At 53.2% G+C, this 123,543-nt stretch overlaps 2 protein-coding genes across 2 annotated transcripts; one reads left to right on the top strand and one right to left on the bottom strand.

Annotated features, from left to right (window-relative positions):
• The first annotated feature begins 8,006 nt into the window (after positions 1-8,006).
• TACR2 (tachykinin receptor 2) lies at positions 8,007-20,265 on the top strand. Its single transcript, XM_004617081.2, has 5 exons — positions 8,007-8,401; positions 11,972-12,166; positions 15,695-15,848; positions 16,716-16,912; positions 18,188-20,265. Exons 1-5 carry the CDS (start codon positions 8,007-8,009, stop codon positions 18,381-18,383), a joined length of 1,137 nt encoding a protein of 378 aa, XP_004617138.1. The 3' UTR covers positions 18,384-20,265.
• A 154-nt stretch (positions 20,266-20,419) lies between these two features.
• Positions 20,420-85,741, bottom strand: HK1 (hexokinase 1). Its single transcript, XM_004617115.2, has 18 exons — positions 85,583-85,741; positions 65,069-65,231; positions 55,502-55,650; positions 53,423-53,542; positions 49,316-49,411; positions 48,262-48,361; positions 47,964-48,147; positions 42,805-42,960; positions 39,612-39,845; positions 37,532-37,836; positions 34,948-35,096; positions 34,586-34,705; positions 32,795-32,890; positions 31,778-31,877; positions 27,160-27,343; positions 25,498-25,653; positions 21,430-21,663; positions 20,420-21,270 (listed from the first exon to the last, which is right to left on the bottom strand). The coding sequence occupies exons 1-18, from the start codon at positions 85,643-85,645 to the stop codon at positions 21,126-21,128; spliced, it is 2,754 nt and encodes a 917-aa protein (XP_004617172.1). The 5' UTR covers positions 85,646-85,741; the 3' UTR covers positions 20,420-21,125.
• Between the last annotated feature and the right edge of the window lie 37,802 nt (positions 85,742-123,543).

The following is a 123,543-nucleotide window of genomic DNA, read 5'->3' as shown; positions in this document are numbered from 1 at the left end:
AGTGTTACCATTACATGCATGGTAAATCAATAAATGGCTACATTCCAAAGAAAAGAGAAGAACCCATAGACCTTCCACTAGAAAGAGTAGTTTCCTTTAAAGGGAATCAGACAACCACGAGTGTTTTAGGTCTTGAACCTGGGGTAGGGAGACACACCAATGGGTTACTGGGAGGAAGTAACCATAATATAAGAATCTTTCTACTTCCAAGGATATTATTCACTCACAAGAGAAAATATAAGAGCTGAGAAGTTAGCTCAAAGGGTCAGAGTTCTTGCCTTGCATGCCAAATGCCCCAAGTTCAATCCCTGGCACCTCATGGCACCCTGTATACCACAAGCTGTAGCTCTGAAGACCCCCCAAGCACTTAACCCTTAGTCACAGAAATGAAAGGGCCAGGGAAGGAAAGAAATAGAGCGGGGGAATAAGAAGAGACAGATGAGGGGCCAGAGTGATAGTATAGTGGGGAAGGCTTGCATGTGGCTGACCAGGGCTCAATCCCCGGCATCCCATGTGGCCCCCTGAGCATCTCCAGGAGTAATTCCTGAGTGCAGAGCCAGGAGTAACCCCTGAGCATCACTGGGTGTGGCCCAAAAACAAAGTAAAAAAGAAGAGACAGAGGAAGGTAACAGGGGTCAGGATCAGGGCCTTGGGCGCATAGGTGTGGTATAGGCATGTACTGGTACATATGTGGCATATGTATAGATACACATATATAAACTGCAAAGCCAACAATGCTGCAAGCATGACATCTGAACTGTAAAAATCAAACTTGAAAACGTGCCTGACATCAGGCAGGGGGGTGGGAAGATACTGGGGGGGAGGAAGCTAACACTGGTGGTGAGGCTAGTGTCGGAACATGTTGCTTCTGATACTCAGTGAAGAATAGCCAGGTGAATTACGGAGCCTTAATATTTAATTTTCTTTATAAAGGGACAGGGAAGCCATAGAGAGCACCCTTCCTAAAAATAAGAGTCAGATATATTCCCTACTCAAAAAAATGTTAGAGGAAAATCACTTGAACCTGCAAATTAAGAAATAGTATTACAGAAAACTCACATGTTAGCCTTGATCCTGCCAACCCTCGTTCAAATCCTGGTGCCACAAGGAGCACTGAGAACTACAAGGGGTCATTTATGTCATTAATTTAATGGGCTGAAGAGACAGTACAATGGACAGGGCATTTGCCTTAGATGCAGCCGACAGGGTTCCATCTCCAGCATCCCATATGATCTGCAGAGCCCAATATGGCCCAAACACCACCCCACCAAAACCTAACCAAAACACATGTTGATAACATCTGGGCCTGGTGAGATAGCACAGCAGGTAGGGTGCTTGCCTTGTACCTGGCTGACCTGGGTTCAATTCTGGGTATCCCATATGGTCCCCGGAACCCACCAGGAGTAAGCCCTGAACACTGCTGGGTGTGGCCAGAAAAAGCAAAAACAATTTAGTCAATTGAGACTTGAGGCATGATTGTGGCTAGATGTGGCTAGGGGGAGGGCACATACCTTGAATGTCTGGGGCCTGAGAATCAACAGTTGTGGCCCCACCTTTTTTTTTTAATGAGAGACTGAAAGTATACAAATTCCTTCAAGTTGATAAATGAGAAAAAAAAGATGAGCGAAGAGACCAGAGAGATGCTGGATGTAGTCTTTGCATGCAGGAGGTCTGGGTTTAATACCTGGCACCATACGGTCTACTGAGCACTGCCGGGAGAGACCCAGAGCATTGCTCCATGTGGTCCCTCTCTGAAAATAATATTCCCTACTCAAAAAATGTTAGAGGAAAATCACTTAAACCTGCAAATTAAGAAATAGTATTACAGAAGCCTCCCATGTTGCAGATGGGAAAAAGGTGATCTGGATTTTCAGTATGAAATACAGACTGTGAAATCAGGTTTCATGAAAGAAAAATATAAAATAATTAAATAAGTAATACTATATTAGGACTGAAGTGATAGCACAGTGAGTAGGGCATTTGCCTTGCATGCAACCCACCGGGTTCGATTCCTCCGTCCCTCTCGGAGAGCCCAGCAAGCTATCGAGAGTATCCCATTTGCATGGCAGAGCCTGGCAAGCTCCCCGTGGTGTATTCGATATGCCAAAAACAGTAACAACAAATCTCACAATGGAGACGTTACTGATGCCCTCTCGAGCAAATCAACGAACAACAGGACAACAGTATTACGGTGCTACATGTTATTAAGACATATGTAATGCATTCCAGGAAAAACAGCTGAAAGAACTAAAACCAGATGCTTGTGAAGACAGGTACTGAGATTAGAAAAAATATTACAAAGGGTGACTTTTCATTCTTATAAGCTTTTAGTCTTAGTTGCCTCTTAAATTATACATCTCTCCAACCAAATTAAACTAAAAATAATTCAAAGGGCAAAGCTAAAGAGAAAGTACAAGAGTTAGGCTCTTGCTTTGTATGCAATCAACTCTGGTTTGATACCTGACTCTCTTGAGGATCATGCCTGGCATGACCCCTGAGCACAGAGCATAGAGCATAGAGAATAAGCCCAGAGCACAGCTAGGTATCAGCCCCAAGAATCACTGTATCACTGTTATCCCGTTGTTCGTCGATTTACTCAAGTGGACACCAGTAACATCTCTATTACACTCAGCTCCAAGATTTTAGCAGCTTCTCCTTACTTGTCTTTCCCAACGACCGGAGGCTCTTTCAGGGTCAGGGGAATGATACCTATCGTTACTGTTTTTGGCATATCAAAAACGTCATGGGTAGTTTGCCAGACTCTGCCGTGTGGGCAGGATAATCTCAGTATCTTGCCAGGCTCTCCAAGAGGTATGTATATATCTTTTACTGTATTTGGGATATGAATATGCCATGAGGAGCTTGCAAGGCTCTCCCATGTGGGCCATAGATTCTTGGTAGCTTGTCAGGTTCTCCAAGAAGGAGAACAAGGCTATTAGATGTCACGTGGCCACAAAGCTTCTGGGAGCTTGGTCTTATAGTCTCTGGATGTTGGCTGTTGGTGGGACAATAAGGCGCTGGGGGCAGTTTGTGAGTGTGGCTGCCAGGCTACTGGAAAATGAGGGGTTTGGATGGAGAAGGCTCAGTCCCAATCCAAGCAGGCTTGGAGATCTCAGTCCCAGGTCCCGTACACCTGGTTCCTCTGCTGGCTCCCAAAGAAAAGAACAAAAAAAAAAAATTAAGGGTAAAAGGAAAATAGATGTAAGAACCTCAACCCATTCTGAGACAGAGGGAAGAATATGAATAACAGATGTACGCAGCAGGTGACAAGAGCCTGCGACGCCCATTGAAGAGGAGATGGAGAGAACTGGATGGGCTATGATTAAAGAGGCAGAAGAGTCAGAGAGAGGAGGAAGAAACTGGTGATGATGGCCAGGTTTGGAGCTCAGGGACCAGGTCCACTTTCGGAAATTCATAGCAGAGAAAGGAGTGCACGTGGGGGGGGGGCCCTGCTGTTTGGAGGGGAGGCATGCTTGGGAGTGAGGGAGTTTGGCTCAGCAAATAGCAGCCCCAGTCAGCTCCTGCTAGTGGTCAGCTTCACAAAATTCATTGTCCTATTGAGGCCACTGTGGTCAGGATTAAAGCTATAAGGTTGCCCCCTAGTGTTCTTATCTGTGTATGACATGCACTAGCATCCAACTAAGCTGTAGCAGACAAAGCAATTCAACTTTCTATGAAATAGAGATCACTGTATCACTGTCACCCCACAGTAAATTTACTCGAGTGGGCTCCAGTAATGTCTTCATTAGTTCCAGCCCTGAGATTTTTAGCAGTCTCTTCTTACTCGTCTTTCCCAATGACTGGAGGCTTCTTTCAGGGTCATGGGAACGAGACCTGTTATTGTTACTGTTTTGGGCATATCGAATACACCACAGGGAGCTTTTTTTCTGCAAGCTTGGCTTTTGCCGGACTGGAGTGATAACACAGCAGGTAGGGTGTTTGCCCTGCATGAGGCCGACCCAGGTTTGATTCCTCCGCCCCTCTTGGAGAGCCCAGCAAGCTACCGAGAGTATCCTACCCTCACGGCAGGGCCTGGCAAGCTCCCCGTGGCATATTCGATATGCCAAAAACACTAACAACAAATCTCACAATGGAGACTGGTGCCCGTTCGAGCAAATCGACGAACAATGGTACAACAGTGCTACAGTGCAGTGCAGTGGCTTTTGCCATTGCCTTGGGACTGGGCCTTCCCTGTCTACCTGCCTCCATCGTAAGGCTGTTTGCTTGGGGCCCGTTCCCCCAGCAGCCCCATCTCTATCACCTCCAGGCTGCACTCGGGGCAGCCCCCACTGTGTCCTCTACCTCCAGAGCGTCTCGTTCCCTCCTCACAAGCTACAACTCCTGGCAGTGCCCACTGCCCAGCTAGGAATGCTGCTGCCTTTTTTCAGTACTGATGTGAAGACTTCGCCGCCTAACTTGGCTGGAAGTCTCGTGAGGTCGAGACCCGAGTCTCTCCTGATGTCGAGTTTCCTGCCCGGTCAACAGCCCCACCGCAGGGCCCAGGGCAGCAAGACCTTCCAACCCCCTGCCAATCCTCTCTCCTTCTTCCTTTATGTAGTCTGGGCAAATGCCAAAACCTCCCTCTGCAGTGCCCAGGCTGCCAAGGGCCTGACACCCCGCACCCCGCACCAGCTACCCAGTCAGGCAGTGCGTGCTTGGGCGTCCGGGTGCCCCCTCAGAGGTCTCGCCCTCCCCCACTCCTCCTGTGCCTGCCATAGATGGACATAGATCGGGCGCAGCCTGATGTTGAGAAATGAGCGTTCCGTGGTTGAGCTCTGAGCTCTGTGTACAACAGGAGTGGGGCCCATGTAAACACTCGTCGGCTCATTTCAGCGTGATGCATTGCCCGGCTCGTGCAGCCGCAGCCTGGTGTCCCTCCCCCCGAAGGGCTCCCTCCGCCACCTCCCACATGCAGGACTGCGGAAGTGCAGGCCGAGACAGGCAGGGCGCAGAGCTAGCTCCCGAGAGGAGCCGACGCCCTGCGCGCAGACGCTCTCTCCCCATTGGCGCTGCAGCCCCCATGGGAACACAGCACCCTGCACGCTCTTTGCTGCGCTCCCCCTTATTCCTTCATTCAGGGGCATCTGCCATGTGCCAGGCCTCCGGTCATTACCCCTGCCTAGACCCCGCCACCCCTCTCCTCCCTGTGCCGTAAGGATGTCCAGGAACAGACCTTTGAACAATCCACCTTTGAATCTCCAGGGCCCTTTTGGGTCCTTCCAAGCAGCTGCCCGACCCCGTGCGTGGTGGCAGTGACTAGGCAGGTAGGTAGGGAAAGGCCCTGGGCAATGAAACAGGTCAGCAAAACTTCTGGGAGGAAAATTCCAAGGCAGCCCCACCTTGTGGATACGGATAAGACCTTGAGCAGCGGATCCTGAGGAGACTGGACCCCTCCCCATGAAGAAAATTCCTTGAATACTCCAACTTTAGTGATTCAGCCCAGAGAAGAATCCAGAACATTCCAGACCAAGATATCCCGAGAAGAGCCCATAAAAGCTAACCCAAAAGCCCATTCAAGGCTTTCTCCGCCCTGGGAGAAGGCCACGTTCTCTCTTGAGCGCGTTACTCTCTTTCTTTCACCCTCTCTCCCTCCACACCTTAAACCCTCCAAATAAAATCTCTTTTACTTCCCTGCTTGTCTACTCCTGAAATTCTTTTCTGTGAGCGAGACAAGAACCCGAAAACGCTGGGTCAGGCCTGGGAATGGTCTTTCCTTTCCCACAAAGAGCAAATCCTCTCCCCAGCCTGAGTCCGTGGCTCCCCGAGAAATCGGTGACTGGCAGACCAAGTGGACTTCAAGTGTGGCCTGAGGGCCACCTGGTGAGGCTGGCAGGGCTCAGGCCTGGGCTGAGCAGGGGCTTATTGCAGACTCTACCAGGCCTAGTCTCCCCAGCGGGACTGGGTGGCAGAGGCGGAGTGGGAGAAAGTGACCATCTTTCTCTCCTCATGACTCACGTGAGTCACCCGTGGGGTCCACCGACGTAAGCAGGACAACTGCCTCTCCCCCTCCCTCTGCTTCTCCCCTCCGCTGCCCACAGGTGGCTTCTTACTAAACCTCCTGCCCCAGAGGAAGCAGAGTGCTGGAGGGAGGACCAGCAGAGACATAGCGCAGAGGAAAGGTGCAGTTCATCAAAACGCTGGGCTGGAGAACTGCGGGTACACGTGATTTAGGGAGCTGGGAATGAAATGCAGTTAGGTACCATGCCTGTGGGCCCAGAGAGGGCAGGACGGTTTGGACAGGAAGGATGGAGACAGTTTGGGGCTTCTGTGCCAGAACATGACTCCCTGGAGCCCCCGCCCTGGCTGGCAGTGGACTCAGGGCTTAGTAGGCCCGACTGCGGCGGGCGGGCACAGAACAGACGGACCCTCCTGCTTCCACCCTATTTCCACACATTCCACCTCCGGAAAGGAGACGAACTATCCCCTGCTTGGCTGCGGCCAAGGGGCCTCTCCCGAGAGCAGATGGCTCTGCCCCCGCCTGGCACGGCACCAGCCCGCTGCGGCCATGGCGGATTCTGGCTGGGCAGAAGCCCCACAGGAGGACTCAGGGTCCAGGAACCTTCTGACAGAGAGCAGAAGGCGGAGCACAGGCCCAGGAGGGCAGAGGGACAGGGGGATAGGACAGCCCTTCCCTGCCCACCGGGACTCGCCAGGCTTCCTGGGCCTGCCTCACTGTCCAGGCCACACACCCACAGGTGTGCACACTGTACCCCACCATCACACAAGGGCACACACAGACACATGCAAACACCACACACACAAATGCATACACATACACAAGCTCACACAGGAGTACACATGAATATATGCATGCATAATGCACATAAACACACGTGCACATATACATGTATGTGTGCACACATGCACATATGCATGTGTGTGTATGTATTCACATTCAGGCACAAACACATTTGCACACCAGACAGGCACATGCACACATGTGCACGTGTCTTTAGGCATACACACATGCCCACGTGTGCATGTCTGTGCATGGAGCTGTGCGTGTACACGTGTGCACTCACACACCTGCCCGTGTACACGCAGGCTTAGCAGCAGTGCAGCCTCCCTGTGGTGCTGTGGTCCACAGTGAGAGTCCCTGGGGCCAACTTTCCTCCCCACCAACCTGGCTGACTCTGTCCTTTCCAGGGTGACAGAGGACCCGTGAGCCCTGTCGTCATTGAAGAGTGGCTCTGAAAGGGAGGGGCCCGGACCCGCAGGGACCCCTAAACACCTCATCTCACCTGCAACCCACAAACGAACGGAGAGCCCCACGGCTGGAAATGCAGGAACTCACCCATCACTCCGGTCTGGCCCACTCCAGAGCTTTGTCGCTGGATGTAAACACCCACTGAGGCCCCCATACCCTCCACGGCGCTCAGCTCGGCAGCCAACCCTAAAGCGTTCCTCAAGAGCCCTGCTGGCCGTGCGTGGAGGGGTGGGCCTCAGGGAGGGCATGAATCTCCACCCCTGGGCCTGCGGCACCCCCTACCAAGGCCCCCCTGCCAATCCTGCGGTGGGTGAGAAGCAGAGGGGGAGTCGGGGGCCCACAGGCTGCACTGCCTCATCCCCAAAGCCTGGAGAGGCAACAGTGCTGACTGGTACTGTGGGATCGGGGGGCCCTGATGCAGAGAGGCGTGGGGAGCACTGGGGGCCGGGAGTGGGCAGTGGCTTGCCCCCCTCTGCCATCCCCTCTGGGGCCCTTCTTGCCCACAAGCATGATGGAGCGGTGGGGGGGGGGGGGTGCTGCATCTCCACAGGGACGTCCCCTGCTCTCTGTCGATGGGCTCCAGACTGCCACAGCCCAGAGCACTCCAGCTGCAGGGGGCCTGAGAGGCCGGCCTCGGCGGGATGCACCTCAGCCTGCCCATCCCGAGTGAGCGTGGGCGTGGCCTGGCCCTGGGGACGTGCCCTGTTCTGCCCCTGTGCCCACAAACCCCGGAACATCGCTCCTCTCTAGGACTCACAGGGAAGCCAAGGAGCAGAACCCTGTGGGCCTGGGTGCAGCCATGGGAGCCCACGGCCCTGGCACGGACACCGAACTCTCCTGGGACTTCGAGAGCAACAACACCACGGGCCTCACCGCCTTCTCTATGCCTGGCTGGCAGCTGGCTCTGTGGGCCACAGCCTACCTGGTTCTGGTGCTGGTGGCCGTGACCGGCAACGCCACGGTCATGTGGATCATCCTGGCCCACCCTCGAATGCGCACCGTCACCAACTACTTCATCGTCAACCTGGCCCTGGCCGACCTCTGCATGGCCGCCTTCAACACCGCCTTCAACTTCATCTACGCCAGCCACAACATCTGGTACTTCGGCCGCGCCTTCTGCTACTTCCAGAACCTCTTCCCCATCATGGCCATATTTGTCAGCATCTACTCCATGACGGCCATCGCCGCAGACAGGCAAGACGGGGCGGGTGGGGTTCGGGGTGGGGGGTGGGCCCCTGAGTCCCTTTGCTGTGGATCAGAGGAGGCTGACGACTTGCCTGTAGTCACACCACGAGAGCAGAGCCCCGGGAACTAACCCCCACCAGACCCTCAGCCTACAGGATATGTCTGGGGGGCAGGAATGTAGGACTAAGAAACGGGAGGCGGAGGGGACACAGAAGAACTCTGCGCCTGCCTGATTCCGGGCTGGGCAGGAAGACTGGGCAGTGTCCTGGAGTCTTCCGTAGTCTCTGAGGCTGATCTTTGTTAAAGTCTTTTTTTTTATTTCCCCCTTTTTCCTTGGAAGATGGGTGCTGGGCCACATCCTGCGGTGCTCGGGGCTTACTCCTGACTGCACTCAGGAATCATTCCTGGAAGTGCTCAGGGACCATACAGGGAGCTGGGGATAAAGCCTGGGTCAGCTGCGGGCAACGCAGTGCCTTCACCCATACCCTGTTCCCTGTAGTGCATATATAAGGCAGTGCCTTCACCCATACTCTATTCCCTGTAGTGCATTTATTTCAGGACAGGAAAGCTGCTTGCAGGGCTGGAGCGATAGTGTGTAGGGTGTTTGTCTTGCAAGCAGCCAACCCAGGTTTCATTTTATATGGTCCCCCCAGCCCTGCCAGGAGGGCAGAGCCAGGAGTAAGCCCTGAGCACCAAAAGGTGTGGCCCAGAAAAATAAAAGAAATCTGTTTCTACTGTTCTCTGATTCCAAGCTCGAATATACTTTGGGCAGAAGGGGTTCTATGGTATAGATGAGATACATTTATATGCAGTTGCCATATAAGCCCATGGGACCCTCGCTGATTCACTGAAGGAAGCTGAGACAGGGCAGGGGCAACCGGGGGGCCCCCTCCCTCCAGGGTCCCCGTTAATGTTGTGTGGCAGGAAGGGCCAGTTTTGGAGCAAGAAGCATTGCTCTTGTCTGGGAAAAAGCAAACAGAAGGGGGGCCCAGGAAAGACCCCAGGCTGCTGGTAAATGCGAATTGCAGTCCATCTTGTCCCTACCCGAGTCTCTGCTTCACTTCAACCTGCCCCAGCAAACTCTTGGCTATTTCTCTACGGAGCTTCTCTAAAAATCTCATCCGGACAATTGACTTGTACTAATTCCAAATATAAAACGAAGGCTGGAGAGAGGGGACAGGGATTAAGGCGATTGCCTTGCATGTGGCCGACCCCAGTTCTATCACCGACACCAAGCAGGGTCCCTGGCAGGAGCAATCCGTGAACACAGAGTGAGGAGTAGCCCCTGAGCTCTGCTGGGAAGGGCCCAAGCTCGAAAACCGTCATCTCAATGCACCCGCCGGGCTGCGGAGGTTAGAGGGAGGGCGTCAGGACCCCCGGCCTGGGTCTGCTCCCCCAAGTGATGCTGTGCCCTAATACCAAATGTCATTCCACCCCCGGTTATTGCTCAGAGCTCCATGAAGATTTTCTTTAATTCATTCAACAAATATTTGAATGTTCCCTCTGATATAAACACCAGTGGGAAAAGTTTATCCCAAACTCACGGGCTCATGGAACTTCCTTTTTAGGGGCTAAGAAGGGCAAAGGGGGCAAGTGAGCTATTGAGTAGGGTGGGAGCCAGGAGCCCCGGCAAGAAGCCACTGAGCCCCTGGTAAGAGGAACGGTCCTGTAATCGGCCACTCTCCCCTCTTCTACTCATTCATATGTTTGCTAGGTACAGATGCTGGGTGTTAAAGGGGGGAAAAAAAGAGCAGACCTGGCCTTGTGAGAGTTTAAATAAACACATGAAGAAAGAAATGACAGGAGCACACTGAGGGCATGAGGGAAAGCAGGAGAGGAAAGGGGCCCACACACAGGGGCCGTGTTGGAGGGGGAAGGTGAGACAGAGCCTCGGCACTAGCCGTGTGGGTCTGGGACCCAGCCAAGCCTTGTGGACTCAGGAATGGAATATTCTGGGCAGAGGGCACAGTGGCAGGGGCGATGCAGCAGTCCATGTGCATGCATGCACACACATGAGAAATGCTCACGGTCGCAGAGTCAGTAACCCTTTCATGCCCGCAACCCCACAGCAGGGCGAGGCCGGACATTGCTGTACTCTTGTCCCGGGATTGATTAGTCTCAGAGAGGACCAAACGCGTCTCTGATGATTTTGATTTGATTTGGGGCCACATCTGGCAATGCTCAGGGCTTACTCCTGGCTCTGCACTCAGGAATCACTTCTAGTGGTGCTTGAGGGTCTGTATGGGGTGCCAGGGATGGAACCCGAGTCAGCTGCATGCAAGGCCAGCCCCCTGCCCCCCATGCTGCCTCTCCAACCACGACATCTCTGATGACTTAGTTTTATTTTATTTGGTTTGATTGGGTGGCTTCCCAAACATGCTCAGAGAATTTGGGTGCCACTTGGCCCGTCTGCGCCTTTGTGCCCCGGCCTCAGAATAAACCAGCGCACTTCCCAGGGAGCTCGGGCCGATTGCTCCAGGCCGCAGAAAGCAGAGCCGTCCAGATCCGGGTCTGGGTCTTTGTGAATCCATGTGCGGACCTGCTCTCGGCTACAGGACGAGTTCCCATTTCCCCCCACCCCTAGACACCAGCTGAGCCTCCAAGTTGACCCTTGGGGCAGCTTCCTCACTGTGGGAGGAGAAGACTCAAGAACATGGAGGAACTTGGACCGCACCCCCCACCTCGCTGGTGCACTCAGCCTGACTGTCCAGGGCCTGGTCACTGGGAAAGGGCAGGGCTGGTCACTGGGGGCAAGGGGATGTTATCATCTAGTCCTAATGTGCTTCAACCCTGACCACAGCCCATGAGATACCCATGTTCATGGGAGGGGCGTGGAAGGGTCCCAGAACACATTCAGGAGGCGCTGTGCATGCAGGAACACCGGGTTCAGTCCTCCCTCACTCTGCCCTCTGCTCCCCAGAACTGCATGGTCTCCCGAGCACCACAGGACCCCTGAGCACTGTCAGAAGTGCTCGACCCAAGCAACAACAATTAATTGAGATTCAGGGTCAGAGAGATAGTGTAGAGGCTAAGGTGCTCGCCTCGCATGTGGGTTCTATTCCTGGCACCCCCTATGGTGCCCCAAACTCCACCAAGAGTGATCCCTGAGTAGAGCCAGGAGTAAGCCCCGAGCACTGCTGAGTGCTGCCTGAAAACAGAAACTCACCAGAAATTCACTAAAATGGAGTTTGAGGTCCTGGGTCCTGTGGGCCAAGCCCCTGGGGCTCAGCTGTGTGAGGTGGCGGCTGCTGAGGGGACGGGGGCGCGGGCATGGCCATCAGGGCAGAGAGCTGTGGGCAGCAGCACCGTGGGCTCTGCTGATGTTCCTGCCCGCTGGGGCTGGCCCGTGCTGAGGGGGCTGCTGGGCTGAGCTCCACGCATGGCCAGAGGGACGCCCGCTGTGGCCTCCGAGCACACATAGACTGGGTGGGAGGGAGTCGGTGTGGACGGGGCTTCTGGGGGTTCCATACTGCGTCTATGGGCGTCTCCTGCCATGCATGTTGTCAGGGGTTAGGGGGCAGGGCTGGGGCCCAGGTTGACACGAGGGTGCCCACCCCTCACTCTGCCCTCTGCTCACAGGTACATGGCCATCGTGCACCCCTTCCAGCCCCGGCTGTCAGCTCTGGCTACCAGAGCGGTGATCGCGGGCATCTGGCTGGTGGCCCTGGCCCTTGCCTTCCCCCAGTGCTTCTACTCCACCATCGCCAAAGACCAAGGCGCCACCAAGTGCCTGGTGGCCTGGCCCAAGGACAGCGGGGGCAGGACACCCCTCATGTAAGGCAGTGGCCGAGGAGCGTGGGGGGCTGGGGTGCATGTGTGCATATGGGCATTTTCTATAGGGGGGCACGATTCCAGTGTCTCTGGGATCCGGAGAGCCCATAAAACGGAGCACTTGATACTGAGCATCAGGTTTGCTTTGAGTTCTTTACCCATATGAATCTACAACTTCACTAAAATCTGGGACACTGCTATTATGCCAAATTTGGGGATGGTGACCCAAATGGAGGCACCAAACTACGAAGTACCATGATGGGTCACACTGTCTATGGGAAAGCAGGGGCTTCGCTGTGGACACTCCTGCCTCACTGCCCACTCTCCTCACCATGCTGGCCTCAGGTAGGGGTGTGTGTGGCCGTTGATGAGGATGCATACACAGCTGTGTGCATGTGTGTGCAATGCTATTGCATGGGTATGTGCAGCTGCTCACCGAGTATGGAGGATGCGGGTGTGGAAGTGTGTGCACACAGACACGGGCTTAGGATGTGTGTGGGGGTATATGTGAAAGTGTATGCACACAGACATGGGTTTAGTATGTGTGTGAAGGTATATGTGGAAGTGTGTGCATGCAGGCATGGGTTTAGGGTGTGTATTAGGGTATATGTGGAAGTGTATGCACACAGACATGGGTTTAAGATGTGTATATGGGTATATGTGGAAGTCTGTGCATGCAGGCATGAGTTTAGGGTGTGTGTAGGGTAGTATTGTGAAAGTGTGCACATAAAGTATATGGGTGAGTATATGTGGATGTGTGTACATGCAGGATGGATTTGGGGCTGTGTGTAAGAATGTGAATGTGTCTGTGAGTGTGCGTCTGCAGATATATTCTGAGATGTGTATACACATGCTCACAGGTACGGGTTTGGGGGATGGTTTGTGGGGGAGTGTGTACATGCGGCTGTGGGATGTGTGTAAGACCTGGTATGTTTGTGAGTGTGAGCACACAGGTAAGGGTTTGGGAAGTGTATCTGTGTGAAGTCTGTACACGCAGGTAAGGGTTTGGGGCCTGGGCTGGAGGGGTGCAGGGACTGGGGGAGAGCACTGCAAATGCCCAGCAGCAGAGCCCCAGAGTACTGAGGCAGAGGAAAGGGCAGGTGAGCCTGGGGTGAGCTGGGCGCACACCTGGTGCCTTCCTCACGCTGAGGGGGCCAAGAATGGGGGCTGGGAGGGTCTGAAGATCTCAGCCTGGCCTGTGACTCCCCGCCCTGCCCAGTCCTCTCCCCTGCACTTCTCACTGGGTGGCTCCCTGACGCCCAGCAGGGCAGGGTGGGTGAGCAGACGGAAGTGCGTGATGGTTTTAACCAGGGGGACCAGAAACCAACCTAGAGGTGGACAGACTTAGCCCAGCCAGCACAGTGCCTTCAGGTTGCCATGGCAACCCACCCCCACTCCCCAGGCACATACAATTTGGCCTCCCTTGTCCTAGTCTGTCCTGAGCACGGGCTGAAAGGGGACACCCAGCCTCAAGGCAAGGGATGGCATCATCCCCTGTGAAGTCAGTTCCCAGGGGCTGAGGCGTCTGGAGGAGGAGAGCCCCTCCCGGGGTCTCTGGAGGTCTCCACACCCCTGCCCAGGAGGACACTGCCCAAAGATACCTTGGGAAAGGCACAGATCTGACGCACAGAGGCGGGGAGAGCAGAATGTCTCGGGGATGGCTGCTGGGGGATGGTGTTTCTCCACCTGAACAGGAAGCAGGACCAGAACTTCAGGGACCACGCACTGGCCAAGCCCGGCTGGAGCAACAGGAAAACATGGTGGCTAAGCTCTGGAAATAGAATTCTAAGAGGACTTGGGATTTAAGTGTTCTTGGGTGGGGAAGTGTCTGATATTTAGACTGGGGTCTCCATCCATCCCCACAGGCTTTGTGTGTGTGTGTGTGTGTGTGTGTGTGTGTGTGTGTGCGCGTGTGTGTGCGCATGCACATGTATGCAGGAAGTTGGTGCCCCCTTCAGAAATATGCTCCCAAATAAAAACACAACCAAAATAACCCAGGCTGAGGGCGGGGTCAGGAGCCAGGCATGCTCAACTTTTGGCCCCTAGGTACCCCCTTCTGTGAAGGAAGCCCACCCCAGGGAGAAATACTCCTCAATCTTTCTTGGAATGACCCAGACATCATTTCCTCATTTATCAAGTGGGGAAACTGAGGTAGGGGCCACAGCTGATTTTCCCAAGGTCTTCCTTAAAATTAAGTGTGGGCAGCTCTTCTGACCCTGAGGTGGATCCTGGTGACCGGGAGCTGGTCCTGTGTTCACCATTGAGTATAGAGCATTGTTTCATATGCAGTCTTGCTGGGCCTCAGTTTCCCTCTCTGCCCTCCATCCAGAGGCAGGTGACCCTGCTGATCCCTGAGGTTTATCTAGCTCAGAGTTCTCACTGAAGGCCAGGTGACAGTGACCTTGCTGCTCCTCCCCCTCTTACCTGTTCATGGGGCCATTCACGGCTGAAGCAGAATGAAGCAGCAAGGAGCCCCCAGAACTCCAGAGATAAGCACGCCTTCCGGCATGCAGATCTCCAGTCAGGGGCTCTGAAAAGACATCTTGGGAGCCGATCGTCTGCTCCCCTCACTCCCTGTGGTAGCGTTTTGGAAAGGGGCCCAATGAGGCTGATACATGGGGATGGGGGTGGGTGTCAGGGACCCCTCGGCCCCTGAGTGAGGAAGGCAGAGTTACCTGGGGGAGCCAGAGTTCAGGCCCATGCATGGCCGTCCCTCTGGGCCTCCTCATCAGAAATGCGCAGCACACCCCTCCCAAAAGGAAAAACAGAACGGCCTCAGGACAGCCCGGGTGTGTGGGGGTCTCCATGGTTACAGGTGGGGAGGCGGCAGCTGGGTTCCCTCAGAGGCCCGCATGGGCCTTTGCTAACTGGACCCGCCTTCCCGACCAAGGAAGGAGCAGCAGGTCCTGGGGGAGGCAGATGGTCAGGGCGAGGAGGAGCCAGGTCAGCTCTAGGACAATGTGCCACCGGCCATATGGCAGCAGACACCAAACTCACAGCTCTCCTCGCTGTGCACGGATGCACCCACGGAAGACACGCTCCAAACAGGCTGCGGCGGGGGGGGGGGGGGGGGGGGGTGCGGCGGTGGCTAAGGCACTCTCCTGCCTCTGTTGCATTTTAAAATGTCATCAGTGCAGCGCTTGGATGAATTTTGGGTTTGGAGGGAACTCTTTTCCCCCTTCTGACATTTGCTATCACCTGGGAGGAAGCAGGGGTAAGCCCTCAAACCAATGGTTGTTTTCGCTTATTTTTATTATCCAGGGAAAGGGGAAGGGGAGGCTGGAGGGACTCCTGGCTTTGCCAGCTCAGAGATCATTCCCAGAGGTGCACCAGGGACCACCAAGGGCACAGGGATCCATCCCCAGGCGGGAGCGAGCTATCTCTCCCACTCGTATATACTTTTCTTGAAGTCAAACTACGACCTTGGAAGGCGGGTTAAGGAGAGCGGCAGAAAGAGAGGGGGCTGAGCGCCGGGGTGTGCCCCCTTCTCCCAGGGCTGTGCGGTGCCTAAGGTCTTGGCTCTCCTTGCAGGTACCATCTCGTGGTGATCGTTCTCATTTACTTCCTGCCCCTCCTGGTGATGTTCCTCGCCTACAGTGTCATCGGCTTCACGCTGTGGCGGCGCGCGGTTCCTGGGCAGCACGTGCACGGCGCCAGTTTGCGCCAGCTGCAGGCCAAGAAGAAGGTGGGTGGGGCCGGGGCGGGACCTGGCCGCGGTGGGGGGCGGGGCCTGGCCATGGTGGGCGGGGCTGGAGCAGGGCCTGGCCGCGCGGGGCAGGGCGGGGGCGGGGCCTGGCCGTGGTGCCGGTGGGGCCGGGTTTGCCTAACCTACCCTGGTTCCATTCCCTGCCCAGAACCTGAACTGGTTCTTCTGTGTCGGGCATTAATGGACATGCCTTTCGAATTCTGGCCCGATACAAAGTCAAGGGAACTTTCCAGAAAGTTAGGGTATCAGGGGGTCTTAAAACCCCAGAGCTTCAGAGAGCTCCAGGGAATTTAGGGTACTGGGATCTTAAATCCATTGAGAGTTTGAGAAGCCAGGCAGAAGGGCAGGAGTGTCCTGGCGAGCATCCCACTGAGTTCCTCAACATAGGCATTTCCAGTTCTGCCCCAGTCTTAGATTCCAACAGATGTACCTGTGCCCTCCCTCCACCCCCAAACACACACACACACACACACACACACACACACACACACACCCCACTCAGACCCCCACAGTCCTCAGCATGCTTTCTAGGCATCAGACCACTTCTCTGCCAGGCCTCTTCCTGCATGGTGACCAGGGAGGTGATGGGCCAGTGACACGGAGACCATATCCAAGCTTCAGCTATTGGGAGGGCCTGGGCAGAGGCCTCCCGGAGAGCTGGGCTCCAGTGCACCCCTGGCCCAGCTTCCTAGGAGACACAGAGCTCTCTCTGTAGGGGTAGGGGTCCAGAGGGCCTGGCCTGTGGCACTGAGCCGCAGAGGCAGACAGGCGTGCTTGGGAGGCGTCCAGGGAGGACTGGGGCTCCCCGGCGGAGGAAGGTACTGACCTGAGCCTCTCCCGGGCCAGTTCGTGAAGACCATGGTGCTGGTGGTGGTGACGTTCGCAGTGTGCTGGCTGCCCTACCACCTCTACTTCCTCCTCGGCAGCTTCCAGGAGGACATCTACCACCACAAGTTCATCCAGCAGCTCTACCTGGCCCTCTTCTGGCTGGCCATGAGCTCCACCATGTACAATCCCATTATCTACTGCTGTCTCAACCACAGGTGAGGCTCCTAGGCCCTGGCTCCCCCACACCACTGGAGCCCGTTGCCCCTCACCCTGGGCCTCCCACAATGAGACCTGACACCACTGTCCTTTGACTGGGCAGGCTTCTCCCTCTCTGTAGCCTTGCTCCATCACCCAAGCCTTAGTGTCTTGGTGTGTGCGTGCGTGTGTGTGTGTGTGTGTGTGTGTGTGTGTGTGTGTGTGTGTATCAAGTGTGCAAGCTGCAAGCCATGCCCTCTCCCACTCAGTTATGTATCCAGTCCACGTGCTAACATTTTGGGTTTGTTTTGGGGCCACACCCAGAAATGATCAGGGCTTATTCCTGGCTCTGAGCTCCGTGATTATTCCTGGCAGGCTCAGGGAACCATAGACGATGCTGGGGATCAAACCCAGGTCAGCCGCATGCAAATTAAGTGCCTTACCTTCTGTCCAGTTGCTCCAGACCCCTGAGGGCTGACATGTATGAGAGTTTCCTGTAGTGAGGAGCAGAGAACGTTCAGTCTGGTCAGGCTCTGCACACAGGGATCACTCCTGATGGGCTCAGAGGACCGTATGGGAAGACATGGATGGCAAATGCCCTCCCCGCTGTACTATTGCTGGGTCCCTGTACCTAGTTTCTTTTCCTGTGTCTGCGGCAGTGCCGGCTCTGGTTGAGCTGAAGTACCCACTAGCTCCAGATTGTATCTGGCTGTTCCTGAGAGTCAACCCCCTCGTGAATGTGTCTCTGAAGAGACACTAAGCACTAGCAGACAATTAGCAGGAAGGCACTGACCTTCTAGAAGGGAGGTCCATTCTTTTTTGTTGTTGTTGAAGTGATCTTTTTATTTATTTTTATGTATTTATTTTTTAATGAATCACCGTGAGGTACAGTTACAGACTTACAAATTTTCGTGCTTATGTTTCAGTCATACAATGATGGAGTACCCATCCCTCCACTAGTGCTCATTCCCCACCACCGGTGATCCCAGTATCCCTCCCACCCCACCCCCCACCCCCCACTCCATTCCTCCTCACCCTGCCTCTGTGGCAGGGCATTCGCTTTTGTTCTCTCTCCTTTTGGGTGTTGTGGTAGTAAGTGGCCATCACGTGTGGTCTATAGTCTACTTTCAGCATGCATCTCCCATCCCGAACGGGCCCTCCAAGCATACTTTACTTAGTGGTCCCTTCTCTGTCTGAGCTGGGAGGCCCATTCTCGGTGCTAGGGCAGCCACACTACTGCAGGACTGGCCAGAGTGCCCCCATTACTGTGCTGATATGACCGACACCCCCTTCAGGTTCCGCTCGGGGTTCCGGCTCGCCTTCCGCTGCTGCCCGTGGGTCACACCCAGCGAAGAGGACAAGATGGAGCTGACCCATACTCCGTCCGTGTCCATGAGGGTCAACAGGTGCAACACAAAGGAGATCTTCTTTGTGGTTGGGGATGTGGCCCCACCTGAGGCTCCTCAGGATGGGGGACCCCCTGAGCCCTGAAACCTTGGCGACTGTGGCTTCTGGTGAGGCTTTGACGCTTAGTGCCTTTGCGAAGCGCCAGCCAAGAGGACCAGACCTGACAGCCTGATCATGCCTCAGCCCTCACTCCCACACATCACACATGATGGAACAGAAATGCGTGACAGGGCCGGAAAAACTGTAGCTGTGGTCCACTTATTCTCCAATGGGGCTTCAGGGGGTCAGTGGGGGCTGCAGCTTCTATAGCACCGCCTCCCCAGCCCCTGGCCAACACCTTCCTGAGTACACAGTACGAAAGCAGCATTCTGGATGTTGTGATAGATAATTGCTTTCCACTCAGGGCTATAGGGAATAGTGGGGAGTGTGGCAGAGGAAGGGAGCGGCTTCCCAAAGAAACGGCAGATGGTCGGCTCTGAAGAAATGTCACAAGAAAACGGGAGCCAGGTAGCACTGGGTCTTCTAACTACAGCAGAAATTCAAATGTCAGTGTTTAGTTCCCTCACCCGACCCCCCCAGGCCACAGCTGGTAGTGCTCAGGGACTATTCCTGGCTCTGTGCTCAGGAGTAACCCTTGCAGGTGCCTAGGCACCATGTGGGATGCCAGGGATGGAACCAGGGCTAGTCGCAGTGGCTGCATGCAAGGCACATGCTTTATCGTCGGTGCTCTCTCCAGCTCTCCAAAATCTGAGAGGTTGCCAGACCTGCTCATTTTGGCTGAATGTTTATAAACCAGGGAGAAGAAACCCAACCGTGCCCATGGGCAGCCTCGCGCCAGAACACCGACAAGGCAGGGTGGGGTAGGTGGGGGCTTGTGTTTGCGCAGCAGTGCCCAGGTTGTGAGTGGACATCTGAGAGCCCAGATCCTGCAGTGTCCCTGGCAGTTACAATTCCAAAGGCGCCTCAAGCTGTGTGGCCTGGGGCCAGCTGTTCGAACCCTCAGCTTCTTCCGGTCCCCCAGAAACACATCTGACAGGGCTGCAGAGAGGATGCTGGGAGCGACTCCAGCACTCATCTGCCAAAAATGTACCCACGCTCAGCAGATGCCGAGGTGGCTATGGCTGCCACGTCAGCCTTCTTGCAGGCACGCTCCCTGGGAGGGAGCTGAACGCACACCTGCACTTAGGCACACACACTTGCACACATGCACCCTACACTCATACCAGCATTTAAACGCATGCATGCACACCTGCATGTATGCAACCTGCACGCACAGCTGCCCACACTCACATGCAAGCATGCATGTCCCCTGCACGCACATTCGCATGCACACCTGCACGCGTGCACGTAAACATGCACGTAAAACACCTGCCTGCACTTGCATGCAAACAAGCATGCACCCTGCACACAGCTTCATGCAAATAGGCACACATGCACGCTGCACACTCTGCAGCAGAGGGTAGAAACACCCCCGCTACACAGCCCCTCGGGGCCTGCCCACTCCCCCACAGGCCGAAGCCTCGAGAAGGGTTTTGTGTCACCTGGGCTGCCCACAGGTCACCCCGCCAAATAAAGAGACTGATCTCACCCAGCCAAGGGAGCATGCCAGCAGCTCTGCGGGAGCCACAGCTGAAACACACACGGGGTGCCTGACTCAGGAGGCACCACAGTATAGCTGGCAGATACCGGGGAGAAGACGAAGAGGTCGAGGGGTCTGGGAGACGGTTTAAGATCCGGGGACCTTCTGCTCCTTGTGTGTTCGGGTGGGGGTCTCCGTCCATCTCGGACAGGAGCAAGGGCACACAGCAGGGTGTGCCTGGGGTGGTGGGTGGGTCAACGTTCCTCTCACTAGACCCCAGCAGCCCCTGGGAAGCAGGTTGGCTTCTGTGTCTCAAACTGCAAATGAGGGGGTCGTAGGCCCACACCCCTTTATCATAAAGATCTGGCAGCCCAGGAGAAGGGACCTTTCTCTGAGGAGGGCCTTGGAGTGCGCACGGCCGTGAAGGCTGGGCGCTGAGCTGCAGTCTCTGTTTCAAACTCTCACCCACCCCAGAGGCCACAAAAGCACTGTTTGGGCTGTGCCACGTCCCACCCAGCCCCCAGCAAGCATCACAGGGGTCTTTGGTTTGGTACAAAGTTTACTGGGTCATACAACAGGGCTCACAAAAGCGATGGGAAATTCCAATGAGGGCACTGTGTGTGGGCAGGTTTCTTTGATCCAAATAAAGACGAGACACTTGCCCAAAGGACCACCCACCTCCCCCCACAGAACAGACGGAAGGAAGAGGGACACTGTACAGGTGCGGCTCGAACCAGCTCCACGGACACACAATTGGGGGGGTGGGGTTGCTGACCTGTCCCCCAGGGGGACCTGGGCTCGCCAGACAGCATCACCCCTGGAAGAGTCCCGGCAGTGTCTGCTGGTGATTAATACATGTCACACAGAGGATGTGTCCCCAGCGACGGGCCGAGGGGACATTTCCTGGCGGGCTGACCCATCACTGCTGGACAAATGCATAAATTAGAAATGGGGGAGGTGGCCACTACACGTCACACGCAAGGGGGGACCGACGACCAGGTTGAAATCAAACCATGCAGAGTGGCAGGGCAGGCGAGATCAACAGCACACACTCGGTGTTTGTACCCTAAGGTTAGGCGCCAGTGAGTTGGGTTGTATTGGGTTTTCCTCCCCTGCCTTGGCGGGGGGGTGTGGGTGGGCTCGGGCGCCGGCAGCCCCCACCACCCCCCAGCACGGCTCCAGGAGCAGAGGGGTCACCGCTGGAAGCGTGAAGTGCTGGCAGGGCAGCGGGCTGGGGCCCGGGGCTCTCAGATGCTCACTTCTTCCCGGAGCCGGACGCCCACCGCCGTGATGAGGGCGGCCCCCTTGCCACTGCCGTCCTCGGACAGGAGGAAGGACACGTTGCACTGCGGGGACAGCTCCTTCACCGTCTGGTGCATGATCCTGGAGAAGCTGCAAAAGACGCGGGCCGGGCAGAGGGTCAGTGGAAGCAGCTGGGAAGTGACCTGAGACCCAGCAGGTGGCCGGCTCAGGGGGAGCAGCTGCCTTGCCCTGCGGGGGGCCAGCCGCCAGCTGCCACCCCTGCCCCCCTCCCGGGGGTGCCGCACTCACTGTGGATGAAGCTTGTAGAGGGTCCCGTCCACGCCGACGGTCACAGTGAGCCGGTCCAGCCCCCGGTTCTCCCGGATCTTGTCCACCACGGCAGCCATGCCGGCGCCGCAGAGCTGTGCGGCTCGCTTGGACACCACCCCGCACACCATCTTCACCAGGATGCTGTCGTCGCACGTGCTATTGAGGCCCAGCTGCTGCAGGATGGCCCGGACCTGGCGCAGTGCCAGCCGGTCACTGCGGGCAGAATCAGGGTGAGGGTGAGGCGGGCGGAGAGTAGCCTCGTAGAGAGGACAGTCCCCCAGCAAGTCACTGCACTGACCCAGGGGGTTGCTTTGTTCCCCAAAACATCTGTGGGGCTGGAGAGTGTGTACTGGGCCGAGCTTGGCTTGCAGGAGGTGGGATCCCAGCCAAGTACCAAATGGCTCCCCCAGACACCGGGAAAGGGAGCTCCAGGGGACAGAGCCAAGGAGAGACACCAAGCAGTGCTGGATGTGGCCCCTCAAAATAAAATAAAACACAGGGCTGGAGCGATAGCACAGTGGGTAGGGCATTTGCCTTGCACGTGACCGACCTGGGTTCAATTCCCAGCCTCCCATACAGTCCTCTGAGCACCGCCAGGGGTAATTCCTGAGTACAGAGCCAGGAGTGACCCCTGTGCATTGCCGGGTGAGACCAAAAAGCAAAAATAAACAAATAAATAAATTAAATAAATAAATAAAACACAAAATAAGTTTACATTTAAAAAAAAAATCATCCTTTGGGGCCGGAAAGATAGTGCAACTGGTAAGGCGCTTGCCTTGCACACAGCTGACCCAAGTTCAATCCCTGGTGTCCCCCAAGCCCCGTCAGGAAGAATATCTGAGTACTGCCGGGTGTGCCCCCAAACCAAAAAATAAATATTTTTTAAAAATCCTTCCATAGCATGACATAGTAAATTGCCACTGGGAGTCACGCCCGCGATCACCTCTGGGGCCAAGTAAGCTCATTCACCAGCCACGATCCAGAAACTCATAAATAAATCTCAAAAAGACTGACAAGTGGCAGAATTTCTCCCAGACTCCGTGCAGGGCTGAGTCATCCGGGGCACCCCAGAGGGGGTGGGTGAGTCCAGCACCCACCCAAACAGGGCCCCGGCAGCCAAAACCCTCCACACTCGCCATCATGCTCCAGCCAGACTCCACTGCTCGGATGAGCCTCGTCCAGAAATGAATCTGTTGAAAAACTCAGGTATGCAGGTTTTGTGATCTCCAGGCATTCAAGGAATTGGGGATGGGCTATGTTCCCCCATCTCCCTATACTTCCAGAGGCTCCAGCAGTCATGCACATGCCCCCAAAAGCGACCCAGTTAAAAATTTAACTCCAGGGCCAGATAGTACAGTGGGTAGGGCATTTGCCTTGCATGCGGCTGACCCCAGTTCGATCTCCGGCATCCCATATGGTTCCCGAGCACCTCCGGGAATGATTCCTGAGTGCAAGCCAGGGGAACCCTTGAGCATCACTGGGTGTGACCCGAAAAGCAAAAATAAAATAAAATAATTTAAAAAAAAAAGCTCCTGTGTTCAAAAATAAAAATTAACTATTAACTTCAGCTGCATGACCCTATTTTGGACACCCTGGAGCACGTGGCCGCATTTGCACCTCACAACATTTCAAATTCTACAACACTGATAAACCAGGAATAGCACACCAGATTGATGTAATGTAGAAGGCAACCAATCTCAAATAACAAAATATAAGCACAGAAGGCTTAATCTGTAACAAAATCTTAGTAATCTCTTATACAAGGGCTTACGGGCTCCATGGTGAGATACAACAATCTTCACTAATTTCTTCTAAGGAAACATTTTTTATCATCCTTTTAGCAAATTATTTATAACAAGCAATATGAAATAAATTATTGAGGGCCTGCTGTGGGGGCAGGCTCAAGGGGTGGTTAGAAAAATTAGAAATAATGGTGATGGGAAGGTCCAATGGTGCTGGGACTGGTGTTGGAATAGTGAATGTTTGTAACTTAACTAATGACTTTAATAAAGTTATAAAACTTAAAAAAATAATAAAAAATTGGGGCTGGAGCGATAGCACAGCGGGTAGGGCGTTTGCCTTGCACGCGGCCGACCCGGGTTCGAATCCCAGCATCCCATATGGTCCCCTGAGCACGGCCAGGGGTGATTCCTGAGTGCAGAGCCAGGAATAACCCCTGTGCATCGCCAGGTGTGACCCAAAAAGCAAAAAAAATAAAAATAAAAATAAAAATAAATAAAAAATTAACTGTCTCGGGGGCTGGAGCAATAGCACAGTGAGGAGGGTGTTTGCCTTGCATTCAGCCGACCTACGTTTCAATTCCCAGCATCCCATATGGTCCCCTGAGCACCACCGGAAGTAATTCCTGAGTGCAGAGCCAGGAGTAGCCCCTGTGCATCACCGGGTGTGACCCGAAAAGAAAAAAGAATTGTCTGAATAGGGTAGCACTGTGGCACTGTCATCCCATTGTTCATCAATTTGCCTGAGCGGGCACCAGTAACGTCTCCATTGTGAGACTTGTTGTTACTGTTTTTGTCATATTGAATACACCACGGGTAGTTTGCTGTGCGGGCAGGATACTCTCAGTAGCTTGCTGGGCTCTCCGAGAGGGACGGAGGAATCAAACCCAGGTGAGCCATGTGCAAGGCAAACGCTCTACCCGCTGTGCTATCGCTCCAGTCTATGGCCATACCACCCTGAACGAGCCTGATCTCTGAATAGGGTAAATCCAGAAAAGTTTTAAATTGGAAAATGACAACTATCCAGAACCTCAACACTGGAGGTTTGGCATTTTGCTATTTTCTTCCAATCGATCTTCTCTAGATAAGCATTAAAAATCTGTTAGGATAAGTGAATGAGCTTGTCCTTCATTTTCTTGTTTTTTCCCTCCTTCAAGCCTCTCAACCATTTACCACCTCCTGAACTGAGCCCCGGAAGCTGCACCCTCCCCCCCAGTCCATGCCAGGGGTATATGGTGAGAGCTACATTGTCTGTAGTTTTTCGATACTATAAAGTAACACGGATGAAGTTCCATTAACAAGCCTTTAACTCTTGAGTTTACCTTCAGGATACATTTCTGGGTCAAGGGGTTTTTGATACACAACTGCCAAGTGTATGCTGAAGAGTACAAGGTACTGCGACTCCAGCATGTGGGGCCCACGCCCCCACTCCCAGAGGACATCATCACTCTACTCTGATCATGGATTGTAGACATCACCCAACAAGAATGCTTCCATCTGTCCAGTGCCAAGCACATTTCCACCTTGCGCATTTCCACCTTCTCTCACGGCTGCCCGTGGAAGATAACAAAGACAAGGGGAAATGCTTGCTCCCGAGGAAAATGGGGGATTGGGATGAAGAAGCAACAAGTGCTGTGTGGAGTGTGACAGAGCGTGCAGATCCAGGGGCTGCCTTCAGAGGGACTGCTGAGGGCCGAAGCTAGCAGCTCTGGGCTCGGGGGGACTGAAAGCCCTTTCAATTCAAATATCTGCAACACGCCCTTAATGCAGCAGTGGACCCGCAAATCACATTAATGCTCCAACATTAAAAGTATTTGGGGGGTGGGGCTGGAGTGATAGCACAGCGGGGAGGGCGTTTGCCTTGCACGCGGCCGACCCGGGTTTAAATCCCAGCATCCCATATGGTCCCCTGGGCACCGCCAGGGGTGATTCCTGAGTGCATAAGCCAGGAGTGACCCCTGTGCATTGCTGGGTGTGACCCAAAAAGAAAAAAAAAAGTATTTGGGGGGGCTGGAGTGATAGCACAGCAGGTAGGGCATTTGCCTTGCACGCAGCCGACCAGGGTTCAATTCCCAGCATCCCATATGGTCCCCCAAGCACCTCCAGGAGTAATTCCTGAGTGCAGAGACAGGAGTAACCCCTGTGCATCGCCAGGTGTGACCCCAAAAGGAAAAAAAAATGACAGGAGTCCATTGCATAAGTGCTCAGAGCCTGCTCAGAGGTGGCAAGACCCAGAAATGGTCCCTGGTGACTCTGGGGGCGTCCCTTCCACCCCCATGGCTCCCGCAGAGGAGGCCCTGGGACTCACCTCTCAATCTGGGAGAGGAACTTGGTCTGGAAGATGCCCCAGGTCTTCAGCGGCTCCGAGATCTGGCCCCGGAAGAGGAAGCCCTTCTTGGTGAAATCAATTAAGATGTTGCGCACAATCTCGCCCAGGTACATCCCGCTGATCATCTTCTCATACCTGAAGCAGGAGGAGGGCACTGAAGGCGTCTGGCTCCCTGGCTCCCTGCATCTGACTGTCCCTTGGAGTCTGCCCCACGACAGATGTCACAATGTCCCACCTTCCCGGGGTCGAAAGCAAAACCACGCCACCTGGGCTTGCGGGCTCATCAGACTGCACGTCACCCAGTTCTCAGCCTCCTCCAACTCTCAGCCCCCTGGTACCCCCCTGGGAGGCTGGGCTCCCCCTCCCAGGAGAGCTTTTGCTGCCAGTCACCTCACACTCTGCTTCACCCCCCCCCCAATCACCCCTGCCGAAAAGCCTCCGGACAACGCAGAGCCTATGATACCACAGGTTCAGGGTTCCTGCTAAGGGCTCCATAAACGCCTGCAGAATAAGCAACAAACTACTCAACTGAGCATTTACGGGACCGATGAAGACAGCGGGAGAGTCCCTGGACCGTGAGCCCAAAGGCCAGCAGAATGAAAGATCCCCAGGCTGGGAATGCAGGAGTCATCACACACCTGAGGGCAGCTTCATTCCAGCCCTGCCCATGGACAAAGATACCCAGAAAGGACACAATAGCGATGCTTCCAGTGCATGCACCTAATCCTGGAGTCCTCGTGTGAGGGAAAAGCCCACGGGTGTCCTTCTGGAAGGGTGTGTGGGCCACAGGAAAACCAAGCGGGGCGGCAGTGGCCACACCCCCAGTTCCCACCTAGCTGTTCGTTCAACCCATCCAGCAAGGCCTCGCTCTGCTCCTGGGGAGCACGGGCCCATCTTCCTTCCAACAGGAGTTTAGAGCGCCATGGAGGTGCCAGAACCAGAAACTCGGGAATACACAGCCCCAGTCTTCTCTATGGGCATCTCAGAGTCGTGTTGGTGGAAATTCTGGCTTCTCCTCTCTTCCCTTCCCTCATGACACTTCAATAAAAACCTCTAAGCTGGTTCAAAGAAGGCCTTGGAATGAGGTACAGCAGAGACGTATTTGCAGAAGCCCAAGATGGAGACTCGAGAAGAGCTTTATGTCTGAGGGTCTAGTACAGACTTCCTTCGGCCTGGAGAGCACAATGTGGGCCTAACGGGGGATGACGGAATTCCCGGGTGCTGAGACGGATTATTAGCATCTCTGACCGGCACCATCCCAAAACCTGAGCTGCAGCGCGCCCCGGAGCCACTAGATGGCGCCTGAGGCTTGAGCCTGTCCATCTCCTTCCTTCCCTTTGACAAAGGCTGGTCCCATCCACTAAATAAAACTAGAGGCTCCTATCAGCCCAAGGGGCGAGAGACAGAGCAAGTGGGAAGTCAGAATGTCCCGGCGTGAAAATGGTGGCTGAGAGGAGTGGTGCAGCCAAGGCTGGTCCCCTGGCCTGTGGGCATAGAGGCGGCCCCGGCCAGGGCGGGGGACGTCGGGGAAGGAGCAGATCTGAGAGGTCTTGCTCATGCCTCTCAGACCCCCGTCCTTCTGGACGCTTCCTCCATTATAGTGGGCACCAGGCGGGCCCTGCTCCCCTCTCTGAGGATTACCTCTGCTTCCCAGCATTCAGCGAGTACTCGTCCACCATCTTGTCGAAGTCTGTCCTGATATCGTCCAGGCTCCCGCTGTCCCCGAAGGCCCCCCACTCCATGTTGATGCACATCTGCCCTTCGGTGCCGTCCACCATCTCGATGTTTTTCATCTCCTCCATGTAGCAGGCATTGCTGCCGGTCCCTGGAAGACACAAGACGAGGGCCGAGGGGGGTGACGGGCCAGGCCTGAGACTCCACAGACGCGGGGGATGTTTCTGAAAAGCCACCAGTTCCCACGCCCTGTCAACGTTTTCCAGGGAACCCTGAAGATAAACATGAAAGGCAAGTCAGGGTTAAGCGCCCTGTGAGTTCTGCTGCCCTGGGAAGAAACCCGCCACGAGACTCGGATGTCTACACTGCGCTGAGCAATATCTCGTCAGAGGCAGAAGTCTGAGGCGACATTCAGGAAGAATGGATTCTCTCATTCTCTCCACAGATAAAGGCACACACAGACACACACGCATGCACACGCACAAGCACACACACACACACACACACACACACACACGTTGGCAGAAAGCACCAGCCTGGGGGACTGGCTACTATCACGTCGTGGATGGCCACTTGTCACCATCCCCGCCCTGCGATCCAGAACAAAGGCGCAGGTGTCCCTAGGGCTGTGGAGGTGGCTCCAGGGGCCGGAGCCCGTGGCCTGCCCAGGGAGGCTTGGGTTGGGACCCCAACACCACCTGACCCCCCCACACCGCCAGCATGCAACCCCACTTAGCCTCTGCGTGCTGCCAGGTATGGCCCCCAAACAAAGGCCTTTCTCCTCATCTCCATTTTCACACCAGAACTTTCAAAAAGATCCGACAATTCTCTGGGAGCAGGAGGGTGGAGGGGAGACGTCTCTCTGGGGGTGCACTCAGTGTGCTGGGACAATCCCAGGGGGCAGGAGCCAACCCCCCTCCATTTCCGGATCTCCCCAAACCAGGGCAGCTCTGACTGCAGCCCCCAAGTGCCGAGAGGGGCTGTCTGTTTCTTGTTCATGACAGGGATCAGGCACAGAAACCGAGGGCTCTGAACATGGGAGTCCAGAAGCTTTCTGAAACTCTGAGTAGTTTTCACAGCGAACACATCCAAGATTGGGGACCCGGCACTTTAAAAGGAGCAAAAAACCTGAGTATTTCAATAAGCCCCTGAATCAGCTGGGGCAGGGGCCCTATTAAGAACCAGATTCGGAGGCAGGGCTGGAGTGGAGGCCTGAGACTGAGCTGGCGGTGTGACAGAGGTTGGCCCCAGGACCACATGCCCTGAAGCAAAGCCCTCAGGCACCAACAGGCCTTCCAGGATGGGATGAGAGAGTGCAGACCCACCCTCCTGATCTACAGCCTTTATTGCAGTCACATGCAAACCCCATTCAAGCGAGGCTGAGAGGCTGGAACAAACTTCTGTGCGTGTAGATCAGCAGACTACAGGATCCAGCGTGCCTTGCCCCTTGGCAGGAAGTGGTGCCACCTGGGCAGTGCAGAGGAAATTAGAAGCTTCTCGTTCCCCAGCTCGGCCCTCGGAGGCTACAGAAGCCAGGTCCAGCTCTCACGCTGGTAAGTCTTACGTACCTGCCTTGAGACAGCGCAAACTGCCTTTCTGTCGTTTCTGAATAAACCTGATGACAAACTAACTGCTTGTTTGACTGTGATTTTTTTTTTCTTTCTGGGTCACACCCGGCAGTGCTCAGGGGTTACTCCTGGCTGGCTCTGCACTCAGGTATCACTCCTGGCAGTGCTCGGGGGGCCATATGGGATGTCGGGGATCGAACCCAGGTCGGCCGCATTTGAGACAAATGCCCTACCTGCTGTACTATTATCACTCCGGGCCCCGACTGTGACATTTAAAAGAAAAAAATTTTTTTTTTTTTTTGCTTTTTGGGTCACACCTCACGATGCACAGGGGTTACTCCTGGCTCTGCACTCAGGAATTACCCCTGGCCGTGCTCAGGGGACCATGTGGGATGCTGGATTTGAACCCGGGTCGGCCGCGTGCAAGGCAAACGCCCTACCCGCTGTGCTATCTCTCCAGCCCCTAAAAGAAAATTTTTTTAAATCGCTCTCATCACCCCCACCCCCTGCCTCTATGGCAAGCAGTTTCCTTCTTACTCTCTCTCTGCTTTGGGGCATTGTGGCTTACAATATAGATACTGAGAGGCCATCATGACTGGTCCTTTGTCTAATTTCAGCACACATCTCCCATCCCGAATGATCCCTCCAACCATCATTGACTTAGTGGTTCCTTCTCTATCCCAGCTGCCTTCTCCCCAGCGCTTGAGACAGGCTTCCAACCATGGGCCAATTCTCCTGGCCCTTGTGTCTACTGTCCTTGGGTGTTAGTCTCATACTATGTTATTTTATATCCCACAAATGAGTGCAGTCATTCTACGGAGGTTGATGTTTTCCTCCCCTCCCTTCCTCTCCAACTCTCTTTCTCTATTTTGTGGTACCCAGGGGCCCCAACATATACAAGGCAAATGGTGGACTGGTGAGTTAGAACCCAGCCCCTGACACTTCCTTCCCCTTGAAAGAAACTTGGAAGATGTAGTGGTTCCTTTTGACTGTGTGACTGGAGTGTTTTTATTTTCTTAGCTTCCTTCCGTGTGTGTGTGTGTGTGTGTGTGTGTGTGTGTGTGTGTGTGTGTGTGTGAGAGAGAGAGAGAGAGAGAGAGAGAGAGAGAGAGAGAGAGAGAGACTCAGAGATGGGAGGTGCTTACCAAGAAATCAAAAGCCTGTGCCCCCTCCTAGCCCGGGGGAATTCTGAGCAAAGAGGAGTGGGGATGGGGGCAGATGTTCAGGGAAGAGCAGAGTGGCCTTGGAAGGCAGCAGGTGGTGCCCAGGAAGTGCTGAGCAGGCTGCCCGGTCGGGCGGGCTGACCCTGCAGAGGAGAATGTGCTGTGTCACTGTGCTGTAGCATTTCCACTTAAGCCCATTCAGAAGCAGAAGGGCGGGGCTGGGTGGAGATCGGCAGCTTTGCATGAGACAAAAGAGTCCTGGGCCAGGCCCCAAACACAACTGTTGGGTTGCTCCCTATAAATCTTCACAGGATTTAACCGAACAGGTCTTTCAGCAGCCTGGAGGGCTGCACCCCCACACCTGATTCATGGTGGGGCAGCAAATGTTGGCTGAGAAATGGGGGCTCTTCCGCACCACCCCAACACTAGGTGCAATGTTACCCTGGAGAAATGATTTACCTGAGAACAATGTTTCAGGGATGAAGCTGTGAGAAGCAGTTAGCTCATCTCCTCTCACCCTGGTCGTAAAGACTGCAGGGGGCAGCTCTGGCCAGGAAGGATATATGGCTTCACTGAGCTCATTGGCTGACTGTACCACTTGGTGGGAAGCAGCCCTGGCCAGGAAGGACGCGTGACTGAGTTAATGGAGTAAGAAAACTACTGTGTTTATATTTATATTTATATAAATATATTTATATTTATATGATGTTTATACAGACACAGAGCAGGATCCGGTACACCCGTGTCTTGTCTCCTGTGTCAAGCTGATAAGACGCTTTCCTGATGTATGGGAATGCCTTGCTTTCTTGATGTATGGGAATTGGGAATGTCTTCCTAATTGGGAATGTTTTCTTGATATACTGTTCTTGTATGCTTTTGTTCATTTATGAAATGCTTGAAGTTATTTCTGCCTTTGGAATTGTTTATCTTTGAGCTTGCTCCTGAGGCCTGTGTGCCCAGGATGGCTATAGAAGCCCTTGGCTGTAAGCCATCGGGTTCGAGCTCTGACCTCCTGCTTCGTCAGGACAGCTCGGCCCCAGCTAGCTGGAATAATAAAGTCTTGGTGTGTGTTTTGCAGTCCCACTGGACTCTTTGTCTCTCTGAATAGTGAGGAGTGGTCTCGATACTAACAGGAGCACAGTGCAGAAGGGAGGGTGTTTGCCTTGCAGGCAGCTGACCAGGTGGTCCCCTGAGCCCTACCAGGAATGATCCCTGAGCACAGAACCAGGAGTAAGCCCTGAGCACTGCAAAGTGTGCCAACTCCACCCTGGCAAAAACAAAAACAAACAAAAAACACAGCAAGCTTCCTGGGGGACATGCAGGTACAGACCCCTCCCCAGCGTGTCTACACTGTGAGGGGAAAACCCGCCAAGGCAGCAGGGAAACGTTCTAGGACCTCCCTCAGTGGCCGTGGCCCCCTCACAGTGGTGGTTGCTCAAGGCAAGATGGCGCCTGTCCATGGTCAGGGTAGGACCAGGAGGGCCGGGCACTGCCTCCTTCCCAGCCTCGGGGTTCTGCAACCATCACCCAGAACCTCTCCAGAAGCCAGAGAGACTCGCCCCACTGTCTCGGTCAGCTCCGCGCACACACCCTGCCCAGCAGCCGTGAGGACCATCTGGATCCAAGGTCCTTGGGAGCCCCGTTCTTGACCATTTGGGCACTAGGTGAAGCCTTGGGGTGGGGAGAGAGTCCTGGAGACATATGCAGCCCTGGTCCAGGACCAGACTCCGAGGGTAGCGAAGCGGCATGACGGACAGACAGATGCACACGCCCACGGAGGATGGAGTAGTAGGATGGAGGTCCCGCAGAGGGGCTGTCCGCACTGAGGCGGGAGAGACCGTCCCGGACACTCACCTACAATGAGTCCGACCTCACAGGTGGGCTCCTCGTAAGCGCAGGTCATCATGGTCCCCACCGTGTCATTGACCACAGCCACCACGTCCAAGTCGAATTCCTTTGGGAAGGAAGTGACCCTGCATTAGGGGAGGGACGGCTTTGCCTTGCCTGTATCCACCGGCTTCAGTCAAATGCACTGGGGCTGAAAGTCCAGGCGCATTACCTGACGTTCTCTCACTAAGCCTGTTTCCAGTGCTCCTCCACTGACTGGAGAGACCCCCTTTCTGGAACAAGCCCTCCTTCAACATCAGCCGGGCCTCCGCCCAGAGCTGGCCTCGGAAACTCTGTTACCCAGAGCACAAGACTTGCGTTGTTCCAAGCCCTTATGACACACAGCTATGACCTTCTAAAATTAATTTTAACTTTTTTATGGCGGTACTGTTATTTATGAAGTCAATCACAAGAGAGTGTTGGGGATACAATGTTGAATGCCAAACCCACCACGAGTGTCAACTTTCCTGTCACTGACCCAGGTTCCTTCCCGGCCTCCCCCTGCCATTAGCTGCTGTAGCTGGGGTCTCCTGCTTCCAGTGCTCTGTGGTTTAGATATACAAACCCCTCACCTCTACCCTCCTGAGGGTCCATTACCTCCTGTCCCCTCCCCTTCCCTTCTCCCTTTCTTCCTTGTTCTTATTTCTATCCTCAAGGCTCCAGGAAATCTAGGCAATCTGCTTCTCTTATTCTATATCCCACAAATAAGTGAGATCATCTGGTATTTGTTCTTCTTCAAACATCTATGATTTTTTTTTTCCTTTTTGGGTCACACCCAGCAATGCTCAGGGGTTACTCCTGGCTCTGCACTCAGGAATTACTCCCGGCGGTGCTCGGGGGACCATATGAGATGCTGGGAATCGAACCCGGGTCACCCTACCCGCTGTGCTATCGCTCCAGCCCCGCATCTATGATTTTTATAGTCAACTACCCCCCAAACAAATATATAAGCCGAAAAAGGTTTGCAAACCGTTTCATAGTTACCTCTCTCCTTTTGATTGCGTCCCTTAAGAGGGTGGCCACGTCATGCCCCACACAGTCTGTTGCCTTAAAACCCTTTGTCCAGGTGATCAGGATGCCCTGAAACACGAGCGGGGTGGGGACAGACCTGTTTAAGTAACACTGGGTGGGCAACACAGCTGCAGTCCCGGGCTGGAGGGACAGCACAGTGGGAAGGGAGTCTGGGCTTGGCCTTGCATGCAGCCTCGCTGGATCAGATCCCTGCCATCCCACATGGTCCCCCAGCCCCACCTGGAGTGAGCCCCGAGTGCAGAGCCAGGAGTAAGCCCTGAGCACTTGTGAGTGTGGCCCCCCCCCAAAAAAAAAAAGAAAAAGAAAAGTTCAATTTCTGTGCCTTCTAGTGGGGAAAACACGCTGAAACTGAAGGCACCAGCGCTGAGGCTGGGACGGCCGAGGCCCAAACTAGGAGAGGGACAGTGGCCACCAGCCTCAGTAGCGGGCTGGTCTGTCGTCTCCATTTCATAGATGGAGAAACTGAGGCAAAGGATGTGAAGGAGGCCATCCCTGTTCTGGCCTCCTCCTGAGGAACTGGTACCCAGAAAACAGTCCCTCGAGGCACAGTTCCCACCGAAAGGGAACTTTAGTTTGCAGCGGGTGAGGCCAGGGCTGAGCAAATGTGTGGTCATGGTGAAGACAATGCAGGCGCCAAGGGCTTGCAAACACGGTGCCTCTAAGAACTGGGGGGAAAAAAAAACCCCACAGAACTGCTGATATCTAAGAGAGGCGGAAAAGGCCCAACTCAGCAGCATAACTGGAGAAACCAGCTTCGGAAGCAGGAGGCCCCACTTAGCGTCCCTCCCACGGCAGTGACCGGCCTTAAACTCTGGCCTCGGGGCAGCTGAGAGGCCACCTCTGGCCCCCTCCCAGCCCACACCTCCCCGGGCACACCACAGCAGCTGTGGCTGCGGGCCCGGGCTCTTGGCTCCAACCTCTGTTCCCTCCCACCCCCTGCTCCCCCCAGCAGCTGAGAGTCTCTGAGACGGCTCTGGGAAGAATGCTCAGAGCCAGCCCAGTCCAGGGAGCAGGAAGAATTCTGTGCTGGGCCTGAGGGCTTCCCAGAGGAGGTGCCTGCTCTAAAGCAGGGGGGGCAGGGGAGAGCACAAAGGTTAAGGCGCTTGATTTGCATAGAGCCAAATCAGGTTTATTCCCGGGCACCCCATCTGGCCCCCTAAATCCTGCCAGGAGTGATCCCTGAGCATAGCTCCAGGTGTGGCCCCAAAATAAAATAGCATTGTCATTGTCATAGCTCCAGGTGTGGCCCCAAAATAAAATAGCATTGTCATTGTCATCCCATTGCTCATCGATTTGCTTGAGTGGGCACCAGTAATGTCTCCACTGTGAGACTTGTTACTGTTTCTGGCATACAGAATACGCCACAGGTAGCTTGCCAGGCTCTGCTGTGTGGGCGGGTACTCTCGGTAGTTTGCTGGCCTCTCCGAGAGGGACGAAGTTATTACCTGGGTTGGCCACGTGCAAGGCAATGATGCCATACCAGCTAAAAAGTCAGGTGGGGGAACCTTTTTTTGCCAAGGGCCATTTGGATATTCATAACATAATTGTCAGGACACGCTATCCGGGTGGCCCACACAAGCAACTGTATCTGTCCCATCACACCACAGACCCAGGCATCAAGCCCGACCCACCCCCGTGACCTCTGAGCATGCCCGCTCTTACGGATGAGGCGGAGGCTGGAGGAGCCCTCGGGAGCAGCCCACCCTGGCCGCCGGGCACCGGGCACCAGGGGGTGAGACTTACCTTGTCCAAACTTGTCTGTTGGACGGGAAAGGAGAAGGTGAAGCCCAGAGGCATCCGGGGGCCTTTGATCCCCATGTAGTCCAGGAAGTCAGAGATGCAGGAGACGATGTGGTCGAACAGCTGGAGGAGAGGAGGCACCCGGTCTGGCTCCCCGCTTCCCACGCTCCCCGCACCGCGGCCCAACATGTGCAGAGCAAGCCCCCCTCCTCGCAGACGGCTGCAGCCAGCCAGCTGGCCGGGGCCTTCAGGCCACCAGGACGTGAGCGTGCAGATTTGGGCGTTCCACGGCAGGATGGGGGGCCTCGGGCACGTCCCTCCCTAGACGCCTCCCCACGCCCCCACCACCAGCCAGCCACGCTCACCTCTTCCCCCGTGCCCTGCATGATCTCAATGGGGATGGCGTAGATCTTGTTGTGCATTTCCACAGTTCTCTTCTTCCCACTCCGGATTTTCACCAGCAGCACGCGGAAATTCGTGCCCCCGAGGTCCAGCGCCAAGAAGTCTCCATGCTCTGCGGTGGATGAATGGAAGGAACATCGTGAAAGAGCTGAGCAGCCCTGGATGGTCCATGGCTCCTGGCTGCAGACCGAGCGTGGGGAACGGTTCTAACAGACGCAGGAGAGGAATCCTAACTCTTTGGCCTGGAGACGCGGGCAGAGGTGCAGACGTCCACAACCCCCATGCTGGGGCTGGGAAAGGCCCCGTCCAGGAACACTAGTCTGTCACCACCAATAAAACCCACAAAGCCAGCCAGGGCTACCAAGCTTGGTCACTGGTTGTTAATCCAATCTGTTAATGGATTTTTTTAGGGAAAATATAAAAGAATAAAGTGTTTGTAAAAATGACCATCCTTGTGCGCATGTCTGCCTTGGTCTGATTCCCAACACTGCATGACATCCCCCAAGCACCACTGAGAGTAACCGATCCCTAAGCACAGGGCCAGGAGTAAAAAAAAAAAAAAAATTGGGGGGGTTTATTTTGGGGCCAGCAACACTCAGGACATACTCTTAGCTTTTCACTCCCGGCGGGGCTCAGGACCATATGGGATGCAGGGGATTGAATCTGGGTTGGCCACGTGCAAGGCAAGTGCCCTACCCCCTATCTGATCGCTCCAGCCCTAATTTTTTTTCCCCATTACTTTTTTGGCTCACACCTGGCGATGCTCAGGGGTTACTCCTGGCCCTGTGCTCAGGGATTTACTCCTGGTGATGCTCAGGGGGCCATACGGGATGGGATGCAGGAGATTGAACCCAGGTCAGATGAATGCAGGATTTTAAAATGACCATCTGTCCCTCCCTGTATTTATATTTATTTCTTTGCAAAGTGATTTTTTCAGGCTGGGTGGTATGTGTGTGGGAGGGGGGGGTGAGTAGGGGATGTTTGGACATTAATCTGGTGATACGGTACCTAGAACGGACCCCCCAGTCAGCCACATGCAGGGTCAGAGCCTTAACCCCTGAACTATCTCTCTAGTCCCAAAGTGACATTTTCCCCCATCAAAAGATGGATCCTATTTCTCCACCCTCTGGATCCATCCACAAGGAAGGCTCGGGGTGTGTGGGAGGGGCAAATCGAGCCTAGGCCTCTGACCTGCCTTCTCTGTGTCTCACAGACCCTGCCACCAGCACGGTGCCAGCCCAGTGGACAATCCTCAGAGCCCTCTCTCCTGTACCCCGGCGGACAGACAGCCTAGTGCCGGGCATGCGGGCGTGGTCACCTGAGCTCAGCTCCATGGCCCCATGCAACTACAGATGCAGTGGCCAGGCCATCCCATGAGGAGAGATCCCTGGCAGGAGGAAGCGGCTGACCCACAGATTCATGGCCGGTGCCTTAAAGCCACTAGGTCTGAGAGTGGCTTATAACCTCACAAGACAAGGTGGTGACAAGTCCCTTATGCATAGGATGGAGCCGCCAAGGGACACTCACAGCTCCGAGCCCCCACCCAGACGGAAAACTCAGGATGCTTGGCTCCACGAGGACCTGCCATGTCAGCGGGAAGGGCAGGTTCTGTTCTGCAGTTGGCCTGGGGGTACCCTTCCGGCACCCGCCTGCCAGCCTGTCAGCTCCCACACACCCCACAAAAGGCTGCCCGGGGGGTTCAACCTCCTGCTGACCAACTTTGTAGGCAGACCTAACGGAGGTCTCAGGGCTGTGGATCTGTCCTGCTACACTTTTCTAAGAACGACTCTCTAGGGCCCGGGGAGAGAGTCCAGCGGGGAGGTTGCTTGTCCTGCATGTGGCCAACCTGGGTTTGATCCCTGCCCTCTCATATGGTCCCCCGAGCACTGCCAAGAGTGATTCCTGAGTGCAGAGCCCAGAGTAACTCCTGAGCACCGCCAGGTATGGCCCCCAAACCAAAAAAAAGTAATCAAATTGAATGACTTTCTAATTTCCCCATGGAGCCTTCCAGGGGAAAAGATCTTTTTATGATCCACTGGTGGCTGGAGTGATAGCACAGCAGGTAGGCTGTGCATGTGGCCGACCTGGGTTCGATTCCTCCGCCCCTCTCGGAGAGCCCGACAAGCTACTGAGAATATCTCGCCCGCACGGGAGAGCCTGGCAAGCTCCCTGTGACGTAATGGATATGCCAAAAACAGTAACAACAAGTCTCACAATGGAGATGTTACTGGTGCCCACTCGAGCAAATCGATGAGCAATGGGATGACAGTGACAGTGACTTTCTAATTTGGAACAGGGCTACGGTTTGAGAGAAGGCGCTTGCCTGGGATCCCACCGGCGAGAATCAGAGGGAGAAACAGAACATGACTGAGTCTCTGGCTCCCGCCCAGAGCCTGCAGCAAGCCCAGTGTCCACACATCCCCCCACCTCCGGAGGAGCCCACTGTAGGCGAGAGCCCAGTGTGACCGCATCCTTCATGGGAGACTCGTCCGTGACAGCGCAGGCGTGACAGTTCAGCACCCCCCCCTGCCCCCGACAAGGCCTCACCGGTCCCGTCCGGGGTGCTGCGGACGAAGGAGGGCAGCATCTTGACGACGGCCTTCTCGTGGGTGGCCTTCCGGAGCCCCATCTCCATCTCGGCCCGCATCCTCTTCTTCACCTCCAGGAGCATGTCCTTGGTGAGGTGGAAGTGGGCCAGGATCTCCTCGATCTGCCGGTGCTGCTCAGCCAGGCGGTAGGCCACCGCCGTCACCATGGCGGCCCCCTTGCCACTGCCGCTCTCCGACAGCAGGAAACGCACGTCCGAGTCGGGCACCAAGCGCCTCAGAGTCTTGTGGAAACGCCGGGAATACCTGTGCGAGGCGGGAAGCAGGGGAGAGAGTCGTGCCGGGGTCTGGACTGAGCCATGCACCCCCCGTCCTGCCCTTCTCCACACTTTCCTTTCACTTTCTACACTTTTTTTTTTTTGAGGGGCAGGGGGATGGGGACCACACGCAGCAGATGCTCAGGGCTTACTCCTGGCTCTGCACTCAGAAATCACTCCTGGTGGTGCTCAGGGGACTATATGGGATGCCAGGGATTGCACCCAGACTGGCTGCATGCAAGAAAGACAAGCACCCAACCCACTGTACTATCATCCTGGCTTCTCACTTGCTTTTTTCTTGTTGCCTAAATCAGATGCACCTGCTGTAGAAAACTGAGCAAAAGCAGACAGAACGGAAAAATGGAACACAGACACACACACACAGACACACACACACAGACACACACACAGACACACACACACACACACACACACACACGAGAATTGTCTAATCTTTGTAGGAACACTAGATACAGAGCAAAAAATGCTTTGTCATCCCTTCCCAACCCCACCCACCCCCACCACACACACACACACACACACACACACACACACACACACGTGAGCATGCAGGAGAAGCTAAGAGAGCCTTATATGAAAACAGATGACAAGCCCTTGCCGACATGAATGTGGTGGGAACTGGGTCCTGAAACAGGCTCAGTTTCGTAGCTGAGATTAAGGAAGGGCTCAATCAAGAACTGATGTCCCCCTGGGGGCCAGAACGATAGCACAGCGGGTAGGGTGTTTGCCTTGCACTCGGCCAACCTGGGTTCAATCCCCGGCATCCCATATGGTTTCCCCAGCACCGCCAGGAGTAATTCCTGAGTGCATGAGCCAGGGGTAACCCCTGTGCATCGCTGGGTGTGACCCCCCCCAAAAAAAAGAAAAAAAAAAGAACCGATGTCCCCAGCTCAAGTGCTAACACTTTGGTTTTTCGGTTTTTCTGTTTGTTTGGGGGTCACACAAGTCACAAGTAGGTATTATTAGTTGTATAACTTTGTACTGTAAAAATGTAGACGTTCCCACTAGCCTCTTAAATAGGTACAAGCCGGGCCAGGGATGTGGATCAATGGTAAAGGCCCAGCAAGTTCATGCCTTGCATGCACGAGACCTAGGCCCATCCCTGGCGCCGCAAAAATAAATCAGTAAATAAAAAGGCAAAAGCCCTGTTCTTGGAGTCACAGAGGGCTTTTTGAGCTGAAACTTCTAACAGGACAGTGAGGCAGCCTGGAGACAAAGCCCTCACCCTCCCGGGAGCTGGGGACGTCTTTCTCCAGCTCTCAGATGCAAAATATTAGCTAGTGACTTCTCCTAGCTCAGTGCTGGACTTTGGGGGTGCGAGTGGGGGCACTTGGAGAACCAAGGGAAGCCGGGATCGATCCAACCCAGGGCTCCTGCATGCAATGAATGAGCTCCAGCTGGAACCATCTCCTTGGTCCCCAGAAGAGCTCTTCAAACAAGGGTCCCTGATGAAATGAGGTGAGAGACCATGAGAGACAGAGACATTCCTGCCACCCAGGGTTCCCGAAGCTACAGAAACTGCTCCAGACGGAGGAAGGGAAGAGGGCGGCCACCGCAGATGGAGACCAGACCTGGGGGCGGGAGGTACCTGTCCCAAAAGGGCAACTCCGACCTGGCCACTCAGAACCAGGAATCGTCTTATCGACCCCAAACCCTCGGCTGCGTGCCAGTGCCTGACCTCCAAGGGGGCCCTGAGCCCGGGGGGAACGGGGTGCCAAGCGTAGCAGCAAAGGGCAGACTCACTGTGGGTGCATCTTGTAAAGAGACCCGTCGACACCAACCGTGGTCCGCAGCCGGGTGGTGCTCTTGTTATCTCGGAGACGGTTCAGGATGGCGCCCAGCGTGGCGGCCACCAGGTTGGCCGAGCGGAAGGACACGATGGTACAGACGTGCTGGACCGAGACACAGTCGTCGTCGGACGGCTCCACACCCAGGCGGGATAGGATGGCTTTGGCGTTGGCTAGGCCTTCCTTGGTCCTGTGGGTGAGACGTGGGCACCGTGGTCAAGGGCCACGCGGGGCCATGCCCACGGGAGGCAGAGCTGCACTGACCATGCAGAGAGGCCCCAGAACCAAGTTAGAGGCCTGAGAAACGCCAGCAGGAGGGAAGGCTGGAGAGGCCCCTGGGGGGATACAGAGCAAGACAAGTCGGTGCTCTGCCCTGGGGACATACCCTTGATGGGTCTGAGCTGTCCTGGGACAGCCTTGCCTGGGCCCTCCCTCAGAGGGAATTCTTCTGCACATATGCTTTCAATCTGATTGGACTTGCTCCAAGGCACTTTGCAGTTCTGTTACTATTGTCAATAGTCACTGTCACTGTCATCCCATTGGTTATTGATTTGCTCGAGCGGGCACAGTAACGTCTCCATTGTGAGACTTGTTGTTACTGTTTTTGGCATATCGAATACGCTACGGGAAGCTTGCCAGGCTCTGCTGTGCGGGCGGGATACTCTCGATAGCTTTTCGGGCTCTCCGAGAGGGACGGAGGAATCGAACCCAGGTTGGCCGTGTGCAGGGCAAACGCCCTACCCGCTGTGCTGTCACTCCAGCCCATTATCGATAGTATCTTTTAAAAAATATAGAGGGACTGGAGTGATAGTACAGTGGGTAGAATGTTTGCCTTGCACGCAGCCAACCTGGTTCAATCCCCGGCACAGCAGGTGGTTCCCTGAGCACCACCAGGAGTGATTGCTGAGTTCAGAGCCAGGAGTAAGCCCTGAGCATCACCGGGTGTGACCCAGAAACAAAAATAAATAAACTGAAATAAAATTTAAAAAATAGAGCGCTAAGGACTGAAGAAGCCAGTAAAGGGGTTAAGGTGCTTTTGCCTTGTACCCCACAGACTGCGGTCCAAAACCCCAGCACTGAATACCACCAAAAGTCACACAGCCAGGAGCAAGCCCTGAGCATAGCTGGGTGCAGCTCAAAAACAAAACAGAGAAAATCATGCCTTACTTTGAGTTTTATTTTATTTTTATTTTATTTATTTTATTTTATTTTATTTTATTTTATTTTATTTTATTTATTTTATTTATTTATTTTTGCTTTTTGGGTCACACCTGGCAATGCATAGGGGTTATTCCTGGCTCTGCACTCAAGAATTACTCCTGGCAGTGCTCTGGGGACCATATGGGATGCTGGGAATTGAATCCGGGTCGGCTGCATGCAAGGCACTATTGCTCCAGTCCCCTTACTTTGAATCTTAAAGAGAAAGCTCTGGCCGAGTGCCATGGCAGGATTCTTTTAACACGTTTTACTGAGATAGCCTTTATTCCAATTGCCGTGCTTGTGCAAGCTACCACAAGTGGACTCTTGCTTCCGGCTGAACAAAAAAGCCGGCCCCAGCAGCAGGCCCAGAGGAAGGCAGGCTCTTCCTGACATTGTCAACAACTGTGAGGCACCCACAAGCCTCCGGCTCCCCCGACTGCAGCTGACGGAAGCCGTGGGCAGAGAGGGCTGACACCCAGCACCCCTGCTGCCCCTTCCCCCACTAACTGGAGGCATCCATCGGTTGCGCAGGACAAAAATCCGAGGACCAGTGTGGAGGTGGGACAGAAGAGAGGGATATCCATGGCCACCGGCTTCCTTCTCTCACCACAAAGACACCACAGACACGTCCCACCTTCTCTCGGGAGCGAGACAGGACGTCGCCGGCTCGGCCTCAGTGTCCAGAACCCCAGGGAGGGCAGCGGGAAAGCCCGCCTGGTGCAGAGCTGGAATTGACGTTCTGTCCCCGAGCCAGCTGACATTTGCACAGGTGCCCTGTGGGGCTCCCTGGGGTGGACCGTGCCCGAGTAGAGGAAGGGGGACGCGGAGGTCACCCGCAGAGAGGAAGCCCCCAGACCTGGCTGAACACCTGACTCTAGCAAATGGTCTCAGGACCAAGTTTCTCTGCATCCCCTGGGTGGGGCGGGGGGACCCGAGGACCTGTGGACCCGAGTTTCTGACACGAGGCAGAGCTGTGGCAGGTTACCCGCAGGGCTTGGTCCTCCGGCGGTGTAGCTGACCTGTTGGTGGACCAGTGCTTCCCAGATTTGGGCCGGGGACACACACCTTCTGGCTGTTAGGGGGCCCAGGAAGGAGGGGGCGGGGGAAGGCCTTCGAGCCAGGATGCTGCGTGCGGAGTTTCAGCCACAAAAGCGGTTTGGGGGATGAGAAGCGACCCAGACAGACCTGGGTTTCTGCCAGGCAACGTGAACAGCACAGATATCTACAAGGGGCACAGGCCTGCAGGATTCCTCGATCCCGCTGGCCACAGGATCCTTTTCCTCAAATTATCTTGGCCCTGACATCCCAAGAGAAACCCCAAGGCCCCGGGTCCTGGTGCGGTCAGCGCCTGGTCACAGATGAAAATCACCTGCTTTTGGGAATCTGATCTTATCCGTGCACGGGGCTGTGCACAGGGAGGTGGCGGGTGGCGGGAGGCGAGAGGACGGAGTATCTGCCCCTTGAACATTCTTTGGTGTTTTGCTTTGGGGTGTGTGTGTGGGTGGGGCACACCCAGCAGTATGGGAGGCTTCCCCGGCTGGACGCAGGGGCCACCACCTTGCTGTACAGGGACAGAACCTGGGGCGTCCCACACGCAGAGCAGGCGCCTGGCCTGCCGGATGTTCTGCGGCCACGGGATGGACCTCCTTCACGAGCCTGCAGGCTGCAGGCACACGGGCACACTGGCCCCAAGGGCCAAGGTCAGAATTTATTTATTTTAGATGGTTTTGTGCGATGCTCAGGGCTGACTCCTGGCTCTGCACTCAGGAATTACTCCTGGCGGTGCTCAGGGATGCCGGGGATCGAACCCAGGTGGGCCGCGTGCAGGGCAAATGCCCTCCCTCCCCGCTGTACTATTGCTCCGGCCCCTGGGGACAGACTTGAGCGGTCACAGGCCCCCACTGATGCCCCACGCCCCCCCACCCCTCAAAGCTGAGCAAAGTACTTACTTCTCAATGGCCGCCACGTCACTGGTGGTGAAGGACCCCCGGGTAAGCAGCTCTGGGGTGATGCGCCCCTCAAATAAGAGGCTCTCCTTGGCCATCTTGACCACGATGAGCCGGACCAGCTCCCCCAGGTACATGCCGCTGACCATCTTCTCGAACCTGTGGGGGCCAAGTGCAGGCACCTGTCAGCACCGGGGGCAGACACAGGGAGGGTCACCAGGAGGGGGTGTTCAGGGGTGCAATAGGAGGAAAGGTGGTGGTCCTGCAGAGAGGCAGCCTGAGCGGTGGGGAGGGGTGCTCAAGGAGGTCCCTGGGTGGATGTGAAGGGACATGATTGCCCTCCACTTACAAAACAACTTATAATAAACAGCATGAGACTACCATTGTAGGACAGCAGGAACAAGGCCCAGGAGCACTGGCCCACGGCTGGAAGCTGCCACGAGTGTGGGAAGAGGTGAGTTAGGATGGAGAAGGACTCGTATGACAATGACAGTTGGAAATAATCACTTTGGACAAGAACCGAGTGCTGGAAGTGGGTAAAGAGATGTACCTGCTAACCTTTCAGTACCTGTACTGCAAGCCATAATGACAGACAGACAGACAGACAGACATAGAGAAAGTGCCTGCTATAGAGGCAGACTAGGGTGGAAGGAGGGAAACTGGGGACACTGCTGATGGGAAATGTGCACCGATGAAGGGAAGGGTGCTGGAAAAGTGTATGACTTTAACCAAATCATGAACAACTTTATAACTGTGTCCCTCACTGTGATTCAATTAGAAAGAGAGAGAGAAAGAGACAGAGAGAGACATAGACAGAGACAGAGAGAAAGGGAAAAAAAAATCAGATGCTTCTCGGGGGCTCTCGCCTGCCCCCTCCACCAGGCAGGTCACCCAGCCCTACCGGGAGGCAGCCAGAAAAGTCTCCCCATTTCAGGGCAGCCAGACCGTGAGGCTGAACTCAGGGGCTGTGTCCGGGGCTTCTCTGCTCCTCCACCCCCACAAGCCAGCGTCTCCCCAGAGCCCCATCTCTCTCTCTCCGCGGCCCACTGCGTCCCGAGTTCCACCCCCGGCACCACACGGTACCGCGCACACCTGCGTGTGAATCACCTCCCACCCCCCAACCAAAAGTATCAAGAAGCTACTTTGGGGAACCCACTCCCCGCTCTGAGCCCGCCCTAAATGCCGGGGAGAGCTCGGGGTGGCCGAAAGCCACCGGGCTGGGCCATGCTCAGCCACGGGGCAGCCCGGGTGAGTCCCTGGGGGGATGTGTGAGGCCTGGGCGAGGCGCCCACCTGAGCCGGCCCTGTCCGGGCTGACCAGGGCCTGGGAGGAAGCCTGGAGCAGGACGGTCCCTGAGGCTTGGCCGCGTCAGGGAGCCACGTGACACTGGCAGAGCTGGCAGCGTCCCGGCGAGAGGACCGGATGGGGCAGGGCAGGCTGGGGAGGCCACCGGGACCCGAGCACCTGCCCCGCCCGCTGTCCTCGGGTTCCCATTGTTTTCTCTCCTGACAGGGCCGGACAGCCCAGGCTCCTTGGCAGGAGCGCGCCCTGCAGAGCAGGACTTGCCTGGCCCCGCCCGGCCCCGGGCACCTCGGGGAGAGCCCTGGCACAGCCCCCAGCAGGCGCCGCAGAGCCGGCCTGCCCAGGCACCTGCCAGCTTCTCTCCCGCACGTCCTATCCTACCTTGACCCCCCACTCAGGACCTTGACTTCCTCGCTGGTGGCAGGGACGGTGAAGTGTGGGGCGAAGGCTCTGGGTGGCGTGAGCGCCTCAGAGCCCCGCGACTGTGCAATGTGGCCTTTCCTGGGCATCACCCCCCACACACCCCGTTTCCTTTTATCCAGCACTTGCACCCTGTTACATCATCTTCCCCTCATAATCCTGGGAGTGGGCACGCTCTGCCCATTTCACAGATGGGGAAACTGAGGGAGAGGAAAGGTTGGTGTTGTATGCCCACAGTCACAGAGCCACAAGAAGAGGCAGATGCAGTGCCGGGGGCTCGATGCCCCAAGGGACAGAGCTGGTCAACATCGCTACTCCCTAGGGCCCGGCAGCCACCAGCCCCACCCCACCCCTGGGCTCTGTGCGTTCACTTCCCGCTCACTCACTTCCTCCCAGGGGCCTGCAGCCTGTCAGACGGACACCCTGACTGTTTCTCCCTAAGGAAAGCGAAAACTGGCTTTTCCCACTGCCCCGGGAGACTCCCCACACTGAGCGGTGCTCAGGGCTGACTCCTGGCTCTGCACTCAGGGATCACTCCTGGCGGTGCTCAGGGACCATGTGGGATGCCGAGGGTCGAACCCGAGCCAGACTCGAGCAAGGCAAACGCCCTCCCCGCTGTCCTATCACTTCTCCTCTACCCCGGGCCCTTCTACAGCCTGGGTGGGGCCTCGACGCCCTTCTGCAGGTAAAGGAAGCAGAAGGCCACAGCCCTGACCCCCAGCTGGGGGGAGCATGAGCAAACAGCCTCTGGGAGCCGGGATCTGCTCCAGTCGGGGACGACTGGGGGCGGCGGGACCCCCTTCACGCCTGGGGACCTGAGCGAGTGGGCAGATGGCCACGGGCCAGTGGGCAGCACTGGTCCACGGGCACCGCTGAGATCCGTGGAGGTCACACGCATCGAGGCAGCGGCGTGCAAGGGCTTGTGAGCGCTTGAGAGCTCCCTTGGCAGCCAGACCAGCTCCACCCGGCAGCCCGGGGCAGGGAAGGCGCGAGAGGAGCCCAGTCATGCCAACAGGGCTGCGAGTGCTGGGAGGTGCCAGGCTTTGTGCAGAGTGCTGGCAGGAGAGGCGTGCGGCACCATGCTGCTGCTTCCTGGGGGAGGGGGGTCACTGCTGGGTCCTTTTTCATTTTTTTTTTTTTGGTGGGAGGAGGGATTCAGTATCTGTGAAGTTTGAAGAATGGGAGGAAGATGGGCAGCCTGAGCCAAGGTACCAGGCAGCACACGGGAACAAAGGACAGGAGAAGGAGGGTTAAAACCAAAACGACGGCTGGAGCGATAGTACAGTGGGTAGGGTGCCTGCCTTGCACGCAGCCGACCTGGGTTCGATCCCCAGCATCCCATATGGTCCCCTGAGCACCGCCAGGAGAGTTAATTCCTGAGTGAAGAGCCAGGAGTAACCCCTGTGCAACGCTGGGTGTGACCCAAAAAGCAAAAAAGAAAATAATAACAATAATAAAACCAAAACACGGTAGGATGAAATCAGCAGGAGGGGCTGGAGAGCTCAGCAGGTAGGGCGCTAGCCTCCCGTGTGGCTGACTCAAGATTCCATCCCTGACACCCCATATGGTCCCCCGAGCACTGCCAGGAGAAATCCCTGAGTGCAGAGCCCTGAGCTGGGCTGGGTGTGGTCCAGATGCACCCTTCCCCTGGCTGCCGCCTGTTCTCAGGAATATGTACTGCAGCCCACATGCAGTCAGCACTCTGGACTGCTGCTGAGATCTGACCTGTGATAACCTGCAAGCAGGGAGGTGGGTGGGGAGACGGGCTTCCCCTGCCTCCTCCATCGCTCACCTGTCCAATTCCCCAGCCCCCTCGCGGCTTCCCCTCCCCCCATTCCACAGCTGTGAGCCCAGCTCACAGTTCGGCCTGGGGACACGGGGCAAAGGACAAAGAGAGGGGCCTGGGCCCTTATCGCTCTGTTCCGGCAGGTAAGGGCCTGCCCGCTGGGCCAAGAAGGCAACCTCAGAGGAAACACTACCACTGACACTCAGCACTGTCCTCGGAACCCCAGGGTCACCGTGCTGGGAAGGCGGACACGGTAGCTTGAGAGGCTGTGGACGGAGGCACGGTGGGCAGCTCCGGGCAGCCGATGCTTATCCCCACCCACACATCTCCAGGGAGACTGTACTTTAGCTCCGTCAACAGCTTCATGGCAGGTTTGGGGGTGAGGGGTCAGGTCAGCTTATAAGGGTGAAGACAAAACTCATTGGCTATCCGAGTGGGGAGCTGGGCGGTATCGCCAAGCTGGCGTCGCCGTGCCTCAGGATGCAAAACAAGGGTTCAACTCCGGGTCTAGGAACTTGGGGTTCTCTTCCTGACAAGCTCTGACAGTGTGTGCAGGGGGGCGCGTGGGAGGTACTGGTGTCACCTGTGCCACCCCATTCACCAGGCAGAAAGCCATCCAGCCCAGGTCTTGTCATCTTTTGGGAAACAAATTTCAAAATGCCTGGGGCACACCGCTCTCCTGCTGGTATCTCTCCAAAGAGAGCAGGACATGTGGACACATCTTAGCAGGAGACAGCTGGCAGGATCCAAGAGAGCAAGCGGCACTTGGGGAACAAAGACGGCAACCACTGTGCTGGCCTGAACCGGGCGGTCTCCAGGGCCTCATGCCACTGGGCTGGCTAGTCTGAGGATGGCCATGAACTTGGACATCTGCGCGTGTTCCACCCTCCCTGAGAAGCTTGGTCTATTCACCACCCCAGATGCCATCCTGCTTGTCTCAACGGCTCAATCCCTTACAGGACAGATGTCAGCCCTGGGGACTGACCTCACCTGGCAGTCCTGCAAGAGAAGGAGCTACTGGGCCAGAGAGTACAGTGGGTAGGGCAATTATTTATCTTGCAGGCAGCTGACCCGGGACCCATCTCCGGCATCCCATACTGTCCCTTGGGCACCACCAAGAGTGATCCCTGAATGCAGAGCCAAGAGTAAGCCCCGAGCATCGCTGGCGTGGCCCAAGACACACACACACACACACACACACACACACACGAAAGACAGAAAGACAGAGAGAGACACACAGAGACAGAAACATAGAGGGGGGAAGCTACTTTGCATCCTGTTAGCTGCACACAGCTCCACTAGGAAACTCGAGAAAGACACACTGCGTGAAGCAACTCTCACTCTCCCTTGCGCAGCCCAGAGCTCCATGCTGTGGCCTCTCTTGGCCTCAGCTCAGCCCCAGCGACTGATAACAGAGCAGAGGAATGTTTCTAAGCTGGAGCTCCAGTGCTTCCAACTTTCGAAACCGCTGGCCGGGCGGGAATGACCAAATGATTCAACCGTCAGCTGGGCCTCTCGGAGCGCATCTTCTGCAGCCCCAGGAGGAGGAGTGACAGCCGAGGCGACTGCGCAGGGCGTCCCATGCTTCCGGCCCCTCCCAGCCCCCCGCCAGCCACCCCTCGGTCGGATGAGTCAAAGACAAAACTGGACTCACAGCTGCTTGCCCGGGTTGAGAGACCCCCGGTCGATCTCCCGGTCGAACTCGGTGCGAATGTCTTCCAGGGCCCCATCGTCCCCGAAGGCCCCCCACTCCGTGTTGATGCACATCCGGCCCTCGTCGCCCTCTACCAGGTCGATGTGCCTCAGCTCCTCCATGTAGCACGCGTTGGTGCCGGTGCCTGAAAGGGATAAAACGAGAAAATCAGAGACGGGGGTCAGGAGACAGGGCTCAGGGGGATACCAGAGGAGGTAGGGCTCTGGGAAGGGGGGCTGGAGCCGTGGGGGGACGTCACCTATGATGAGGCCGACTTCACATTGCTGGTCGTCATAGCCACAGGTCATCATGGTGCCCACGGTGTCATTCACCACAGCCACGATGTTGGCGTCATAGTCCTGGGGACCGACAATGGGGCGTTACTCTCTGCGCTCAGGAGCAGAGATCCCCAACCTTCAGGAGCAAGGTAGAAGCCCCTCCCCCCAATCCAATCTGTTTTCATGACTGCCATGGCAGCAGGGGGGATGGTGCTGCTGCCAGTTCATTACAGAAACAACTCGGTCCCCTTCACTATCTGGCTGCTCTCAGAGTCTTGCCACGGCTGGAGCAATAGCACAGCTGGCAGAGCACTTGCCTCACACGTGGCCTGGCTTCGATTCCTGGCAACACCCGTGGCTCCCCAAGCCCCTGCCAGGAGGGATCCCTGAGCACAGAGCCAGGATAGCCCTGAGCACTGGGTGTGGCCCACAAAACAAAACAAAAACAAGTTTCTAGAATGGCCAACTAGTTGGACAGGCAACCAGGAGAAATATCTGAAAGCTTTCTCCAATTTTCAGAGATGCAGCAGATACCTACTATGGTATCAGGTAAAAATGGTCAGAGACGCTGAAGATACCAACGGCTAGAAGCTGCCAACTCTGAGCTGACTGACACGCAGGAGACACCTCAATGTACATGTGCAAGAACCTCAGGCTGGAGAGACAGCAGTACGGGGAAGGCACTCCCTGGCACACGGCTAACCCTGGTTCGATTCCCTGCACTGCAGCATCCCCTGGATATGCCAGGCACAACACCCCCCTTCTACTTGCCTATGCGGACCGTCCGCTGTCCACCCGGGAGCCTCAACCCCGTGGGCTCCTTCAAAGTCAGAGACCCCCAAGCCAGAAGGCTCAGCACTGCAGACGGCTCTGCTTCCAATCCAACCCGACTTCCGGACCCCACCTCTCACCTCCTGGATTGGGCCAGACACTATCGCCCACATCCCCCTCGAAGAGCCTCTGCAGTGAAACATAGCCTCCTCCCCGCCCTCCCCCGACCTTCCCACGGCGGCAGCCAGCCCGGAGGCACTTTACCCCACGCTTCTTGATGGCCTTGTCCAGAAGCTTCACCACATCGACGCCCTCCACTCCGCTCACTCGGAATCTCTTGGTCCACGTGATCAGGATGGCCTGCCAAAGAGAGAGAGGGGAGTGGATGGTGGGCTCGCCTGAGAGGCATCTTGGGAGCCCCCGGTCCTCACAAGGGTTGCTTGTGGGGAGAAACAAAGCCGAAGACAGGAGAAGTGGAAATCCCACGATGGCCAGGTCACGCCTGCCCACTTTCAAACCACAGCCCCCCGAGTGAATGTCAGCGCCACATCGGAAACCAGCAGCTAACTAAGGCCACTTAAGAGATGGAAAGACATTGATGGGAGATTTGTGAGTCCCTGCCACTTTGGAACTTAACCCACATTCAGAAGAGGTGAGCCACCCTGTGCTGTGACCCATCTGTGTGTCTGTCCATGGAGAAACCGAGAAAGAGGCTCTCTAACAGTTATCCACATGAGCACACACAGAGGGGCCATTCTGCACTTGTTCTTACTACGTCTTTGTATTGAGCAATAGCACAGCGGGTAGGGCGTTTGCCCTGCACGCAGCCAACCTGGGCTTGGTTCCTTCGTCCCTCTTGGGGAGCCCAGCAAGCTACCGAGAGTATCTCACCTGCATGGCAGAGCCTGGCAAGCTACCTGTGGCGTATTCGATATGCCAAAAACAGTAACAAGTCTCACAATGGAGACGTTACTGGTGCCCGCTCGAGCAAATAGATGAACAACGGGATGACAGTGCTACAATGTATTTGTATTATTTCTATGTGTCTACAAATTCTTTGTTTTTCTTCTTCTTCATCGGAGACACTTGCACAGAAAATGAATTAATTTTTCTCTTAATAGAGAAACTTGCTGGGGTGGCAGAGGATGGAGAAGCAAGGCCATGCAGGCCTGTGGGACCCCGGGGGGACATGGAGGGAGCTCACTCACACAGGGCCACTCTCTGTTCCCTACCAGGTTCTGGGGGCCCCAGTGGGCACCCACCTCACATTCCTAGACCATCCCCCACCTCTTCCTGCCCCTGCACTGGGACTGTGGCCTCACCCCAGCTCTCAAAAACTAAGGGACACTGAGCTCAGACAACATTTTTTTGTATCTTTTTGGGTCACACCTGGCGAGATGCACAGGGGTTACTCCTGGCTCTGCACTCAGGAATTACTCCTGGCGGTGCTCCAGGAACCATATGAGATGCCAGGGATCAACTCTGGGTCAGCCGTGTGCAAGGCAAACGCCCTACCCACTGTACTATCACTCCAGCCCCTCAGACAACAGCTTTTGCCAAGGGTTTGAGAGCACCTGGGGACCAGCGATCTTTACACCTTGCAGCTTGGATGCCAGATGAACATTGCACTAGTTCATACTGAATAGAGAAGAAATGAGGAAACCGCCTCTTGGGGGCCTTTAGATGTGGCGGGGAGATGAGGGCACAGGAATCTGGTCCTGGATCTGTCATTAGTCAATCCCGTGGCCACTAGACACTACCTTTAACTGAAAAGGGATAATAGGGCCTTGCTATTAGACCTGAATCCATAAACCACATCTGGGAAAACACAGACAGACTATGGACTGTCTGACGCATTTTCCATGATTTGATACTGTTGGCATCAAAAAATAAACAAATGGGACTATATCAAGGTCAAAAGTTTCTGTACTGTTTGAAAGGAACAACCAAAATAACGACACCCTACTGAGAGGAAGAAGACATTCATGTATCATACATCTGACAAAGGGCGAGTAGTCAAGATTCATAAAGCTTTCATAAAACTTATCATCAGGGGCCAGAGAGACAGTATAATGCGGAAGGCTTTTGCCTTGCAAGCAACTGACCTGGGTTCAATTCCCCACATCCTATATGGCTCCCTGAGCCCACCAGGAGTGACTTCTGAGCACAGAGTTATGAATAAGCCTTGAACACTGCCAGGTGTGGTCCAAAGGCAAAAACAAAAACTTAACAAAAACAACAAGCACCACCCAACTTTACCCCAAAAAAGGGGGTGAGGAGATGAGCAGGCACTTCTTTCTCAAGTAAAACACGAAAAAGTGCTCTTCAGCACTATCAAGAAAATGCAAATGAAGACAACGATGAGATACCACACCAGTGAGACCCGCACATATCCAAAAGGGCAGGAGACCCTGTGTTGGTGTGGAGAGAGGGGGAAAGGGTCATTGCTGGTGGGAAGGCGACCTGCCTCAGCCTCTGGAAAACAGCACGGAGATGCCTCCAAAATGTAAGAACAGAGCTTCGGTAGGGCCCAGTTCATCCTGGGCATTCATCCCAGGAGCACAAACGCGTTAATTCAAAATGAATCATGGCAGCCCTGGCCATGACAGCCAAGATCTGGAAATAATCCCAATGCCCACGGAGAGGGGAGGGGACAGAGAAGTGGTGGTGTCTACACACAGCGGAACACAACTCAGCTAAGAGGGAAGACGAAATCCTGCAGTGCATCCCGGAACTCGGGTGGAACCAGAAGTGAGATCAAAAGGAGCAAGAGACTTGGGGCCTGAGGAATAGTACAATGGGTAGGGCGACTGCACATAGCTAACCCGGGTCGATACTCGGCACCCCGTAAGGTCCCCCGAGCCTGCCAGGAGAGACCCCTAAGTGTAGAGCCAGGAGTCACCCCTGAGCACTGATGGTTTTGGCTCCCCTCCAAAACTAATAAGGAAAAAATAAATATAAGGGATGAGACAATGGCCAACAGTAACACATCCTACGTGCCTGCCAACGAAACCAAATTTGCTAAGTGGCAGAGGGAGGAGACTGCGGGGGACCTAGAAACAGCAGTGGAGGGACACAGGCACCTCTAGGGCGGGTTTTGGGGCAGCAGAACCATCTTCCTCAGCACGAATCTCAGCACTATGGTAAATCACTACACTTAAGAAACTCAACAAACCAGGTGACCTTGGGAACCTCATTCTCCATCCATGAGATGAGGGTTTCAGCCTGCTGAGTTCTCAAGTGCCTCATTGTTCTCTCCGTATGAGGTCGGACAAGCTGGCCTGGAGTAAGGGCACAGGACGCAGCATGATGCAGTGCCCAGGAAGGGGAGCTCGTCCCACTGAGAGAGGGGCACAGAGGTGCTGTCCGGAAGCGTGGAGGAGCCACGTGCACAAACATACTGATCCCCAGAAATGCCCGGGTTCCCAGGGCAGGCTCGGGGGCCAGCCTGTGTGGAACAGAAGTACGAGCGCAGGCTCCCGGGAAGCCGGAGCCCCATGAAGAGGGGACGGGGAGTGCTCAGCCCCTGGACACTGGAACACGATGCGTGGTAACCACAAGGGGCCTGTGAGGACAGAGCTGGGTCCCCTGTGAAGGAGCTATCAAGCTCACGGTGCTAAGCTGCAGCCTGTGTGCGTGCAGGCGTGCGGTTCTCCCTCTCTGTGGGTAGAGAAGGATCAAGGTCACTCCCAGCCTGCATTCCTGGGGTGCGCTATGGGATCTGGGTGTCACGTGTCATCTGGGTGCTGCTTCCTGCTAAACGGATGAGTGAGTGAACAAAGGACAGACTGGGGGGTACAAGAAGTCACTTGAGTGCAGAAAGGAGACGAGGGGCTCTCTGGGGCTACGGGCAGGGACAGGAGGTCCTAGCACCCGCCTCCCCCTAACCACCATACCCACCATGTCACCCACTGAGCTGGGCTGAACCAGCCCCCAAGTCCCCAGTAAGTCCTGCAGGGGGGCACCCCCTTGAAATCCAAATATATAAATTGGGTTGAAGCAATAGAAGAGCGGGAAGGACATTTGCCTGGCATGTGGCCGACCCAGGTTTGTTCCCCGGCACCCCACATGGTCCCCTGAGCTTGGCCAGGAGTGGTCCCTGAGCACAGAGCCAGGGCTAAGTCCTGAGCACTGCCGGGTATGGTCCAAAACCCAAAATGAAAAGACAAACAAACAAACAAACAAACAAATCCCACATAAATCACTGGGAAGTAACTGGAACATGAAAGGTGCCATGGCCTTGCAGCCCTGCCTCTACACCTCTGAATCTACCCCACGCGGCCTCCGGGAAAGCCAAGGAGCATGTGGAGGAGAAAAGGGGTCGTAAGCTTTTCCACCCTGGGACTTCCCACCAGCTGGAAAGATCCTTACCTCGTCTATCTTGGATTGCCGGCAAGGGAAGGAAAATGTGAATCCCACGGGTAAGTTCTTGCCCTTAATGTTCTTTTTCTCCAAGAAGTCTCCCAGGCACTCAGCAACATGGTCGAAGAGCTGGAAGGAGCACAGGGCAGTGGGGAGAGGTGTGAGCGTGTCAGGAGAAGGGGCATGCAGTTCTTCCCTACCCAACACACACACACACACGCATGCACGCACATGCACACACATTCACGCACATGCACACACACACATGCACGCATGCATGCATGCATGTAGAAAGGAGCTGCTATACGACCACAGCTGTGTCCCAGGCTCAGGGCTGAGTGAACCAGCAGAAAAGCATCCACTAGAAAGAGCCAGACGGGGTCCAAGAGACAGTGGTGGGGTTAAGGCCAACCCTGATTCAGTCCCTGGCAATGCATATGGTCCTCTGAGCACTGCCAGGAGTCACCCTTGAGCACAGAGCCAGAAGTAAGCCCTGAGCACTAACCTAGTGTGTCCTGAAAATCCCAACAGTAAAATAAAGAATCTGCTCCACAGGCAGAGAAAGTTGAAGAAACACTCCAAACCCTTCAACTAGAACTGGCCTCTCTGTGGTCACTAATGTGTTACGGCAGGAGTCGAGAAAATTCTAGAACAATAGAAACTCATCTGCCATGCTGAGGCCTTGGGCTCCACTGGCCGCCCAGGTGGAGTCACTGATGGACCCTCTGTCTCTCTCTGCACATTCCGGAAGCTCCGTGGAAAAGGCCATGAGCCTCAAGCTGCCCAGTAAGTGAATCCTCTTCAGTCCTTCTTTTTTTCACTTTTGACTCAAGTATGAGCCAGGCAAAGCACACACTTACATGTGGTGTCAACTGGTCCACTGGACAGTCACCAGCCACAGCTGCCCATGAAGAGGTCAGCACCAGAAACCCCCTTTGCTATAACCCTCGACTGTCATCATCATCATCACCTTTTCTGTGCAAACTGACAGGGGCAGAGGCAGCAGCAAGAGACCAAGAGGCTTCGGAAACCTGGGCTAAGAAGAGCGACAGCACAGAGGGGAGGGCGCCTGCCTCGGACGCGGCTGACCGAGGTTCGATCTCCGGCATCCCATATGATCCCCTGAGCACTGACAGGAGTAATTCCTGAGTGCAGAGCCAGGAGGAAGCCCTGAACACGGCTGGGGTGACCCAAAACAAAGCGAGACCTGCTAGAGCGAAGAGGCCCAGGCTGTGCTGAGAATGCATCTCAGGGCAAGGCGCTTCCTGGAGTCACACCTAAATCCATCCTGCTCCTCGTGGGTCAGGGTATGCCCCTGTCGGTTGCACGGAGGGGATGGGAGACCCCGGGTGAAGGTCTCAGGCAGGGGTGGATCAGCATAGCCACAAGAACAGCGAGAGCTGGGGCCGGGTTGCCAATGGCAAGGCGGGACGTGGCCTGAGGCCTCTGCCCACCTGCTGGGGAGCAGCCACGGTGGCCACGACCAGGCAGAGTGGGAGGCCTGCGACCCCATGGCAAGTCCACGAAAGAGGACTGAGGGGTCCCGCTGGGCAGGTTGCCAGCCGCTCCAGCTCCCAGCACTCATCTCATAAGGAAGGGGAGTCGAGGGGACAAGTGGCTTTTCTGGGGAACTGTGCCACGGACCTTAGCACACACCTCCCCAACAGCAAATATTTGGCGAGGTTGGCACAGACAAATGGGCAGTGGCCAGCTGGCACCGGGGTCGCCAAAGCCACCACAGCACCAGTCAGGAGCTTCCTGGACCTGGGGCGCACGGCCAGGTCCAATAAGGCCTTCTGAGCATGCACAAGATCCCTCAGCCAAGGCAGGAGTCTGGGGAGGGGACGCTGGACCCCCAACCTGGGCTCCAGTGCTGGGTGCATGAGGAGGCAATGATGAACCCCAAGCCAAGGCCTGCCCTCCTCTTTCTGTACCAGGACTCATACAGGGCTGTTAACTTGGGTACCGAGAGGCCCCAGTGAGCTGCTGGGCCGAGACCTCGGATTCCTGCTGCCTGATGCGGCCTAAGGGAGCTGCAGGAGGGTCGTAGAGAGTCACCAGGGCCCTGCGGAGGGGGCCGGCACCCACCTGGCTCCCGCTGCCGTGCATGATGTTCTCCGGGGTGGGGTAGCTCAGGGACTCCATGACAACATTCTGCTTCTTCTCGTGGCTGACTTGCACCCGCAGGATCCGGAAGGAAGACCCGCCGAGATCCAGGGCAATGAAGTCTCCCTTCTCTGCAGGGAGAGAGCAGGATCACGTCAGATGAGGAGCCCGGGGCCTTGCACCCACAGACGGCGGGAGACGGGCACGCACACCCTCTTCGCAGGCCGGAAGAGACAACGAGGGGAAGCTTCCAGCCCCCTGTAGCCCCAGGCGGAGACCTCAAACAATCCCAGTCTCCTTCCCAGCTACGGGGCGTGGACAGACAACGCCAGCACCAAGTCCCCCTCCATTCTGCTCTGAACCCGTTTCCAAGACAGCACTGCTGGGGCCGGAGAGAGAGAGAGAGTGCTGAGGGCTATGGCACTCAAGCAGCCGACCCTAGATTAATCCCTGGCACTGCATACGGTCGCCCAAGCACCACCAGGGGTGCGCCCTCAAGCACAGAGACCACGAACACCTCTGGATAAGGTCCAACCCCCAGCTGACCCCCACCGCTCTCAAACCCCCCTCTCCCCACACACATTTCATATAGCATTTCAGTGGCTGGGGCGATGACTCAAAGCACAGAAGTGACACTCTACAGGCGCCCACATGATCTCCCTGAGCACTGCCAGGTGTAGCCCCTATATAAACAGCAGCAGCATAAAAAACAGCATTTACAGCATTTCCACCCAGAGAGAACACCTGCCTCTCAGGCCTTGGGTCCATTCCATGCACCCAGTCCTCGGTCAACTTATTCCCGTGGAGGCCACAAGGCTAGTGGAAGGGAGGAGGAGAATCTGTGTCACATGAATGGACCACGGTCGCCATGTTTTGTTGGGCCACACCAGGTACTGCCAGGGGCCGGACAGCCATGGAGTGCCAGAGATGGGTCCCTTGGTGCAAAGTGCAAGCTCCATCTCTTTCTGTTAGTCATGGCTGCATGCCTACCAGTGCTAACTGTAGGACTCAGTGGCGTGAATCAGTCCCATTTCCGATGCTGCACAACCATCACTATTTCCAAAACTTTTCCTTACCCCTTCGCATCGCCCCACACAGGACCAGTGATCAGTAACTCCCTCTCCCTTCCCCTGGTTCCCGGAAACCACGGACATGTCTGTTCATTCTGTCCCTCTGAGTTCCTCTATTCTAGATCTGCCAAAAGCAGAATCACAGAAGGGTGCATTTTGTTGTTGTTGTTGTTGTTTGGGTCACGCCCAATGAAGCTCATGGGTTAGTCCTGCACTCAGGAATCACTCCTGGCAGTGCGCAGGGAACCATCAGGAATGCCAGGGATTGAGCCTGGGTTAGCACATGCAAGGCAAACACCCTCCCCACTGTACTATGGCTCCAGCCCTGAATACATGCCCTTTTGTGTCTGGCTTACTTCACGTCCCTAAAGGCTTATAAACTCATCTCTATTGCAGTGTGTCCGTGTTTGGTCCCTTCTAGGCTGAATATACTCCACAGAATATACACGCACACATACCACATCGCAACAACCACCACAGAGTCTGTGTGACCAAGAGGGACCTGGGTTAGGAACATCCCCAGATGAAAACCCAAGTGTCCCCCCACAAGTCAATGGATCAACAAGATGGGGTATGTTTGTGTCATGGATTGGTGGCATATTCCAACCCTGAGTTTGCTGAGAGTTTAAAGTTTCTAGCAGAATCCTAACCTTCAGGGCACGTGTGCGACTCCTGGGTCAAACCCCTGCTGAAATATTTGGCATCATATTTGGTATGACAGTCTCCTTCTCTGTCACCCCCTCAAAAGTGTCTTCTTTTACCCTCAGTTCACAAACCCTGAAACTCACTCTGCTCCCGCGGCCACGCCCAGGAAGGAGGGAGGAACTATTAGCATCCCGAGTCCAGAGATGAGCAAGTAAAAGCCACGTGGGGTCCATAACTTGTCCAAACATACAACCAGAGGCAGGATTTCAACCCAGAAACTTAAACACTTAGGCATGGAGGAAAACAACTTTCTAGGCAGACCTTGGGGCCAGGACCATCCCGGGGTTGGCATTCGAGAGACCTGAACCCGTCAGGATGGTCACTTCTTGGGGGGTTGGCGGGATGTCCTCTCCGTAACTCCGTGTGGTTTCCTGTGGCTTTGTGCTTCAGTGGACAGAGTGAAAACCGAGTCCAGCCAACAGGTCTATTTGCTGTGTGAGAGGGCCACACCCAGTGGTGTTCAGGGCACCGGGTGGTGCTGGAGACTGAACCGGGATTCCTGAGCGTCAGGCCCCCACTTCGGCCCTCTGACCAGCCTCAGTGTTTTAGACGTGCACACCAATTTACTTCCTGTTTCGTGAAGCTGACTCCTTGGCAGAACTTGACAAACAAATAAAAATAGCTGGGGCCCGTTTTTCAGTCATCAGCTCAGGCCAAGATCTCGCCTTCAGCGACGTCAAAGATGGGAAAGTTAAAGCGGTTCTTATGTCTGAGTGCCAGGTGACGACAGGTGGGCACGACTGCCCGTGGCTTGTAGCCTGAGTGTCTGCAGCGGCCAGCACCAAGAGGACTGGTGGACTGGTGTCAGCTGCTTGTAGGTCAGACTGGTATTCAGTCTGGGGGACCCGGCGGTGACATGCACTATCGTAGCTCTGCAAAGCCCCTTCCCCAGCCTCCCCTGCACTCTGCACGCAATGCTGGGGGAGGGGGGCTCCTGTGTTTAACAAGCACCAGCTGAGGCGGCCTGAGGGAGTCAAGAGTCAGAGAAACAATCAGAAAAGCTGGTTTTGGTATGTCAGGACAAGGCTCAATGGCACATGGCTGCCATGGGACCTGATGGATTTGAGGGGTCCTGCTCTTGCAAGCAATGTAGAAGTGGGGGTTGCTGTCAGGCAAGGTGCCACTCCTGGTCCTTCCCGGGGCGGCGACCTTGGCTGCGGAGTGTGCCCGCGACGGCTCCAGGAAAGGGAAGTTGGCACCTCTTCTGAAAACCACATCTGCAGCTCCAGAAACGGGACAAACATTAACTCACCTTCTGGGCTCAGGGATAAGGAAGCTCCAGCCAAACCAGTCAAATGACTGGCTCATGGCAAGGCCAGGGCCTCTCCCAGCACTTAGTCACTATTACTTGCAAATACTGGGATGCTCGTTCCTCCTTCCGTGCCTTCGTCTTATCGGCCTCACTGGGAGGATAAGCAGGGTGAGGGCCAGTGCCGTCCACCGTGCTCCCTCCCTCCCCATGGACTGAGTGGTGCAGAGAGCAGGCAGTGGGTCAGTGTTTGCTGCTGGCTCACCAAGGACTGCGGGTATCAAAGGCAAGGCCCTCCAGGTCTAGCCTCTGCCAGGCCAAGGGCACCAACGACCAATCTTCAGTAAGGACAACAAAATTCCTAGCATACATTCTGTTGATGATCTAGCATCTCTTTAGAACACCTCACCACCACCACCACCCCACACCCCACACCCCCCAGCTCTACTTTTTATCTATGAGGTTGGTGCTGGACCCAACCTTGGCTCCAGCTCTGTGATTCAGGCGCATCCAGAGTCACATCATGAATGGTCACGTGGCCCCAGCGGGCAGCCAATTGGTGCTCTGTCCAAGACCACCTGCAGGAGAGCCAGCTCCCGGCTGAACTCAGCCAGGACTTACCACCATGAATGTATGTGGGCAGCTGGCTTCTGCAAAGCCAACTTCAGCCTAAAAGACTAAGGGACAGAGGCCACCTTCTACCCAGTCACCCTGCTTCCAAGAGTCTAGAAATTCCCCTTTTCGGTTTGTACAAAACTGAGTTTGAATTTGTCCTCCATCACAAAGGGGCTTTACTATTACCCCCTTTCACTCAGGTTGGCTCCCTACGGCAGAGCTGAGGGTCTAGTCACCCACTGTGACTGGGGTAGGCTCCTCATTCTCTGGGGTATAAATGAGGACAAGTGAGCCTGCACTACCTTCTTTCTTTTTCCCTGCCTCCTCCTGTGCAGGATTACAGGGATGCTGGTGAATTCAGAAAAACTCCAGATCCACGGCCAGAGGAATAGGACGGCAGAGTTAAGACACTCACTTGCCTGACACACACCCAAGCCTAGTTCAATCCCTGCACCCCATGGAGTTCCCCAAGCACTGCCAGGAGTGACCCCCGAGTGCAGAGCCAGGAGTAAGTCCTAAGCACCACCAGGTGTGGCCCCCCAATCAAATCAAACTAACAAAAACTCCAACCCTGGATCCTTCCTCCATGGCTGAACCTACCTATTTAGGCCTAACTGGTATGATGTGGTGGGGAAAGTGGGGAGCCTTGACAGGCCTCGTCTGAGGAGAGTCTTCCACAAAACGCTCAGAGTTGGGGCTGGAGCAACAGTACAGTGGGTAGGGAGTTTGCCTTGCACACAGCCAACCTGGGTTCGAATCCCGGCATCCCATATGGTCCCCTGAACACCGCCAGGAGTAATTCCTGAGTGCAGAGCCAGGAGTAACTCCTGAGCATTGCCAGGTGTGACCCAAAAACAAAAAAAACAAAACAAAAAAAAACGCTCAGAGTCAACCGTTCAGGTGTGACAGGTATGATGAGGAGGGTGGCAGGGGGTCAGCTAAGTCCCACGGCACAGCTTTCCAGGGCTTTCTTTTTGCCATGTCCCCGTAAGGCCCCTGGAGCAGGAGAGGTCACCCTATCTCTTCTACAGATGAGCAAACAGGGGCCCAGCTAGGGAAGTCGAGAGCCTTCTCCAAGGTCACCCAGCCGGGCAGCACAGCCGGCTGCACCCAGCGTTCTGAGCGCGTCTTCCTCAAACATCCCCGTGGGCCGCCCTCCAACTTCCTCTCCAAGTGCACAGCCGGAGCCTTCCCGCCGCTCGCGCTCGCTTCCCACACGGCCGTCTCCACGAGACCAGGGGCCGGAGCCCGCAGCCAAGGCTCATTAAACACGGCGTCTGAAGAGCCCCTGACAGCTCTCCGCTCTCTAATGAAGGCCGTTATTACCAACCAATGGGGAAAACAAACACCCGCACAGATGTCCCTCTCGAGCTCAGGCCTGCGCTGGGACACAGGGCAAACAAAACCCGAGCACGAGAAATGCCACCTGTGTGGTGGCTTTGCCTCTCAGAACGAGACATGCCCTCCCTGCAGTGTCGATTTCTGTGCCGGCATGCAAGACAAGGCTAGCACACGTACGTTCGGGAGGTTTCAGAAATGAAGAGAACTTCCAGAACAACCCAGAAAGTTCTCCAGAGAGGGGATCTCGGGCCGGAAAAAGTAAGCGACCAGCCCAAACACGGGGGGGGGGGGCGGGGGGGAAGAAGTATTTTCAGGATCAGGAGATAGCACAACTGAGATGGCACGTGCCACGTATACGTGAGGCCCTGAGTTCAATCTGGCATTGCATGTTCCCTGGGCACTGCCAGCCAGGGGCCAGAAGAGTTAGACCCACTAGAGGCCAAATATCACCAGCTCCATAGCCCACCCTGCCTCCAGAATCCTGACTGTGGTGCCTGGAAAGAAATTTTCAAACTTTTTTTCTTGCCATTCCTGGGGCAATTTTAATAGTGTCTTTTAAAAAACTCAACTTGTCAGACAAATACATAAATCTGATGGTTTTATGCATACATTCATATACACACATCATGGTTCAAAAAAAAAGCACAAAAAATAGCTTTGCCTTAAAATAGTTTTTTTTTAAAAAAATGTGTAGCAGCTCTGCAAATATGAAACAGTAATATTAGGGGTCCATATGATAGTACAGTGGGCAGGGCACTTGCCTTGCAAGAAGTCAAGTTCGATCCCCAGCACTCCAGATGGTCTCCCAAGTTCAGTTATAAGTGATCCTTGAGTGCAGAGCCAAGAGTAAGCCCTGAGCACCCCTGGGCAAGGCCCAAAACCCAAAACCAAAATCAGAAAAACAATAATATTGGTACTACCGTTAAGTAAATAACAAACAAGAATAAAAAAGTCTTGGTACACGTACTCAGTGGAAAATGACTCAGCTACTTTAAAAAGAAGAAATCTTTTTTTAAAAAAAATTTAAGTGGATGAGAACAGATGGAAACGACAAACTTCAGAGTCTCCTAATTACAGAGAAGGCTGGTGCAGGATGAGAAGCTGTGTGAGAGAAGGCAAGCTTGCAGTGAAGACACTGAAGTGCGAGACACCAGCGACCCTAAAATGGAGTCACTCATGCTAAGCCTCATGCCACCAAACCAGAAGCGAAGGATAGTTTCTGCCCTTCCAGACACAGAATCTTAATCCAGTCACCAGGAATCACCTGGTCGGCACAGGGCAGGTCATCCTGAGCCTACTTCTGCCACCCCTACTATGGTTTAAGACCGCAATAACCAAGCCTGGTGTGGTAGTACAGTGGGTAGGGCGTTTGCCTTGCATGCGGCTGACCAGGGTTCAACCTGGCATCCCATGAGGTTCCCTGAGCACCACCAAGGGTAATTCCTGAGGTCAAAGCCAGGAGTAACCCCTGAGCATCACTGGTGTGACCCAAAAAGCAAAAAATAAAAATAAAGATAGCAGTAACAATTCTCTGTTGCTGCCCAGAACAATTTCCTTCTTCCTATTTCTTCTATCCATAAACCCTTTGCCTTGCTGAGCTCTTCCATCTGCTAGATTTGATGTTTTCCTGATTCATAAACTGCTGAATAAAGCCAGTAAGATCTAAAATAATAATCAAAACAGGTGTTGGGGAGAAGGCTCAATGAGCTGGAGGGCATGTTGTGCATGCAAGAGCCCTGGGGACAGTCGCTGGCAGCAGACGGCTTCCAAAGCACGGACAGAGGTGACCCCCAAACACTACCAGCTTTGGGACTCCCCCTAAAAAGAAGTAATCTTCTGTTCTTAGAGAGTAATACTACGTATAAGATTTGGGGTCCCCAGTATTAACTGTGACCATACCACAAACCAAATAGTTTAACTTATTCTTTAAGTGATGGCATGCTTCTAGGAACCGTGAAGCTGAAATAAGGAAATAGTCAACTTAATTCACCCTCAAAAAGCTTAGAGTCTAACTGGCAGGAGCGATAGCACAGTGGGTAGCACAGTGGGTAGGCCTTGCATGTGGCCAACCCGGGTTCGATTCCTCTGCCCCTCTCAGAGAGTCTGGCAAGCTACCGAAAGTATCCCGCCCACACATCAGAGCCTGGCAAGCTACCCATGGTGTATTCGATATGCCAAAAACAGTAACAAGAAGTCTTACAATAGAGACGTTACCGGTGCCCGCTCGAGCAAAACGATGAACAACGGACGACAGTGATACAGTGCTACAGTCAAAAAGGGGAAAGCAGAAAAAGGGGTTTTCCAGGAATGAGAGAGTGTCTCCTGGACTCCCCCGAAGCCGCATGAGAGGGCAGCCATTCCTGGAAACAAGGTGGCTTAGACGAGGGATTTGAACTAAGCCAAGACACCAGAACAAAAAGGCATCGATATTTCCCTTCTTTATTATTCATGCCTTTCCTACTCAGAAAGGGAAAAGCAGCAGCTAATATCCATTTCAGGGCTTAAAAAAAAAAAACAGTTAACGGAAGAGTCATCGCCCACATCAAAAATACAAAGTGGGGGCAGGGGAGGGAGAGATGGGACACAGGTGAGGCACTTGCCTTGCACACAACTGACAAAGGTAGAATTCCCGACACCATACGTGGTCCCCCACCACCGGAGTGATCCATGAGCACAGAGCCAAGACTAAGCCCAGAACAAACACTGCTGGATGTACCCCCAAAAAAAAAACAAAAAAAAAAAATAAGATAAAACAAAATATAACGAGTCAATGTATTCCTGAAACTTTTTAACAGAGTTCAAAACTCTAATCAGATTCTGTTGAAAAAAACCCTGAGCCTAGGACAGGAGTGACAGTATAGTGGGTAGGGCTTCTGCCTTGCTCGGGGCCAACTGGGGTTCAATCCCTGGCATCCCATATGGTCCCCCAAGCACCGCCAGCACCAGGAGTGATTCCTGAGTGCAGAGCCAAAAGTAAGCCTGAGATCATGCACCAAACAAGAAACAGAAACAAAATCAAAAACCTGAGTCTAGCACTCTGGTGTCAAGGCCAGCAGGAAAGGTAAGATGTTTCTTGGAAGGTTTGGGAAAGCTGTGAGGCCACTTCACAGCCGGGCTTGCAGCAAGCCGGGGGTCAGAACCACCATGGAGTCTCCTGCTCCGAAACAATACGGTAGCGGTGACCGTTTCAGAGGGGCAAGAGCTCCCTGGTTTGCTAGGAAGGAAGGAGCCCCTCATTCTGATGACTCCAGGTGGCTCTTGGTGGGTATAAAGGAGAAGCGAAGGCAGGGCAGGGGCCCACCGCACAGCACAAAGGGACTGGACTGAGGTCAGAATGCTGCAAAGAGCACAAGAATTAACCCACCAATAAACAACAGGAACAGGGAGATGACAGAGTGCTTCCCTCTGCCATTGTCCCAAGGGCCCTCCCATGTAAGATCAGTTCTAAATGATATTCATTCTGCAAGCTACATCCCTGATGTCCTGAATGTGTGTGTGTGTGTGTGTGTGTGTGTGTGTGTGTGAGAGAGAGAGAGAGAGAGAGAGAGAGAGAGAGACAGACAGACAGACAGACAGACAGACAGACAGACAGAGATGGAGACAGAGTTGCTGGGAATGGAACCCAGGGCCTCACACACTCATGGTACGTGCTCAATAGCTGAGTCACACCTCTGGCCCCTGACTCACCATCTCAAATGAGCTCCCAGAGACAGGAAACAGCAGGAGGGTGTGTGCTCCCACCTGAGCAAGAAACTTCCTCATAAGTTCTCGACCTCTCGCATGCAAGCAGGTGAACCCTGGCCTAGAGCGGGATTCCCGGGAATGAGTCAGCGGAGGCAGGGATGGATAACTTTTTTGTCCAATCTCACCGCCCCTTTGCCATTTGTGGGCTTTAGAGATGATCTACATTCAGCATATAAGAAATCTGTTCCAATGAGGATCAGACTCTCTCCTGAGTCTTAACTTACCTGTTATTAAGATTTGATACTTATCTGAAGGCAATAAGGGATGTGGTACCATAATAGAATTCTGCTAAAAATGAGCTCTCTGTTTGTTCTAGAGTGCTTTGCGTTCTGAAGACATAAGAGCAACCCACAAAGCATCTGCAGTATCCATAGACGCTGTTTTTTCTTACTGTAAGTCACTAGACATTCAGGCCAATGAGAACGAATCAGCCTTGTCCAACTATATGGTATTATCCCTGTGCTTGACACACAACAGATGCCCAGGAAATGTTGGAGGATAGCTGGGTGGATGGAGGGAGGGAGGGAGGGAGGAAGAGAAGGATGGATGAATGGATGAATTATAGAGGGATGGATGGAGGAATGGAGGGATGGAAACATGACAGATGGAGAGATGGATGGGTGAGGAAGGGATGGATGGACGATGGATGGATAGATGAGGGGTGGGTGGAGGGAAGGATAAATGGATAAAGTAAGTTGGAAAGGATAATGAAGGAATGGATGAATGAATGAATGAATGAATGAATGAATGAATGAATGAATGAAGGTTAGAAGGCTGATTTCACAGAGCATTCAGTCCTGGGGCCAATCTCCGGGTGAGACTCACCTGAACCATCAGGAATGGATCTTACAAAAGTTGGCAACATCTTAACCGTAGCTGTTGGATTAAAATCCCGGGAAAGGCCATTCTTCATCTCTCTCTTAAAACGAGTCATGATATCTAATAGAGTTTCGTCGGAGAGCCTCATGGAATAGAGATACTTGTCAATCTGGAGAAGGATGAGAAGAAAGAAGGGAGTGAAGCGGTGACAAAGCACAGTGGCTTCAGTTCAAGTCTAGAGCAGGCAGGGTGGGGAGAAGTGCCCATCTCCCCGTCACAATCCCTCCGCCTTAGGCACTGGGACACCCCCACTGGCACATCACACAGTCACGTGACCCAGAGCAGACCCTCGAATGCTCTTGAGCCCCCGTTTCCCAGCTGTAAAATGAAGCACAAGGGGCGAGCGACGGTATGGGATTTAAAGCACTTGCCTTGCACAAAGCCCACCCCAGCTCAATCCCAGCATCCCCTACCATCCTCTGAGCACTGCCAGGAGTGAGCCCTGAGCACAGAGCCAGGAGTAGCCCAAGTGTTGCTGGGTATAACCCTAAAACAAAACATAACAAAACGAAAGAAGGAACCAAGCCTCTCCAAAGCCCCTTCCAGTCCTGGAAGGTTACGGAGAAGCTGCTCCTTGAGCACCAAGTACAAGCTGGGGGCATCACATGCTTCTTCGGGATGAGCACTGCCAGAGGCGCAGAAGGAAGCTTCCAGAGTGAGCCGGCGAGGGCAACCCCCCGCCCCATCACATGACAGCCTTGCAAAGGACCTCAGTTCCCCCACGCAAAGACCGAAGTGATGGGAGATGCAGCGTGAGCGTTGCTCTGGCAAGTTCCGGGAGGCCCCGTGGTCGTGGCGGAGTCAGGCCTCTCGTACGTGCAGCCTGTGCTCTGGGGCTGCATCGCCAAGTGCTTCCTGGGTCCCAGCCACCACCTCTCAGAGAGGGAAGTGACAGGAAGAAGCCTGAGCCCGCCCACCCTCGAAGCTGAGACCCCCACGGGTCTGTCTGTCCCCGCCTGTGTCACCATCCTTCTGGGCACTATTTGGGTTTAGGTTTGACTAAAAACTCTCAGGATCCTGGAGCTGGGCTATACCTTTATTATTTTATATTTTTTTGGGGGGGACACACCTAATGGTGCTCAGGGCTTACTCCTGGCTCTGTGCTCAGGGACACTTCTGGAGGGACTCAGGGGACCATATGGGCTGCCAAGAATCCAACCCAGGTCGGCCGCGTGCAAGGCAAGTGCCCTCCCTACTGTCCTACTGCTCCAGTCTCTGAGCTGCATCTTTACTTAGGAGGCCGGATGGTGGCATTTGGAGAATGCCACCAGACTTACGGAGAAACCCGTCTTTTCTCAAGCGTCTCATAGAAGCTAGAGAAACCTCCGCAGCCTTACTTGGGCATGCCTCACTAGCTGGCGAGGGGAGCATGACCTGAGACCTGTCTTCCCTGGCTGGGTGCTTTGACCAAGTCACTCAGATTTCAGCTGCCACACTGGTATATATCTAGGGGATACAAGGTATCTCCTTGGGGGCCAGAGAGGTGGCTCAGTGGGCAGAGCTAAACATGCGCTTTGCTTATTTGGGTTTAGGTTTGAATAAAAACTCTCAGCACCTGGAGCTGGGCTATACCTTTATTATTTTTTTTGGGGGGGGGGGGCACACCCAATGGTGCTTATTTGGATTTAGGTTTGACTAAAAACCTAGGTTAGATCCCCAGCACTACATGGTACCCCAGCACCAGACCAGAGCTGGAAGTCCCCAAGTACCGCTGAGTGCAGGCAAACAAAGGAAATAAGGAAATATGGAGTGTCTCTGATGGCATCCTTCTGAAGGTTAGCGGCAGACCAGATGGGACAGCACAGGGCATCCAGCGGGAATCAAACTGCCCTCGTGCCCGGCTCCTGAAGGAGTGAGGAACCTCTGACAGCGCAATTCAGCACCTTTCCTTTCCCGGGGAGCCCCAGGTGGCAGGACACCTGAACATGAGGTGCCTCCCTGCACCCCACAGTGCTGCAGCTCAGGGCACACTTGGGCCCCTCCAGGCCCTGAGCACCTGCTCCCCCAGCAGCTCCAAACTGCCAATCTATAACCTCAGGGCAGAGCTGCCCAATCCCTGGTGATGGGGAGAACCCACAGCCCCCCAGGCCCCCGAGTGCTGAAGGGGCTGGCTGGCAGCTCTCTGGCTGGGCTGGAAAGAAAGTGGGGGCAAAGGTGCCAGGTTCACTGGCACCACCCACCGAGCAGGCTCCCGCAGACTAAAGAGGGCCCCACCCAGCTTCCTGGGCGGCTCTCACCAGCCCTGGGAGAAGAGTTGGCAGCAGAGAGTGGATAGCGGGGTCCTTGACTCTGCAGAGACTTGTCTTGGGTGGTCCCTTCTGGAGACACGGCGGCGCGGGGAACCTCAGGACAGAGCACGAGCTCACCAAGCCCCCGACAAAGAGCGTCCAGCAGAGGGAAGAACTCACGGCCCACACCAGGGTCCGTGGGGACCTCAACCCCACCTCCTGTTCCCAAAGGAACGGGCACATTCAAGACTGGGCATGCCCAAGCGAACAGGCTGGCCATGGCACAAACACAGCCCGCACATGCTGAGGTGACCCCCTGTGGAAGGGGACACAGGATGGAAAATTCCCACCCCCTCTCTTGCCCACCCACAGAGAGGAAAGCAGCGTGACCGAAACAAACCTACCACGGGGAACATTTCACTGGCAAAGGAGACAGATCCTGGGCAGAAAGGGCTGAAGGAGTCTGCTGACCAGCGCCGGGCGCAGCGGGGAGCAACTCCCCTAGCATCCATCCCAGCACCCCAAAAGGGAAGAGAGGCGGCCAGAGAGACAGTACAGCAGCTAAGCCTTTTCCTTGCACAGGATTGGCCCCAGTTCAGTCCCTGGCACCACACATAGTCCCTTCAGCCTTGCCAGGAGTGACCTCTGAGGCCTACTGGATGTGGCCCCAAAACTCAAATTGTTTGTTTTGGGAGCACATCAGAGGTCCCGAACTACTTCCGGCTCTGCACTCAGGGATCACTCCTGGCAGGCTATGATCCACTCCAGAACGGACCATGTGGGATGCCGGGGCTCAAACCCAGGTCAGCTGCCCTCAAGACAAGCACCCTTCCTACTATGCCACATAGCTCTGGCCCCAGAATAATTAAATTTCGATTTGGGAAAAAAGAAAGACCTCTTGCTAAGGGCAGAACAAAGATTACAACAGTAGACTCACTCATCTTTTCTGGTTTGTTTTTGTGAGGCCCCTATGCAGGGATGATCAGGACTTACTTGTGGCTCTGTGCTCAGGGATCACTCCTGGTGGTGCTCGAGAATTGGGGTCCACACCTAGGCGCAAAACAAGCTCTTCGCTCACCGTCCCCTACCCCTCTGGCCCTCACTTGTCTTTCTTAGTGTGAGCGACCAGGAGGGAGAAGAACTGGGTGGTTATTAGCTTTAAAAACAGCTCCTACCGGGGCTGGAGTGATAGCATAGCGGGTAGGGCGTTTGCCTTGCACACGGCCGACCCGGGTTCAAATCCCAGCATCCCATATGGTCCCCTGAGCACCGCCAGGAGTAATTCCTGAGTGCAGAGTCAGGAGTAACCCCTGTGCATCGCCAGGTGTGACCCAAAAAAAAAAAAAAAAACAGCTCCTACCTGCAGAGGCCCTGCCTTTAGTGCACGGGAACTTCACGTAGATTTTCCCAGGAAAGGCCAGAGCTAATACAGCTGGGAGAGCATATGCCTTGCATGCAACTGACCCAGGTTTGATCCCCGGCATCCCATACGGTCCTGGGCCCCGCCGGGAGTAATTCCTAAGCGCAGAGCCAGGAGTAAGCCTGGGCACTGCCCAGTGAGGAACCACCAAATGAACAAACAACAGCAACAAAGAACATTTTTCCATCGGGATGGCATAGGAAGAGATGAAATGCGCTTGAGGACGCCAGGAACAGAGGCAACAGGTGAGTAACCCACTGGCTTCCCTTCTTGCAGTGCCACGGACCCCACGAGGGAGGCAAAAGACCATTATCTCCATTTTCCTGCCAAGGACATGGAGATCTGTGAGTCACGCAAAGTCACGCTGCCCACACGAGGGCCCAGCTCTAGATTCCAGGCCCCCTGGCCCTTATTCTGGGCTTCTGAAGGGTTTTTTTGTTTTGTTTTGCGTTTTTTTTCTGGGGGTGCTCCCAAGCAGTGGTAGGGGGATTGGGCGTCACTGCCTGAGATACTCACCACCTGGATGGGACACCTTGATGCTAAGGGCCCGCCAAGGGCGTTAACTGCTCAGAACCCAGAGGTGCCAGGGGACACCAGGGTCATACGTGGAGATGCTCAGGAGCCATATGGTTCCAGCGATCAAACCCGGGGCTTTGAGCATGCCAGGAATGTTCTCCCCCAGACCGGTATTTCTATTCTTCCTCATGCTGTGAAAAGAATAGGGCTATGGATGAAGAGAATTTGTTTCTGATCTAAGACCTGCCATGGATCAACTGTGTGACTTTGGGACAGTTACTTAACCTCTCTGAATCTTGACTTTTCTCCTTTTTTAATTTTTTTTTTTTTGCCATATGCAGATGTGATTAACCTGCACTCAGGGATCACTCCTGGCAGGACTTGAGGGACCATACGAAGTGCCAGGATAGAACCCCGGTTAGTCGTGCACAAGGCAAATACCTTACCCACTTTACTATCTCTCTGGTTCTCTGACTCTTCTTTTCCTTATTTTTAAGATGGAAAAGTATTATCTCACCTCAAAGATTAGCTATTGGGAATTTTTCAAATAATGTGCAAGAACAAGGTCATTGTTTCTGCACATTTTTTGACAAAAACCACTGTCCCACCCTCTTATCACATTATCTAAACATGTGATCTGCGTAAAGCACACGGTTATCTGAAAAATAAGAGAAATGCAAGCGTTATTGGCCCGTTTTACAGAAGAGAAAACTAAGAATCAAAGGTAGGTAGCAACGATGGCGAATACATCATCTCTAGCAAAACTCTTCTAAGACATTTGCACTGGCTTCTAAACTTTTTTTAAAGTGACAGTATGGATAAGAAATACACTTATTAAAAATATTCTAACAAGGGGCTGGGCCTATAGCACAGCAGGTAGGGCGTTTGCCTTGCACGCAGCCGACCAGGGTTCGATTCCCAGCTTCCCATATGCTCCCCCGAGCACCGCCAGGAGTAATTCCTGAGTGCAGGGAGGGAGTAACCCCTGAGCATCGCGGGGTGTGACCCAAAAAGCAAAAACAAAAATATCCTAACAACACCCACGTGAATAGAAGTAGAAAAAGGCATTCTCCCCGCAGTCTGCCCAGCCATGCCTGCTCCCGATGTTCTAGAACAGTCTTCCAACCTCAACCTCAACCAACACCCCCAGCCAACCGAGGCTGGTGTCTTCCGTTCCAGGAGCAGAACCACCGCACACACCCTTCTCCCAAACCCTGTCCCCCGGAGCTGCCAGCGGTGACCTCAGTCTTTCTCAGCCCACGCCGGGCCGAGGAAAGCGTGGACGGGGACCCGTGCCGCCAGGTGGACTCTGGTGGGCCCCCCTGCAGGGCGCCTCTTCCTGCCTGCTGTGTGGGAGAGGCCCTGTGGATGCTTTAAGTGTCCGGATGGGGGGCTGGAGCATGAGTACAGCGGGGAGGGCGTTTGCCTTGCACTTGGCTGACCCGGGTTTGATCCCTGGCGTCCCAGACGGATGGTTCCCCAGCACTGCCAGGAGTGATTCCTGAGTGCAGAGCCTGGACACTACCGCCTGGTGTGACGCAAAAAAAAAAAAAAAAGAAAAAAAGAGTGTCCTGTTGGGATAAAGAGGTGGGACCTCCAATGCCCGGGGGCGCACAGGGTGTGTCAGGAGCCAGAAGAGCTCCTCGCAGAGAGCAGTGATGGACCCAGGCCCCACGCCTCCGCCCAGGCAGCAGTGCGGCAGGAAACACCCAGCTCTGGGGCCTCGGCTTCCTCTGCGCTGGCCACAAACTGTCAGGTCACCAGGGCCAGGGGAGGAAGTGCCAGGGCCAGGGCCAGCCCACCTCTGCGGCAGGGGGGTGCCAGGAGGGCAGGCAGGCACCACCTCCACTCTAGTCCCAATCCCTCTTCCTGCCTGCCCCGGCCCTGGGCTGCCCCGAGTGACCCCTGAGGGCCTCTGGAGGTGACCCCAGGTATCCACTCTCCTGCTCAGGCCCCGGCAGCTGGCGCAGAGCAGGAAGGGAGGTGGGGGGGAGGCAGGGGGTGTCACATTTTTGACCCCAGTAGGAGAATCCTTTTCCTCCGGCCCCTTCTTCCTCCCTCTCAGGCGCACTCACTCAGGGGCTCTGTACCTCCTAGGTGCTTCCCAGGACAGCAGGGCTCCTACAACGGGGAGGGGCCTGCCTTGCACACAGCTAACCCTGCTTTAACTCCGGCACTGAATAGAGTCCCCTGAGCACAGAGCCAGGAATGACCCCTGGGCACAGAGGCAGGAGTGATCCCTGAGCACAGAGCCAGGAGTGACCCCTGAGCACAGTCAGGAGCACTTTCTGAGCACCACCAGGAGCAATCCCTCAGCACAGACCAGGAATGACCCGTGAGCACAGAGTCAGGGGTGATCCCTGAGCACAGAGCCAGGAGTGACCCCTGAGCACAGAGCCAGGAGTCAGCCCTGAGCACAGAGCCAGGAATGACCCCTGAGCACCACCGCATATGCTTCCCTCCCTACCCCCAGCCCCCAAGCTGCCTCCTCCCAAGCCCTCTTGGTCTAGCAACAGACTCTGGAGGCCTCTTCCCCCTCCCCCGGGCCCACCTCTGAACTCACCTCCTCGGAAGGACACGCCATGATGTGCCCCCCGCACACCGGCCGTCCCCCTCCTCAGCATCCCCTCGGCCGTCACTGTGCCCTATGTAGGCATGAACTTGCCCCGGCAGACGTGTGGTGCAGGGAGAGAGTTTCCTGGGCACTGCGGCCACGCGGGCATGGTCTGCACCTCCAACTAGACGCCGAGTGCCAGTGCCAGGCGCGTGGGGCCCATGCTCCGGGCCCGTGACCGTTCTGCTGGGCGGGGAGCGCTCTGGCCTGGGAGGTCTCCCGAGGGGCTGCGGCCTCAGATAAGCTCCCGGGCCCTTTCCCCGAAGGGCCCAGCCCTTCTCAGCACCAGCCCCTCAGGCCGTCTCCCAGGGCTGCGCTGTGGCTGCCTGTCCCCTGAGCGACCTGTTCTGGGCAACGGACTGGCCAATCGGGAGTCCCCCCACCCCACCCTCCAACAGCATGTGCGGTCACAGAAGGGCCCAACCAGGAGCGGGGACCCTCAGTCTGCCAGCCCAGCCTCCCGGGACCGCAGAACGCCCCCAAACTGCAGAGAAATGTGGGGCAGAGTGATAAACTGCACTCTGCAGGTCCCGAGAGAAAGATGCAGATGCAAACGGCTCCAAGGCAGAAAGAATGAACGGTGTGTGACAAAACACACCAAGGAAGGTCCCTTCCCCGGTCCCTGTGTCAGAGCTCAAACACTGGAGTTTTTTGGATTTGGGTTTTAAGGCCACACCTGGTGGAGTGTCAAACTAGGGTCATTCCCAGCTCAGGGATCTTTCCCAGAGGTGTCAGGGGACCAAGCAGGGTCGTGACACCCAGGCTCTGGGCCCGTTGAGCTATCTCTCTCCCCGGCCCTCGGACACAGCTCTTGGCACCTTATCTGTCATTTCATTTCTGCTTCTGACACTCCGCTTCAATGAGCGGTAGCTGGGGCCTCCAGGGAGCCTGCATGACGTCCACTCCCAGAAACGCCAACTTCCTTTCGCTCCCAGATCAGGAGGAAGGCAGGTGTCCCCTGCTCCGCTCTTGATGAAACTTGAGGCAAGGAGCCACCCAGAAGGGTCGGCATGGGCGGGCAGAACCAGACACTTCAACCAGCCCAGGCCCATCTGCACACTGGCCCGAGGTCAGCATTTTATTTGTTTTATTTGTTGTTGGTGGTTTGTTTGGGGGTCATAGCTCAAGGCTTACACACACTCCTGGTAGTGCTTGGGGGGCCAGATGTGGTGCCAGGGATCGAACCCAGGTTGGCCACATGCAAGGCAAGCGCCCTACCTGCTGTGCTATCTCCCCGGCTTCCGTTATTCACCCCATTTCACACAGCAGGACTATGAGGCCAAAGGCCACCAGCCCTCAGCAACCAGCGCCACTCTGGTTAATGGCTCTCCCGTGCCCTTGCTACCTTCTCTCAACCCCCTGACCGTCTTGGAGGGTGCTGTGAGGCCCAGCGTAAAACCCTCGAGGTCCTCTGGGTGACCTTGGCACCCACTCAGAGGCGTCTCCCCTGGGGTGGGTAAGAGAGGATGCGAACAAAGCTGTCACACTGCAGAGACTAAAAATAAAGGAGGCCCCGTCTCTCAAGGGGAAACAGGACGGCCCAGGAATGCAGCAGGGCGAGAACAACAGGCTTAATTCACAGCCTCATTCCACCCAGTGGTGCTGGCCTGGGCAGGGGCCAGCCTCCAGACTCAGGCCCAGGGTCCGGAGGGAGGAGACAAGGCTCACAAGGGCACTCCTGGTCTCCCTGAGGCCAGGCCCTCTTGGCAGAGGGAGGGCGCAGACACCCCCTGAGGACCCTCGGGGCACCAAGGAAGGTGCTTCTACTTCTGCATTTGCTTCCTGGTTTTCTTGCCAGGTCCCTCTGGACCGGAGTCGGTCTCAGGCACCCAGGGGCATGTGCCTCCATGCGGAGCCACACCCCACCCCTCGCTCCAGGAAAGCCACTCCCTGCCCTCCCCGGAGACAGCACACGGAGCTGCGCGGTACCGTGGGTTCCTCAGAACACGGGTTTGCCTGACACGAGGGGTGCGGCCAGGACCCACGCTCGGGAGTTTGCAGGCAAACACCATCCCATCTAACACGTAAAGAAACCGAAGCCCAGGGCCCTGGGTGGGCACCTACCAGCACTGCTCAAGCTGGAGAGACTGTGCAGAGATAAGGGCGGGGAGGGGGGCAGCGCCGGGGGGGGGGCTATTTGATGCATGAACCCGGGATCCCGCAGGAGCCCACTTCTCAAAACCTTAAGTGCCTCTGTCTAAGTCCAGAGTCATGGAATTCACTGTCGTCAGCACTACAGCCCCCGCACACAGAATGCAAGCCAGAGAGACTCTTCTCTGGGGACGGGGGTCACCAGGGTCGAAGCCAGAGCTGGTGAGGCTCAGGGCTTACTTCTGGCTCTGGGCTCAGAGGTCGTTCCTGGGGGTGGGGGCTCAGAGTACCCTATTCAGTGGCAGGGATCAAACTGGGGCCGGCCACATGCCATTTCTACACGATCTCTCCGAGCTCACAGACCCTATTTAAGTGTTCTTTCTAGTAGCCACAGTTAAGAAAACAAACCCCAAATAAGAAACACAGGACGCTCATTTTCATGATTTTCTCATCCCGTTAAATCAACATATTTATCCCGTGTAGTCTGTATTTCAAAAATCATCAATGAGCAATATTGTAGATCCTTCTGTTGTACAAAGTCTTAGCACTTAAGGGGGAAAAAGTTGACAATTTGGGCCATGAGGAGGCATTTGTAGCAGTCTGAAGCCAGCGGGGGAGGGGACACGAAGGGGTTCTTCTTTCCTTCCCCGTGGGCTGGAAGGGCTTGTGGCTCCCAGGCCATCAATACCCCGTCAACAGTCCACCCATAGCCCAGGCCCTGGCACAAGAGCAGGCTTAGGAGCAGGCCGGCAGCCAGCCCAACAAACATCTCAGCCTTTTCCGTTCTGCTCCCAACCTTGTGCCAGGGACCCAACCCAGGGCCTCATGCACATGCGGCATGAACTCTGTGGCTGAGCCACATTTCCAGCCCAACAATTTTATACTTCCAATTTGCGTTCTCTCAACCCAGAATGTTTCCGCCTTAGGGTCTCCAGAGTTCAACTATGCACTTCTCTTGGGGTCTGAGCGACAGCTCAACTGGCTGGGCCTGTGTTTTGCATGCAAGGGGCCCAGGCTCGATCCCCAGCACCACACGCTTCCCAGAGCACTGCTGGGAGCAACCCCCAAACACAGAGCACTTCCAGCTGTGGCCCAAAACACAAAAATTTAAAAAAATAAAATAAAAAGTAGGGGTGAGAGAGAGAGAGAGAGAGAGAGAGAGAGAGAGAGAGAGAGAGAGAGAGAGAGAGAGAGAGAAGAGAGAGAGAGAGAACACAGCGGGTAGGGTGCTTGCCTTGAACTTGGCAGACATGGGTGTGATCCCTGGCTCCACATATAGTCCTCCGAGCACTGCCAGGAGTGATCCTGAGCACAGAGCCAGGAAGAATGCACTGCTGGGCATGACCCTCAAGCCAAAACAAACACACACAAACACTAAAATAGGTATTTTCTATTCAGCCCTGAAGTTAGGGATTACCTTAGGCCCAGCAGGCAAAGACAAATCCTTTGTTCCTTTAAGTGATTACTTCCTTAGGGGCCACAGTGCTGGAGGCTGGTGGGGAGGGGCTGCTCTGACCTAGCAGGGATGCTCAGGTGCACCCCGGCAGCAGTGCCCACAGGGGTCACACGCTTGCTGGGGGCTGCACTCCTGCCCAGCCATGCTCGCACACGTGGCTCTGCACCAGGGACCGTCCACTCTACTGTGGTACCTAGTGTGTCCCAGCAGCTGAGCCACAGGACCACGCTTGACACGTGTGCAGCACTGGATTCACCTCCTCACACACCCCTTTCCATTATGGGGGGGGGGGGGGGGGTGCACCCAGTGGTGCTCAGCAGACTATGCACAGGCAGTACCAGGGGTCAAATCCAGCTGCATGCAAGGCAGGGGCCTAACCCCTGTGTTCTCTCCAGCCTCTGACAAGACTTTAATGTAAAAATGTCCTCTACTGAAAATATCCCAGACCTCACCGGGGAGGGTCAGAGAGGCAGTTGATAGAGGGGCTCCTGATTCAGTGCCCCCTGGGCTGCCCTGAGCTTAAACCCTAAAAATATCAATTGGGTTTCTTTCTTCAATACAGCCTTGATTTTTTTTTAATGTGTTGTTTTGTTTGTTTGTCCATTTGTTTTTTGGCTTTTGGGGTCACACCTGGCGATGCTCAGGTTAGTTACTCCTGGCTCTGCACTCAGGAATTACTCCTGGAGGTGCTCAGAGGATCATATGGGATGCAGGAGACGGAACTTGGGTCAACCGCATGCCAGGCAAATGCCCCACCTGCCGTACTATCACTCTGGCCCTGACTTTTTGTTTGTTTAAGTCACTCAAGTGCACATCTGATATCAGACTTGCTACTTCTCAAGTGCAAGAGGCCACAGGTAGCTGGGGCCACTGCTGTGGGCAACCAAGGCTACAGTCACGTCCCCAAGCTGGGGCCTGGCCCTGGAGGTCACAGCAGTGCACTGGGAAGGCTGGAGCCCTGCGCCCCCAACCTCTCCCCTCACGCACGCCCCGAGCTGCCCGAGGTCATCAGGCTGAAGTGCCTCTCCACCCAGGTCCGGCTGCTTCCCTGCCCCTTCTGAGCCCGCAGGCCCCAGGAGAGCCTCAGGACCACCCCCCACAGGGACACTGCTGGGAAAGCAGCCAGGCTGGAAAGATTTTTGACATCAAGCGCAGGAAAGCTCTTTGGAAGCAGAACCAAACTCTGCCACCAAGGTGAGGCCCTACCTCCGAGCCACTTATCCCTCCCCTCTAGCAAAAGGCGTCTGACGGAGGAGCGGGGCTGAAGGCCAGCCCCACGTGTCAGCCTGGAGCGCCGCGGCTCCGGGGGACTCCCGAGGCCGGGAGAGCGCCGAGCCGCCTCCGGGGAGTGGGGGGAGGGACGGGGTGTCCGCCTGAGGCCAGCAGCGCCAGCCCTCCCCAGGGTCTCTTTCAAATGCAAACAAGGATGGGGGTTGTGGGGCAGAGGGCAAGGGTCCCGGGAGGAACTTAAAGAACTGGGGTAAGTCCCTCGTACTTGACAGTAAAGGACTAAGTTTTCTTCCCAAGTGGAGAAAAGTTTGGTCTGCGAGCAATTTTGGGGCGAGCAACTTGTGGATGGAAGATGGTGTACTAGGGTCCAAGGGAAGCCTTGAGGGGCCCTTCCCTACCAGTTCATAGTACCACCTCCAGCTCTCCCCTCCCTCCCCTAGCTCTGCCCCACCCCCACCAGCCCAGCTGGACCCAAGCCTCATCAGTTTCCCCAAACACAGGTTTTGAAACCCGGGTGGGTGCCTGACAAGGTCCCTGTCCTGGGCATTTCTGTGCTTGACAAGTCACTTGTTTCTTTCTTTCTTGTTTTTTTTTTTTTCCTTCAGAAGTCTGAGGAGGGAGCAAGGGGCAGGGTTGGGCCACACCAGCCACTCTGGGGACCAGACGCGATGGATAGGCTCCCAAGCCCTGATTACGAGTGGAGAGTCAGCTTCAGCACTTACCGGGTGTGGCCTAAAACAACATCAATAACTAATTTTATTTATGAAGGGAATCATAACTTTCTTGTTTTAAAAGGGTGGGGGAGCAGGAGCCCTGCCTTTGACCCCGTGGGTCTGAATAGTGACTTGCCATTGACCATCTGAGCCTCGGGGTTCTCAGCCACAAAGGGAGCCGTAAATAGCACCCCCAGCCCCCAGCCCCAAATCCCCCATGAGGGCATGGCTCCATGGAATGCCTTTAGCACCCCCCTGGCAGCAAATAAGACAAGCAGGGCAGGCTGGCTTCTGGAAAGTGCTCTCTAGGAACAATTAGGAGACCTGTATTGGTTTCTGCCCCTGCTGGGGGGGCAGGGGGCAGCCATAATAAAGCCAGGAAGCAGAGGAATGTGAGGGGCCTGGGTGCACGGGGCTGGCTGCTGCTGGCTGCACTCTTCATCTTCCCCCGCCCGGGCGGCCTGGCCTCTCCTTTTAGGGAAGACAGTCGGAGACCACTGCTGGCCTGCGCTGGGCACGTTTCGGAGGACCGATAAGCCAGCCCTGATGAGGGTCAGACCTGCCCAGGAAGAGAGGGTGTGCAAGGGAGTGTCATTCCCAGGCACATTTCACAGATTCACCCACAGGAATCGGGGCCCCGGAGAGTCCTCCTGAAGCATTTCTCGGCCTCGGCTCCCCCCTCCTCAGCACGGGCGAACGTGTGAGCAAGGCACTGTGACACAGGCACTGTGGGCTCCAGTAACTGCAGCCCAGCAGCTCTGCTTGATCAGGTCAATTAGGAAATGATTTGTCTCCTTTCAACCCAAGCTCCAATGCAGTCCTATGAATGGAAGTGACTAGTCTCACACTTTTACCAATGATCTATTCGTACACGGTTAAAGGCCTGACTGCACTAGGGGTACCTGTGGGAGGGAGAACCAGGACCAGCTTCTTTGGTTTTAGGGTCACACCTGGCAGTGCTCAGGGCTTACTCCTGGCTCTGGGGATCTACGGGGTGCTGGGGCTCAAACCTGGGTCCACAGCGTGCAAGGCAAGCATCCTACTTGCTGTACGTCTCTGGCCCCCGGGAATATAAGCCTCCCTGAGCCTGGAGAGGAGAAATGTAGCCAAGGCTTGAAGCTGGGAAGACAGCAGAGGCCCCCGCAGCAGTGTCAGCCCGAGGCCCAAGAGCCCAGCAACTGAAGGGCGGTAGAGGACCACCATCACTTTATGTGCTGGGAAGAGAACGGGGCAGCCAGAGAGAGGGACTCAGGGTGGGTGTTCACACAACGTTAGCCCAGAGAGTGGTTTAACTACAGGAAACAGAGGCATATGGATCAACGTGGGGGAAATATCCCAAATATAGACTCTCGCTGAGCTTACGGGGCTGGAGTGATAGTACCGCAGGGAGGGCGCTTGCCTTGCACGCAGTTGACCTAGGTTCAATCCCTGGAGTCCCATAAGGTCCCCTGTGCACCTGTCAGGAGTAATTCTGGAGTGAAGAGCCAGGGGGGGAACACCTGGGTACGGGCTGGGTATGGCCCAGGGCAAAAAGGGGATGCTGAGCTTAAAAAAAAAAATCACTGTATCACTGTCATCTCGTTGCTCATCGATTTGCTTGAGCAGGCACCAGTAACGTCTCCATTGTGAGAATTGTTACTGTTTTTGGCATATCAAATACGCCACGGGTAGCTTGCCAGGCTCTGCCGTGCGGGTGAGATACTCTCGATAGCGTGCCGGGCTCTCTAAGAGGGACGGAGGAATCAAGCCCGGATCGGCCACGGGCAAGGCAAACACCCTACCTGCTGTGCTATCACTCCAGCCCAAGCTTGAAAAAATAAATAAAAGTTGCAAAACTTTAAAAACTTATAAAAGATACATACAATACAGCAACATTTACAAAAAGTGAAAACCATACAAGGTTATATGATTTTATACTGCTTAAAGATACATGTGTAATAAAAGTATATAAACAAGAGGGGGCCAGAGAGGACAGCGGGGAGGGCACTTGCCTTGCATGCTCCAGACCCTGGACCCCAAATTCCCATCAGAAATAATTTTTTAATACAGAGCCAGGAAGGAATAAATCCTGAGCAAAGCGAGTGTGTACCCCGCCGCCCCACAAAAAATAACCAAGAATATAAAAACATGGATGTTGTAGGCATGAGAGCTCGATGAGAGAGGGCCTTGAAGGCTTGAAGCCACTGGATTTGATGACCAGCGCCACTCCACATGCTGAATGCCACGGGGTATCACTGACATTGGGATCCCCATGCAGCAACAAAGGGTGTGATCCAATGCACAGCAACCAGAGGATGGAGCAGCACAACCACACAAACCCAGTCACCACCACAACAGAAAGGGGGGAAGCTGCTCACAGAAATGACAAGAGCAAACATTAATGGGAACACGAAATAGCCAAACGCAGTGCGGAGGTTTGAAACTGAAGAGGAGCGCCTGGGAGTTTCCATCAGTCCCAAGAGGAATGGTACTTGTGCCCGCTACTTCTCCGGCTGAGTAGTGGATACACAGGTGTTATGTTAGCCTCAGTCATTTTTATGTACCTCAGATACGTCCTACTGAAAAACTAACAGGGCGGAGAGATAGTACAAATGGTAAGGCACTTGCCTTTGCATGGGTTCAAATCTCCAGCACTACCTGTGGTCCCCTGGGCCTCATGGGAAGTACCCCTGAGCACAGAGCCAGGAGTAAGCCCTGAGCACTGCTGGGTGTCGCAAAAAAAATAGGCATGGCCCAAAGAAATAAAAATTAAAAGTTGCAAACAAATGTACTGATGGGGGGGAGGGTTGGGGATATTACATGATAGAACTTGAGAAAAAAAATTCACTGCACCAACAGAGTTGGGTTTCTCTCGCAGAGAAGAAGCAGAGGGAGCAAGAGCGGCCCTCCGGAGCCCTTCAGCCTGTTTTAAGACCTTAGGAAAGTCACATTTCCTCTGGGCCTCCAGCACTTGTTTCCAAATGGGGAATTCAAGTCTCTATCGAGAGGCAGACAGCAGGATGCCCGAGGGAGGAGCAGGGCGGGGAGGAAGCCTGGGGATAAGACTTCCTGTCCTGGCAACCTCACCGAGGTTTCTGCAAGGTGAAATGTGGGTGCACCCCATGTTAGAGTAGTTATGCTTATTGTTAGATGGGGGAGGAGGGAGGGGCATGCACACCCGCACACCCGTGCACACCTGCACACACGTGCATGCACACAGAATACAACACCCATACAGTATCTGGGACTGCTTAGATCTGACCATTAAAAGGAGGGTAGGGCACTATACTATGGAAAAAATAAAAATTACTATATCACTGTAGCACTGTCATCCCATTGCTCATCAATTTGCTTGAGTGGGCACCAGTAACATCTCCATTGTGAGACTTGTTACCGTTTTTGGCATATCAACTGAGATACAGGTAGCTTGCCAGGCTCTGCTGCGCGAGCTCGATACTCTCGGTAGCTTGCCAGGCTCTCCGAGAGGGATGGAGGAATCGAACCCAGGTCGGCAAGGCAAACACCCTGCCCGCTGTGCTATCTGCCTGCACGGCAGAGCCTGGCAAGCTACCCGTGGCTCAGTCAATATGCCAAAAATAACAAGTCTCACAATGGAGACATTACTGGTGCCCACTCAAGCAAATTGATGAGCAATGGGATGACAGTGAAAGAAAAAGAAAAAAGAAAAATTGCGTTGTAATTTGTAGGGCACTTGTCTTGTACACAACAGACCTGGGTTCAATATCCTGCATCCCATATGGTCCCCACCCCACCTCCCTCACCCAGCACCACTTCTAAACCAGAGATTTCCACCCTCCACCCCAAGCCCCCCTCTGAGGTGAGGCTGCAGACACCTACAGGGCTCCCGGTGTTTATCATACAGTGAACCATAACTTCTCCTCCCCGAGAAGTTCTGCCTGCTCTCCAGTTCCCTGCACAGAACTAAGGACGCAGCTTTTCATCAGAAACAACTGTGTTCCCCACTCAGATTTGATCCTAGAAACTTCTAGCAGTAACCCCGCACTGTGCCCTGACCAGGGGCGACGGCCGCCTCGCGGTATTTCTACCAGCAAGACTCCTGACTCAAGCCCACTCGGAGGCAGTCGCCGGCACGCCACAGCAGGCTGGGGAGGAGAGCTGGGGCGTGGGAAGACAAGAAGCAGGCCCAGATGTGAAAGTCCCTCACACCCACCCACTCTCCGGCTTACTCCCTCACGACGGTCCCAAATTATCAGACCGAAGGCAGCCGCCTCTCCTGGCAACGTGCGGAAAACTCTGCCACCACTTTGTTCCCCTGTAAATGGCCGTCTCCCTGGGGCCACCGGGATGCCCACCCGGAGGGTCGAGGAGCTCACCACTCTGACCAGCCCGGAGGAAGGAAATCTCCGCTTCCACTGGAGACCTGGTTCCGACTCCCCGGGATCCCTCCTCCAGCCCTAAGCACACCACACACTCACCCTTCGCTGGCTTCCAAACCCTTCTGCTAAAACTGGCGAGACACACACCACCAGTCACCTGGGGTCAAAGGAGTTAGTCCATGTCTGGGATCCCGACGAAAGGGATCTTTCCCTAAGCACATACATGCCTTCTTTCCCTTAGAAAAGCAGAAGAGGGTCAGAGAGAGAGTACACGGGGTAAGGCGCTTGCCTTGCCTGGGGCCGATCTGGGTTCAAGCCCTGGCCACCCCACAGTGTCCCCTAAGCCCTGCCAGAAGTGATCCCTGAGTGCAGAGCTGGGGTAAGCCTCAAGGCATTGCCAGGTGTGCCCCCCCCAAAAAAAAACGAATAAAAAGAAAATGTATGTGTTATGCTCTGTTCAGACCAATGTCACAACATCTCTTTCACAGTCCCCCATCAATCAATCTGACAGCCACAGTCTGGGGAACAGGGCTCCATCCAGAAAGCTAGACATTTGACCTATTTCAACTCAGGCCAAATTTATTATCAGTCAAACCGAATCGTCTGAATTTATTCATATCTACTATATGTAATGGACTGGAGCGATAGCACAGTGGGTAGGGCATCTGCCTTGCACATGGCCGATCTGGGTTGATTCCTCCGTCCCTCTTGGAGAGCCCGGCAAGCTACCAAGAGCATCCCGCCCACATGGCAGAGCATGGCAAGCTACCCGTGGTGTATTCGATATGCCAAAAACAGTAACAAGTCTCACAATGGAGATGTTACTGGTGCCCGCTCGAGCAAATCGATGAACAACGGGACGATAGTGCTACTGTATGTAATGCTGAACTACCTATGTGTCTCGTGGGCAGCAGGGAGAAAAATGACTCCCTTCTCCTGGTGATTTCTGCATCCCGAGCAATCTGGAAGACCTTCCCTGACCCCCACCCTATCTACCCTCTTCCCCTCCGCAGGCAAGAAGGCAAGAAGATAAAAGTGGGGAGCCCCGAGGATGCCGTCTTGGGAGCCCCAAGGGCTGCCGGGAGCTGAAGGGCTGAATCATTGCCGCCTCCCAGGCTGGAAGGTCCGAGGTACCGTGTCTTCGCTGGGTCTCTGCCAGGCAGCAGGCAGCGCCTGGCTCTCAGTGGAGACAGAGGGCTTAGCACCCTGCACCCACACGCAGAAGTTTCACACGGTAAAGTGACTGGCACAAAGGCTGAGTTCCAGGAGAGCAGATGCAGCCCCGCAGCCACACAGGTGGGGGGTGGGGAGGGGGTGCGGGGAGAAGGCCGATGACAGGGTCATGGGAACAAGCACCCTTTTGGTCTCCAGACCCGACCAGGAAGCTTCCAGGGGCCACGCCCATGAATGACTGTGCCACAGCCCACCAGCCACACACTCAGCCCAACTGGAGCAGCATATAGAACCCATGATGACATGCAAGAACACCCATGTTCTACTTTTCATTTTATTTTGTGGTTTAGGGGCCATCCCCCGCTGTGCTCAAGGCTCTGGGATCAGAGATAATCCCTGGGAGTGCCAGGGATCAAGCCGCAGTCACATGCACGGCAAAAACACCTTACTCCCTGTAATCTCCCCAGTCCCATCCTGATGCTTTAAGGGGTTTGCCCCTCGGGGGCTACTCCTGGCTCTGTGCTCAGGGACCACGCCTGCTGGTGCTCAGGATATGTTGTGCTGAAGATTCTAACTGGGGTCAGCCGCATGCAAGGCAAGCGCCCCATCTCCTGTACCATGTTTCCGGCCCCCGGCCCATTCGGGTTCTGAGCATCTCGTGACCAACAATATTACCTGGGAGAACTCAGATCTGATGACCCTCCTCCGCAGGCAAGGTAGGAATGTCAGAATACCAATCTCTGAGGAGGAGCGAAGGAAGGACCCAATAATACAGATGTCACACCAAGGGGGGGAATTACAGGAGCCCGGTGGGTCGAACATGCGTGGATCAACGTGAGTCAGGCCACCTTGGGCCATACTGGACATGATGGGCCTGATAAAATAGGTCCCTTGACTGCAATCCAAACTTCAGTCCAACTCAGGAGAAACCACCGGGGCTGGGGGTCGGGTGTTGTGGCTGTCCAAGGCTTAAATCGTCCAGGTCCCCATTCCTGGGATCTGGTGACACGTGGAGAGCACGGCAAAGTGGCGCCACCTTCCCGAGTGAAAAGGAAACAGCCACAATGACACAGAGCATGGAAACAACTCCTGCAGTGCAAAGACTGGGGCTCCAGGGCAGGCCCAGGCACAGAATGCTCCCCAGAAATAAGCAGGAATTCCCGTAGCTGACCTTCAGAGCCATCTCCGTCACTGCTATCTGGTTTCTGGGCCACACCCAGCAGTGTTGGGGGACGGAGAGGGGCTGGTGCTAGGTGGTCATTCCTGGCCAGGCTTGGGGTATGCTGGAGACGGAAGCCAGAGCTCCCATCAGCCCTCTGGGCTATCTCCCTGTCTCTGTCATGTCAAACTGGGAGCCGCCATGGCCCCGGGCCTGCTTCCAAACCACCCCCAGATGGGCCCCACCTATGCAGGACCCACAATCCCAGCAGCAGCCCCAGCAGCCCCAGGACCTTCTCAGCTCCTGCCTCTCGGGTGACTTCTAGGAGGAGAGAGTTCTCCAGGGCTAGAGGGGGCGGGTTCTGGGTCACACCCAGGCCCCGCCTCTAACTCAGAGGTGCCAAGGATGAGGTCCACGCCCTGGGCAGGCCTGTTTCCCATTGTGGAGAGGAAGAAAATGGAGCATCCCTCGGCTGGCAGGGCTGCAGAGCCAGTCCATCCGCCGCTCAGCCTCTCACCGGGAAGGGGCACCCGCTGTTTGAACTCACAGCCAGGCTGACTTTTGCCGGTCGTAAACCAGGGTTTGTGCTGGCGGTAAGATCAGCCCCATGGGGCGTGGGTAAGCCAGGTGTCTCTCTATGCCAGGCTGGGCACGGATAAAATGCCGACATGCCTAGACGGTTTCTTAAAAAAAAAATAATAATAATAATAATAATAATAAATACATTGATTGGCAAAGGCGGCGTTAGGGCGAGAGACACTTTTCAAGCCCTGCCGGCAGCCTGTATTTTCATGTTTTATGCTCGCCCGACAGGTGTGCGCGAACGGAGATGCATCCCAAGTGTAGGGACCCGGTCTCCAGCATCATGTCTAGGCCTCCATCCGCCTCAACAGCCAGTCCCGACTTCAGGCTCCGGGGCTGATTGGAAATTATAGCTTCAGCGAGTGCACGAGCAGAAGAGGAAGAAAAAAAAATTCCATTCACACATGCCGCTCCAGACCTGAGGCCTAGGAGCAAAGTTTCCGGTGGCCGCGGCGCCCCTCCCCGTTCCGGGAAGCCCAGCAGCGGGTCACCCCGTCCTCAGTGGAAGGAGCAGGCGCAACAGCTGGGGTGGCAGCTTCCCCGCGGCCGCGACGCCCTCCCCGGGAACCCCCAAATATGGGATGCCTGGCCTCGGGCCAGCACTCAGGTCGGCGGCGCGCTCGGCTCCCCGCATCCCGGGGACCGCTCCTCCGCCCACGGGGCTCGGACCCTGGCCAGCAGAGGCCGTGCGGACGCGCCCGCGGGGGGCTCTGCGGGCCCCTCCCGGCGTAGCCCCGGGGCCCGGCTGACATCAGGGCAGTTTCAAGGACACTGCAGCACGCAGCCGGGTCTCGGGGCGGGGGCGGGAGGGGGGTCTTCTCCCCACCTCCAGCCACCACCCGATCGCAGCCGCGTCTCCACCGCGGCGGCGGGCGGATGCCGGGACGCAGGGCGGCGAGCGGGGCGCGGGCGGCGGCGCGGGGCGGGCGGGGGCTGCTCACCTTCTTGACTTGATCATCCTTCAGCTCGGTGAAATAATAGGCCAGGAGCTGCGCGGCGATCATGCTGGCGGCGGGCGGCGCGGGGCAGGCAGGCGCGGAGCCGGGGTGAGCTGTGGTCCTCCTCGGGCGGCTGCTCGGCGGCTCCTCCCCCTCCTCCTCCTCCCCCTCCGCCTCCTCCGCGCCGTCCTCCCGCGGCTCCTCCCCCCGGTCCGCGCGCTCCCCGGCTCCGCGCTCCCGTGGCCCGGAGGGTGACAGCCAGCGGCCGGGCCCACCTCCCGGGCGCCCATTGGCTGCCGCGCGCCTCCGCGGCGCGGGGAGGCGGGGACGGGGGCGGCGCGGCGGGATCCCCGCGGCCGGGCATCTCCCGGCACGTCCCCCACGTAGGGAGGCGGCGGCGCGCACCGTCACGCGTGCCCGGCCCGGGAAGTACGGGCTGCGGAGCGCCCTGGAACGCAGGAGGGCTGCGCCAGGGCCCGTGGAAGGCGAGCGGGGCCTGGGGACGCGCTCCTCGCACCCCGTTTCTCCGCCACCCCGCGGCGGTGCCCCACTTAGTGCCCACGGGCAGCCCGGTCCCCCGCAGCCTCCCGGTCCGGGCCGCGGAGCTGCGCGGCGCGCCCCACCCCACCTCCGGAGATGCCCGAGGGCGCGCGGCTGGCACCGCGGCTCCTCCCGGGCCCTGCGCGCAGCCTGGCGTGGGCCCAGGCCCGGCGTGGCCTTACTCTCCGCCCCGGGGGGCACCGTGGAGGCCGGCCGAGGTGCCATCTTTCGGCTCCCCCCCCCCCCGGGGAAGTGAGCCCCCCACGCCGGAAGGAATCCCTGGAAAATCGCTTCAGCGTGGGGGAAGAGGCGGTGCCGCGGTGTTTTTGTCGCTATTGAGGCTGAGAGCAACCCTGGGATTCCAAGAGTTGGTGCCCGTGTGTGCCCGACTCTACCCGGAGCTTTGCCGTATTTTTGATCTCGTAGAGAAGTAGCCTCTACCCTCTGTTCCGCTAAGGGAGCTGGGGCGCATCGTATCTGGGTGTTTGCAAACACACACACACACACACACACACATACACACACACACCCTCAGCTGGGGCGCATCGTATCTGGGTGTTTGCAAACACACACACACACACACACACACACACACACACCCCCTCCTCTGATATGGAGACTGATGCCCACCCATTCTACACACACACACACACACACACACACACACACACACACACACACACACCCTCCTCTGATATGGAGACCCTGATGCCCACCCATTCTACACACACACACACACACACACACACACACACACACACCCTCCTCTGATATGGAGACCCTGATGCCCACCCATTCTAAAAGTAAAATGCCTGCCTCTAAATAATTGGTCACTGGAAGCTTGTTTTGTTTTGTTTTGTTTTTTAATCAGAGGAGTAAGAGAAGCTGGTAAATTTCAGAATTTCCTCCTAAATCCCCACACACACACCCTCCCCACTTTCCTTGCTCTCAAAAGGCCTAGCAAGTTTCCTTTTGTAATTTTCAGTCTTCCAGAGTGGTCCCCCCACACTACTTCAGCTTCAAGCCCCCATAAGCCTAGAATGTCATGCCATTACATACATACCAGGAACAAAGGATTTGGGGCCTCCATCAAGCACTTCCTTCCTAACTGGTCATAAAGCAAAACTGAGTGGCTGGAGAAATAACGGGGGGTCCAGCTTTTGCCTTGCATCTAGCTCACCTGGGTTCAATCCCCAACACCTCATACAGTCCCCTGAGCCCTAGCCAGAAGTTACCCCTGAGCACAGAGCCAGGAGCAAGTCCTGAGCAATGCAAGGTTTGACCCCAAAGCAAAACAAAAAAAGCAAAACTGACCAAAGGAGACCAAGATGGTGGTTCTCAAGCACCATTTGAATCCTGCAAATGTGGTGCTGCCAGACTCATAGCAAGACTCATGCCCCCCATCCCAATTTGCACAGAACCAGACCCTGGAAGTCCTGAGGAAGGAGCCTGTATAGGTGACTGGAAACACTGCCCTGACCCCAGCCCCAGGCCAGCACCCACACCACACCCCCATTATGAGCTGACTCTCTTATCTGAGCTGGAGCCAGGAAGAAACTGGCCTTTAGCTGGCCCAGCTACCTGTGCGCAGGCAGGGAGGTGAGCCAGGCTGCCTGCTCAGGCCTTGGAGAAACACAGTGACTCACAGCTCCCCATCCCTTGAAATATTACTAGCTTCAGGCCCCTAAAGCTAGGACTATCTCCTGAGAAATACCCTCAGACTGCTGCACTGCTTCCCCACAGCCCCTGTTCTCCTCAGTCCTCTTCCAGAGGACTCTAACTGCCCAAGCGGGTTCCTGGCCACCCGCCAGCCCCATCCAGGCCACATTATTCCTGCTAAAAGCAGCCTAATCACATCACAGTTCTGACCCCTATCCCGCGATGACCTCCACCTTCCTGCTGGAGCCTATTCAGACATCTCTGCCCATGGCCTAAGGCCTCTGTCATCTAACCCCACTCACCCCTGCCCACTGCCCCGAGCTCCGCGAGTCCATTCGGGGCGCTTGCCCACGGGTCCTGTCTTCCCCCACCTTTTCCACTCATGCGCCTCTGTCCCGCGGCCCAGCCTCTCCCCCACCCAAGTCTGGCTAACTCACCCCCGTCTCCCAGGCCTCAGCACCTCCACAGGACAAGTTCTGACTGTGCTCGGAGTCCATTTAGCAGCAGCCCAACTCTCTTCTCTGCAGACGAGGACGCTGCAAGGCAGCCGGTGGGCCATCTTGCCCCCTGTGCGCGGCCGTCGGGAGCTGGGACTCAGACCCGCTTCTGCTGCCCAGCCAGTGCTCTGTCAACATCTGACTATAGACCTTCCCCACCGGCTCACACAGCCTGGGCCACAGATAAGTAACACTGAGTCACGGCAGTGGGCCTGATACTGTTGACTGTCTTGGAGGGGGGCAGCCTTATCTGCCCCAATCAGACAGCACCCTGAGGTCAAACTTCACGTGGCGGTGCTCTGTTCCCCCCACCCCTACGCTCAGACCTCTCTTCCTTCTCTATAGTGCCAGTTATGGTGCGTGCTTATTTATTATCCCCTTGGACCCGCAGCCCTGCTTCTTGCCCCCCACAGGACCAGCCCTTTCCCTCCACGATGCTGGGGTTCTCGTGCACTCACGGGCTTTCCCTTGCACAGATGGGGAATGGGGATGAGGCCAGTCTATGGGGGTCTGACACCCCCCCACTCCCTGCCATGAATCCCACCTGCTGGTACAGCCAGGCTGCAGCCAAGTGGGAATATAGCAACTCACACGCAGCCCAACACAGCCCTGGAATGTGCCTCCAGACATTCTCTTCAGCCCCTGAGAGTGCCCAGGGGCTGTGACAGCCATGTTTGATAATGTTGACAGTTTACAGTAGGTTGCACAATCATTGCCTGATTTCTATTGATAGAAATACTGATAACAGGCGAATGAGCTGAGGAGAGCAAATACTATTAGCTGCACTTCATCAGTCAGTGAGGGGGATGGAGACTATAGAGCTTGTACAAGGTTTGCAAGAAAAAGTGAGAGAAGGAACACCGAGCCCCCAGCTTCTGAACCTGCCCAGTGCCCCTGGCATCAAGAATGCAGAGGTGGAGCAGGAAGGGTTAACTGGACGCTGCCTGCCTCTGCTTGCTCCTTATCTCTGCAGGGTCCTTCCCCATATCTTGTGGGAACAGACAATTGCCCCATGATCCCCAGGAGTTCCCTGGGATCCCCCATGCCCACCCCAGAGCCACCTGCAGGGAGACAGCAAAAGCCACTCACCCCTGCTGATAGAAACAGCAGGAGAAGGGCCCAGGTAGGGCACTGGCCTGGCACAGTCAACCCAGGCTCGAGCCCCAGCATTGACCCTCGGCATCCCATATGGTCCCCTGAGCACTGTCATGTGTGGCCCAAAAATATTTTTTAAAAAAAAGAAAAGAAAAAGAAAAACACGGAATGCAGAGAGAAATGCCACACTAGAAGTGTGTGCGCCTTGGTGAGACCCTCCCAAATTAAGCTTCTACACAAAATCTAGGTACTGGTCTTTTGCAAAATAAATAAATAAATAAAGTGGGTTTCCCCCATTTATTTCCATAATTTTCTCTTCCCTCATCTTATATTTGGCTAAGAAAAGGTTTGTTTTAAAGAAAGGATCACCAAGTGAAGGGGCCTGGGTGGACCTGCTCTGGTTGGGAGCTGCAGAAAATAGACTATGGCCACTTAATACCTCTATTGCAAACCACAACACCCAAAAGGAGAGAGAACAAAAAGGGAATGCCCTGCCACAGAGGCGGGGTGGGGAGGGGGCAGGGTGGGGGGTAGGAGGGAGGGATACTGGGATCATTGATGGTGGGGTATGGGGACTGGTGGAGTGATGGGTACCCGATCATTGTATGACTGAAACGCAAACACGTTTGCATGTAACAGTACCCCAGGGTGATTCACTAATAAAAAAGGAAAAAAAAAAGGTCTGTTTTGTTTTTGTTTTGAAGTTATTTCTATCACCTACCACAATAAATTCCTAAAAGAAAAGATGTTCTAAAGCAGAGAAGTGAAAACAATAGCTGCTTTTTAAAACCAAACGTATTTGGGGCACGGGGTGGGGGGTAGTTCAAAGGACTATCTCAGACATGCTTCGCCTAAGAGCCTCGGTTTCCATCTCCCTCACCCCCTCCCTGAGCTCCCCGGGAGCACCTGTGTCACCTTCCATTTGAGGACCACACCCAGAGGCGTTTAGAGGTTATTCTGTGCCCAGAAATGAGCCCTGGTTGTGGTCAGGGGACCCCTATGTGCCGCTGGGGATGGAACCGAGGTTGGCCAGATACAAGGCAAGCACCTTACCCCTGGGCCCCAGAAATCTCCATTTCACAAAGAATACTGAGTCACAGAAACTTATCCCTGGTCCCATGGCTCCTGGGGTCTTCGGCAGTCTGACTCCGAACGTCACTGACTTTCTAACAGGCAAAGATTCATTTTCCACATCACCCTGGTTTCTCACCCTCCACCCAGACACCTTACTATTGCATAGCTTTGGTGATTTCTCCTTCTCCTTCCTGCTGGCTGAAATGCAGATGGACCAGGAGCCTGAGAGATAATACAGCAGGTAGAGAGCGTTTGTCTTATACACAGCCAACCCGAGTTTTGTCTCCAGAGCCCCAGATGGTCTCAGGAGCACCACCAGGAGTGATCCCTGAGCACAGAGCCAGGAGAAGCCCTGAGCAGTACCGGATGAGGCCCCCAAACAAAAACAAACAATAAAGCTAATGAAATAGCACAGCGGTAGGGTGTTCGCCTCTCACGCGGACGACCCGTGTTCAATTCCTCCGCCCCTATCCGAGAGCCCGGCAAGCTACCGAAAACATCGAGCCCACATGGCAGAGCCTGGCAAGCTACACATGGCATATTGGATGTGCCAAAAACAGTAACAAATAAGTCTCACAATAGAGAGACGTTACTGGTGCCTGCTCGAAAAAATCGATGAGCAACGGGATGACAGTGATACAGTGATATAGTGAAAACCCGACAGACTGGCTGGAGAGCCAACAGTTATTCTGGACTTTTGCATAGCACTGGCAATGGCTGTCGTATAAAATTTGGCAATAAAATCAAATTAGTTTCTATCGCTGCCACCAAAGTGCCCCATATCAGTCCCATGCTATCTGCATATTTCTAGAACTTTCTCCTAGAAAAATTGAATTCCAGTGGCTTTACTCAACTGTCGTTTTTCTGTTTTCTGCTCTTCACAGCCACATCTAATCCTGGTACACAGGATAGACAAATACAAATAGGAGTATGATTTTATTGCGTTTTGTTTTGTCTTTCTTTTGTTATTCCTGTTTTTCTTTTTCTTTTTCTCTTTGGGTCACACCCAGCAATGCACAGGGGTTACTCCTGGCTCTGCACTCAGGAATTACTCCTGGCGGTGCTCAGGGGACCACATGGGATGCTGGGAATCGAACCTGGGTCGGCTGTGTGCAAGGCAAAGGCCCTACTTGCTGTGCTATCTTTCTAGTCCCTCCTGTTTTTCTTACAAGCATAATTTTATATCAGATGGGTAAGGAATGCTCCAAGGCTATAACATTCAAGGAGAAACCAGTCAAAAGATGGAGTATATCCGGCCAGTGCCAAACAAAACCGTCTCCCCATCATGCAAACTGGAAACTTGGGCATTATCCCCAAGCCACTTCCCCGCCCGTATGTCCCATATCATATTTGTCAGGCCCTCCCAAGCCGGCCTTAAAGCATATCTCAAGAACAAACAAAACAAAACAAATCAAACCTAAAACTCCCTTGAAACCATCCTCCTCTTCATTCTATGAGAATAGGCTGAGGATGTATTGAACAGTGTTACCCAAAGATTTGTCCTAATCCCAGAAACGATGGATATAGAAGAGGCCCTTGCCACGTGTCATTAAGGATGAATATATCTACTTTGCAATAAAATAAATATTATAAAACATAAGCATGACCATTGATGCGGGGTGTGAGTATAAAATAAAACTAACTTTGTTTGACTGTTCCTACTTCAAACTGCTTACAATATACACTGACCACATAACCCAGCTATTCTAATCCTGGATATTTACCCGATAGAAATTAACACTATTTCCACACAAAGATGTATGCACAAATGTTGTTTGCAGCTTTATTTGTAATAGGCAAAACCAGAAACAACCCAGGTGGCTATGAGTAAATTATAGTATATAATTCCCTTATAATTATAAGGGAATACTTATCAACTATTTTTAAAAAGGAGAATACTTTTTTGGTAGCAGTTTCGTTGAAAACTGTTTCATTCACATACCATATAACCACTTATTTAACAGTGTACAATTCCGGCCAGGGAGTAGTTCACTGAATTGAACATATGTTCTGCATGCAGGAGCGCCAAATGTAGTCCCCAGAATCACATGGTCCCCTGTGCACTGCCTGGAAAGAATCCTGAGCATTGAGCCAGGAGAAGCTCCCAAACATTGTCCAAACCCACAGCAAAAAAAAAAAAAAATTGTGGCTCAAAAACAAACAAAAGCCCAAAGTACAATTCCATTACTTTAAACATTATTGCAGTTAAGAGATCACCACCACTCGGGGCTGGAGCGATAGCACAGCGGGTAGGGCCTCTGCCTTGCATGTGGCTGACCCGGGTTGGATCCCCAGCATCCCAGATGGCCCCCCAAGCACTGCCAGCAGTAATTCCTGAGTGCAGAGCCAGGAGTAACCCCTGAGCTTCGCTAGGGGTGACCCAAAAAGAAAAAGAAAAAAAAAAGATCACCACCACAATCACTTTTCATCACCCCAAGAAAGAAACCCCATGCCCATTATTGTCACCTCCCAAGGACCTGCACACAGCCAGCACCAGGACAATAGTGTTGCCAAATCTGGAAATTTCCTGTATGGGACTATACGTGATTTTTTGTGACTGGCTTCTTTTATTCAGCATGTTATTGTTTGTTTGGGGGCCAAATCAGCAGTGCTCAGGGCTTCCTCCCGGCTCTGTGCTCAGGGATTACTCCTGGCAGCGCTGAGGGTACTAAATGTGGTGCCAGGAATCAATCAGAGTCAGCACCTGCGTACCAAGTGCCTTAACTTCTGTACTATCTCTCCAGCCCCATTTCATTACTTTTTTTTCTCCACATAATATTTTATTGTGTGGATATACCACTATCTGTTTATCCATCCATAAGGAACAATTGCTTGTTTCACCTTTGTGGTTCTTCAGGTATTATACTAATTTCCTAGGTCACCATAACAAAGGACTGGACTGATAGCACAGTGGGTAGGGAGTTTGCCTTGCACACGGCCGACCTGGGTTCGATTCCTCAGTCCCCCTTGGAGATCCCGGCAAACTACCAAGAGTATCCTACCCTCATGGCAGAGTCTGGCAAACTACCCATAGCGTATTCGATATGCCAAAAACAGTAACAACAAGTCTACAATGGAGACATTACTGGTGCCTGCTTGAGAAAATCGATGAGCAACAGGATGACAGTGCTATAGTACTACCATTACAAAATGCCACAGACTGTCTCACTCAAACAACAGTTTTATTTGTCACAATTCTGCCATTTCTAAATGCCCAGAATCCAGGCACAGACTCTTCCAAGGCCTCTCCTTGGTTTAAAGATGCTGTTTTCTCTGTCTTCTCCTTATGCACTGAAATCCCTGACAATTTTTATTTTATTTTTTGTTTGTTTGCTTTTGGGCCCCTGGTGTTCAGGGCTTACTCCTGACTCTGAGCTCAGGGATCACTCTGGGAGTGGGGGAGGGGCACAGGGGACCACATGGGGTGCCAGGAATCAAACCTGCATTGGCCACATGTAAGGCAAGTGCCCTACTTGCTGCACATTCTGGCCCCAGCATCCCTGATAATTTTAGGGCATCCAAATTTTTTCTTCTTTGATAAACACCAGCTTGGATTAGACCTATCCCACAAATCTCATTTTTTAACTTACTGTCTCCTTAAAGACCACATCTCGAAGTGTGATTCCATTCTAAAGTTTAAATGAAACTGAGGAGCGCAGAGGGATGCAATCAGCTCCCCCCCACCCCCGAAGGTGTCACATTAGGAAACCTGTATAGGTGGCCACCAGATGTGCCAGCCCAGCAGCACCACAGATGTGAGCATCAAGGGCAACCAGATAGATAAGCCTTGGTCATCGAAAGGACCTTTGCAAAGACAATAAGGGGAAGGGTTGAGGGAGGGAACAAAAATCAAACCTAAGAGACAGCAGGGGAGGGAGGAAGAGGGAGAGAGAAGAAAAGTGCCTACTATAGCAGCAGAGAGGGAAGCTTTGAACCTTGGTGGTGGGAAATGTACACTGGTGAAGGCAAGAGGGTTGGAACATGATATGACTGAAATCCAATCACTAACAACTTTATTATTTATTTATTTATTTGCTTTTTGGGGTCACACCCAGCGATGCAAAGGGGTTACTCCTGGCTCTGCACTCAGGAATTACTCCTAGCGGTGCTGGGGCGGCCATATGGGATGCTGGGGATTGAACCTCGGTCAGCCACGTGCAAGGCAAATACCCTACCCACTGTACTTTTGCTCCGGCCTCATGAACAATTTTATAACTATGTATCTCACTGTGATTCAATTTAAAAAATAAATAATTAAAAAAAATTAAACCAAAGGTAGAGAGCGGCTGAATAGATAAAATTCAACTTTTTTTTTTTTGGCCTTTTTGGGTCACACCCGACAATCCTCAGGGGTTACTCCTGGCTCTGCACTCAGAAATTATTCCTAGTGGTGCTCAGGACACCATATGGGATTCTGGGGAATGGACTGGGTCGGCTGTATACAAGGCAAAAGGCCTATCCGTTGTACTGTCACTCTGGCCCAAAATCCAATTTTCAAAAGCAAACGAAACACCGCCATGGGTCAGATGTGTATGCGACTGAGTGTAGAGGGCTTGCCTCTCAGGCTTGAGGCTTAACTCAAGTGAGAGAAGGAATTGGAGTCTGACCTCCGTCGATCATCATGAATCAGGGACGCTGTCTCATTTGCCACAGCGTTGAAAATCAGATGGGTCACACACATAATGTGATTTAGAGAAGACTGCTGGACTAGAGCTATTACCAACTGGATTCCACAGGATGTCAAAAGACCGCGTGGCTGCCCACCTATGAGATGGCCAGACTTCTTCACCAAGACCCTAAATGAACTGTTTGAGGCTCTTCATGTTCCTGGAGTGAGCAGACACCATTGGGCTACACTAGCATGAGACAGGAACGAATGGAGATGTTACTGGCGCCTGCTCGAACAAATCGATGAACAACGGATGACAAGTGATACAAGTGACAGAAAGGCAGGCAGATAGATATCACTCATCATTAGTGATATAAAAGTGAAGCCACCCATCATTAGTGATATAAAAGTAAAGTCAATTTAAAGAGCTTTTCTCATTTTAATTTTTTTGTCTATTGCATCTGATCAAATTATTTCATTTCTTTAAACCCAAGATGGGATCGACGAGTAGCATGTACACGGGTCAGAGAAATAGCCGGTCTTCCTTATTTTCTCATTATTCATTGGCTTCAGTTTGCAGTTTCTCTGCAGACATCTTTTTAAGCCAATAGCTGGTTTTGTGAAAGTCTAGTTCAAGTCCAGATAACACAATGCATGAAACTACTTCACTCAAGCTACAAAGGCAGTTACAAGGGAGCAGTGCCTCATAATATAGTAAGAATAGGCCAGAGCACAAGATGGGCACCATCACATCAGCCCCTTCATATTGTGAGGACCACACACACACACACACACACACACACACACACATACACACACACACCCCATTCCAGTTGACAAAAGCAGCATCTGCAAGGTGACCTCGTGCAATGCTCTTGACAAAGCTGGTGGCTGGAAGATGGTCTTGAACGGAATGGCCTTGAGAAAACCGATGGCTGAGAGAAAGCACCAGAGGTTGGGCATGTGCCAGGCATGCAGCCCACCCTGGTTCAATTCCTAGCCTCACATTTGGTCCCCGGAGCACTCCTGGGTGTGGCACAAACACTGACCCTCCCCTCAGTGGTGACAATGGACCTTATCATCTTCCCTCCCCTCCGGTACACACCCTCGGTACACACCCTCCCTCTGCTTTCTGTGTCCTTATCTGCACCATCCGGGTCTGGTTTTCTGATGCCCCAGGCCTGTGCACCTGGGCCCTACCAACAACACAGTGTTATTCACGACTCTTTGCCTGCACAGAGTTCCTGAACATGTCTCCAGTGCTAGCCGGGGCACCTCTATCACCCACCCCTCCTGCCTTCCCACACCATGACTGGCTGTCTGCCTCTCTCTCCAGCTGTGTGCGACCCCCACATACCCCCAGCTGTCAGCCTCTCCAGGCTTCTCATCATCCCTCCCAGCCTCCAGTCTTGCGCCTGCAGCTGCCTTTGCTCCATTGACCTTCCCGGACTTGCAAATTTCTTCTTCTACTGCAAGACTTTCTGCAGACATCCCCCCACCTCTATCCAGCCTTATTTCCACCAAAACAGGGAGGATCCCTCCCCCCCAATCTTTTCGTATGTTTTTTTAGATTTGGGGCCACACCTGGCGGTACTCGGGGCTTACTCCAGCTCTGAGCTCAGGGATCACTCCTGGAAGGCTCCCAGGACTATGCCCAGATCAAACCTGGGTTACCCATGTGCACCCCTCTCCCCCATTCTAAGGTCTGTGTCACCCTCTGTTGACCCTTGTTTCTTTTCTGCACGTTGATCACTTCTCAGCCGTAAGCCCTCAGAGGTTGGAGACGGCATGTTTTCATTTTCAAAAGAACAAGAATATAGCTGCTCAGCTGGTGTAATGGGGAATGGGACAGAAGTGACTCAGGCTTGGACTGTGGCCTGGACCAGGCAGTTGGCTTAGGAGCAGGAGAAATGGAGACTTACTGGGCACTGGACTTGTCCCAGTCATCAAGACTCTACCTCCTTGGGGCCAGATGGAGAGATAGTAACAGGTAGCACGCTCACTCGCCTTACCTGGGTTTGATCCCGGCATCCCCTATTCCCAAAGGCCCACATAGCCCCTCCAGGAGTGATCCCTGAGGGCAGGGCCAGGTGTAAGACCTGAGCACTGTTGAGTGTGGTCCCAAACAAGCAAACAAACAACAGACTCTACCTCCCAGCCGCTGGAAGCATCCCAAGTTTTGATGGATTCTACAAAACTTTGTTTTTGTCTTTGTGTTTGTTTGGGGGGCATCATTCTGAAGTGCTCTGGGGCTACTCCCACTTATAAGCTGGGGGTTCCAACCAGAGGTGCTCAGATCTGATGCAGAGGAGGAGGAGGAGGAAGAGGATTGAACCCAGGCCTTCTGCAATCAACACCCACCCCACCCCCTCCTCTGGTCCTCAGGCCCTTGACTCACTTTTAAAGGTACAAGAAGGTGCCTGCGTGGGGAGCAGGAAGAAGGTGAGTATTGGGAGGGCGGGGAAGACAACATCACAAACAGAACAGAAACGTCTCTCACTCAGGGACCCATACAGGGGAAAACTCTGCAGTGGTTTTTATTGTTTGTTTTGCTAAGGCCACCCCTGACTGTACTTAGGGCTTACTCCTGGCTCTGAGCTCAGGGATGACTTCTGGGGGGCGGCTCAGGGAACCATATGGGGTGCCAGGGATGGAGCTGTACCCGCTGTACTAGCTCTCTACCCTGGAGAACTGCCTGGGGACCTTGCTGGAGTACAGAGGGGCTGGGTTCCAAGCCTCTGGCCAGCAGAGACGCTTCTCCTTCCTCTCCCAGGGTCCCAGGAAGTTTTCCAGGAAGTGACAGGAAAGGAGCTGGGGGTGCGCACGGCCCCTGCAGAGAGTGAAGGTGACCCCCTCCCTCAACAGGTCCCCAGAATCCTTCCTCCTTCTGGGGCATCCCTCCTGAGGCTGCACACTCTCACTAACCAGCACTGCCTCTCCCAGACAGAAAACAAAGGAAATGTAAAGAACATTCTGTGTTCTTACCTTCTCTGGAGTAAGAGGAGGTCGGATAAAATTATCAGTTACTACATACTTAAAAAAAAAAAAGACAGAAAAAGATAAGCTGTTACAAGAGAGATCAAAATAACCCGCATTCACATCTTAATGCTTACCAACTAGTCATCCTCTCTCTCTCCCTCTCTTTTCCCCACCTCTCGTTCTCCCCCCTTTTTTTCCCTGCTTTCTTTGGTTTGGGGGCCACAACGGACTGTGCCCAGAATGTCTGCTGAGCTCAGAAGACACTTATGGGGTGCTGGGGATTGAACTCCAGTCAGCTGTGTGCAGGGCAAGTGCTCTGCCCATTGTACTATCTCTCCAGCCCTCCAACAAACCAATCAAGCTCAAAAAACAAACACAGCTTGCACGTGGCTGACCCGGGTTTGATTTCCAGCATCCCATATGGTCTCCTGAGCACCACCAGGAGTAATTCCTGAGTGCATGAGTCAGGAGTAACCCCTGTGCATTGCTCGGTGTGACACCCCCCCAAAAAAAATTAGGGGCTGGAGCGATAGCATAGCAGGTAGGGCATTTGCCTTGCACTTGGCCAACCCGGGTTCAATTCCCAGCATCCCATATGGTCCCCTGAGCACCGCCAGGAGTAATTCCTGAGTGCAGAGCCAGGAGTAACTCCTGTGCATCACTAGTGACCCAAAAATCAAAAAAAAAATAATAAATAAGAGAGAGAGAGAAAAAGAAAACAAACACAGCTTGAAAAGATGGCACAAAGGGCAGGTGCACGTGGTGTTGCATGTGGGAGTCTCAGACACACTGCATGGTGCCCAGGATATCACCAGGGAGCAACTGCTGAGCACAGAGCCAGGGAAACTCCAGAGTAACCCCTAGATATGGCCCCCAAACCAAAATTAATAAATATTAAAAAATAGAGTGGGAAAGGGAAAAAATGAAGCAAAAGTAATATATACAAACTTGAACACTATTATTTAAGCAAATTGAACATGATTACCAATTTTCTGGATGGAGCAAAGCAGTAGAGAGTGCAAAAGGGTAAAGTTTGAATCCAGACATATATGGTCCCCCAAAGCCTGCCAGGACTGGTCTCTGAGCACTGTTGGGTAGAGTGCCACCCCCACCCCGACCCCCCAAGAAAAATAACAAAACAACAACCCAATTTTCTGCATGGAATACAGCAGCACTTCGGGTGGCAGTTCACTGGTGCCTCACGTGCAGCTGCACTGAGCTCACAGTGGCCGGCGCCTTGCGGGAGTGCAAACTCGGAGGCAGAGGACACTGGGTCCTGCCCTGAGTCCCCCTTCCAGAGGAGGAGGGTGTGCTGCCAGTCAGGCAAGCACAGCACTAGGCAGACTTGCCAAGAGACTCCTAAGGGGCGAAGGGAGCTGGGGGGTGGGGGGGAGGTGAGGGTGTGGGGTCTGTCTCTGCAGCATCAGCTGCACTCCCAGGCTGCCGGTGAGCATGGCAGGGGGGTCAGCTGGCCGGTTAGCACCCCACCCTCAATCAGCCTTCTGGAGACTCCCTTCCCCGGAGGCTTTGGAGGTTATTCCCTCCTAGGGCAGTCCTGGGGACTTCACCGCAGGTCTCCCTGCCTGCTCCCCTGTCTCCCTCTGTCCCCCTTCACTCTGGGACAGCCTAAGAGCAGCTCAATGGAAACGGGTTCGGAAAAGGCTATGCTTCCAGCTAGCCTTCCTGTGCTTCAGTGGGAATTCTTTTTTTTTTTTTTTTTTTTTGGTCACACCTAGTGATGCACAGGGGTTACTCCTGGCTCTGCACTCAGAATTACTCCTGGCAGTGCTCAGGGGACCATATGGGATGCTGGGAATCGAACCCAGGTCAGCTGGGTGCAAGGCAAGCGCCCTACCTGCTGTGCTATTGCTCCAGTCCCTGAAATCACATTTTCTAAAGAAGGAGACTGGGGTCCTGACCCATAGATATGCAGCTTGTCCCGGGAAGAAGCAGGGCCACTGGGCCCAGGGCTGTGGCACAGAGGTAGAGCGCATGTAGGGCACCTAAGTTCTGTCCCTGACACTGAAACAAACAAACAAGAACCAAAGAATCGAGGGTACTCCGTGTCTTGGATCAGCCGCTGACCCACTGTGCAGTCTTGAGCATGACACTGAACCTCTCGGAGCCTCCGATTCCCCATTTGTAATGTGGGAGCAATACCTCCTTTGTTAGGCCTTGCTTAAAAATAAGAAACATTAAGGGTAGAAAAGGCAAGTGTCTGCCCCCGGCCACTGACAGATGCTCAGGGTCAGAACGGAGGCCATCTCTGACTACTTGAGGCCTGGAACAGATGTCCTAAATCAGGTATTTCATCTGGGGTCTGAAACTCTGACTTCCACTCTCTGGACCCCTAAGCAGCAGCCCGGGGGCCGCAGACTGACCCTGAACTTGGAGGGCGGGTCCCCAAGCCTGCTGACTGCCGCGTGGTGCCTGGGACACTGGCAGCTTTGTGTCACCGTGCCAAGGCTGGCCTGACCTGCTTTAAACCCTCGGTGGCATCCTGCCTGGACTGGCAAAGCCACCCAGGGGCACAGGAAGGGGCTTGTGGGAACCGGGAGAGGAGGCAGTGGTGCCGCCAGCAAACCACCCGGAGAGGTGGGGGCGAAGCCTCCTTCCCCAGAGTGAGCAAAGCTGCTTCCTCCCAGGGCTGGGAGTGAAGGGGGGCAAGAGAAGGAAGAGCCACAGGCACCCCCGGGGCGGCTGCAGGGTCCTGCGTTTCACTTGGCTCCCCGCTCTTACACAAGCAGGCACCTCTCATTCTGCTCCCCCGAGGGGCTTAAAACTGGATCAAATTTCCCACCTGGTCCCTCTAGGTGGGAAGGATGCTGGGGCAAAAGCCTCCGCCAAAAGAAAATGAAAGAAGCATTTTTTCAAAAATAGGGGCCACACCCAGCAATGCTAGAGGCCGAGGGTGTGTGTGTGTGTGTGTGTGTGTGTGTGTGTGTGTGTGTGGTGTAAGGAATAAACTCAGGCACATACGCGCTCTACTGTGTGTGCCAAGGGACGTTTTCACCTAATCCTGCAGGACTGAGGGACAGTGCCAGCCAGCCCTGGGGTCCATGACTGGTCCTGGTGCTTACACTCCCATACCCATTTTCAGATGCTAGTTAAGCAGGGAACAGCTCCTGCTTGGCTGGCCCCAACCCGCCCCAGGTGAGAAGGCCCTGCAGAGGGACTCCTGCTGTGCTCTCCTTGATTTCAGGGTCCCCCTCATCAAATATGCCCAAAGGAACACCAGGGACAGAGAGCTGAGGTGGTCTTACCAATTCCCGCCGGCAGGTCTGACCCATGGCGGGAATGGCCTCACGGTGGCCCTTTCTTCTCCTCTTCTTAGCTCAGGGACTAGGCTGGCTGCAGAAAACCAGGAGAGGGAGAGGGGGTCAGGGGGCTGGCAGCCTCCCCCTCCCCATTGGGAAGCTGAATCCTCTGACACTGTCAAGGAGCAGGCCGCCGTGCCAGGAGGGATATGTTATCCCATAAAAATGGCAACAACCAAAATTGCAGGGGGCCTGTGTCCCCAGTGTACTGCACCCCCTTCTGGGTGCAGAAAAGGGGAAGAAAAATCAAATAAACATGCAAATTAGCCAAGATACCTTACTTTTAAAAGTCCCCAATAGCAGAGAAATGTATTTTTCATCATGGTGCAAAAATTCTCTCAGTTCTCTTAATTTCAACAGGGTAGGGGAAAAAAACAAACAAAAAAGAAAAACAGCTTTTGTGATTATACAAACAATATAAGCTCCTTATAAAATAAAAAGAAAACAGAGGCAAGTCAAGATAAATTAAAATCACTACCACTGTAATGGAAAACAGTTCTCAAAGTTTTTTGACATACATCCTTCTAATTCCTTTTGGATTACGACTACAGGCCAGTAACAACCCCCAAAAGAACGATGAAGACCAGGGATGTGCTTGGCAGTAAACCTTTTGCCTTGCAGGTGTGAGGCTCTGGGTTCCATCATGGCTAAAGAGTAAATTTTAAAAATGATGAACAATGCTATATAGTACTCTTAAAGTCCACTTTTCCCAAACAGTAAACATTATCATTTTGTTGGAACACTGGGTAGAGATTTTATAATTCACATGGGGAAAAAAGCAAGCTCAAGAATTCTTATTCTAAACATGTTAAATATCCTACGTCAAAATTCAGAGCAATTTTTTTTTTTTTTTTTAGATTTTGGCTTTTGGGGAGAAACACACCTGCAACTCTTACTGATAATTGTTTATTTTTTATTTAATTTTTTTATTTTAGGGCCACCCCCACCAGGATGCTCAGGGCTTATTCCTGGTTCTGTGCTCAGGGGTTACTCCTGGTGGTGCTCAGGTGATGTCAAAGCTGTGTGCAAGACAAGTGCCCTCCCTGCTGGACTCTCACCCTAGCCCATAACTGTTTATGTTAAAGTGACCGCACTCAGCTGTGATGAAAACCAGGGTCTCTCACATGCCACATATGCGCTTAATCACTGTGTGGCTCTTTTGGGTGATTCTTTATCATACATACATTGTTTGAGTTTGAAAGTCATACTGAAGTTTTGCATAGTATTCACTTACCATAAGATTCACCTTTTATTATTTGTTTATTTGAGGGTGTAGGGCCCACACCCAGGAGTGCTCAGGGGTTACTCCTGGCAGTGCTTGGAAGGTACTCCTGATAGTTGCTCATGGATGAAATCAGTGTGGGCTGCATGCAAGCAAGTGCCTTACCTGCTGTGCTATCTCTCCACCCAAATATTCACCTTAGCACATATGCATATAATTTGGCGCATATCTGTTAATGCATATCTGTTCATAGTCTGTTCGTGAGGTTGCACTATCTGCACTATCTAATAACAGAACATCTTCATCAACCCCCAAAGAAATCCTGACCCCCCCACTCTCTCTCCAGCCTTAGCTCTCAGTTCTCTGCTTTCTCTATGGATTTGCCTATGCTAAACATTTCACATATTATGGAATCATAAATGTATAGGATCTCAAAATATTTAACATATATTCATTAGAAAAATATAATTTTTGCTCTTTTTGCTTTGGTTTGGGGTCACATCCAGCAGTGCTCATGGGGATCTCTTGGTGGGGCTCAGGGCAGTATACAAGGCTCTGGGATTGAACCCAGGTCGATCATGTGCAAGGCAAGCACCCTACCTCTGTCTCCAAAAGTGTTTTAGAGATAGAGTGCTTGGCCAAAAAGACGTCGAGAGCTGTGGCTGAGCATGTAGAACTATCTAGATTTGGACCTTGGCTCTGCTATTCGCTTCCTCTTCAGACAGACAGGAAGTGACAGGCTCTACTCTTGATGTCAATTAAATTCCAATAACTGGCATAGTCTAAAGTAGAGTGGGATCTAAATTTAATACACATTTTGCTTTTGTACTGTGATTTAATTTTGTTGACATAAAAATACGGTGTCCTCATTCTGCTAGATAGGCTAGCAATTAAAGTAGCAACACAGCACCAAAGAGTCAGCACCAGGGCTAAGGTGTTGGCCATGCAGGTGGCAGACCCCAGACTCAGCCCCAGCACCACACACAGTGGTCCCCTGAGCTCCATCAGGAGTCACGTGAGTGAGAGCTGCTGTCTCCCCCCACAGCTGCCAGGACTCCCGCCAAGAGGGCTGGCGCCATAGGACAGAGGGGAAGGCACCTGCTTTGCACTAGGTTCAATCCCTGAGGCCCCGTGTGACCCCGAAGGGTGATTCCGGAAGGCAAGCCAGGAGGACGCCCTGTGCGTGTGCCCCAAGCGCCAAGAACAGCACTGGGCTGGGTCCCCTGCCTTGTAGACCAACTGGGTCAAGTGGGGCCCATGGGGGTCTATGGATGCGAAGGTTTAGGAATCTTGGAACAGTCGTGGGGTGAGATGGTGGCACAGTGAGCCTGGCAGCTGGCAGGTAAGTACTGAACAAGGTCCTTAGTCAGTGCAGCTACTCAGAGTAGTTCACTTCTTAGAGCCTGACTTCTTTCCAGGTCGTCAGAACCTGACTTGAAGGGAAATGGCATATTACAGAACCAGTTTAACCACAGCTTAGCAGATAAGAGTTCAGATCCTACGGCCTGGATCGGGGAGATAGCTCAGAGGGCTGGAGACGTGCCTGGCAAACACTAGGCCTGGTTTGATCGTTGCCACCGAGTGGCTTCCCAAGCACTGCTAGGTGGAGCCCTCTCTGGTGACCCCCAGTACTGTTGGGGATATCCCCCACACTATCAGACTTCTCTCCCCCTCAAAAAAAACTGAGGATACTTAAAAAAATTTTTTCTGGGTCAAAAACCATATTCTTGGTTATATTTCTTATCACAAAACATTGCTGAACTCCTACATAAGCCCTTCCCTCAAACACTTCTAATATTAGTCATTTACACTCATTTATTCCTTCATTTTTCAACCCTTTTCTTCCAGTTCGGGGTCATAGGTGGCTGCTCCCTCTCCTGGAAGATCAGGGCAAAATGGGTACCCAGCACGGAGAGGTCACCCTCCATCTCCGTGTGGGAGCTCATCACTCCTCCCCCCACCCATGCACACCCCACATCTGACCGTTTTGACACACCTGTGAACCTAACATGCACATCTCTGGCATGTGGGCAGGAAAGTGACAGCCAGAGAAACCCTTCACTGACATAGGGACAATACAAATTCCACAGACAATGGTCCCACCAAGAACTGATTTCTTCTCTCTCATCATTATAGCCAAACAGTGTTGTTCAAAAACCTTCTGTATTGTTGTTATAAGCAGTGCTTGTCATCCTTATCACGGTAGTAGCGGTATAGCTCTTTTATCTACACTTATTAAATGATAAAAGAGAGCCTTCTTGATTTTTTTGGTTTGTTTTGGGCCACACCTGGTGATGCTCAGAGGTTACTCCTGGCTCTGAACTCAGAAACCACTCCTGGTGGTGCTCAGAAGACCATATGGGATGCCAGGAATAGAACCCTGGTCTGTCATGTTGGCAGCAAGCACCTTACCTGATGTACTATCGGTCTGGCCCCAAAAGAGATCATTCTAATTCTGAGAAGCCCCACTGGGGGTTATCAGGCAACCAGACATAAACCCATCATATAAGAGACATCTCTCTGTACTCAAAGAAGAAAGTATATAAATATCTGTTCAGTGAGAATTCTTTGGCACCAACTGCATGCCAATCTGAGGACTAGCTATTAAGACAAAATGTTGACATGTTCCTACCCTTGTCATACAACAAAAGATTATAGAGCATATGTGGAAGAAGTAAGTAATTTGATATGCCAAGAACAGTAACAAGTCTCACAATGGAGACATGACTGGTGCCCGCTCGAGCAAATCAATGAGCAACGGGATGAAAGTGATATAGTGACAGTGATACGGTGATGTGGAAGAAGTGTGGGAAGCTGTATCTGAACTACATATATCAGAGAATCTGAAAGTGTCTCTCAGAATAGAACACAGACTCCCAGGCTGGATTAATGCTGGAGCCTTTGTCCACTGTTACGGAAAAAAATAAGAGGGGAGAGGCCAGGTCATCAGGACTTCTGATTGATCCCACACTTACATAACCAATCTGATTGATCGGGCCCACAAATTCCCGCTTATATAGGATGTAATCAAGACAGCATATACAGCAATGACAGGGATCTGAAAGCACCCGATCTGAAAGCACCCAAGCTCAGTTGCTCAGACTCACAGGAGGGTGCTGGGAGATGCTGTCTCAGCCATGGAGATGGCTGCTGTTGGAATTCTAGTCCCTACATGAGCTGTAAACTAAAGAGTTGTAACAAGGAAGACCTCTGGCGTTGCTGTGCTAGTCTTACACACCATCCACAAGAACCTGAAGCCAGTCAGCCCCCTCTGTAACACCACTGCACACTGCATACAGGGTAGATGATTGCAACTTTGGCCTGGTCTCTCTGATCATGTCCTTGGGTTTTAATCCACAATGACAGGACTCTGGTCAACGACTTACTTTGGGCAACTGGAGAATGGCATACAAGTCACAAAAAGAAAACTAGGAAAGTGATTAAATGTGGAGGTCATCCTCTCTCTCACTGGTGGGAGCACATGCTGCCATGGGAAGAAGACTCAGTGAGCAAGCCGGATACCACAAGAGAACAGAAATAGCCATCCCAATTGCGTATCTTAGGCCAGCCACCCTGCCGCCAACCAGCGAGCTAATGAGATGCAGGAATGTGTCTAACAAAGACCCGTCATGCCTGACTCAGATCTGCAGAACCACTGTGATTTATATTAAGAAATAGATATATTTGGTCTTCTTCTAGTTCTTAGCACAGAGCTCCTAAAACCCTTGTAATTCTCTAAGTGATAAGAGCACTGGAAAAGTCTTTTCCATTTTCTCTCCCTTTACCTAAAATAGCAAAACAAAAAAACAAACACCAGGCTAGAGCAATAGTACAGCAGATAGTAATAGTACTAGATAGTAATAGAGCAATAGTAATAGCAATAGCAATAGTAATAGATAGCAGATAGTAATAGAGCAATAGTACAGCAGGTAGCCAACCCAGGTCTATCCCCAGCACCACATGTGGTCCCTCAAGCCCCCCAGGAGTGACCTCTGAGCACAGAGTCAGGACTAAGCCCTGAGCACAGCTGGGTGTGGCCCTAAAACAAAGACAACTATGACCAATGATTTAGTCAACCATACTTACATAATAAAGACATAATAAAACCCCCAAAGGAGAGGATCTGGAGGCCTTCAAATTGGTGGGTACAAGGAGGTGCTTGGAGAGTGCAAATCTGGAGGAGGAAGGGAACCCTTCTCTCATACCTTGTCCCGAGTGTCTCTTCTATTGGGTTATTCTTGAGTTCTGGTCTTCTGAAGTTGGTCCAAAGAAATTAAGAGCTGAATTCAATATTAGAAACCCAAAACCTGTCCGGTTAGAGATAGTTGAAATGTTGAGAATGCCCTTCCCTGATGTCTTTTTCTAAAGAGCCTGGGAATAGCACTGTCTAGGTTCTGTGCTCAGAGTGACCTGTGGCAGTGCTCAGAAGACCATAGGCGGAGACTGAAGCAGGCACTGCTGAAAGCCAGGCAAGTACCTTAACCCCTGCAGGACAGAAACCTTCATGTGAAATCTCTGTGTTCTGTCACATCAGAAGTATGCCTCAAGGGGTCAGGCCCTGAGTAAATTTACTGACCACCATGAGGCCCACTGGTCCACAGCACCCCTCACCAAAAGACCGTGCTTTCTAGTGCTCCTTTCCTATTAAACTGCCTCTCGTGGCCCTGAGGAGAAGTTGATTGCTTTGAGGCCATGGGTCCACCAACTTCCAAGCCCCAGGGTTGTTGACAACAAAGCTCTTTCTCAAGCCCATAGCCCTGTCCAGTGCTTGACTGACACTTGAGTGGCAGTGGAATTTCATCCTATAGTATAGTCAATTTTGTAATGAACAGGTCATTTAATAAGAGGTCTGTTTCTCCTGAGTTTCAGGAGCCATCCTTGGAGGGAGGGCACTGTGGGAGTCTCTGGTCCATCAGAAGCATAGGTAGCCACTAGAATTCGTATTTCAGCACCTTTAGTTGTGTTTGGAGTAGGGGGAATGGGGTGTCTTGTAGACAACCTATGGGTTTCAACACCATCTCCAAGTAGTGTTAGAAATATAATAAATTGTAGTGCACCTGGCTGCTATCACAAAATTGCTTGTGTGGTATAAAGAAACCCACACATTTGGCAACCTGAAGGATTCAGGGTGAATAATAAGACAGAGACATGTTTTTGGGGGTGGAGGTGGGGGTTAAGGCATTTGCACGCAGCAGACCCCAGTTCAATTCCCCTGAACACCTCCAGCAATGATGCCTGAGCACAGAGCCAGGAGTAAGCCCTGAGCACCACCGGGTATGGTCCCCAAACCAAAAAGAAAATAGAAAAGAAAGAAAAAGACCCCCAAAGGGAGTTTCTCCCTTTACAACTACCTTGCTGAGCCCTGTCTAAATGGCCCTGAGAGAAATGTGAGCTTATTGCTTTAAGCCACTAGGTTTTGGGGTAGTTTTCTAATGTAGCAGTAGGAACTGAGCCCCAGGGAGTTGACCCCTCTCTGCGGGAGCCCTCCGGACTGGGGCTAGAAGCCTGGCTCTGGACCTAAGTCCATTACCTGTCGCCTAAATCAACACGCCCAAGCCTTCCAGGTCAAAGAGTCATAACTGCTTTCTTGTGGACCTCAAAGCAGGCTTACAAGATCACAGAGCTACACAGATGTCTCAAAGCAACCACTAGTGTGGCCCGAATGGGAGCTGGCTGTGAAGAAATGCTGTTGCCCAGTGATCGCCAATGAGACTCAGAGCCAGAGCTGCATCCACAGAGCACTGGCGGGCCCTTCTCTTACACATTTTCTCACTGGATCCTGGTTGCCCCATGATGAAGGCAGATACCCAGGGCCTCGTTTGTAGACGAGAATGCCGACGCACACATTTTGGAGGCTGGATGCCACTTTCTTCCCTTTCAATGTGTAGCCCCTTCAGAGTCTGTCACTCACCCCTCCCCGCCTCCCACTCCCACACATACCTCAGCCTCCAGAATTCCGGGCTGAAGCACCCTTCATGAATCATGGTGAATCATGGGCTCCCCAGCCCCAGGGCCCCCACAAGGGAGGCCTGCAGCAGCCCAGCCGGCCACTAACTAGTATGCAAAGCAGCTCATCAGCAAACTCTTCATGCACTCTTGCTCCCCGGTGCCGCCCGGGCAGCTTTCCAAGTCTAGTTCTGCTCTGAACCCCCAGAGCAACCTTACCGAGAACAAATGTTACTCTCTCCCTCTGGTAGTGAGTCTTTAAAGTTCCCATGGGTCTGTCATACTGCAGAGAAGATGGTGTTACTACCCCCTTCTTTCTTAGCTTCCTCACTATAGTCTTCCAGGAGATGGGAAGCCTTGGGACTGGCCCGGGATCCGACGCTGAAGCCTATTCAGTGCAGACTGCTTTAGTCATGAATTGGCAGCTTGGTCTAAGGTTCCTGCAGGAATTGGAGGCATTTTCCCTGACCTCCCCTGGATCTGTTCTGTATATTTGATAACCCAGGAACCCATTGGTTCTCTTGGCGGGAGCACCCCTCGATCTCTGTAGAACCCCCTTTATAGAATCTAAATCTAAACACTCTGTGTGGACAGTGTTGCCCATCTCCCCACCCCCACCCCCCGCCCAGCTGGCACAGGGCACAGGAGCCATCATCACACAGATTTCTAAATAGATGCTTCATGTCTTGTGTCATTGACTTGCAGTATTAAAAGGTCCTTGTGCCCAGCCTTCGGAACAATAGAAATATCTACAATTCTTTTGAGGGGGACGGGGCTGGGGATCTGTGGGTCACTGTTGGTGATTCAGTGCAGGGGTCAATGACAGGCCCGAGGATTTGGTGCTGCTCCAGAGGGCCCTTCGATCTCTGGGAGACCACCAGGGCCACCCAGTAGGGCTGTGAGCCATCAAAGCCATATCTGGTTGCACCTGAGGGGCTGTGTAGTTCCAGGGATCAATCTTGGTTGAGGTACACCGAGGTACACCCCTGCACTACCCCATCTGATTCATTCACTCCACTTAATGGCTGGGCTCCCTGCTTATTTCCAGCTGTTTTCTTTGCATTGCTTTAGCCTCTTACAGAGAATTTGTACCCCTTGTCCAACCAGCCTCCCAGTCGTTATAATTATCCTACTGTTGGCTGGCAGGCACTGCCTCGTGTAACTCAAGGTACAATGGGTAAGAGCCCCTATTAAAAATCACTTTCCTGGGGGCTGAAATTATAGTATAGCGGGCAGCACATTTACCTTGCATGCGTCTGACCCGGGTTTGATCCCTGGCATCCCATGTGGTCCCCTGAACACCGCCAGAGGTAATTCCTGAGCACAGAGCTAGGAGTGACCACGGAGCATCGGCAGGTGATTCCAAAAAGAAAAAAAAAAGGCACTTTCCTGGGGCCATAGGGTTAGTACAATGGGCAGAGCACATGCCTTGAGTGCAGCTGATCCAGGTTCAATTCCTGGCACCACATATGGTTCCCTGAGCAGCACCAGAAGTGATCCCTGAGCATAGTGCCAGGAGAAAGCCCTGAGCATGGCTAGGTATAGATAAGGAGAAGGACGAGGAGGAGAAGGAAAAGGAAGAAGAGAAGAAGGGAAGAGGAAAGAAAAGAAAGGAAAGGAAAAGAAGCCAAAAGAAAAAAATTATTCTCTCATTTATAGAGGAAAATGAGGCACAAAGATGTCAATGATTTCCCAAAGTCCTAGAATTGGCAGCAGCAGAGCTGAGGTGTGAATCTGGCTACGATGCTCTGTGCCCCCTTCCGTGGCAGATGGCCCCCATCCCCGCCTGCTTCCTCACAGCCCAATTAGAAGGCAAAGGAGTGTGCAGGAGAGAGAGGTCACTTACAGTTTATCACCTAAAATGAGTACCAACACATCATCTGCCTTTTAAAAAGCCACGCTACCAATGATGATGGGGGTCAGAGAGGTAGCATGGGTTAAGACGGGTCAGAGAGGTAGCAGCACAGGTTAAGACTTGAGGCGCTTGCCTTGCATGCGCTAGACCTGGGTTTCATCCCCGGCACCACAAATTGTTCTCCTGAGCGCAGAGCCAGAGTAAGCCCTGAGTGTAGCGGGTGTGACCCAACTTTTCACTCACCCTCTATCCCCAAATAATAAAAAGAAAATAAAAACACTATAGGTAACAATCAGTCCATTACTTCAAACAAAGAAACCTAGAGTGTTCTTATTCTATCTTTTTTTATAGTGTATTTTGGACCGATCACAAATTACTGTGTAGTGTTTGGAAGGCGTTTGTCCTCTGGGTCTCATAAGGACTGTGAGTGGATTTTTTAGGTTGCCTGGTTGGTTTTGGGGATTTCCCAGGCAGTTCTCAGAGGGCCCAAGGAATTCTTGGGGTACAAGTTCAATAATTAGGGCCTGAGTTAGGCGACCCTGCTCAGGCCCAGCAGTATCATGGGTTGCAAATGGGGTTCAGAGAGGCCCCCAGGTCACACCTGAGGGTGCATGTTGGGCCATGTGGTGCCAGGGATGTTTCAGGGGCCGGCTGCATGCAAGACAAGAGGGCAAGAGCCCCAAGCCCTGTTCTGCCGTCTCTCAGCCCTAAGTGAGTGACTTCTAACTGCCCTTTTCTCTGAGGCACAGGAGATTCAATCATCTTCTTATACAAAGAAGGACAGGAAATTATGTATGCAAGAGAGGAGGGTCTGGCCCCGGGAGGAGAGAGTCCAGCGCAGGGGGGCTATGCCCACCCCACTTGCCTGGGGAGGTCAATGGACACTGCCACCATCTCTTCACGAGCTCTCGCTCCCATCTCCCCAAGACAATGTCCACTGTTCTTGTAACTCAGCTGGAGAATCTTGGCACAAAGCAGGTGTGGGTGGTGTGGGGCTTTTTCCCCCTTCTCTCTCCTTCTCTCGGGAACAAGGCTCTGGGTACCAGTCCTGTTGTTTAGTTGGAGTCCTGAAAACAGAAGGGGACAGATATGTTTGTCATGAGCATCAAGAGTCAGCCCAGAACTGGCCGGGCTGATGAAACCCACGGAAGGACAGGAACAAACCTCGCTGCCAACAAGCAACATTCCTGCCACCTCGTGGGCAGGGCCCACAGGCTGCTTTATGGTTCTGGAGATTTTTGCTGCATTAGAACCTCCACACATCCTGGGAGGTGGAGACAGGAGAGGTGATGGGAGGGCAGGGACTGTGCCTGCTGCATGGCCACACTGTAATGTCCCCAACAGCATGGGGAAGGCAACCCCGTCCCTTTGTCTGGGAATGTTGAGATTGAGAGCTGCCGAATCTTGTGCCCTGGGGAGGTGGCTGAGCAGAGCCCAGAGCGTGTGAGGGCCAGGCTGCTCCCTCCGGACCTTTAACTCTCTTGCTTATGGGAACAAGAGCTGAGACAGAGCAAACAAGTGACTCAACGCTAGTCAAACCTGAGGTTTTACAACCTGCGGAGAAAAGACGTACCCAGGTTGTCTTTCAAAAATAAAAGCCTATTTGGTGCCAGATCAAGGAGAGGTTGATCTGAGTTCAAGGGCCATGAGTGCCCAGGACACTGGCCGCCTTCATCCTTCCGCCAGGACACTCTCTATTCCCCACTCTTTCCTGTCATCCTCAGGCGGGGAGGGGACCTCCCCAACCTTGTTCCTGTTACTTTTTTGCCCTCATGGAACTTAACAGTCTCTGGGAGATGTGATGAAATCATGTGAGGGCCAGAGAGATAGTGGAGGGACTCAGACAGCTGACCCCAGTGCAACCCCTGGAGCTGTATACGGTCTCCTAGTCACCAAGGGGAGTGACCCCTGAGCACAGAGTCAGGGGTAACCCCTGAGCACTGCTCCGAAAAACCCGATCCTCCTCCCCCACCCCCACAAAAATTACATGATGTGGCTCATTCGGCAGAGGGCGAGAGGTGGACCATACCTAGTGGTGCGTGGGTGTCATTCCTGACTCGCTTAGGGGTTACTCCTGGTGGTGCTCAGGGGACCATATGCAGTGCCAGGGATCATACTAGCGCCTTAGCTAGTACAAGGTAGTGCCTTAACCCCTGTACTATCTCTCTGACGCTCTCACATATATAAGCTCTGGATTCAATACCTTCTCTCCAACAAATCACACGAATCACAGTTAAGAGGATGTGAAGAGTGCGTGAATTATCTCCAAGCACTGCCAGGAGTCAGTCCTGAGCACAGAGTACATGAGTTATCCTGGGGCAGTACAGCAAGCCACCCTATCTGATAGAAATGGTGATTTACAACTCTCACCACACCTATGGGCTGGTAAAACTAGAAATATCTCACAGGCTACTAATATAGAAATAAAAAACGTAATTTAAATAAGGATATTAACATGTATAATAGTATAAATTAACATTTATAATAGTACCACTACATAATCTAGGCATGTCATGTGTTAAGTAGAAAAAACTTTTGTGGACTAGCAGGGAATTTCTGTGGACCAAGCCTGGTCCACGGGTGGCAGTTGAAAAATCAACATTCTAGGGGCTGTAGCGATAGTACAGCGGGTAGGGGGTACCTGCATGCAGTAGACCAGGGTTCCATCTCCAGCATCCCAGATGGTCCCCTGAGCACCACTAGGAGTAATTCCTAAGTGCAGAGCCAGGAGTAACCCTTGACCATCACCACATGTGACCCAAAAATCCCGCCCCCCCCAAATAAAAAGAATCACTGTCCGAGAGGAAATAGTTTTACACCTGGACACATAGTCTGGTTAGAGTTTTCTTTGAAGGCCTACGAAGCAGGGACAAATGAGCTTGATGAAAGAGAAGGGAAGTATAGCATAGTGGGGAGGTACTTGCCTTTCATGCAACACCTGATCCCCGACACCCATCATGTTCCCTCAAGCATCATGAAGAGTAATTCCTGAGTGCAGTAAGGTGGCAAATATATATATTAATAAAATTAAAAAGGAGGGAAAACAGTGGGATAGGTGATTTACCAGGGTCCTTGTTGATCTGCTTCCTCGTGATTTAAGGGGTTGGAGGTGGCCTTGGGTCTCAATAATATCTATAAAACAGTGGTTCTCCAGGTGTGGCCCTTGGCCCCAGCAACATTTCCCAGGAATTTATAAGGAATACACATTCTCAGGCCCCTTATAGACCTATCAAATGAAAAACTTTGAACAAACTTTGCTGGTCATTCTGCGATCTGTAAACATTGAGAGCATATGCTAGAGGCCTGCGGTCCAGTTCTCTCACAAAGAGGAAAGTATTGCTGGAGGGATAGGACAGGGGTCAAGGCACTTGCCTGGCGCATGGTCAATCTGGTTAGATCCAAGGCATCTCATACAGTTCCCCAAGCACTGCCAGGGGTCTCTCCTGAGCATAGTCAAGGATAGTCCCTGAGCACTGACAAGTGTAGCCCCTGCCCTACCCAGACACACACCCAGCTCCCAAGAATGCCCAGTGGATTTTGGTTCTCTCCCATTCTCTCCAGTTCTCCGTGTAGGAAGGAATTTGTAGATGAGAGTCTGAGAGAAGGTCTGATAGGGGTCTGAGATATTCTGAAAGAAGGCTTGATGAGCTGTTTGATGGTGTGTGAGGATAGGGAGTAAAATATAGAATTGAGTTATTCTGAAGCTAAGTGTTCAGGGGACGAGACTCCACAGGTTAAAGAAGTATTTTAATTTGTGAAGAGATCCTGGCGTATTATATCCCACTTTCTTTGCCATCCCAGAAAGATCTGGGGAGGGGACTCTCCCTTTTTGTTTGTTTGTTTGTTTTGTTTTGGCCACACATGGCAGTGCTCAGGACTTACTCGCAGCTCTGTGCTCAGGAGACCCTATTGGATGCTGGAGATAGAACCTGGGTCTTGTTAAAAATTTTGGATTTCCCAGACTGCATGGCTGCAAACTCTACAACATCAATAAACCAGGAATAACACACCAGATTAAATGGGATGTAATGTAGATAGCAACCAATTTCAATTAACAAAATCTAAACACAGAGGGTTTTACCTGCAACAACTTCTTAGTAATGGCTTCAACGCAAGATACAACAATCTTCACTAACCTTCTAAGGAAAAATTTGTTGATGATTCTGTTAGCAAATTATTGGTAATAAGCAATATTAGATAAATTATTGCAGGCTAGCAGTGCGGGCAGGTTTAAGGGGTGGTTGGAAAAATTGTAGACAATGGTGGAGGGAAGATGTAATTGTGGTGGGATTTGTATTGGGATACTGAATGCCTAGAACAAATCATCATGAACAACTTTGTAAACTACAGTGTTTATAGGTAATGCAGGGGGAAAATTGGGGGAAAATTAATAAATATTTTTTAACTAAATGAATAGCCCAGATCAGTTGGGTGCAAGGCAGGCGCCTTACCTACTGAACTGTCCCTGGGCCCATGACCTGTCCGAGCCCTCTTCAGAGCGATCTTTTGCACAGTTGGTTAGTAGGTCTGAGAGGAAGTCAGCCTCCCTCTGCTGTCCTTCACTGAACCTACAAAGCTCCCCTCCTCCCTCTTTAGCTGCCAGGTACCATCAAATGCATCTGTGGTTCTTGGCAAAAAGCTAGTTGCAGACCCATCAGATGGTATGAAGTCAGAAACACTTCTGTGAAAGCAAGAGTGAGAATGGTAAGAATTGCAAATGCGTACGCCTTTCCGCTGCATAAGCAGCCTACGGTGGCTTTGTGAATGGCCCACAGCCTGAGGAATGTGACATGAAGGTCACAAGGATCTGATCATAATTTTGACCCAACTGTCTGAGACACCCAGATACCTCTCCCATATGGCCTGTTTAAATTTCCAACTCCATGATTAGTTGGTTAGGAAAATAATTTGGGGGTATTTATTTATTTGCTTGTTTGGGGGTCACACCTGGCTGTGCTCAGGGCTCACTCATGGCTCTGCACTCAGGGATCATTCCTGGTTGTGCTCAAGGAACCATATCCAGTGCTGGGGTTCGAAACTGGGTCAGCCATCAGCAAAACAAGTGCCTAACCAGCCGTACTAGTGCTCTGGCACCTGGAACCATGTATTTAATTGTCAACATTTTTCATTCATGGGCACCAACTAACTCAGAGGACGTGATCTTGCTTTGTTTTGATTGGTTGGTTTTGGAGTCTCTCCAGGGGGGCCAGGGGCTACCCCCGGCTCTGTGCAGTTAACCTTGGCAGATCTCAGGGGCAATTGAACCTGGATGCACTCAGTTCTTTGAGCTACCTCTCTCACCCAGCAGTTACTTAGTTTTGGGAAGAAACAGTCCTCAAAACATGTTTTTTGTATCATTCTAAGGTTTGTCAAGACATCTACTCATTTATGATTGTCCACACATGCATTTGATCTCATTGCACAGAATCCCTGCCCATCCTCCTCGTTTACTACAACTGGCCACTACGCAACATCATCAAATCAAGAAATCAAGTCAAATCCTAGATTGCTCCAAAGTTCTACTCCAGAGAAAGTGCTCACAAAAGACCCAACTTGAAAAATGTAACACATGGTAAAACAGAAAAGAAACAGTTGTACTTCTTTCAAATCTGTAGTCTCATGCTTTCCCAGCATCCTTTGCAACATGGAAAGAGACGATTCATCAGAAAGAGAGAGAGAGAGAGAGAGAGAGAGAGAGAGAGAGAGAGAGAGAGAGAGAGAGAGAGAGAGAGAGAGAGAGAGGTGAGAGGAGAGAGGAGAGAGATAGTTCAATAATTCAGGAAGGAACAGTACAGAGATTGACCTACCTCTTAGCCTGGTCTTCCCCCAGCCATCAGTGAATCCCAAGTCCGGAAAGACTCCAGTATTTCAGGGGACACTAGTATCCAGAGATGACTCTCAGTCCTTGAGTGACAACAGGGGATACGTCATCCATCCAAACGTGTCAAAACAAACTCCCTAGGAGAGTGAATTCTGACACTTCTTGCCTAAAGATGATCTCGGGGTTGGGATCAAAGCTCAGCCCCGGCGGCTGGACTCATCCTTCTCCCCACACTCAGTGATGTGAGGCAAAGCCTAGCCACGTGCTCTTTCAGCCGGCTTTCCATCGGACACCAGAGAGAGCGCGCATCTGCCCGGCATCTGTCAGATTGAGCCAAATCTCTGTTTCCATTTTCCCCAGAGAAAGAAAGCAAGCCTATCCTACTACAACAGTCCTTTGAATTCAAGCCTCTTCAGAAAGGATGCAAAAGACTTCCTCAGCTCAAGTCAAAAATGCCAGCTATGTGCTCCCACGGGGCAGAGACGTAGGGCGACTGGCCACACAATAGCCCCAGCCCCCAGCAGGACAGCACCAAATTCTCTTGTGCAAAAACTCCAGATGCTGTTCAACAGCCCCGAGCTAAGCTCCAGGCTCCAGGCAGTGGGTCCTGCTCTCATCCCCAAAGCATCCCTCGATCTTTCTCAAGCAGGTTCAGAAATCAAGACCAATGCTTCCCCGTCTCTCATGAAACACATAGATTTTTGTTTGTTTGTGTTTGTGCTGTACCCGGTTGGGCTCAGAATTTACTCCTAGTTTTGCACTCAGGAATCACTCCTGGCAGGGCTCAGGAGACCATTTGAGGTGCTGGGGATTGAACTTGGGTCAGCCACGTGCAAGGCAAGTGCCTTAACCACTAGACTACATCTCCAGCTGCCACCCCCTTTCACACACACACCCTTCAGCTTTTCTGAAGGGAGATGGTGTTCTGGTTTGATCCAGGGGCCTTCTGTGTCCCAGGCATAGTGAGATAGCAGACTGCTGATTTGCTGCCAGTTTTCCTGGGAAATGTCAAGCTCCTTCATTCTTCTATTTTTTAAATTTTTAAAAACTTCAAAAAAAATTTTTATTAGTGAATCACTGTGAGGTACAGTAAAAGATTTGACAAGCTTTCGTGCTTGCGTTTCAGTCATACAATGGTCGAGTACCCATCCCTCCACCAGTGCCCATTTTCCACCACCAATGGTCCCAGCATCCCTCCCACCCCCTACCCCCCACCCCTCATCTTTTCTTCTTTTCCTCCTCTGCAGCCCAATTTCACCACCAGATTTTTTCCCCCACTTTCCACAGTTCACAGTAAAACAAGAATATTGTTCTATGATTACTGGGGTGCCTAGTGAAGAGTATTTTATTTATGCATATATATGTGTGTGTGTGTGTATATATATACATATATATATATATATGACTGGCGAAATAGTACAGCTGGTAGGGTGTTTGCCTTGCATGCAGCTGACCTGGGTTCAATCCCCGGCACCCCATTTGGTTTTCTTAGCATCGCCAGGAGTGATCTCTGAGTGCAGTGCCAGGAGGAAGCCCTGAGTACCACCAGGTATGGCCCAAATACAAAGAAAAAGGCGGGGGAGACTTAAGTCATAATGGTTATTCATGGTGTACTATTAATACAAAAAGCAAAATATAGAGTAATATGTGAAGTAGAACCCAATTTTTATTTTCACATATTTTCATAGGTAAAAACAATTATGTTTAGAGTTACTTAAAATCTGTTCCTGGGACCGGATAGTACAATGTGTAGGGTGTTTGTCTTGCACAACACCAACCTGAATTTAATCCCCCAAACAAAACAAAACAACAACCAAAACATTCTTAGACAAATGGAAGCTGAAGACATTAGGATTATTGAGTAGCCTTTTTGTGGGGACGTTGGGACCCCTGGTGATGCTCAGGGGTTACTCCTGGCTCTGCACTCAGGATTTACTCCTGGAGGTTCAATGGGGAACATATTGGATGCCGGGGATTGGACCCTGGTCAGCCATGTGCAAGGCAAACACCCTAGCTGCTGTATTATCGTTCCAGCCCTCCAAATGGCCTTTTATTAAAAAAAAAAAAAAAGGCAAAAGCATCCAAGATCTTCATAGAAAAATGACCACAAATTCTTTAATATCAGGAATTTCTAAACATTGGTGGACCAAGTTCTCCTATCAAAAGGCACAGTGTGGCTGGATGGTTAGGAAACAGGATCCAACCATCTGCTGCTTACAGGAAACACTCTGGAATCAGTGCAGTAAACACAGGCTCAGCACGCAGGTATGGAAACACAGGTGAATTATACTAGAGGCACGTGGGTTCGTTATGTGTTTGATTTTGAATGAATTGTTAGTCGTTGCATGTTCAGAAACCTTTCACTGCTGCCAAATTTCTCACAGCCCCCACATTTCGGTATGCAACCTCGTGGGGGCTCGACCCACAGTTTATGAAACCAGGTTGTAAGCCAGAGAACTCTCTTAGACAGCGGATGAAGGGCCGGCCAAGGTTTTCAGACATTATGTGGTTTTGTATGTTACACTCTCTCCGACCCCACTAGCCTTTAATATTTTTTTCTTTCTCATTGACTTTAGGTAATTTAACAACAAAATGACCTTGTGTAGGTCATTTTGTATTTAGAAATTTGTTATAGCTTTCAATTGTGTGCCTTTAAGTTCTATCTATAAAGGTTTCGTTCATTGTAAGAAGTTCTCTCATAGGTTTTTTGTTTTGTTTTTGGAGTCACACCCAGTGGTGCTCAGGGACTATTTCTGGCTCTGTTCTCAGGAATCACAGTGCTTGGGAGACCATAACGGGCACCAGGAATTAAATTCAGGTAGGCTGCATGCAAGGCAAACTGTTGTATCTCTTCAGCACAGCGGGGAGGGCATTTGCCTTGCACGCAGCTGAGCTGGGTTCAATTCTTCCATCCCTCTCGAAGACTCCAGCAAACTATAGAGAGTATTGAGTCCGCAAGGCAGAGCCTGGCAAGCTACCCGGGGAGTATTCAGTATGCCAAAAACAGTAACAGCAAGTCTCACAATGGAGATGTTACTGGTGCCCGTTTGAGCAAATTGATGAACAATGGGATGACAGTGCTACAGTGTGTTGGAGCCACACCCAGTGATGCTGAGGGGTTACTCCTGGCTCTGCACTCAGGAATTACTCCTGACAGTGCTCAGGGGACCATATGGGATATTGGGGATTAAACCCAAGTCAGCCATGTGCAAGGCAAGTGTCTTCCCCACTGTACTATTTGTCCAGTCCTCAGTATGTTAGTTTTAAAGGTTTCCTGGCCAGAAGAGGTAACTCAAAAGGTTGAACAGGCAAGCTATGCATGCAAGAAATCCAGGTTTGACCTCCTAGCAGTGAGTCTCCTGGGCACTGCCAAGAGTGACCCCATAAGCACAGAGCCAGGAGTAGTCCCTGAGCACCACCAGGCCAGGTGTTGCCTCCAAAACAAAACCAAACACCAACCAGCAAGCAGAAGGTTTCCAGTCACTGTTTCATGCCCCACCTTCTCTTCTGCAGCACTGTGGTTTAGTGTTGAAATTCTCTTTTACACGACTGTGGTGGGGAGGGAGAAGAGAATAAGATCAACAGCCTCCATGCCGCCTTGCTCTGTGGGGAAGTGCCAACCCAGCTGCTCCCCCTTCCCTCCCCCTTCCCTCCCCCCAGGTCTCCAAAGGCTCTGCCACAGGGCCATAGTCTGATCCTTGAATACCTCAAATCATGAGACGAAGAGGGGAGGGGGTCCTACCAGCACTGCCACCAGCGAACTTTCTAGAACTCACTGTTCGGTCCTAACCCCTGGTTGGCCTCCAGGTTAGCACCTTCCAGGCCTTGGAGTTTGTTGTTGGCATTCTGGTCAGTCTCAGAGCTGCCACTATAGGCAGGAACTGGCCCCTTGCCCTGCTGCCCCCTCCCCTCACTGCACACACCCACCTGCAGACCCCCAGTCGCACCAATGGCTTTCAGGCAAGTTTCCGTGAGCTGGTGAAGCTTCCAGAGCTGAGTGATGCCTTGATCATGCCGTGTCCTCCCAAGGGCAGGGCTGCCTGCTGCAGCCACTCAGCCATGTCCGTGATGTTCTTGCAACTGTTTGAAACTACAATAGACATGAGCTATCGGTCAAGAGGGTGATAAATAGAATTATACAGTAAGATTCTTACATGGCTTAAACACAAACTGAATGCAGGTTATGATATGTAGAAAGATCAGAGCATATCCTAGAGTACCAAGCTTCAAAAAAAAAATCCAGCAACAAACCTAAAATCTGGGAGTTGGGGAGCTGAGGCAACATATAGGGCGTTTGCCTTGAATGCAGTCAACTTGGGGTCAGCCCCCAGCACCCCACGTGGTTCCCCGAATACTACCAGGAGTGACTCTTGAGTGCAGAGCCAGGAGTAACCCCTGAGCACTTCTGTGTGTGGCCCCCAAATGGAAACAAAACCCAAACAAAACTGTCATCCGGTGCCAGAGAGATAAATGGCTTAACATCCGCAAGTCAGCCCTGGCAATACCCCATATCCACACAAGAAAAAATAAAAATCATCAATTAGATGTAGAGGAGAGCATTTGACAAGAGCCATGATAGAAATTCTCAACCATAGCAACAACCATAGAAGGCATGTCCACATTCGCAGGAAAGCTATGTCTCCCCTGTTCCTAAGAGCCAAGACAAGAAGTACATCGTGTAATCCAGGCCCATCCAAAAGGGTTGTGAGTTCGGGCTGTGGAAGGCCACTACAAAGGAAAGGACAGTGGCAAAGCAGCCCAGGCTAACAAGAAGAAATACACCATCTACACAAACGTCCAGAGGGAGGAAGCAACGGCACAACTGTCCACACGGGCATTCACCTCCGGAAGGTGATCACTGGATGAGAACTGGACAAACACCGCAAAAAGGTCCTGAGTGCAGAGCCAACTTGCAAAGAAGGAAAGGAAAGGGTAAATATAAGAAATCTCTCAGAGATCCCGGCAAGCTACCGAGAGTATCCCGCCTGCAGAGCAGAGCCTGGCAAGCTACCTGTGGCGTATTCAATATGCCAAAAACAGTAACAACAAGTCTCACAATGGAGACGTTACTGGTGCCTGCTCGAGCAAATCGACGAACGACGGGACGACAGTGCTACGGTCTATCCATGACAGAGCTCCCATTTGACCAGCAATAATCTGGGACTACACACTGGGGGCCCACTAACACAGAGCAGAAATGCCATATGCTCATTGCAGCACTATGTTCATTGTAGCACTATTCACGATCGCCAGAGTCTGGAAACAACCTGAGTTCCTGAGAACAGATGACTGGATAAAGGAACTTCGGTAGATCTACACAGTGGAACACTATCCAGCTGTTAGGACAGCTGTTAGGAAAAATGAAGTCATGAAATTTGCTGATAAATGGATGGACATGGAGAGTATCTGAGTGAAGAGAGTCAGAAAGAGAGGGACAGACATAGACTGACTGCACTCATTCGTGGGATATATAAAAATAGTATGAGATGGATATCCAAGACCAGGAAAAACGGGTCAGGAGGACTGATCAATAGCTGGAAGCTTGCCACAGTGTGTAGGAGGCAGAGGGCAGTTAGGATAGAGAAGGGACCAGTATGACAATAATAGTTGGAAATGTTCACTATGGACAAGAACTGAGTGTTGAAAGTAGGTAAAGGGATATACGTGATGGACTTTCAGTGTCTGTATTGCAAACTATAATGCCCAAAAGACAGAGAGAGAGAGTGAGAGAGAGAGAGTGAGAGAGAGAGAAACAGACAGAGATAAAGACAGAGAGAGACAGAGAGGCAGAGAGACAGAGACAGAGGAAAAAAAGTGCCTGCTATAGAGGCGGGTGGGGGTTGGGAGGCAGGAGGGAAACTGGGGACATTGGTGGTGGGAAATGAACACTGGTGAAGGGAAGGGTGTTGGAAAATTGTATGACTGAAACTGAAACAACTTTGTAACTATGTGTTTCACTGTGATTCAATTTTAAAAAATACCCATGACATTTCCCAAAGAAATAGACCAAACCCTTTTGAAATGTGTATGGAGTAACAAGCCTCCCCTCCACCCAAATATTCAAACAACCCTAGTAAAAAGAAGATGGGAGGCTTACATTGCCCAACTTCAAACTGTGCTGGAAAGCTGCAGTAATTAAAATAGTGTAGCATTGGAATAAGGACAATGGAATAGAATCCAGAGCCCAGAAATAGATCTGCAGGTATATGGACGGTTTATCTTTGATAAAGGAGCAAAAGATATGCAGTGGATCCAGGAAAGCCTCTTCAACAAGTTATGCTGGAAAAATGGATCTGTCACATGCAAAAAACTGAATTCAGACCTTTAACACCATGCAAAAAAGTCAAATTAAGATGGATTAAAAATCTCAACATCATACTGGAATCCATAAATTATGTTCAGGAAAATGTAGGCAGAACTATCCATGACATTGATGCTTAAGAGTATCTTCAAGGATTCAAGGCCAAGCAAATGAAAGCAAAAGCAAATGGAATTACATCAACTTAAGAAGTTTCTGAACCTCATAGGAAATTATGACCTGAATAATAAGACAACTTCACAGACTGAGAAAAAATATTTACCCACCACTCTTCTGATAAAGTGTTAATATTCAATACCTATAAAGTACTGATAGAAATTTCCCAAAAAAAAGAAAACCCAAAAAATAGGGAGATGAGATGAACAGAAACTTCCTCAAAGAAATACAAATGGCCAAAAGGCATATGAAAAAATTCTGTCACTAACCATCAGGGAAATGCAAATCAAAACAATGAGATATCATCTCACACCACAGAGACTGGCACTCATCAAGAAGAATAAAAACAACCAGTGTCCAGGTGGATGTGGTGTAAAAGGGATACACATACACTGTCAGTAGGTACACCAAATGGTCGGGTCTTTCTGGAAGGAAATCTGGACATTCCTCAGAAAGCCAGGAATCGAGCTTCCATGTGACCCAACAATTCCACTCGTTGGAATATGCACCAAGGGCCCAAAAACACAATGCCGAGAAGACATCTGCAGTCCCATGTTCATTGCAGCACTATTCACAATATACAAAAATCTGGAAACAACCTGTGTACAACAACAGATGACTGGATAAAAACACCATGGTACATGAATACTATAATGATACTTGACTCTAAGGAAAGATGAGACGGTGCAATTTTCTGGTAGGTGAATGGATATAGAGCCTATCATGGCGAGGGAGAGAACAGACACAGAATGAGCTCTCACAGGCGGGATGTAACCAAAACAGAGCCGAGAAATAACAATTGCCTAAAGGCAAACTCCCTCTCAGTAGGTTGCAGACCCAGGGGAGGGAAGGGGGGTAGGATGGGGAGAGGGACA

This window comes from Sorex araneus, chromosome 5 (genome assembly GCF_027595985.1).
Source record: "Sorex araneus isolate mSorAra2 chromosome 5, mSorAra2.pri, whole genome shotgun sequence".
Lineage (NCBI taxonomy): Eukaryota > Metazoa > Chordata > Mammalia > Eulipotyphla > Soricidae > Sorex > Sorex araneus.
The sequence above is the reverse complement of the archived record's forward strand: the minus strand, read 5'-3'. Positions and strand labels throughout refer to the sequence as shown.

Excerpts from the sequence above, each read along its gene's own strand:
- TACR2 (XM_004617081.2), top strand. The coding sequence starts at position 8,007 with ATGGGAGCCCACGGCCCTGGCACGGACACCGAACTCTCCTGGGACTTC. Across the intron at positions 8,402-11,971 it reads ACGGCCATCGCCGCAGACAG|GTACATGGCCATCGTGCACC; the intron begins GCAAGACGGGGC and ends CTCTGCTCACAG. Across the intron at positions 16,913-18,187 it reads TACTGCTGTCTCAACCACAG|GTTCCGCTCGGGGTTCCGGC; the intron begins GTGAGGCTCCTA and ends CACCCCCTTCAG.
- HK1 (XM_004617115.2), bottom strand. The coding sequence starts at position 85,645 with ATGATCGCCGCGCAGCTCCTGGCCTATTATTTCACCGAGCTGAAGGAT. Across the intron at positions 42,961-47,963 it reads CTCAACCCGGGCAAGCAGCT|GTTCGAGAAGATGGTCAGCG; the intron begins GTGAGTCCAGTT and ends TGGCCCCCACAG. Across the intron at positions 25,654-27,159 it reads CTGAATGCTGGGAAGCAGAG|GTATGAGAAGATGATCAGCG; the intron begins GTAATCCTCAGA and ends CTCCTGCTTCAG.